Source organism: Drosophila albomicans, chromosome 3, assembly GCF_009650485.2.
Source record: "Drosophila albomicans strain 15112-1751.03 chromosome 3, ASM965048v2, whole genome shotgun sequence".
NCBI classification, from domain to species: domain Eukaryota; kingdom Metazoa; phylum Arthropoda; class Insecta; order Diptera; family Drosophilidae; genus Drosophila; species Drosophila albomicans.
In genome coordinates, this window is record NC_047629.2 from 52,897,081 (window position 1) to 53,037,489 (window position 140,409).

The 140,409-nt window shown below is 39.5% G+C and overlaps 15 protein-coding genes and 2 long non-coding RNA genes across 68 annotated transcripts in view; 8 read left to right on the forward strand and 9 right to left on the reverse strand.

The window, feature by feature from the left end:
- Positions 1-690: 690 nt before the first annotated feature.
- On the reverse strand, positions 691-13,998 carry LOC117567853 (death-associated inhibitor of apoptosis 1). Of its 3 annotated transcripts, none has more exons than XM_034248109.2 (2): positions 13,830-13,998; positions 691-2,195 (listed from the first exon to the last, which is right to left on the reverse strand). In XM_034248109.2, the coding sequence occupies exon 2, from the start codon at positions 2,140-2,142 to the stop codon at positions 751-753; it is 1,392 nt and encodes a 463-aa protein (XP_034104000.1). In that variant the 5' UTR covers positions 2,143-2,195; positions 13,830-13,998; the 3' UTR covers positions 691-750. The 3 variants fall into 3 exon arrangements, with proteins under 3 accessions (XP_034104000.1, XP_034103998.1, XP_034103999.1); XM_034248107.2 differs by lacking the exon at positions 13,830-13,998 and adding an exon at positions 8,815-9,230; XM_034248108.2 differs by lacking the exon at positions 13,830-13,998 and adding an exon at positions 2,272-2,369.
- A 1,067-nt stretch (positions 13,999-15,065) lies between these two features.
- LOC117572668 (protein phosphatase 1 regulatory subunit 12C) lies at positions 15,066-51,786 on the forward strand. Of its 16 annotated transcripts, none has more exons than XM_052006121.1 (21): positions 15,066-15,258; positions 15,968-16,475; positions 16,561-16,984; positions 26,935-27,047; positions 27,108-27,662; positions 27,733-27,818; positions 28,647-28,760; positions 28,825-28,918; positions 29,831-30,307; positions 30,704-30,811; positions 32,175-32,318; positions 32,534-32,726; positions 35,189-36,142; positions 38,080-38,224; positions 39,361-39,615; positions 39,679-39,776; positions 39,953-40,015; positions 46,617-46,759; positions 47,530-47,620; positions 48,156-48,242; positions 49,523-49,807. In XM_052006121.1, the coding sequence occupies exons 3-21, from the start codon at positions 16,727-16,729 to the stop codon at positions 49,637-49,639; spliced, it is 4,095 nt and encodes a 1,364-aa protein (XP_051862081.1). In that variant the 5' UTR covers positions 15,066-15,258; positions 15,968-16,475; positions 16,561-16,726; the 3' UTR covers positions 49,640-49,807. The 16 variants fall into 16 exon arrangements, 15 of the variants coding, with proteins under 15 accessions (XP_051862081.1, XP_051862079.1, XP_051862082.1 ...); XM_052006119.1 differs by having other exon boundaries at positions 27,730-27,818; positions 49,523-49,806; XM_052006122.1 differs by having other exon boundaries at positions 27,730-27,818; positions 49,532-49,806.
- A 5,750-nt stretch (positions 51,787-57,536) lies between these two features.
- LOC117571734 (integumentary mucin C.1) lies at positions 57,537-58,794 on the forward strand. The gene is made up of 3 exons (XM_034254053.2): positions 57,537-57,723; positions 57,780-58,087; positions 58,150-58,794. Exons 1-3 carry the CDS (start codon positions 57,588-57,590, stop codon positions 58,594-58,596), a joined length of 891 nt encoding a protein of 296 aa, XP_034109944.1. The 5' UTR covers positions 57,537-57,587; the 3' UTR covers positions 58,597-58,794.
- An 84-nt stretch (positions 58,795-58,878) lies between these two features.
- On the reverse strand, positions 58,879-61,014 carry LOC117570410 (threonine aspartase 1). The gene is made up of 3 exons (XM_034252035.2): positions 60,753-61,014; positions 59,706-60,691; positions 58,879-59,628 (listed from the first exon to the last, which is right to left on the reverse strand). The coding sequence occupies exons 1-3, from the start codon at positions 60,778-60,780 to the stop codon at positions 59,545-59,547; spliced, it is 1,098 nt and encodes a 365-aa protein (XP_034107926.1). The 5' UTR covers positions 60,781-61,014; the 3' UTR covers positions 58,879-59,544.
- Positions 61,015-61,471: 457 nt separating this feature from the next.
- On the forward strand, positions 61,472-67,432 carry LOC117568066 (H(+)/Cl(-) exchange transporter 5). 2 transcript variants are annotated; one of them, XM_034248425.2, is made up of 11 exons: positions 61,494-61,535; positions 61,956-62,021; positions 62,379-62,682; positions 63,635-63,801; positions 63,862-64,065; positions 64,129-64,761; positions 64,830-65,047; positions 65,108-65,832; positions 65,898-66,111; positions 66,170-67,294; positions 67,356-67,432. In XM_034248425.2, the coding sequence occupies exons 2-10, from the start codon at positions 62,013-62,015 to the stop codon at positions 66,258-66,260; spliced, it is 2,565 nt and encodes an 854-aa protein (XP_034104316.1). In that variant the 5' UTR covers positions 61,494-61,535; positions 61,956-62,012; the 3' UTR covers positions 66,261-67,294; positions 67,356-67,432. The 2 variants fall into 2 exon arrangements, with proteins under 2 accessions (XP_034104315.1, XP_034104316.1); XM_034248424.2 differs by having other exon boundaries at positions 61,472-62,021.
- A 589-nt stretch (positions 67,433-68,021) lies between these two features.
- LOC117568067 (uncharacterized) lies at positions 68,022-70,333 on the reverse strand. 2 transcript variants are annotated; one of them, XM_034248427.2, is made up of 5 exons: positions 70,247-70,333; positions 68,780-69,708; positions 68,460-68,727; positions 68,206-68,399; positions 68,022-68,146 (listed from the first exon to the last, which is right to left on the reverse strand). In XM_034248427.2, exons 2-5 carry the CDS (start codon positions 69,622-69,624, stop codon positions 68,074-68,076), a joined length of 1,380 nt encoding a protein of 459 aa, XP_034104318.1. In that variant the 5' UTR covers positions 69,625-69,708; positions 70,247-70,333; the 3' UTR covers positions 68,022-68,073. The 2 variants fall into 2 exon arrangements, with proteins under 2 accessions (XP_034104318.1, XP_034104317.1); XM_034248426.2 differs by lacking the exon at positions 70,247-70,333 and having other exon boundaries at positions 68,780-69,843.
- A 134-nt stretch (positions 70,334-70,467) lies between these two features.
- LOC117570797 (ATP synthase subunit beta, mitochondrial) lies at positions 70,468-72,752 on the forward strand. Its single transcript, XM_034252652.2, has 3 exons — positions 70,468-70,662; positions 70,721-71,082; positions 71,134-72,752. Exons 1-3 carry the CDS (start codon positions 70,632-70,634, stop codon positions 72,622-72,624), a joined length of 1,884 nt encoding a protein of 627 aa, XP_034108543.1. The 5' UTR covers positions 70,468-70,631; the 3' UTR covers positions 72,625-72,752.
- A 1,158-nt stretch (positions 72,753-73,910) lies between these two features.
- LOC117569348 (protein artichoke-like) lies at positions 73,911-75,536 on the reverse strand. 2 transcript variants are annotated; one of them, XM_052006132.1, is made up of 3 exons: positions 74,987-75,536; positions 74,913-74,947; positions 73,911-74,850 (listed from the first exon to the last, which is right to left on the reverse strand). In XM_052006132.1, the coding sequence occupies exons 1-3, from the start codon at positions 75,525-75,527 to the stop codon at positions 74,059-74,061; spliced, it is 1,368 nt and encodes a 455-aa protein (XP_051862092.1). In that variant the 5' UTR covers positions 75,528-75,536; the 3' UTR covers positions 73,911-74,058. The 2 variants fall into 2 exon arrangements, with proteins under 2 accessions (XP_051862092.1, XP_034106372.1); XM_034250481.2 differs by having other exon boundaries at positions 73,912-74,850; positions 74,913-75,536.
- A 1,064-nt stretch (positions 75,537-76,600) lies between these two features.
- Positions 76,601-80,031, forward strand: LOC117566803 (isoleucine--tRNA ligase, mitochondrial). Its single transcript, XM_034246350.2, has 6 exons — positions 76,601-76,789; positions 76,848-77,127; positions 77,184-77,388; positions 77,459-78,646; positions 78,705-79,035; positions 79,088-80,031. Exons 1-6 carry the CDS (start codon positions 76,625-76,627, stop codon positions 79,742-79,744), a joined length of 2,826 nt encoding a protein of 941 aa, XP_034102241.1. The 5' UTR covers positions 76,601-76,624; the 3' UTR covers positions 79,745-80,031.
- A 17-nt stretch (positions 80,032-80,048) lies between these two features.
- On the reverse strand, positions 80,049-82,305 carry LOC117566805 (integrator complex subunit 9). The gene is made up of 3 exons (XM_034246353.2): positions 82,205-82,305; positions 80,975-82,132; positions 80,049-80,890 (listed from the first exon to the last, which is right to left on the reverse strand). The coding sequence occupies exons 1-3, from the start codon at positions 82,211-82,213 to the stop codon at positions 80,081-80,083; spliced, it is 1,977 nt and encodes a 658-aa protein (XP_034102244.1). The 5' UTR covers positions 82,214-82,305; the 3' UTR covers positions 80,049-80,080.
- Positions 82,306-82,343: 38 nt separating this feature from the next.
- LOC117566806 (MRN complex-interacting protein) lies at positions 82,344-83,117 on the forward strand. Of its 2 annotated transcripts, none has more exons than XM_034246354.2 (2): positions 82,344-82,474; positions 82,530-83,117. In XM_034246354.2, the coding sequence occupies exons 1-2, from the start codon at positions 82,424-82,426 to the stop codon at positions 83,115-83,117; spliced, it is 639 nt and encodes a 212-aa protein (XP_034102245.1). In that variant the 5' UTR covers positions 82,344-82,423. The 2 variants fall into 2 exon arrangements, with proteins under 2 accessions (XP_034102245.1, XP_051862093.1); XM_052006133.1 differs by having other exon boundaries at positions 82,548-83,117.
- Positions 83,118-83,158: 41 nt separating this feature from the next.
- Positions 83,159-89,913, reverse strand: LOC117566804 (zinc finger RNA-binding protein). Of its 4 annotated transcripts, XR_004572014.2 has the most exons (6): positions 89,807-89,912; positions 87,778-89,275; positions 87,193-87,717; positions 84,266-84,474; positions 83,394-84,206; positions 83,159-83,314 (listed from the first exon to the last, which is right to left on the reverse strand). XR_004572014.2 is itself a non-coding variant. In XM_034246351.2 (5 exons), exons 2-5 carry the CDS (start codon positions 89,258-89,260, stop codon positions 83,640-83,642), a joined length of 2,784 nt encoding a protein of 927 aa, XP_034102242.1. In that variant the 5' UTR covers positions 89,261-89,275; positions 89,807-89,912; the 3' UTR covers positions 83,159-83,639. The 4 variants fall into 4 exon arrangements, 2 of the variants coding, with proteins under 2 accessions (XP_034102242.1, XP_034102243.1); XM_034246351.2 differs by having other exon boundaries at positions 83,159-84,206; XM_034246352.2 differs by lacking the exon at positions 89,807-89,912 and adding an exon at positions 89,406-89,553 and having other exon boundaries at positions 83,159-84,206.
- A 221-nt stretch (positions 89,914-90,134) lies between these two features.
- On the forward strand, positions 90,135-94,914 carry LOC117571167 (tonsoku-like protein). The gene is made up of 5 exons (XM_034253196.2): positions 90,135-90,564; positions 90,623-90,794; positions 90,849-93,347; positions 93,541-93,716; positions 93,771-94,914. Exons 1-5 carry the CDS (start codon positions 90,294-90,296, stop codon positions 94,841-94,843), a joined length of 4,191 nt encoding a protein of 1,396 aa, XP_034109087.1. The 5' UTR covers positions 90,135-90,293; the 3' UTR covers positions 94,844-94,914.
- Positions 94,915-95,321: 407 nt separating this feature from the next.
- LOC117571169 (probable medium-chain specific acyl-CoA dehydrogenase, mitochondrial) lies at positions 95,322-97,163 on the reverse strand. The gene is made up of 3 exons (XM_034253199.2): positions 97,002-97,163; positions 96,339-96,692; positions 95,322-96,276 (listed from the first exon to the last, which is right to left on the reverse strand). Exons 1-3 carry the CDS (start codon positions 97,017-97,019, stop codon positions 95,392-95,394), a joined length of 1,257 nt encoding a protein of 418 aa, XP_034109090.1. The 5' UTR covers positions 97,020-97,163; the 3' UTR covers positions 95,322-95,391.
- Positions 97,164-100,014: 2,851 nt separating this feature from the next.
- LOC117571165 (ankyrin-3) overlaps positions 100,015-140,409 on the forward strand; it is a 78,893-nt gene continuing 38,498 nt past the window's right edge. For 3 of the 21 annotated variants that reach the window (XM_052006103.1, XM_052006106.1, XM_052006114.1), the window contains exons 1-12: positions 100,049-100,576; positions 118,368-118,469; positions 118,536-118,988; positions 120,244-121,008; positions 121,069-121,272; positions 121,771-122,698; positions 122,860-122,988; positions 135,678-135,960; positions 136,019-136,425; positions 136,481-136,692; positions 138,406-138,610; positions 139,995-140,021. In XM_052006103.1, coding sequence (XP_051862063.1) covers positions 100,064-100,576; positions 118,368-118,469; positions 118,536-118,988; positions 120,244-121,008; positions 121,069-121,272; positions 121,771-122,698; positions 122,860-122,988; positions 135,678-135,960; positions 136,019-136,425; positions 136,481-136,692; positions 138,406-138,610; positions 139,995-140,021 — 4,228 coding nt within the window. In that variant the 5' untranslated portion in view covers positions 100,049-100,063. Of the gene's footprint in view, positions 100,577-101,264; positions 101,459-111,907; positions 111,992-114,925; positions 115,415-118,367; positions 118,470-118,535; positions 118,989-120,243; positions 121,009-121,068; positions 121,273-121,770; positions 122,699-122,859; positions 122,989-135,677; positions 135,961-136,018; positions 136,426-136,480; positions 136,693-138,405; positions 138,611-139,994; positions 140,022-140,409 lie in introns of those variants that run through there. The other 18 variants (XM_052006105.1, XM_034253179.2, XM_034253194.2 and 15 more) reach the window with 12 other exon arrangements.
- On the reverse strand, positions 124,537-134,529 carry LOC117571170 (uncharacterized). 8 transcript variants are annotated; one of them, XR_007955140.1, is made up of 5 exons: positions 134,431-134,529; positions 126,034-126,195; positions 125,845-125,971; positions 125,338-125,411; positions 124,537-125,274 (listed from the first exon to the last, which is right to left on the reverse strand). It is a non-coding gene; the product is annotated as an uncharacterized LOC117571170 (long non-coding RNA). The 8 variants fall into 8 exon arrangements; XR_007955139.1 differs by lacking the exon at positions 134,431-134,529 and adding an exon at positions 126,252-126,269; XR_007955142.1 differs by lacking the exon at positions 126,034-126,195 and having other exon boundaries at positions 125,845-125,936; positions 134,213-134,521.
- Positions 129,733-131,972, reverse strand: LOC117571171 (uncharacterized). The gene is made up of 5 exons (XR_004572425.2): positions 131,812-131,972; positions 131,424-131,752; positions 130,593-131,360; positions 130,293-130,515; positions 129,733-130,242 (listed from the first exon to the last, which is right to left on the reverse strand). It is a non-coding gene; the product is annotated as an uncharacterized LOC117571171 (long non-coding RNA).

Consider the following 140,409-nt stretch of genomic DNA (forward strand, 5'->3'; position numbering starts at 1 on the left):
TAAAAATTGTCGAAGTTATTAAAAAAAAACGCCTACTTACTAGAGTGCCGTCAATGGTATGTTTGGTATGTTTTTAGTATTTTTGCAGTATATTCGACATATTTTGAGAATACCTCAAAATATATTGTTTTTATTCCAAATGGGTAGCGGGTATCTCACAGTCGAGTACACTCGGCTGTAGCTTTCTTACTTGTTTTCCTATTAAACTTAAACGCTCTTCCCTACTATTCTTCTCATCCGTAATAACCTCTATGAAAATTCATCCCATGTACATCGTCAAAATAAAAACGACTCTGAATTTATATTTTATACATATTTTATTTTACAGTAATTGAAAAATCATTTAAATATTAGTGGTCATGGTTTATCCGAAGCCACTTATTATCAGCTCTATTACTGTTATTAAAATCTAATTATTATTTATGTATAGCATATAACAGATATAATATATATTAAATGGGTGCTGATATATAGGCTATATATAGGTATTATGCATATCCTAGATACTATAGTATTAGTTTTTTTACACATGATTTAAATTTGAATTTGAATTTCTCGTAATGCTGTTGCAACGGCCAGCTAAAGCGACTCTCAAGGAGAAAACTTTAGCTGGCCGCTGCTATCGAGGACACGGCCAACTTTTAGTTGTCGACGCGGGTGTTTGTTGTTGTTGTTGTTCTTGATGATGTATGTTTTTCATCATTTTTATTTGTTGTATATTACATGGCCCGAGCATAGCCTCATTATTGTTTAAGAAAAATATACACGCATGACATCGGTGAAGGGTTTCCGGCACAACGGACACTTGGTGACCGACGAGGCGCACTTGGCACAGGCCACCACATGACCGCAGGGCAAAAACGCCGTGTTGTACTCGGCGCCGTAGCAGATCTTGCAGAGCTTCTCCTCGGGAATGGCAGCGGATGTTGATGTTGAGTTCTTTTGAACTTGCCCATCGGCACAGCCTTGAGCGATGATCTTGTTGAAGATGCGATTGGCAGCGCTCGGAGGCGCCACATCGCCAGCGACATCTTCCGTCTGCTCTTGCTCCACAGTCATGGGAGCAACGGCAGCCACTGTGGTGACAGCTGACGATGACGATGATGGTGTGCTGTCGATGCTGGGAATTGAGTTCGGTTTCTCCTCCTCTTCCTCGACTGCCAGCGATGAGCTTGTGGCTTCTTGCTTGGCCTTGTCCTTGGCTGTCACCATGTCGATGTACAACTGACCCTTGATCAGCTTGACGAAACGGCAATCCTTGAGCCACAGAGCATGCTGCTCCCAGGGTTCGTCGTTGTCGTCCCAATCCTTGAGGCCACCGCCACAGCTGAAGCAACGCACACGATCCCCGACGCCGGTGTAGAAGAAACCCGCCTCGGCGAGCTGCTGCGGCTTCTGCTTCATGTTGCGCGGCCAATCCTCGAAGCTGCGCAGACGCGCCGTCTCGATGGCATACTCCGGATACTCGGGATAGTAATTGCCATTGTGTGTGGCCATCCGTTGGCTGCACGGCTCCACCGCCGCCGACGACTGCATCATCGTGGGCATCGTGGCAGGTGCCGCAGGGGCGCCGACAAACTGCATCGCCGCCCTGAAATTGGGCGCATTCATCTGCCGGCCCTCGGAGTAGGCGTGTTCGCGCACCTCCAGCGCCGTGGTTGCACTGTGATTGTCGTTGGAACCGCATATGTCATAGCTCATGGGGGGCAGGACACGCTCGAGGGCATCGGCATTGATGGGCACATTGTTGGTGGTCCGACGACGCAACAACGGACAATTTGGGGACCAGCGGAGATGCTCCTGCACCGGATGATCGTCGCGTTCCCAGCGTCCGATTTCCACCTCACAGAAATAGCATTTGACCTTATCCTCCTGATTGGTAAAGAACATTCCCGTCATAGCGAGATCCTTCTTGTCGAGAAAGACGACGCGCCAGTTGTCGAAGGTTCGCAGGCGTTCGTCCTCGCGATGATATTTATCGTTCATTCTGTTGACCAGACACGCTTTAAAGATTAACGACGGACTGGTGCTGTTATCAACCTGATCCACCAGTTGATTCAATGTTGTTGTCGTCGTTGCTGCTGTCGCTGTTGGCCTACTGCAAGGTGGCATGTATCTCAATTGGGTTGCTACATTTGCCATTCTGCTGTTGTTGTTTTACTTGTTGTCGTTGTTTTACGTTCTCGAGTATCAAACTGCAAATACACAAGAGATAAAAGCACAATTAGTTATCAAGTGGTGATAGTATAGTATAAAGATTAACTCAATTACTTTCAAACTCCCCAAGGGAACACGCATTCCGAAAAAAAAAAATCAACTCTATCCACAGGAGAAACGTTTGCCACCATTGCTGCACCTCAACTGTGAGCAAAAGTTTCATTCGTCAGCTATTTTAAGAATTCTACCAGTTTAGATTATTAAGCGACCCACTCATTAAAGCTGGCGGTAAACACAGATAATTGCGAAATGAGTCGCGAACTTTGTAGAAAATCGAAGGCAAGTAAACATAGGTAATAGAAAAATCAATTGCACGCTCTCAAAGAGTGAACATTCAAATAAGTGTAAATCTATAAGTTCACTCTCTCGAACCTTCACTGTACTTCTAGCATTAAAGCTTTCAGCGAGCTTTCGTTCGAAAGCTCTCGCAATTGCAGCAGCACTTTTATCAACTTTGTAGTGTCAAGTGTGAAATAGATAAAAATTTTAATTAACTAAACTCACAATTCATGCTATTTTCAAGTGCTGACGCAACAAACACTCACGAAATTCATTTTTATCAGTTTTTAGAAATAGTAATTATAAATTTACAATTAATAGAACAACACTCAACTGCTTTGAAGTCTGTGAAAGAACAAAAAAACACTGAAACGCAGTTCAAGCAACTTGAAGAACATCAACGAACTTTTTCAGCATCCCCCATCTGAGAAAATCGGGAAATCTTGTCGTGTCGTCTCGCTTGCACATGCAACAATCAAACAGGGGTAGTTTCTTGTTGCACATACAATATACAATATATAGAGGGTTGTTGCAAGCGTTACGTTTTAGCGTAGAGTACGCAATCTTACGTACAACCGACGCGAGTGGAAAACACTGCGCCGATGCATGCCTCACATAAAATACGGCATCATCAACTCACAGCTGGTCGACGCAGCTTAGAACAAACTTTGCAATATGTATAGAGTAGTGTATATACAAATACACCCACACACACACACACACACTCATAGTCATGTGGGTGAGTAAAGCGAGACGGCGCCAGGCGCCGATAATAATATATGACCAACCAATAACAACAGTTGAGTCATGCTATATGTGTTTATTCTGGGGAATTTGCATCAAAAACTGCAAACTAGTTTCTAACAAGCGGAAATGAGCGAAGCGCGTAGGAAAATAATATTATTATTTATAAAATAAATAATACAAATCTTTTCTTTGATAAGCACTGGTTGAAATTCTTAGTATGGTTCAAGTCTAGTCAGAGTTGGAATTTTTACAACTCCTTTCTTATTATCTTATCGTTAGTTTTTTTTTATTTGATACATATAAAAAACAGAATGGTTGTAATACCCAATAATCGCAGTTTTGAAGTGCCGCCACGCGTTTTTATCGATAAGCGATATACGCATCAGGCAAAATCGATGGTCAAATTTTTTGCCATTGGCGTTAAACTGTTTTGGTGGTCTCCTTTTTTGCTGTTGTTTTTGTTGCTGAGCAGTCAAAGAGATTGTAAGCAGTTTTTCGACATTTACTGCTTGACATGGAAAGCGGAGGGAGGCAAGCAGAGCGTGCAGAGCACAACACGAACAACTGAACGCTCGCTTGCTGCATCGGGACGCTGACGCTGTTCAAAGTCCAAATTTGAAGCCAAAGCCAAGCCAAAGGCAAAGCCAGACCACAAACCAGCCAAACTCGCCAAACAATTGCAGCAGCAGCTCACTCACGACGGGGCAACGACTGGCTGAGAGGAGGAGGAGGAGGGATAGGGAAGGCGGTGGGGTGGCCATTGCTGACTTGGGGCCTGGCAGTGCCATGCAACTCTCGTAGCCGCAGTCGCAGCAACGCTAGCCGAATGCGACTGTGAGAAAGTTTTAATGGAATGCAGTCAAACTACTTGGCAGCCGCAAGCAGCCCCACAGCATAAAAAAAGCAGTGCAGCATAAATGCACTGACGACCGCGTTGCCTTGTCGGCAAACGAGTGCAAGCGGGACAGCAATAAGCACCGAAAACCATCAATGGAAAAACAACTATGCACGTACACACACAGACAGCAGGCTCCACATACACACACACACACGCTTACAGATGCATTGCTCGGGTGCAAAGAAAGAGTGCAAAAAGGCGCAAGCACCAAATGCAAAGCAAAGAAAAAAAGGAGAATAATGAAAAATAAAGCAAAAACAAAAGCAATTGTAAATTACAAATGCTCGACGACGACGCTCTGCTGGGGTTGCTGCCACTCTCCCCTCCCCACTTCTCACCATAGCAGTGGGCAGAGATTGTGCATTGTTTTTGAAGTGGAGCAACAACAACCAGCAACAGCTTTAGAGCAGCAGACAAAGATGATAGCTTCGAGATGCTGCTGGTTGCCTGCAGAAGTTACAGTTCTCCTTGTTGTTGTTGTTGATATTATTGCTGCTTCAATTGCAAATGCACCGTTGCCAAGTACAAAGTGCAGAAGCTTGCTTGTTGCAATTACAGCTGCTGCTGCCTTTGGAATGCATGCCCATTAACAATTGTAATGCAAACGCTTTGGCATTTCATTTAGCAGGAAATTCAAGTAAAAGTTCAATGTAGTCAATGTACAGTGAGACCAGATGTCAAAATTTGCATAAATCACCAGGCCACTTAAAATGAATGCATTGATACGGAACTGCATGAAAATGCAGTGAGACCAGATGCCAACAATTGCAAAAATCACTCACCAGCGATGCAGTATTAAATTTCAAATTCAAACGTGTAGATTAAAATATTTAAACAAAATTGTACTTTAAATAAATGCGCTCTATGCGACTTATCACAGCTACAAATGAAAACTGACAAGGCAGCACAGCAAATGTCTATTCCAAAAGGGCTTGCTTGGGCCTCCCGGGCGCATGAATGACATGAGAACCCAGAAAATACCAAAGTGGAAAGACACACACATACTCACAGACAAAGCAGAGTGCAAAGCAAAGAAAAATCATAATCAAAGGCCAGACAGCAACACAGCCCAGGAGGCAAGGCAAGGCAACAAACAGAGAACATGCGCCCCATGCAGCAGCAACACAGCAACAGCAACGAACCTAACGAGGCGCGCATTGGAATGCAGTCGAACAACTTTTCTACAAAACTCTGCGCCACGCAAAATCCAACTGGAGTTGGTTGTTTGCTGGCTGGTTTTCTGATTGGAAACCAACCTAAACTATAAAGCTGGGTTTAGATTGGAGTTTCAATGCTGTGTGTAAGTGAAGGTAACCGCAGCTAGCAAAGGTCTCTCTATCTGTGTGTGTTGGTTTGTAAGTGTGTGTGTGCTGCGAGACTGTGGGAAACTATTATAAACACTTTACCATTCTTTTTTCGTTCTGTGCTGTTGTTGTTGTTGTTGCTGCTGTCTTCTAAACCGAGATTGGAATGCGGTGATACCAGATACGGAGTGGAGCAAGCAACATAAAGCAGCTAGAGGGATACAACGAGAGTTGGAGTGAGACAGTATGAGTCGTCGTCACGCAGCACTTGCAAGGAATGGGGGAGAAGGACGTGGGGTGAAGGGAGATGACGACACTGCCATACAAGAAGCAGCAGCAAAAGCAAAACAAACATTCACACACACACACAAAGTATGTTCTTCGCATGAGAGTGCGAGTGCAAGCGTGAGTGAGTATGTGCGTATGCGTGTGTTGTGTCCTTCCAAGAAATGCAGCCACAGCCTACAACAACACGAAACAAAACGACCGCCGACGACGTCGCCATCGATAATAATAATAAAATACACGATGCGGCGTCGGCCGAGAAGTTGCTTCGGATGCTGTGTTCGTTTTGTATGCATGTGTGTGTGTACTTTAAGAATGCCCAACACAAAGGGCAATATCATCGTAATCATAATAAATGCGACTGAGCCGCGCAGAATGCATTAAGAGCGGCTCCAACGGCAACAGCAACAACAATAACAGCAGCAGCATCAGCGACATGAGTCTGTCTCTGTCACACCGCCTGCATTTACTATTGAGCATTGATCGATTGCCCAAAAACTAACGGCGGCTCAGTTCAAAGACCGCCGAACGTTTCCAAAGAAAGAAAATTATTCGTTCGTTCGTTCTCAAACCCAAAGTCAAGTCGTGCTGTTGTTTTTTTTTTCTGTTTCTCTCTCTCTATCTCGCTGCCAGCATCTCATCTCTATGAGACTTGGAATGTGGGTTCGCTCTCATGAAAAACTCAGACAGACAAAGACAAGAGACTCGCATTAAATGCGCCTCGTTAGTGTGTGGAATGGATGAAAGGTCGTTTTTCACGCGGCCAAAGTCTCAAAGGTCGTCTCGCATTCGAGATGATTCAGCCCAGAGAATTCCGGGAATTCCAAAGTAATTTTCCTCTACACATCTTTAGTTCTTATTCTTTTATCTTCTGTCCTCTTGTTGTTGCTCTTCTAAGAGACGCCGCCGACATCGTCCAAAAAAAATCCATTCATACTGATAGGCAAAGGGACAAAACAGACCCAAAGACAATATGAAAAATCTTGAATTTTCTACAACAAATCTACTTTACTGTTTCTCTACGTGAGAACTGTTTATTAAGCGAGTTATCTAGCGTCTTTTATTGGTGAAAAGCGAGGAAAATCTACCCAAGATTCAGCTGCAATCTCGCTTAGGGGGAAATAATAATAATCGTAGGCGTTGGTTTTTGTGCCAGGCACCAAAGAAGGACCACCAGCGTTGGCTCTGATCTATCCCTCTCTCTCTCCCTCTTAGTGTTTATGTGTAGGCGTCAGAGTATTGGAATTGTAGTCGGGAGAGTCGACTCTGGGTGCGGAGACTTTATTGTTGCAGCAATAACAATAAGTTGTTGTCCAAGCTTTGTGACAACTTGAGCTCAAAAGCTTCGAGTTGAGACTTTCTCTTTGTTGTTGTTGTCGTCGTTGTTGTATTTTTTCTTTCCGCGAAATGAGCGCAAAAGTTCAAAGCAATGAAGCATAAAAAGTTGGCTCGACTACGAGACACTCGCTGCCAATTTCCGTAGAATACTAGACAATCTGACAAGTAAGAAGAACTAAAGCAGCTGCAAATGATTTTCAAATTATACAAATGAAAACATAAAACATAAATATTCATTGAATACTTTCAATACTAAATTGCTCGATTTAATAATAATACCCTTCTACTTCTTAGATGCCGGGTATAGTAAATTGCAACGCTTGCTGACTTGGTAACTGGTTGGTTCCATTCGACTCTTCTTTTAATGTCGTCTTTGGCCATGGTTTGGTTTATGAGTATGTTTTTGTTTATTATTTGTTGCAGAGTGAAACTCTGCGTACGCATGAGTGCACCACTTCCGCTCCAAACGGAAATGAGAAACAAAGAAAACAGCCCAACATGAATGTAAGTTTCTCTCAATGCACGGAAACGAGAGAGCATGATGATGAGTGGTGGTTGGGCTTGGGATTATGTGTATGCGTAAAGGAAGTAGAACATACACGAATACAAATATAAACACACATCGGATGTAGTAAAAAGACGCGTCATCAGCTAACGAACGAACGCAATGTTTATTATTATTATGAAGATGAATGATGATCTCAAAAAATCGGAGAACAGGAAAGAAAAAGAAGATGAAACAAAAACACAACAATTAATTCAATTAGAACGAAACGAAGCTGTGTCATAGAAGTTGACCTTCCAGCATTGCCGAAAAAATTCGGGCAACATTGTTTTGCATGCTATAGTCATCGGTTAAATATACATATATGTATAGGCAAATAACAACAGCCACCGAAAATGGCGTAGTTCAAAAATTCCACTGAAAATACTCTGTGTATAGCGCACCATGTTCCCCCTCAATGCCCCCTTCACCCAGAAAATGAGAATGTTGTTTTTAAACGCCAGCAGCAACGTTGCTGATATCATTCACAGCGTATACAAATTGTAGGGTTACCATATGTTGCAATTGTTTTATTGAAATGCTCTCAAAACCAAGTGCAAACATGGTGTGTCATATGCAGTTTAAATTTATAGGTAAACAAAAATCGAAACGATCACATCTGAATGCAAAAATTATTAATTTTGTAAACAATTTAATAGTAAACACAAAATTGAAGTATTTAGCAACTCTGTGGCCGCCATCTTTATGAAAACGACCTCTCTCGCAATCGTCTGCCGAAAGCGAGAGACAGAGAGAGAGAGAGCGAGCGAAACAAAACGGGAACGTTGACAAGTTACACCCGGCAAAATTGTCAAAATCGTTTTAGTTGTTTACTTTACATTTTTATATGAATATATTAACTAAATAAACAATTTCTATTTTAAAAAATGATTTTTCAGTTTATAAAATTAATTTATATAATTGTTGGTCAATTGTGTGATAAATTGATTTTGTAAATTTTGTCAGTAAACAAAATACTCGACAGCTTTGGTTTGGTGGTGTATATAAGCGCGTGTGTGGTTTCGTCGTATGTATGTGTGTGTGTGTGTGTGTGTTTTCAAGCTTTAATTAATGTACATTGTATGAACAGCAAAAAAGAAACAGAAAAAAGCTTTGTGATGTCACGTTTTCGTTTATTTTTGGGGTTATAACTAAAGTCAGATGTATTTAAAATGCATTTTAAACTCAAACTTTTAGCTCACCTTGACAATTTTTCTCTTTTTGTTGAAAAACTCAAGTTTCCCCACCAGTTCTCTGCTTGTTGAAGTATTTTTCGAGATTCAAGACAAAAGTCTATTTTATATTTGTATGTTTTTGCTTTTATTTCTCGCTGCACGAATATTGATTTTTTCTTCCGAGCGACGACAAATATTTGACGTTGACGGAAAACACAAAACACACAGAGACGAGGAGAGAGCACAGTTAGTTAGAGAGCGAGTTCTGTATATTATTTTGTTATAAATAATTCCAATATCACAAATTTAGATTGTAGGCCATAAAACCGTAATCAAAACATACTATTTTTGTACTTTTTTTGTATTTTATTTATATAAATGCTAGTGCTCAATATAGCGTGGTTTACGTATCCATAGCTTCACAACTAATCGAGTAGAGAGACTGAACTGAACTGAAAACAAGACAACGAACAGAGAGCCGAACCACCGAAGCAGCAGACGTTAAGCGAAGTGACGTCGTGCTGCTCGGCACTGCTCTGAAGGGAGAAAGAGAGAGAAACAGATAACAGATGCAGTATGTGTACGTGAATATATATGTGCGTCTGCGAGTATGTTCGTGCATGCACTAAATAGAAATACACATACATATGTACATACATACATACATATTGTATGTCTGGTTGTGGCTGCTTTATATTACAGTTGTTGGTGCATTTGTTTTGAATTTGCAAATTGGAAAATTGGCAAAGAGCAAAAACGACATTAGTGATATTTGGGTAATAATTCAAATGCTCATTACACATCAGACATCGAATTGCGTAGATATGTATGTATGCATAAGCAGTGTCTGCATGTGTGAGTTTGTGTGAAAAAAGCCACCCGCACTTTTGTGTCGGCCTCTTCACAATGACGCCCCCGCCCACCCAAACGTGGCAGCCTTACAACTTCTACTACGGCTAACATTAGTACGCAAGATGGCGTACCGTACAACCGTCAGCGGATGTTGCTACACTACAGTTATCCTTTTCGCACCAAAGCTGTCGGTGCATTCGCCAACTGCAAGCAGTCTAGGATCATTGATTTTTTGCAATGTGCCCGCCAGAGGGAGCATGCGCCATGTCCACTTTTGACTTCTGGCGCGTGTCAATGCACCGACACGACACGTCGACCGACACCCCCGCCCCCTCTTTGCCTGCAGCCCATAATTGACGTGCACCTTCCAGACGCAGACGTCGACGTCGTCGTCGACAGCAGCTGCTTTTTCCACAAACATCGCGATGTATGCTCGAATGTACGAGTGTGTCTGTGTGTGTGTGTGCGTGTGTGTAACTCTGCTCCATTGCACACTGCTTACCTGTGTCTCAGTTCTCTCTTTCTGTTTTGGACATTGGCAGCTGCTGGAAACTATGCAGGCATTCCTTAACACGAATCAAGAATCAACTTGGCTGAAAGCGTGCCAAGCAGCCTTAAACTAACTTAGTGCACTTGGAACGCAGACCAAAGATCACTCATAATAATTATCAACAAGTTTGTATTACACACATGTAGTTAATAGGAAACGTGTCGATAGACGTAAATCGATAGATAAAAATATAATCTAATCTTTTTCTTATTCCTAATTTCTGTTATTTTGATTGTTATCAACTTCTATACCGAAAAATCTAGTAAATAAATGAAAAACTGATATAATATCCATTCAAGTAGTTTAGCTTATAATCTAATCTAAGATTATTCCCAATTTGTAATCTATATGATATATTATGATATAATAATCGCGTTACATGTTGCCAATCATTTCGTAGAATGGCATTTGAAAAATGTCAACAAATTTATGAGATTGCTAATATAAAATGAACAAAGAAACTGTAATGACGACATTTCTATAATGTGCATTTTCACTGTACTTAGCAACGATACTAAATTATATGAGCTTAGTACTTTAGACTAGATTAGAAAGTCTTGAAACAAAGGAACTGCTCTTATCGCAAAAAATACTAAAATATGGGAATAAACCCTAATTAAATCGTGATTTATATCTACCAAATTTAAAATAAGAATGTCAGGTAATGATAGAGAATATTAGACGTGACATCGTGACCAATATTTTGCTTATATATCTTATAATAAGGAGAGGTCAAGTTGTGAAAGCAATAGTCATTATGTGGCTTATTATTTTTATTTTAGCATTTATGGAGTTGATTGCAGTTTTTTTTTTTCTTCATCAGAAATACTTCGTTCTATAAAAAAGAAATTCCTGCACGTATAAGAACGATACTTATATGAAATGAACTCCTAAACAATAACTGACTGTTGAATAGGTCTATAAAAATAATATTATTGGAAAAACCAGCGAAGCAACCGCACATTGGCTTGCATAAATTATATATACACAGATATATGTAGATAAATGCAGCTAAAATTATCGGGCGAGACGTCGCGACGCATTTTCAAAAAAACAGCAAACGAAAACAAAAAAAATGCAGTCTAGACGCCTTTGACAAGCTGTGGATGCGTTCAAACATTTTTCGTTTGGTCTCTGAAAAATGATATTCTATTTTTAATGCCGAAGTTGCCAGCAAGCGATTCCATAATTCGCAGAGATTGCTCAAGGCGCAGCAGCAGAAAAAAAAAAGAATCATCTATATGTAGTATATGTCTATAAAAATATTTGCAGCAATCCGCAAGCTAAAGCTTGAATTAAAGTTTAGTCTTAAGACGGCCTTGCAAGGCCTTTTAAAGTTGTTGCACTCGCTTTTATTGCGGTTGTTGTTCTTGCCTTTGTTGTTGCTGTTGCTGTTAGTCACCCAATGAATATAAACGCAACTCGCATGCGCAGCTTGACTCAGGTGTGTTTAGCAATTTTGCAAACTTTTTGCTACGCTTACAAAATGCATAATTACTTTATCGAACAGTTTGCGACGGCAAAAAATTGCAGTTTTATTGTCACTGCAAGTTTCCACTGCTTGTGTGGTGCAAAGCTGAGCTTTCGCACTGCTTGCAAGCTGTGCGCTGCGCAAGCGTAGCTTGCCGTTGAAATATACTGAAGTTAATGAAAGTTTTTAATAATTTAATATGTGCAAAGTAATGAATGTTATATGTGTAACATGAGTAAAACAATACAAAGCATTCAAATAAAATTTAAAAATAGCAATAATTATATGTTGAAAGGTCTTAAAAATATACTAAATCTTTGATCGATAACCACAACAATCGATAACGTGAAATGTTAGCGTATTTAGACAGCGACTTTTACTTGTTAGCTGCTTTTTCTTGTTATACGTTTTAATTGACAGCCAAATGCAGGCAAACCAGTTTTGTTTATTTTTTTTTTATACACATGTGTATTTATTGTAATTCTGTTTTTGCATTCGCTACTTGCGAAAGGTGTCATAACAACAACAACAACAACAACACTGCTTGGCACTTGGCACAACTTGATTAGATTGCCTATTACGACATCTGTTTGCCGTCCCTTTTGCTGCAGCTGCAATTACCTGCCTCACTCACTTTTTTTGGAAGAAGAAGAAGGATCCGCATTGTAGACGTGTGCCAGCAGCTGCCCGCAAAAGGATCAAAGCAGCAGCTGTTACATACAAACACACTCAGACACACACATACATACATATTCTTTGGTCCTTATTGTCTACATGCGTGACGCAGCTGGCTGCGGCTAAGCAGGATCGCGATCGGGATCCTTTTTATTGTGATGTCGCTTCAAATGCTGACAGCAACTGGCGGCAGGCCAACACAACGAGGGTTGCTCCAGTAATTATGAAAATTGTTTACAGCCAAGAAAGTTTACTCCAAATGAGGCTTACTTCATTTATTTTAATTTACCATTAATCTGCGCTCTCCCTCTCTCTCAGCTAGTTTTACAACAACCACAAAGCCGTTGATCGCCGTTTTGCAAGCATTGCTTAAGCAGTGCAATGCACTGCACTGCTTGCACAACTGCTTGAAGGCAGTTATTTTTCAAAAAACAGCTGTGCAAACGAGTTTCGGCGTCGTGTGATTCACAATGGGATCATGCAGGTATTTATATGTCATCTATCACTTGATATTTACCTTATCGGGCTTAAACATGTTGATCAATCAACTTGCTATATAAAACGAACATTTGCAGCCTTGATAAAGTTCACAGAAAAAGAAATGTGCCAATGCAGACATTGTACTGCGAATTCAAATTGATTCATAGCTTTGGTTTTGATTAAGAAATCAGATTGGGTAATATTATAAAGTATAAAGAGAAAAAGTTGAATGTAGAAATTATATTATATTGACTCATTATTAGAATTTGCGTAATGTTAGAAATTACGAAATTTTTTATAGAAATCGTAGAAATTCATAATTTGCTTAAAATTTAAGTAAATTCAGAAATTGAAAAATTCTGATAGAATTGATAAAGAATTGCAACAAATTGAATTGCGAAAAGTATTCTCCAAGTGTAAACAAGTTGTGTAATCAAGAGAACAAGCTTACAGCTGATTATATGCGGTCAAAACAAATAGTTGTGTAAACAACAACAACAATAATAATAAAAACAGCTAAAACTATTGCCGCAATTGAAATGACATTGGGCGGCAATTAAAAGCGGGGAAATTCTAGACGTGCTAGAAAACGAACCTAGGGCAAGTGGGCGGCAACGTTTGAAGGGAAAACATTACGGGGCGGGGTGGCGAGAGATGTCATGAATGAAATGAGCTCAGCATCTCTCTAGCGTAAAGCGAATGACATCAAATATTTCGCAATGCAGTGGCTAGATAAAAGGTGCGCCCAAGCGAGAAAGAGAGAGAGAGAATGCACTTATGAGAGAGTGAGAGGGAGAGAGAGAAGGGTGTGGAAATTGCATGAGATTGGGAAATGGTCTCAGGCATGGAAAGTCCTAGAGCGTGTGTGTGGCACTTTTGGTTGCATGAATGAAGAGGCAACCAAACAACCCTTCGGGGCGAATATCCTTTTAAAAGCTGCTCCCCAACTTTACCGTAAAACACATATATATTCATATATATATAAAAAGGGAGTACGTTGCTTGGTTCACTTACCGAATTCATTGTGATTCCTTATCTTATCATTGAATATTGTTATTTGGCAACTCGAATTCGATAAATAACGAACGCACTTTATCGGTGGGCGTAAAGTATTCGCTTTGTTTTTTTTTTTTTATTTGCACAGCAATAAATATAGAAATTTATTGTGTAAACAATTGAACAGCTTTTGCTTCTGCTGTGTGAGTTCCGCTTGGTTTGAGTGTCACGCTGCGACTACGAATGAAAATTGTGCGGCTCGCCTAGTCTATTTTGCCCATAGGCAAAGATGTATAGATATATAGGAGGTGTTGTTATAAGTTTTGTTTTGCTTTTCACAAACGCAACGAGATGGAACGTGCAATATAGTTTTGCTGCGCAATATTTTGGGTGGTGGGTTTTTAAGGGGAGAGAGAGAAAATGTACGCGCAAGGGGTAGAAAATGGCTAATGAAAGCGAGCAACGATTTACACCATAACAGGAGCACAGCATATGATGGCACTAACAGGACACTCAATTTCAAATAAAGTGCGTTATATTTATGACGCCATGCAAACTGTTTGATTTCCTGTGCTCCAGCCCTGGCTAATGGCTTTTCTCATTTTGGTGTGTACACACTTGCTCAGTTTAGTGCATAATATACTGAGCATAATCAGAAGTGTTTTTGGTATTTTTCGAGTTTCAAACTGCTGCCACTTACCAAACTTTCCTTCACCACCATTCGTATGGCAATACATATGCCGTTACTTTTTTTCATATCGCATTTTTCCGAAAAACGATATTTGCTTCCTTCTTTTTCAACAGTCGTAAGTTAAGGCACAATTGAATGATTAAGTAAAAACGTACAAAATGTTGTATATATTTTTTAAAACACTCACAAACGAAATCCTTTGGAAAAACGACGCGCCTTTTCGCACGCTTTTGAAAGACTATTGGAATGCCTTTGGAAGTGTAATCAGGTGACAGTTTCTGTATTTTAGTATTTTACAAAAAGATTGTGGTCACACTCTGAAACGGATCTTAAATAAAACGCTTTTTAGGATACAGAAAGACTTAAATAATTTTCAAAACATTATGAAATGAATTTTTATAGTATATGAATCACAGAATAAAAAAACATTATTGTTGGGCATACAAAAATCGATGCATTAAAATCATCGATGCATCGATAGATTGGGCCTAGGCGCAGCAACATATGAATCGAAGAACAGGGTTGCCTCACTTCTCTCGATTTTCTCTGTCCCTCTCTTTCATCAGTTTCATTTTAACATTTGTCGTGGCCGCACACGGAATAGCACGGGAATTTATTTGTGAACGAAATTTACAATTTTTTAAATATTATCCGAAATATGTACAATAATTTATTACATTATTGTGCATTGCACTATTTAACCGCTTGACCCTGTGAACCATCCCATAAGAAAATAGTGTTTACCGAATAAGCAAAGTAAGTTTTCGGTTTCTTCGATGTGAAAAGTTTTCTACTGCAATTTGTACATTTTTCTCAACGTATGCGTGTGTGAGTATATGTGAATGTGCGTGCGAGAGTGTGTGTGTTGGATGGTGCTCTGTAAAATGCCTTTACATAAGTAACATCATTATAATTGGCCTACAAAATGCATTATATAGAGCAAAAATCCGAAAAAACGATTGCGTGAAAAAAGAATGAAATATAGGTTTCCATCTTGTGTAGTTTCGTATTCTTCGTTCTATTTACTCGGCGTACCGACGTCAGCGTCGCGGCTGTTGAATTTATGTCAAATTGGTAACACATACACACACTCACACACTACAGTGTTGCATATTGCGTGAATGTGTATGTGTGTGTGTGTGTAGAGAGAGAAAGAGAGAACAAGCGCGCGAACATACGTGCAATGATAAACAAAGTGTAAAGAGCAACTGAAGCAGCAGCAACAAATGTTCTGCAATATTTTATTGAATATATTTTCTAATAATCTAATGAGTGCGCATAATAAATTTGCTGCAAAAAAATAAAATCCAATTACAACAAAAAGAGAACGATAGACAACCCTGTGCACAAAAAATACATAAATGCGTGTACCAGCAGCGCAGCGACGTCGGCGTCACAGTCGACGAAGTGTTGTGTTTAATGTCCATCGACGAAAATAATTTACGCGCAATTTCTTTCTTTGCAGGAGCGCAACAACAACATCGACTCGCGCAAATGGATAAAATGTTTGTTGTTAATGTTAAGCGAAAACTGCAAATCAAAAAAGTGTGATAATAACAGCAAAAAGAAAAGAAGAAAAAAAAAACGGGCGAGAGAACGCGCCAGCAGCCTGCATGCGCGCCTATGTGTGTGTGTGTGTGTGTGAACGTACGTGCGCGTGTGTGTGTAGTTCGCTGTCCGCTGTATATGTGTGTGTGTGAGCGAGAGCGCGAGCTTAGGCGAGTGAGTGTGCAGTGAAGTGCAAAAGAGAAATACGATAAAACAAAAAAAAAAAAATAATAAAACACGCCATGCAGTTGCGCCCGTTTTAGCTGATAAAGCGTACAACAAAAAGAAAAAAAAATATAAAATCAAATAAAATAAAAGCTCACACACATAAAGAGCAGTAGGCACGAAAGCGAGTGAAAATAGAAAATTAATAATTAGCAAGAAGAAGCAGCAGCACACACAACATCAAAGCAAATAGCCAAATTGTAAGTGATCAGTGCTAAAAACACATCACTAACAACAAATTGAATGAAATTTTCACTCTCTTTCTGTCTCTCTTTGCATAAATAGTGCAAATCAAAATTCTCGGTGCACAGCGGCCAGTTTTAAAAACGATCGCAAATACAATAAGAAATAAACAAGAAAGAAAAACAACAACACAACTGCAGTGCGGCAGCAGAAGAAGAATTAAATTACAACCAAAAAGGCAAATAAACAGTGCTGCTAAACGGTCAAAATGTCGACACTGGACATACCCAACAATTCGGCAATGATGAAGCGAGCTGAGCAGCTGCGTCGCTGGGAGGAATCGGACACAAATCGCGCTCCGCCCACTCCCCGCCACAGCCGCAATGGGCGACACATCAAGTTCAGTTCGGGCTGCGTTTTTCTCGCCGCCTGTTTATCGGGCGATAAGGACGATGTGCTGCAGCTGATCGATGATGGCGCCGATATCAACACTGCTAATGTGGATGGCCTCACAGCGTTGCATCAGGTGCGTATTCCTTCTCTCTCTCCCCCTCTATCTCTTTCGTTCTGCCTGCCTTCGTTCGTTTATCTATCGATAAATTGTGTGCGATATAAATGGAGCACATTACGTCAGTGATTGCGAACACGCGACCCACCTCCAACCCCTCCCCCCAAGGATGGGTAAACACTAAGTTGTGCAGGGCAATTTCGAAACTGTTGCGCCCAACTGAGTAGCGATGTCAGCGTCGCAGTCGGCGTCGACGTTGACGTTGCTGTCTACACACATATTTTCTGGCTGTTCGTTCATTCATTAGTGTTGTTGCTCTTGTTGTTGTTGTTGTTTCGTGCTCTCGCTGTGGTTTCCAAAGCACCGCAAAAACCACTAAAACATTAACAAATACATTTCTAATGCAAGCCGACGATTTACAACAAGTCGAAATGCCGAAGCTACAACAACAACAACAACAACAATAGAGGAGCAATAGCAACAAACGGCAAAACGGCGCAAGCATTAAATAAGAAAAATACAAAAAATTTTCTATTTTTAAATGCCAAGAAAAATATACAATCTACTCACACACACACACACGCACACACACTTGCACACTCGCATACACACCAGGCAAGTTGTGTATATAGAGAAAGAAAAAGATTTTCGCAAAATCATTTTCATTTTTCTTTCAATTTCGATTGTTCTTCTTTTTGTTCTTGAGCCTTCACATGAAAATACTGAAACGAAAAACAACAACGAACAAGAAATAAATTCAAAAATCTTTGAAATTTATTTCATGTGGCGCCTTTCAATGCGAATGACTTTGCACAACCCTCGATCGCGATCTCGATCTTATATACATATCATACAAATGAGAAAAATCTAGCTTGTTTACATTTAAAGGATCGGAATTTGTTATTAATAATAATTCAACTTCGATTCGACTAGAATTCCAGTCTTCTTTATTTTTGGATAGATTTGTGTTTATTATATGTGCTAATTTTTTTAAGGAATCGAAATTTGTAATTAATAATAATTCAGTTTCGATTCTGAAATTCGATGTTTTCTGAATCATATTGAAACATTTGATATAAGAACACTTTTCTTGAGAATGGATTTGCTTTTATTATGATACATAACAAATGTCTTTTAAAGATTCGGAATTTTGTAATTTAGAATAATTCAACTTTTGTTTAGGAATTCGATCCTCACTAAATATATATCTTTTTGGATTATTTCTTAGATTGTATGGCTTATAAATATATAATATAAACGTAAGAATTGACTTTTAAGTGGAAACAATGCATAAAGTACTTATCACACATTCTTTAAAATTATAAGAAATTTTGTAATATTTTCGAAAAACAAAATTTGTCAATTTTATAAGTCATGGGATTATTCCTTATGATACAATATGCAATTTTTGCCTAATGATATATTTTTTGCTTTGGTTTATTATGCATTCTTCATTCATTTAGATATTCATCTTATATAATACCTTATTAAAATTTAGTTGTTTTGCGCTGTCGTTTATCTTAAATAAAATAGTAACTATTTAGGATACATTTCATCAATATTTTTATCAAAAATAAACTATGAAATTTGATATAAAATACTTTATTTTCTTCAATATTTTAATCAAACTTAAACTAGGAAATTTGGTATTAAATACTTTAGTTCAATGAACTTGATTTTAGATAAAATACACTCTTTGAAGATACAATTTATTTGCTCAACAATGTATTATCCAATATTTAAGTAAATATTTTGCATTTTGAATAGGATTTTTATGTGGAAATAAGGAAATAATTCGCATATTTCTAAATGACCATTAAACATTTATCAAAATTCAACTACTTAGTTTGCATTTTGAAGTAGATTCCTATTTGGAAATAATGAAATAATTCGCTGCTTCAAGCTGAAGGCATTTGCAGGCATTTCTTTACCAATTGTTTTAGTATTCCTTTAAATTATAACTAACCTTTTAAAAGAAATAAATTTGCTGATTCTTTCTGTGTTCGCCTCTCAATACTGACAAATTTAAGCAGCTTTCGTTGTAAGAGCATCTGTTGCATGTGTGCGCACAGTTTTAGCAGCCACTGTCGCTAGTTTAATTCAGCTAATTGATTTTAATTATGCTGCGCCCGCTAAGAGCAGCAGATTTTCACCGTTTAGCCGCGGCGCACTTGTTAACCAGATGCTAATATGTACATAATCAGCGAGAGGAATGTGACAAGGGGGCGGGATGGAGAAGTGAGTGAGGAGAGGGCGGGGCAATTACAGCAATAATAATAATAATAACAATGGGAACTGCGCAGTCTTGAATTACTTGCGGCTTGTTGCAGTTGTTGTTGTTGTTGCAGTTGCAGTTGTCGTTGTTGTTGTTAAACCGCAAGTTGAATTTCCTTTGCATTTATTACAATATGTACATATGTTGTAAGTTTTAAGCATTGTAATTAATTAATTCAATAGCAGACAAGACGTCGTGTCTTCTTCTGCTTTCTTTTTGCAAACAAAAACACTTCAAACATACAAGTGAAAATTGTTTGTTTCGCCTCTTTCATTCATAAGCAACACAACTACAACTACAATGACAACATCCAAAAAAAAACAGCAGCAAAACACCTGCATGCCATTTTCAATGGCCACCTTCGGCTATGAATGATGATGATGATGACGATGATGACGAACCAACTGGACTTTGGGGGCGTCCCTGGCGGTGCGTTGACATTCAACTCACTGGGGGACGGCCGTCAGTTGATGAAAGAAAGATTGCAATAAATTACATCTGTTTGTTTACATCTCGACAAAACATCTAGTAGATAGAAATCTACAGAGAAAGATAGATACATATTTGTCTATAAGTATATTGCATATTTTGTTCAATGTTCTAACGTAGTTCAGGGATATTCCGATTCGCTCAATATATATATATGTATACGCCATATTTCTATATACTTCACATATATATTTTTAATGGAATGTGCTAAATTTAAACATTTCTCTGAAATGTGCCATAAAATGTATATTCACCAAAGTTCAAGATACAAAGAACAAAATCGATATAAATTTCTGTTTCGTAGGCGTCACATATTCCAAAGTTAAGGTATTTGTAGTTCCTTTAGCTGTCAATTTGGTATATTTTGCACTCTATGGTATATCAATATACCAAATATTGCCGTTGATATATATTTTCGTATTTTGTGGTATATTAATTGGCAATCTATGGTATACCAATATACCAAAAAATGTCATTGGTATATTTTATAGTAGGTTGTGGTATATTAATTTGGTATATTTGAATATTAATACCGCATTTTATTTATTTTATTCAAGATGTAGTAGTACTGTATCAATATACCAAATATAGCCTTTGGTATATGTGATAGTAATTTTGCGGTATATTAATTAGGTATAATTTAAATTGAATACCGCATTGTTTTGATTTTATTCAAAATGGATATCTCACAGTCGAGCATACTCAACTGCAGTTTTCTTACTTGTTTGAATGTAGTACTGTATCAATATATTTTTAGTATTTTGCAGTATATCAATATGGTATATTTTCCGCATTGCGTTCATTTTATTAAAAACAGGTAGCGAGTATCTCACAGTCGAGGACACTCAACTGTAGCCTTCTTGTTTGAATATAGTACTGTATCAATATAGCCTTTGGCATATGTTATAGTATTTTTGCGGTGTATTAATTCGGTATAATTTAAATTGAATACCGCACTATTTTGATTTTATTCAAAATGGGTATCTCACAGTCGAACACACTCGTCCGTAGCTTTCATACTTGTTTATGGCTTATCTCAGTTCTGCAAAGCATTAGTTTATGGCACATTGTAAACAACTGTAATAATAGTCGGTGGGGCTTATCAATTGTAGAACCAAAGTTAAGCCTATGGAAATATGTATCTGAAAGATGCTTTCTATAAATACTTGACTAGCGAATGAATTTGCCTTGCTTTTGCTGTACGTTTGTTTGTTTGTATCACATCCTCAATCCGCGTAATCTTTTTTTAATACCATTTAAAAACTTCCGCCAAAAAGCGTTTTTATATTTGGGATTTGTAGAAACACGCGTTTGAAAAAACACTTGAACAAATTTGGTGGTTTCATTCTAATTAAGAGATCTGCCTTTTATAGGTTGCCTTGAAAGATCTTAAGATACAATTAGTATCGAAAAGTGTTTCTTGACTTGACTTGACTTGACAATCGGCTCAATTGTTTTATTGCATAAATTAGCTAATTATTTTGTCAAAGTTAGCTTCAAAGATTGAGCGATATCTCGCAAAAATAGAAAACAAAAATGCATAAAATACATAATAATAACTACAAATCATGAACGTGATCGTTAGATGACCCCAAATCTGTATTTGTTGTTGATCTCTCTCTCTGGCTGCTGTTGCTGTGTTGTTGTTTTTGTCCTGTCTCAGCAGATCTTGGCAGAGATCAGTTGCGTTTGTGCTGCGTGAGTTTTTCCAAAAACAAAAATTGTTTTGAGGTTCTAACGCGTTTTTATTATTGACGTGTTTTGTAACCTTGGCCCGGTTCTATCTCTGCTCTCTACGCTCTCAACGGGGCGGACAGACGAGCATCGACGAGCTGTGGGACAAACAGACGGACAGACAGACAGACAGTCGAACCGACGAACGGACGGATGAACGCACAGACAGCGAGATATGCGATATACGGCAACAGATACAGATACAGATACAAATCAAACATCCTCAAGAATTCACAGCGCGTGTTTCATATATACATTTTGTATTTGTATGTATATATAAATGGCTGCGGCTACATTTGATTTGATTTATTTCTCGTTTGGTGTTTTACACCCAAAATAACAAACGATGCTGAAAATCTTGCGAATTGTGCAAACTGAAAAATCATTCTATGTCTGCAACGAATGAGAATGTGTGTGTGTCTGTGTGTGTGAAGAGTAGTGCATTGCATAATACCATTTCAAGCAAAATTCGAAATAACAACAACAACAACAACAACAACAATTGCCATTAAATTTGTACATTTTACAACCGCCTGCTGCTGACGTTGAATTTTTGTTGGGCCTCTCTCCGCGCTTCTCATCCCATTTTTATTACTCTACTGGGGTAAAATTTATGGAAAACCAAAAGAAACTAAAATTGAAAATCGTATTTTGCTTTTAAGGCGAGCCGACATCATTTTCGAACAGAACTACAAAACTTTTGCTTTTTTTTTTGCAAAAAACCATGACGAAATATGTATAAAAATAAATAGGAACAAGCATGTCCAACTTGTGGGTGGACTGAGATAATATCAGCGCTATTTATGAGCAAGTTTTTGTTGATCGATAAAAAATTAAGTTCAACATAAATCAGGAGAAAGAGCAATGACTAATATTTATGATCTATTTAGCATGAAATTTCCTTATCAACAGCTCATCATAATTGTAGCAATCGGAATATCGGAACTTTTTAACACCTTTTAGTTATTGTGCAAATTTTCAAAGAATTTCACACCCTTTTGCACTATTTTATTGGCATTGCTTTTGGCCTTGGCCAAAATGCTTCTAACTCAAATATCTCACTCAGCTGACTAAATGTCAGCCACAGACAACGACGCTTCACAGTTGGCGCTATTTTTTATTTCAATTGCTTTTTATTAATATTTTTTTGGCAGCTAGACGAGGGCGAGGCATTCAAGTGGCATCGCAAAAAACATGAGAACTTTCACAAATAAAACACAGAAAAAACTACTAAAATTATTTGAAATTATTATGAAGGCTTGCCATAAGCCAAAATACCGTTTTGCCATGTGCCGCAAACTGTTGTTGTTGTTGCGGTAGTTTTTGGTGTTGCAAAAGTATAAGTAGAAGCGAAATGGGATAAGTTTATGTATGATATAGATATATCGCTCGTATATATCGCTGTTGCTGTCAGTTGTACATTTTCAAAAACTGCTTGAACTCAAGTGATTTGTTTGCTTTGGCTCTGATTGCTACAATTACTCAAAAGCAATTAGCTAAAATTACATTTTTAAGGCAGCTATGGATAGTGTGTACTTATCTAAACTATATATATATATATCTATAAAATTAGAAAAGTTTGTAGAACTAAAAGTTTGACAGAAATACTTCTTCTGTATTAAATTCTACAATTGTGGTGCAGACAATTACAACTATGATCTCTATAATTCTTGAAAAATTCGATGCGATTAATTATTAATTATTATAAATTACAATAATTATTAAAGAAATTGTTTTATATGGCAAAAGAAGGGCCTTAGTGGCTTTGGATCTTGAATGTAAATACTATATCGATATACCAAACATAGCTTTCGGTATATGCTAGTAGTTTTTGGTACATTATTTGTTTGGTATACACGAAAATCGCAAAAAATATGTTGTACTCTATAGTATAATTTGAATGCAGTACTATATCAATATACCAAATATAGATTTTGGTATATTTGGTAAATTAATTCGGTATATTTCAAGAAACAAATAAAATATTTTATACTCTATAGTATATTTTAAATATAGTTCTATATTGATATATACCAAACATAGATTTCGGTATATGTTAGTATTTTGGTATATTAATTCAGTATATTTCAAGAATCGAAAACAATCTTTTGTACTCTGCGGTATATTTTGAATGTAGTATTATATCGATATACCAAACATAGTCTTCGGTATATGTTAGTATTTTTGGTATATGTCGATAATAATACCGCACTGTTTTGTCGTTTTTATTGAAAATGGGTAGCGGGTATCTCAACTTCGATCACATTTGACTGTTGTTTTCTTGTTTTATGTTGTATCATATTGATAATTATTGACTGAAGGAACGTTTACGAATGCGGAACACATTTAACAATAATGTATATTAGTTGAGTTAAGTATTCTATATTAAATTTTAAAAAAATTTGGGATAATTTATATTATGTTCATTTATATTTTTCATTAGTTTCTTGTATGCCAAATATCGTTATAATTAATGACAGAAGCAGGCGCAACGTTTACGGAAACTAGGCAAAGAAGAATAGAAAAGAAAGCAAAGAGCAATGCGCTCTGAAGAGAGACAACGTATACGTAATATGCAGACAAGTCTAGGGCCGGAATCAGGCTGCCAAATGAGCCTCTTTTCAGCTACTTTGGCAGGATGTTGAGGGCAGCTAATAGGCAGCTCAGTTTGTGAAGAGGGCGGCACTGGGAGGAGGATTATGTGTGTTGTAAGCGGCTTGCAGGCCACAAAGCTGTTTCAACAAGTTGCCGCAATGCACGGCGTATACGTAATGCGGCGGGGTGAATAACATTTTGGGCACGAAGTGGTGGCAAGCAGAGCAACAAAAAATCGAAACCAAAAAAAAAAATAAAGGGGGGCAGAGTGGCAAATAGGCGAAATGCCGCTCAATGGCGTGCCAAAAACAAAAGGCTAAACTTAGCATGCAATTCGCAGACCGTTTTCCCTCTCTCCCTCTTCCTCTCTCTCTCTCTGCTCGGCTGGCCAAGAAAAATTCGCTTTCAATGCATTGAAAATAGCACAGAATTCATGCGTTGTTGTTGTTGTTGCTTTTGGCGCTGACATTAACACCAGACCAGAAATCAAAAGTCACAAATTGCCGGCCAAAAGATAAACTCTTGTCAAATAAGAAGTCCGTCAACGAAATTTGTGAAGCGTGGGCGGTCGATCTTCATTTTGTTGTTGTCGCTGTCGCTGTTGTCGTCAGTCAGTTTGGTCAGTTTATCAAAATTGCTCATAATTAATTAATTGGCTGCGTTCCAGATTTACAAATTGCTCGAGTCTCAAACGCTTGTCTCTTGCCTTCCTCTGTTTTGTTTTATGCCTCATCTCGTGTGCTCCCGTCTTCATTTTTTATGCGTTTTACTGCGAAATGGAAATTACTTTTGCATTTTCAAAGCAATAGCCCTCTCAGAAGAAGAACAAAAAAAAAACGAAGTAAATTAACATATGGCGACTACAAAAAGAAATCGACAAAAAAGCCAAAAAGCAAAATATTTTATAGAACCGAAAGAGAATGCTTATCAAAGCCAAACAATTGGTGCTATATGAGAATTGAGGTTTGGCGCGTTTAGCTTCGGCTTTTGCTGCTGTTGTTACTGTTGTTGTTGCTGTTGTTGGTGAAGAATTCTTATCGAACATTTCACTGACTGCTATAAGCGTCTTCGTCCGTTCGTCGTCGCATTGTTATTGGGCGGGTTCTTAGTTAGATAGCAAAACACACATAGAAGCCGCTTCGAGTCGAATCGAGTCGGAGTTGCTTCACGATGATATCATCAACGTTGCCATCGTTGTCGTCGTTGTCGTTGTCGCTTGTCGTCTTCGTTGTTGCGCACAGCGATGTCTTCAACGCTTCAACGGAAATCCGCATAAACAACGTTGTCCATGTGCCACAGCAATTCTCCAGACCACCTTACTCTCCCTCTCCCTCGCTTTCTATCTAGTCTAGCGCTCTCTTTCTCTATGTTTACTTTAACGTTTTTAGCAAGATAAACAGAGCATTGCCATTAAAACATGGCACAATTACTAGCTGAAAACAACAACAAAAACATTTAAACTTTGTAAGAATCGAAATACTGATTCATGTACAAATCGAATACAATTTCGATATATTGAAGATTCAATTCAGTTCATCTACATACTGAAAATATATATTTACAAGAATTGGCAGCAAGCGTAAACAAGCGAAATATGTAAATGTATTTTTGCCCCAAAGACACGAGCACACAAACTGAAACAGAATCATCAAATGCTGCCTTTACTTTGCATTTATTCATTCTAGTTTATAATGCTTCTTTGATCGTTTCATTCTCGAATACTTGAATTGAAAAGTTCAATACTAAAATCATTCGCATTGATTATCATACTAAATACCAAACAGTCATGTTCTTAAATTCCTCTTCCCAATACATTTTTAACGACAATTTTTATAGCATAGTTTTTGGATCTTCAAAAAAAAGAAAAAAAAAAAACTATTAATGACAAAAAGTTTGTTGATTGTCTGGAGTTGATAAAGACTTTTGTGTTAAGTGGAAGTTTGCTATATTTTCTTGTTCTTGTTGTAGATGGATGAAAACGGGGAGTTTTGTAAAGTTTACTGATTAAATTTGGGTTATTTTTATTGAATTTCGACCTGTGATCTTTGTTACGATCACTTTTAATTCATTTGCAGGAATAGTTATAGTTTTAATTTTTTTTGTTAATGTAAATATGAGTTTGGTAAAGTTTTGTGGAAGGTTGATTGTTGTTGTTGATATGATACTATTTTCATTAAATTTCAATATAATTTGCTATTGGATATGATCATTTTAATTCATGAGATTTGGTTAAAACTTGTTATTGTACTAATTTGTTATTGAGATCAATATATGAACTCTTGCGATCTGGTTATTGTTGGTTATCCACGATACTCAAGATCTATAACCAATAATGTTTGAAAATCGATGTATGAGTGTAATCGTTATCGATAATAACAAAAGTAAATCCCAATGTACTCTATTTCCTTTTCCCTTTTCAATGACAGGATGAAGTTAAATTAAATTGAATCATCGAATCATCAAATTTGTTTTTCGATTTTCGAATTATTTTTCTCTCGATATCATAATCGATATCTAGTAATGTTTTAAGATCGATTGATATTTACATTTAGTCGTTATCAATATTAATCAAAGTAAATCCCAACTCACTTTATATCCCATTTCCACTTCAATAAAAGGCTCAAGTAAATTAAATCTAATCATATACACATAATACACTTTTTCACGATAAAAAGATCGATATTCCGTAATGTATTAAAAGTGATCCATGATTGTAATAGTTAACGATATAGACAAAAGTAAATCCCAGTGCCCTTTATTTCTCATTCTTATTTTAATAGAAGGGTGAAGTTAAATTAAATTTATATAATCGAATTATAAGAACCTTTTCTGTTGCTATTAACTAATAATAAATCTTTTCTTGATCTGCTTGCAGGCCTGCATCGATGACAAGCTCGACATGGTTGAGTTCTTAGTGACGCATGGAGCAGATATTAATCGACAGGACAACGAGGGATGGACGCCGCTGCATGCGACAGCCTCCTGCGGGTGAGTGACAAATGAAATATCTAATTTTGAACTATAATTAATTCATAATTTTGTTGACAGCTTTGTGAGCATAGCACAGTATCTGGTGGAGCACAACGCAGATGTGGCTGCTGTGAATAGCGATGGAGATTTGGCGCTGGATTTGGCAAATGATGTGCAGCACATGCCCATGATTGATTACATGGAGAAGGTGGTGCAGGAGCGCAACATTGATGTGGATCAGGCGCGCAGAGCGGAGGAGAAGGCGATGCTAAACGATGCCAACAAATGGCTGCTTAGCGATGGCGCTGATGTTGATCGACCCAATCCAAAAACTGGTGCAACAGCGCTGCATGTGGCAGCCGCCAAGGGCTACACGAATGTGCTGAAATTGTTGCTGGCCGGCCGGGCAAATGTCGATAAGCAGGACAACGATGGCTGGACGGCGTTGCATGCTGCGGCGCATTGGGGACAAAAGGAGACGGCTGAGATGCTGGTCGATGCGTGGGCCAACATGGACATCCGCAACTATTCGGGACAATCCTGCATCGATGTGGCCGATCGCAAAATGGTCAAATTCCTCGAAGAACTGCGCGCCAACATGCGCATCAAGCGTCGTCCATCTAGTCAAATCAGGTAGCTTAAAAATTAAATTCAATTAATTAAATCAATTACTAATCTTGTATCTTTTTCAAACTTGCAGCAGAATCTCAGATGCGATTGAAAATCATGTGGACAAAACACCAACGAAACTCGTACGCGTTGAAGTGAGAACTGATGCCGCTAAGGATGGTGCGTAAACTTCCCTTAGAAACCGAACCCAGAAAAGATCTTCCTCATTTAGCTGCTTCTTTTTTGCATCGATTTAAAAAGTTTTTCATCTTATATTTCTATGCCAACTATTTTATGTGTGTGCGTGTTTTGTTTTGTGTGTCTGCGACTTGTTTGTTTGTTGTGCCACTCTCAATTAGGTTCTCATGCGCGTTAAAGTTTAGTTTCGTATTGTTGCATTTATTACAAACACAGCCATAGACATTGCCTCGTCCTCCTTCATCATCATCATCATCTTTATCATCGTCAACTTTTCTATGTTTTGCTTCATTTCATAATCTCGATCGAACTCATTGTCTAGTCAACAGTGTTTTTGTGTAACTCTCTCAGCTTGCAACCTCTTTCTCTCTCTCTCTCTTCTCTCTTTTCCCCATTATCTCTCGCTGCGTCTGTCGTTTTTTTCTCTCTCTATTTGTTGTCTTGTCTTTGTCCACACACAACGCACACTGCAGCTGCCACAAGTTCGCTTAGCGCCAGCGCTAAAGTTGAGCCCGATGTTGATGTTGCCACTGCTCCAAAGGATGCTCATAATGATGATGTTAAAGTTATGGTTAATGATGATGATGATGAGGCAGCAGATACCGATTCAGATCTCAGCGATTCAACAGAGAGCTCGCACAGCACAAGTTTATCCGAGAGCGAAGGTAGTCGGCGGCCCTCGTCTCGCTCCCGTTTTTTTTCCCCCTCTCCTCTGCCTGCATTAAGCCACGTTTAATCAACTAATACAGAGCGTGTTTTCTACTTTTGTGTAATGCATATTCTAATATTGATTTCACTTTCATTTTGCAGCTGAAAATGTGAAACCCAATCAGCAAATTCATGCCGCCGAACACGCCGTCGAAGATGAGGCGCCTTGGCGACGCAAAACGCTTCGCACGCCCAACGACAGCCCCACTAAGAATCGTAAGTACTTGATGTTTATAATTGCTGAATATAAATAATTAATTTATGCACTTTGCTGTTGCAGAAGTTCCTGACAAAGAGCTGAGCGGCAAAAGCGCCAACGAGAGCGCCAACGATGTCATCTTGCGACGCACGCACAGCTTTGAGAATGATCAAAAGTGAGTTTCAGTTGCACCATTTGGTTGCACACACACACAGAACATTTAGACAGAAATGCGTGCCACACACACATACACAAACATTCGCATCACATTGCCAATTAACCCGCATTTAATTATGTATTATAATAATAACAAATTGTATATCTAATGTGTCACAACAATTTGCACAACATTATCGGTTAGTTTTTTGCCGTTTGTGTTTCACCTTTTGCTGATTGCGCGCCGCTTATCACTCACACACACACACACACACACACCTACATTGCTCTCTCTTTTTATCTCTATATAACACACACCTCCATCACACACACACACACACATACACATTTGTACGGAAAATCAGACAAAAGCATTGAATTGGTCATTTTCGCAAGCACTTTATGCAGTAACTCTTTAAATTTAGCCACACTATTATCGAGTGTCGCAATTTCTCTGCGCTGAATCACACACGAAATTAAAGAATTGTGAATTGTGTTTTTTTAAGTTTTGTAAATAATTGCAAGGAGCAGGTGCAGCTGCCACATGAGGTGGCAAGCAGCAAAATCAAAGCAAGGTGTGAAGCACAAACAATAATAACAATAATCCGCAGAAGATAAGAAAGAAAGACAAGATTGTTTGTGTGTTATTATTTGAAATTTGATTTCTTTTGTTATTTTTTGTGTGTTCTTTTTTCTTATGTGCAACCAAAAACAACAACAACCAACTACAACAACAACAACTACAACTACTACTACTCACCAAATCTCGCACCAAATCATCAAACGCTTATCTCGATAAAAACCAAAACCAAAAACCAAACCAAAAATCCAATTCTAACCTGCCCGCCCGCCTGCCTCTGCCTCTGCCTGCCACATGAAACCCCATCCGCCTGCATTCCTGCGCTGTTCATTGCAAATGATTCGCGAGCAGATTCTATCAAAAGTACAATGAGCTGAGGGCACGCATTAAGGCGAACTCGTGTCCCATTCTGCTAGCGACAACGGCGAATGCGCTGCCTGGTGGCATCGGCATCGGGGGCGTCGGTGGCAACAACGCTGCCAATAACAACAATAACCAAAGTAGCAATAACAACAATAATAATAACAACAACAATAACAACAACAACAAACAGAGCCAGAGTCTGCTGCTGTTGGGGAAAACAGCAAACACAACATCGACTGGCTTGAGCAACAGCAACAACTACAACAACACATCAAGCACCATGAACACAACATCAACAACAACAACAGCCACAACCACAACAACACTCAACACACACACACCAACAGCAGCTACATTAACAACAGCAACAAATGCATCAGCTACAACAACAACAACAGCAACTCCAAGTCAAATTTATAGCGTACAAAGATCGGCCTCCCTCAAAGATAACTCTGTGTATTTCAGGTTTGTTTTGTGTCGCCAATTTTGGGGGTTGACTATCGTAATCATAAATATATATAACTTAACTCTATAACTTGTAACTAACTAGCCAAATATGTGTAATCCGTAATGTGTAACCTGTAATCTATATATATACTATATACTCATTGCTTTTGCTTAGCTTCTCTATAGAGATATATACTACTACTACTCCCTATATTATTCCCCTACAAATTCTCATTGCACCAAAACAACAAATATCTATACTTAACATTTATTTAGGCAATGCGCACAATGTCGTCTATTTCTCTTAGATATGCTATTTACAACACCTTTACTGTGACTTCGATTAATGTTTTCTATTTTTTATTTCTATCTTCTGTCTTTGATCCTTTCAACTTGAATTGCTGCCACATGCAGGAAACCGATTGCTCCAGCTACTGCTTTGCTGAATGCAGCGACAACGACACCAACCACAACGGGACTCAGCTCACCTTCAACGACTGTGCACACCCCACCAATTCGCAGGTGAGTAACGGTTTGAAACAATGGAGTGAGGGTCAGTTTTCTGAAAGTGCAGAGTTTTCAGATTGCATTGCAACAGGGAAAGAACTTATGTGAAGTTTGTAAAGTGTGTAATTTTAGTTTTGAAAGTAATTAATGTTGAAATAATATTATGTTATATACTATTGTTACTATCGACCTTAGTTATCGATTGTATTACTGTAGATAATACTGTTAGATTGTTCTTATGGTTAGAGCCTTTACTTTTCTATGTTTCTATTACTAGTAGCGATAGGAATCATTACTATCGATGTATTTAACTTTATTGGAGAAAAACTGTCGTATTTTTCTTATCTTTAGGGACTTAACTTTTAATATTTGAATTATTACTGACAGTAGTTTTATATAATATACAACACCCACAAAAAGAAAGGGTTTTTAATTATAAATACTATCAATACTATCGATATTTAAAGCCATAACTTAAATCTTATTGTTAGAGCATTAACTTCTTATATTTCTATTATTATTAACGATGTGTTTTCGCAGAAGTTTAATATTATACATAATACACACAGATAGGAACATTAAAAGAATCAATAATATTGATTCCAACGATACTATCGATATATTTAATTTTATTGAAGCAATACTGCTAGGATTTTACCTTTATTTAGAGACTTCACTTTTAATAGTTTAACTATTATTAAAGAGTTTTGCCAGTAGTTTTATATAACACACAACAAGAAAGGAGCTTTAAATGTAAATGGTATCGATACTATCGTTATTTGAAGTTTTTACTTATCTGTTATTTTTAGAGCCTTAATTTTGTACATTTGCATTACTATTAGTTATATGTTTTAACAGTAGTTTTAGATAAGAGTTTAAGTATATTGATAACAGAATAAATACTATCGATGATATAATTTCTTTCGATATTTGAAGTCATTACGTATCTCTTATTTGTAAGGCCTTAACTTTTGACATTTCCATTACTATTAATTATATGTGTTGACTGTAGTTTAATATTATATACAATATATAGAAAAGAGTTTAAGTATATCGATAACAAAATAAATACTATCGATGATATCATTACTTTCGTTTTTTTAAGTCATTCTTATCTCTTAGAGCCTTAACTTTTGACAGTTTCCTTACTATTCATTATTTAGTTTGACAGTAGTTTAATATTATATACAACATTTAGATAAGAGTTTAAATATATCGATGACAGAATAATGATCACAAATGCTGCAATTCTATAGCACTTCATTTTAAAAATAAACATGCACTCAAAGAAAACTGACCTTGCCAATACTTTCAAGTCCATTTAGTACACATATCATTTGCATTATGGGTTTTTATAATATGTACGTATCGTATAAAGAAACAATTCCGTTAGCAGCCCCGCTGCACAGAGCGGCAGCACCAGCAACAACAATGGCAGCACCACGGCAAGCGCCAGTGCCAGCGATGTGGAGACTCCCAAGCCCAAGCAATCGGCGGGCAATATATTCAAAAACTTTTTCAAGTAATAATCACTAAAGTCGTAATTGTTAATTGGTTAACCAAAACATTTGTGAAACGCTCGCCAAGCTGCTCTAATCCCTTTTAATTGCTCTTCCAACAAAGTTGCCTCTGCGTTATGATTTGATTATGTTGTTGTTTAGCATGTTGTTAAGCTATTTGATGTTCCTTTGAAGTTGTGTAATTATGCTAATTTTATTTGCATTACCTTTTTGCCAGATCCTTTGTGCCTCCGGTGCGTGACGAGGAGAGCGAAACGCAGCGTAAAGCGCATGCGAAGCGAGTCCGTGAGACGCGTCGTTCGACGCAGGGCGTGACCCTTGATGAGATCAAGAGTGCCGAGGAGCTGGTCAAGAAGAAGAACCTGGGCATGAACAAGAACAACAATAACAATAACAACAACAGCAGCAGCGTAAGTACTTTGTGTGCCCAAGCCAAAAACAAACAAAAACAAATATCTATTTAATGTAAATGAAAATGCAAAACATTGAAAAACAAAATCACCCCACGAATTCGACACAATTTGAACAAAATCAGCCAACAGATCGTTTAGCGAATCGTTTGTAGATCAGTTCACATTAGAGAGATTCATATTTATCAGCAAAACATTATCACTTAGATGCACCACATTGCGTATACGCGATGTGTGCTCATTATCTCTGTAGCTAAAAGAGTTCACAACATCACATACATACACATACATACATCCTACCACACACACAAACACACTCATGAGAAGAGTGTTCTTAATTCGTACACCAGCAACAACTGCTTATGGTTATGGTGTGTCTTCTATTCTCCCTCCCTCGACCCCCTTCATATTAATGTACTCGTTGTTTGCCCCTCCCTCAGTTCATCCAATCATTCTACACTTGTGTGTGTGTACACACTCACTCTCTCTTCTCTCTTTATGTGTCTTTTACTCGCAAACTGCATCAAAAGCATAAACCACAAGTCGAGAATGTTTATAATTTGGTGTTGTCGTGTTCTCATTTACATTTGTTACTCTCTCTCTCTCAATCTCGCTCCCTCACCCACATAAGTCTCTGTCTGTGCGTGTGTGTGTTTTATTTATATATATGTGTGTGTGCGTGTGAGCACGTTTATTAGGCCTAGTTGTTAACAATTAGCTTTATGGTAGCGCTTAGTTTATTTACATCCAAATATTCCCGACACTATGCAAAAGAAACAGTGAAAAATGTAACGATCGAGTAAAGTTATCGGAGAAGTGGTTCAATAACGATCCTGAAACACATTCAAAAAATGATAATCAATGATCAATGATATATAGATCATATTTAAAGATCAATTTCTTTAATAAATCTATTCAGAAAATATCAGAATAAATGTTATTAAATTCCCTGAAAATAATTTTTTTTTTTTTTTTTGAATATTATTACTGTTGTATTATTTAAATTTTAAAAAATTATTGCGGTACCATATTTTGAAAACTACAAATCAAAGATTTTAAATATATCAAGCATAATTTGGGAACAATTTCTTAAATAAATCATTTCAGAAAATATAAAAAAAAAAACATTTTTATTAAATTAAATTCAAAAGTAAAGTTTCTTTTGAATATTATTAATTTTGTATAATCTCAATTTAGAAAAATTATAATGAAAATATTTCAAAATCTAAAAGTCAATGATCCCAAATATATAAATCGTAGTTAAGAAACCATTTCCAAATTAAAAAAAGAGAATTCAAAAAGTTTTCAAATAAATTTTACTACTTTAACTTCTTTTGATATATTATTAACTTTGAATAAATTCAATTTAGAAGAATTATTGCGAAATATGAAAATAAGAAGTATTTTAAGAATTATAAGACAAAGATCCCAGATAAAGTATCAAAATAAATTCTTTTTAAATTCAATTTAAAAGTAAGCTTCCTTTTCGAATATTATTAACTCCGCATAATTTAAATTTATTATAAAATATCAAAATGAAGAAATATTCCGAATATTTTCCAATTATTTAGACCTTTCTTCACTACAACTTTTCTTTACTTTTCAACTCTTTTGTTACCTTAAATTGCTTTGTCTTTGCATAGTGTCAAACACTCATTTGAATCCACGCGAAGATCTCTTCCCTGAAAACGTAGTTAGTTGAATCGTGTTTTCAATCAGCGTCACATCAATCAATCAACCGCTCGAATCGATCAATCAATCAGCCCTCATTTAAGAGCTGCAACGAATTCGTAAAACAAAAACAATCAAAATGCGAGCCAATTAAATCGAGCATTGCGTATTTAAGCTGTGATTTTTTGCTGTCTGCATCCCGAGTTTTTTTTAATGATTGCTGAGCTGAAACTGAAATTGAAACGCCCGCACCGCACCACCGCAAAACGCAACCGCAAACGCTGCACCGCCGCTGATCGCTCATCGTTGATCGCTGATCGCTGATCGTCTCTCTTCAAAAGTCATTCACGTTTCATTCATTAAGTGCGGTTTTTTAAGAGTAGCTTTTATTTACTTTTGCGATCTCATGAATCGAGTTTTAATTGTATTTGTATTTTAAGTTAGTTTACGTTTCTCTAGATATTGTATATACATGACTGATGACTATGCTATATATATCATTTATAATTATTATTATTATGTATTTCTGCATGCTTGCCACATTTTTTTTTTTATGCATGCGTAAAGAGTTCTCACTGAAAAGTATATGAAAATGCTCTGGGGGAGAGCATTTTACGTATGTGTATCGTATGTCATATATCGTATATCGTTAGTTATCGTTATCGTTATTACGATGACACCCCCGCCCCTCCACCTTGTTTGCCCTCTCATCTCCAGCAAGGTCATTTGAGGTCGTTACACAGTGTGTGTTTTTTTTATGATTTGTTCCACCAAACTAATATTATTAACAGAATGAAACAAGCTCCACATCAAGCACCGCAACAACAACAACAACAGCATCAACAACCACCACAACATCAGCCACATCATCAACAACAACAACAGCAACAACAACATCTTCGCCAAGCACAACAACAACAACTGAAACTGCAACTGCAACAACAACAACGACAAGCAACAGCAACAACGACAACAACAGCAGCAGCAGCGACAGTTCACAAGAGCCACAGCCACCGCCACCGCCCACAACACCGCCACCCAGCTTGATACCAACTGCAGATGATTCGGAAATCATTGAGGCTGTGGTTGCCACATTGGCGCCAGCTTCTTCGTCTGTCGATGATGTCAATGCCAGCTTCACGCTGACGGCGCCAACCACAAGAAAATCAGATGATGATCAAGTTGAAACTGCTGAGAGCAATGCTGAAGAGGAGGATGATGATGATGATCAAGAGGAGGAGGCAGTTAGTGCTAGCTACACGATAGTCTCGCCATCCCGACTAAAGACTGATCCAGTTGCCAAACAACAGACGAGCAGCGATTCTATCGAGTCAGCTGTGCAGCCAGCAGTCAGACCCACAGAGCTGGCGATAGCCACAACAACAACTGTAACTGAAAGTAAACCCATTGTGCAGACTCCTGTTGCCACAACTCCAATTGCTGTCCTGGAGAGTCCTGTGCGATTGAGGGACAAACGCAGTCTGAGCAGCGCAACATCAAAGGATGTTGAGGCAGATGCCAAGTCGGACACAGCTTCGCCAGTCTCGACGCATGCGGATTTCAATGCTCGCGATTCACTCTTGAGTTTATACGCCAGACGTACCGGGGAGAGTGGTGCAGGTGGGGCAAGTGGTGCAAGTGTGGCTGCTGCAACTGTTACACCTTCCACGTCGTCGTCTTCAGCAACAACAACTGCAGCCGAGCGGCGACCTTCGTGGCGCCTCAAGTTCGATGCGGGCTCAAAGGTAATGCACACACAACAACAACAACAAAGACAGACTACATAAGTTACCCAACTGACCGCTGACCTCCGACCTCTGACCTTAACAAAGTGAAGTAATCTTTACAATCTATCGACTCGCTTTTAAACATGGCGCGTTTAAGTGTGGCATGATCAAAAGTATTTAAAAACTAAATGCAAACTAGAAACTGAAAAGTAGAAAGGGAAAATATTCGGTGCGCCGAATTGACAAATACTCTGACAAAAAGTTAAGTATTATAAATAATCGAAACATATGATAAAAGAATGTAATATAAAAGTAACAATATTTAAAAATTATAATAATGAAATATAAATTTAATGAAATAATAACATTTAAATAAAATTTTAAATATTATAAAATAATAATAATAAAATAAAGCACTAAAAGAGGATGGAAAATCGTATAATCAATATATAAAACAAAATGTAATATAAAAGAAACAGAATTTAAAAATAATAATAATATAATAATAAATAATATATGTACATATATAAACCACTAAAAGAAGATTGAAAAACGTAGAATTAAAATTACAATAATAAAAAAATATATAAAAGAAAATGTAATATAAAACTAGCGGAATATAAAAATAAAAATTTTAAAATATAAATATAATAAAATAAAAATAATATAACTTATAATAACCATAATGATAAAACAAAATGTAATATAAAAATAATATATTTTAACTTCATTATTATTATTTATGTGAATATAAGATAATTAATATTCAATATTAATATAATAAAATAAAAATAATGTAAAGCACTAAAAAAATTGACAAAGCTTAATATAAAAATAACAGACTTCAAAAACATATATAAAATAATAAGTAAAAATAAAGGTAACAGAACATAAAAAAAATAATAATGAGGTAAAAATATGTATAAGTATATATTGAAATACAAAAAAAAATGTAATATTATAATATAAATATAAATACAAAAAATATAAAATAAAGTAATAATAATCAATATAAATTTAGCAAAATAATGAAATATGAATAATAATATTGTAGATATTTTCATCTTCTTGTCAGGGTATTTTCATAGTCTGTGCAACTTGTATTTACTATAGTTTTAAAATGATAATTTCTTAAGTATATTTGCTCCTCATTTCTTCAATTTATTTGTCGTACTTTTGGTCTTGAGTTTGCTCATTTTGTACGCCTTGTTTTCGATTGCAACGCATCTGCATATAAATGTTAATGTATTATAACTACGACTATAACTTATGCTCTTATGTATTGTATGTATTTATGTATGTTTTATTTACCTGTAGTCCTCTCTAATGTACAAATAATTACTCTACTATATACTATGTATGATAAATGTATTTATCTATTATATATCTCTCTCGATGAAACATGATCTCACACACATTATTGTATATACATTGAAATGCGACTTCCATACGGAATTCTTCTGTGTTTAATCTACGCTTTATTAATAATCTGCTATGTTTGGCTTGCTCAAATTATTTATTATGATTTTTTTAAGATTTTAATTGCATGATATATTTAAATTTTAGTTTGTTGAGGGATTGGTTTTAATTAGGTTAAGCAACTGGAATTTTAGCGGAATCCTTTTAATACCCTATAAAAAGAAATGCAAGCGGTGTCTGGCGTATTGACTACTAAACGTCCACTAAACACTAATAAAGGCAGCTAATTGTTTAATTATAGTTGATTTGGTTCAAGAAAACAACAAAATGCCACAAAAATAACATGAATAAAACGAAAACAACATTTGCCAGCATAGCTTTTTCTAAAACAACAACCAAACATATTCACACAAACAACAAAAACAACAACTATTCAATTATGAAAAAGAGAAACTATATAGTTAAATTGTTATTTATATATTTATGAATCGGTTTATTTCGACTTGATGTTAATAAATTTGGCATATCTTGCACAGTTCAAGCTGGAAGACATCACCAGCGGTGGCAGCTACCCGCCCAACCAGAGCACCATCATCCCAAGTGCGCCGGCTGTCATGGCAGCTGTTAATCTGGCCAGCACAGCTGGAACCCAGCGACGCATCAGCAGTGGTCCCAATGCGCGTAAGTTTCCATAGATAATGTATTCTATATGCAATATAAAATATCAATTTAGCTTATACACAAGTTATACATAAGAATACCTCTCCAACTCAATACAGAACATAATTTCAGATTTAGAGATTTGAAAATTGGTTGATCTAACAATAATCATATTCTGCATAGGTCCTAAAAATTTCCTTATGATAAAATAATATACATGCAAATCATAAAGAAAACAATTTTATTGATAAAAAAAAAAATATGAAACCGTTCATATGACATTTCTGGTTGCGTTCTTTATTATAACTCTTGATCCTAGATCCTAAAAATTTCTTTGAGTCAATAATAAACTTGAAAATCATACAGAAAACTTTTTATGGTAAATGAAAATAACAAGTAAACATTCGTATAACATTTCTTGTTACATACTTTATTATGACTCTTGATTTGATCAGGTTTTCTATTATTAGTATTAAGATTCAATGTACAACCCTTCAATATTAAAGATCGAGATAAGAATTCACGAAGATTTCTGAATTTTTAAGATAGAGATTCCGAAATGAGTTTATCTAACAATAATCGTAGGCTGCATAGACCTTAAAACGTGCAAACCATAAAAACAAAACAATTTTATTGAAAATGAATAAATAAAATGAATACTAGAAATCGTTCATATATCATTTCTTGTTACATTCTTTATTATGACTCTTGATCACACCAATAAATATTTAAAAATTCAATAACGCCACTTACCAACTTTTCATTATTTACAAAATACTCGAAGATGAAAATAAGAATTTGGATAATAAACGTGCAAACTGAATAAAGAATTGTAGGGATCCGCTCACAAGAAATATCTTATTGAATGTTCTTTACACAAATCAGTTAAGCTTAAGAATTCTTATTTGCCCTTTTATAACTCTACAAACTTCAAAATTTTATACCCAACATAATTGTGAGATGCTTGGCTTATCTAGTAGTACTTACATAGTACATTTTCTGAATAAATAGTACAACCAAATGAAAAACTAGCAAAATATTGCACTTTTAAAAAGTTTTATTAAAAAAGAATGTTTAAAAATATTTTATTGAATAGTAACAGTTTATTTTATATACAAATTAATAATTACAATTACTTTTATTTGTTCTTCTTGCAGTCAATGCTTCCAATCAATCGCTTAACTCGATCGGTCGTCCAGTCTCGGCGCCCAGTGAGACGATCAATGCGTATGTGACACCTCCAGCGCGTCAGCGATACGAGACGTCTTCAGCCGCTGCCGCTGCTGCTGCTGCGACAACAACAGCGGGAACAACAACTGCCACGTCAACAGCGAACAACTCCGCGTCTGCAGCCAGTGCCAATCATGCATCAGCCACAGCATCCAGTGCTACAACCAGCCATGAAGATAAAGGTAAGCAGTGATCATTAAGTACAAATAATAGCCACAATCTAATGAAATATCGTTTAAACGCAGATAACGACAAGGAGAACGATAATCGCACACAGACTGTCATACAGCGTCGACGCAAACCGAAGCGTCGATCCACGGGCGTGGTGCATCTCGATATGGATGTAAGTGGAGCACTCTAAACTATGTTTATCTCTGCATGCTGCCTGCCAATTAGTCTGGCCATTTATCAAGCCAAATGAGGCGTGTGTGGGCAGCATGAAGTCCCCCCATCTAAATACTATTTTTAGTTGCAAATTTGCTAATGAGTCGAGACTAATCGAGTTCGCTTTGTTTGCAGGAGCTTGATCCGGATCGTCAACACGATACGGTCAACAATGACAACGAGGAGAAGGAAAAGGAGGTGAGCTGACCAAAACACAAAGAAATCTATAATTAAGACTAATTAACTTTAAAAGATGTGTTTGAATAATTTCGCTTTCTGCGAATTTTGTTGTTTCAACATGTCTTTGCAATTTATTTTTAATTATTTTTACCTACAACAACAACAACAACAATAATATGTACAATTTTAAGAACTAGATCTAGTCTCTAAAATATTTTCACACCTTGCAAATAATTGGGTTCCGTTTTGCTGTGCTCAATTTGCCAACAGCTGCTTTTCCTTCTAATTGCGTATTCGATTGTGCACCTGACACACACACACACACATTCAGGTACTTCCATTTAGCTCTTCTCTTCCCTCTCTCTTTGTATTCATTCCGTCACACCTTGTCACAATTTTAGACAGTCCCGTGCGTCCTTCAAAGTAGCTGCTGTTGTTGCTGCTTTGGTCTTTCTGCCGTCTGTTCCAATTAGCAGTCGTCCCATTTTGTGCGCAACGTAAAATTATGATTGCCATTAGCTGAAGAGGAAGAAGAAGCAGCAGCAGCAGCACTGACTGTGTGCACGTGGCATTGTGAATGCCATTGCTCCAATTGTGTGGGATATTTTGTGCATTGTGCAAGGCGAATGAAAATGCATTTGCACAAAATATAATCCTTTCATGGCCGAGGTCAAAACTATTAGTGCACATCCAATTTGTGATAATATTTAAAACATTTGACACTCTCTAGCAAACCTGTTAACAATTTATTTATTTCGCCGCCGACGTGCTGCTGCTCATTCATTTAAACTGTCAAATTTTCGAAATGCATTTCTGTCATTATTTGCTTCAACATCGTTCCTCCTCCGACATATGCCGCAGACAGTTTGTCTGCACAGCTGTCTGTCTACTTACATATATGATTTTTGATTCCTTTTTATAGATTTGCGGTTCATTAATTGATAGCTGCTCTTTTGTTTTAATGGCGCCATTAAGTTTGCTTTTAATTGTTGTGCTGAAAATAGATGAAGTCGAAGTGTATTTCTCATTTTTCGAGAAAATCTTTTTGATTAATATAAAAGTTCAATTTTATTTCCGCTACGCTTTTCGGCAGCCATTGCTTTTATATTATATGCTTTAAATGCTTGACTAACTAAACAATATTTAGCACGTATTCTGAAAATTTCAAAAGAATTGCCGCATGGTTTTAAAAGATATTCCCCAAAGCAATTTCGCCACGTTTGAAGTCTTCGAAATCCGTGTGCCTAATCGTGTCGAGCATTTGACGCTGATTGACGATGTCAAGTGTTTTGGCCATAACAATACACATAAGTATTTCAAGCCAGAGGCTATTAAACACTTTCCCCAAATGCATTTTTCACACAACAAATTGAGCACTTAGACGTAGAACACGCCCCATCCCCACAACAACAACAATAACAACAACTACAACAATGTTTTCACACACAAGACACACGTACATTGAACTTTGTTTTGGGGGGAATTGAATCGAAAATGCAAAAGTAAAAATGAAGAAATTATAAATACAATTTTGGTACAACATTTGCGTTGCTAAAATTAAACACGAAATTTTCGAAAAAGATTTTGCAATTGCAGTTTCTGCGGCTCTCAAGCATTTGTTTCCTCATTCCCTGCCGGCTGCACTTTCTAACGTTTAACGTTTCAAGGCGAGGTGAGGAGAGGGGGGACTGAGCGTCATGGGCTATTTTTAGAAGGGGGCGGCGAACATACAAAAAACTTTTGGCCTAGTTATGAGATGTACTTCTAGGGGAGCAAAAACATCTCGAACAAACTTTCAAATGTAAATTTAGTTGCTCTTCCGCTCTCTTCAATCCTCACTCCATGTTGTATCTCTCGCTCTCTATCTCTCTCTCTTCTTCTTCTTCTTGCTCCTCGTGTGTCACGTGTCGTTGACTGTTTCGCCTTTTGCCCCAGTTGCAGCTTCTTCTGGGCTGTGGCAACATCAGCTGACCCCAGCATAGTTTATAGTTTTGCGTCTCGGACATTGGGCCAAATACGTGTGCGATTTACTAAATTTAGCTGGCAGGCGGCAGCACACAGGTGAAATATAAACACACATTCACAGCGGGCTTCGTGTGCGCAATTCAAGTGAATAGCAAAAAAAAAAAAATAAGTTCAATTTGCTGCCAAGGCTCCCCCAACATTCGTTTTGTGCCTCCTTTGTTTTCCCTCGATTTATAATAATAATTTATATTCAACATCTTTTTTCCGGCTTTTCAAATGCGTGCATCGCCACGCGTTCTCTTCTCTCTCCCTCTCTCTTTCTTTGCTTCTCTTAAATTTGCGTTTCGCGTTCTCTTTGACGTTTTATTTTCTGATCGTGCGCCAAGTTTTCGGTTTTCGAATAAAACATTTCAATACTCTGTGGGGTCGCCACAGTTGAGTTTCAAACGGCTAACGCAACGGATCAGCCACAGCATCTCTACAATAAAACTTATACAACAACAACAACAGCAAACAACAAGATCATCAACAACTCAAATTAAATACAGTTTTTTAAGTAATTTACAATTAATTACACTCGAGTGCATTGACAAAACCACAAACAGCGGCTGTCAAACGTGTCAAAAATAAATGTGAATTGCAATATTCGCTATCAGTTTACCAGAGAGACGACACTCGAGACTCTCTAGAGACACTCGACCAGAGAGACTCCACCTCCACCTCCTCCTCCCCTCTTTTGAGCGGGGGCAACATTTGTTGTCAGTTGCCTTTTGGCAGTTAAAACGCGTTGTTGCCTTATTTAGATGAACTGCGCACAATTTATTTTGGATACTTCAAGTTGTTGTTCGTCTTTGAGTTGCTTCTCAATATGGTCAAATATTTTGATCACTATTTAATTTGATTTTCGTGTGCGCAACGCATCAAGCATATTTGTTTAAAGGCTAAAGTTCAAGTTGAAAAAGTTAAAATGCAACATTCTCAATATTTCATATTGAAAATGTAATTTTTGAAACTAATAAGCAATAAATTCAAGATCAGTATTCAAAATTGATTTAATTTGATTTTAAAATTCTTTTCTGAATATTTATTCATTTCGAATTGAAAACATTACTTTACAATTTAGTGAAGATAATCTTTTTCCAAAATCAGTATTGAAACATAGTTTAGTTTTTCAATTTCTAAAAACTACATTCCATTTTTTCATGAACTAATTCATTTCGAACTGAAAATATTACTCTGCAATATATTAAAGATAATCTAAAATCAGTATTGGATAATAATTTAATATTTTAATTTCTAAAAATTACTTTCAATTTTTTCAATATTTCAAATTCAAAATGTAATCTTTAATATTTGTAAGCAAAAAATTCAAGATCAGAATTCGAAATGGGAATATTTAAATTTTATAATTCTTTTCTCAAAATTAAAAAATATTAAAATATTACTCGGCAGTTTAGCCAACACATTAAAGATAATCTTATTCTAAAATCAGTATTGAAATATAATTGAATTTCTAAAATTTTCATTAAATTTTTCCTCTGTTTAATTTCGATAAATAATTGTTTGATCTAACTATTAACTTGACAAATGAATTCCATTTATAAAACATTTTAATGTTTGGTAAAATGATTCTCAAGTTTTCCATTTTTGTTTAGAATATTTTCGAAATATACATTTCTATTTGTACAAAAATAAATTTTATTATTCCAAAATGTACATTCCATGCTAGTTGCAGTTTCATCTGCTATACTAAATGTCTTCAATGTATTTTAAATAGTAGCATTTTGGTGAGACTTTTATTTATGTTCCATTTCATAATCTTTTAATGCTTGCTCCTTGCTCTTGGCATCAATTTATCATGGCATGACACAACACAAATTGCGTGTATTTTGAGAAACATTTTATGTGTTATTAGCCAAGTTAAATTACGGAATTACCCAGAATTGGATGGATCGTAAAAATAATTTTTCCATTTTCACCTAGCAAAACGGCCTTTAAAGTGAACAATAAAAATTGCCAGTTCTTTTTTTTTTTTGGATAATCAAATATAGCAATTCATTCATTGAAGCGTTTTTATATAGATAAAATCGTAGATAGACTCATCTTATTTGAGGAAACAGACATCTCATAAATCAAATGCACTAGACTTTTTGATAAAAACGAAACGTTTTGCTATACTCTATAAGGAATATTCATATGGGGTATATGGGAGTGTAGAGTGGGCTAAATTTTGGATAGGAAAGAGGATCGTGACAAATGTAAACAGGCTAGTGAGAGATAGAGATATATAGTAGTATATTAAAATACTATGATATTAAATATCGCACAAAAAGTGGGAGTTAATCAACGTTCGAAAAGTGGAAGTCGATAGATCGATAGTATATTAAAATACTACTAGATTCTTAAATAATGTACCGAATTGTAGTTATCAAAAGTATATTAAAATAAAAGGTTCTTAACTTAAATACAGAAAGTGAGAGTTATCCATATTATATTAAAACACTATGTTCTTAAATAACGTACAGAAATAGATACTATAAAAGAAATATTTCTTTCAAGTGATTCCATCAAATCTAATTCAGCAATACTTATTATACATTTAAAAAAGAAGATTCAGCATTATAGCATTAAATGCATAACTCAATAAATTGCCTCTTTTTTTCAATATGTGTATAATACAAATATTATATCATATATTTCTATACATATTGTTTGTCCAATTTAGTGAAAATTATATGCTTTCTTTATTTAGTTATAGATTAACATAATACTTAGTCATAAACACAAAAAATAATTCGATATATATTTGAGATAAAAATGATACGATGACTGATAGCAACTACAGAGTATTTGTTAGTTTATCATAGGTCTAAAATTGTTTGCTGTTCCTCATGTTTGCCGTTGGACTCGCGTGGGTGATGAAGCATCAACTTAAAATATTAACACTGAGCGTTAAATAAATAGAACACGCCATGGAGTCCAACCCATAGATTAGTGCCTTGTCTTGTCTTCTTGTATGTGTTTTCAATATTATTATTACTTAAAGAGTATAGCCACAACAAAATAGAACAGAACAGACCCCCACAGAGGAAGTAGAGAGGTGTAGAGAGGGGTGAAGAGTGTGTTTCATTCTACCGCATTGCGGCAAAATTAAAACAGAATGTCAAAATTTATGTCTTGACGTCATTTTCCTTGCTCGATTGAGTTTTGTTCGTTTGTTGAGAAGAGAGAGGGACAAAGAGAGGCGTGGCAGGTGGGGGTGGGTGGAAATGTAGCGATCGGTAGCCACATGTCAATATTGCGTTTTCCTTTTGTACGCTAGTTGTTTGTTTTTCCACTTTTGTTTATGCCAAAATTAAAAGAAAATTTCATGAAAATGGAAAAGTTTCTTCTCTCCCTCTCTGGTTTGAAGCGTAATTGCAATTTATTTGGCGTCGATTGATATACGAGTCGCTGTTGGGGGCCAATTAAACTATACTAAACGCGTGTTTCCTTCACTCTTTATAGCTGTGTGTGTTTGGGGGTAATTAAGTGTGTGTCCTAGCATGTCCTTTCGCTCAAGATCGCGCACTCAAGCGCCGCTCCCCAGTCGACGGCGTTCGCTCTCCTCCAGCTCCCGAATGGGAGCCACAGGGAGCTCTGCAACTGGAGCGTATAACTACAACGGGAGCAGCTACAACTCGAGGCCATTGAGCACGGGATACTTCCCGAGCAGCAGCAGCAATGGGAACAGCAGCTATCAGAGTCCCTACACAAGCATGTACAGCTCGAGGGAGAGTCTGTATGGCGGGGGAAGCGGGAGTCGTGGCTATGGCAGCTATTCGAATGGTAATGCGAGCAATCGCTTTGATTATGCCAAGTATCAGCATCAATCATCTCCATCCTCCTCATCTGCTTCGGGTGGCAGCAATCATAGAAATGGCAGCAACAACATCAACTACTATCAACTGCTTCCGCAGGCTCATTCGCATCATTACCATGTTGTCATTAGCAAGCATAGCTCGACCAGCAGCAGCAGCAGCAATTGTTATGGCAACCCAACTAAAGCATCTGCTCTTTCCACCACATCTTCAACTGGCTCCTCAACAGCGAGTTCTGGCTACGACTCAACTTCACGTTATGGTTATCCCAGCACTTCTTCATCGTCTGCATACGGAAGCAGCAGCTATGTCAGTCCCTATTCAAGCAGCTATGACAACGGTGTGACCACCGCATCGCTCAGCTTCAAGTCTCCCAGCTTGAGTGCCTCCAATTCCTTTAAGGGTTCCTCGGCCAGTTCGCGTCTGCTCAAGACCAAATCGTTGACCAACTCAAACAGCAGCCTCAATGCAGGTTACCCCAACAGCAGCAGCACAGCGGGTGCAACTGTGGCAGCCATTGCTGCCACACGCAGCAATTCACTTAGGGAACAGGAGCGCAAGTCACGCAATCGAACACGATCCCGAAGTGCAGCTCAGCGTTCGATCAGCGCTTCCTCGGAGAAGAGCGAAGGTTACGAAGTAAGCTGAAGAGGAAAAGTGTTTCTTAAAATTGTTTTTAACCATTATTGTTGTTGTTGTAGGCAGTCTTTTAAATTTACAATTTGTTGTAGACATATTTTCGAAATTATCATATTTTTTATATATATAATATTTTATTCAATTCAATCTCTTAGAGCGGAAGCGAACGCACCTCACGCTCTCGCACTGCGAGCACAGCCACTGCAAGCGTCGCCAGCGATTCGAAGAGCTCCAGCAGCAGCGACAAGGCAGAGAATGGAGATGGCATTGACTACAAGGCGCTCTGGGAAGCGGCCAAGTAAGTATTCAACTTGGGAATATTGTTAATTCCTGCATATCTCAACAAGATCAGAAAGCAAAGGTTCTAGAAAGTAGGATTGGTGAGGAATTTTTGGGAACTTAATATTTGATACTGTTGAATTTACCTTATTCGTATGTCTAGCAAGCAATAATTGTTAATTTATTGTTCTTAGTTCTTAAAAAGATCAGAAGCAAAGGTTCTAGAAAGGAGGATTGGTGAGCAATTTTTGGGAATTTAATAAATTAATTTTGTTAACTCCTGAATTTCTTAAAAAGATCAGATCGGGATATTAAATAAAAATTACAATGTCTCAAGTTCATGTTCTATAGAATACAAAATTTTCATATTATTAATTTTTTTTTTTTTTTTTTTTTTGTAATTAAAGTAGATCTTGAAAGTCTTAGTCTTAGTCATGCATCGTTTTATATGACTTTTCAATTTCTCATGTACATATATTTTCAACATGTAGCTATCTATAAGTTCCCTTGCATTTGAACGGACATTAGAGCATTTTGGAACGTTCTTGCAACTATGTCGGAGAGACTTTTGATAATTTAAAAAAAAGTGTGACCATAAAAATTCATTATACAAATCCTGATAGCGGGTTTTTTTGTTTTGCAAAGTCTATTTAGAGTAATATGTGGAACGGAGTTACTTTTATAATCTTTCTGGCAAAAAATCTTATTTATTTTTTCAAAATTTCCTTAAAGAATCCTTAAAACTCACTTGCATATCACACTTTCCTTTTCTTTTTGTTTCGTTCACAGAATCGAGAACGATAAGCTCAAGCAAATGCTCAAGCAGAAGGACGACGAAGTTGTACAAACGCGTGCGACGCTCGAGCGTTTTGCGAATGCCGTAAGTAAACGAAACTACGCCTAACACGCCCCGCCACGCCCACTAATACTAATAAATACTTAGAAGAATGTTTTTTATAACACTTGATAAACTCCCAAGAAAGAAAATACCAAAACTCTCTCTCTCAGCAGTAACAAACAAAACAACACACAAAACAAAAGCCGTTACACACAGTTCTATTTAGTCACCGTCTGTTTGTGGCCTCCTCTACTCTTGCCTCTCTCTCTCATTCTCTCGATCCCCTCTCTTTGCTATAACACCCACACTTACAGACAAACTCTGCCTGCTACGAAAGACTTCGGTTACTCTCTGTTAAAATTGCTCCCTAAAAATGTTTGGATTAAGCTCATCCAAAATTGTTGTAGCCTGTGCTTGCCGCTCGCGCTCTGTTTCTTACGCTCTCGCTCTCTGTTTCCAATACAAAAACCATAAATACAACACTACAACTGAACAACAAATAACATCCACTTTATAAAAATTTGAAATTTGGAATGCAAATGCAAATGCAAACACACATTTCATTTCACATTCGCAGACAACTAAAAATTCACTCTCTGAGATTGAGAAGCGTGAAAGAAGAGCTATGGAACGCAAGCTTTCCGAATTGGAAGAAGAGCTCAAGGTAATTACAATTAGTGTTTCCCCCAAAAAACAATCCTAACAAACTCCCATAAGAAAAAACAAAAAACAATCAAAAAACAAAAAATATCGTTAACGTCTTGTGCCTGTATGCTGTTTGTGTTTTTATAAAGAGTCACGTTCCCAGGTATCGCAAATCTTTTTTCGTTAGATGCCGTCACGAGAACTCTGCCAACGAATTTTCAATTGTATTTCGTTTTCTGCTTTTGTTTTTATATTTTGGCCGAAACTTTTATATTTTCCAAGTATTTATTTTTTACCATGTTTGATTTTTCTTATTTTTTGTTCGTCTCACCTGCCGCATGTTGTTACAAAAAAACAAAAAAAAAAGAATACCAACTTTAGTATTAATATTCACCTTGCAATAATCGTAACCAGTTGATGATGCACTCCGAATCGTGTTTCCCCCCTTCAGCCAACAGTTGAAAACACTGTACAGATATAGTATCTGAATTATACTTGCTTTACATCTTTTTATTTGGCCAACTTTACAGTTTTTTCTGTGGATGTGTTTTACCGGCACAAAACATACAAAAATTGTGTATTTTTTTATAACAATCATTAGTTCAATTTATGTTGATTACTAGTGATAGCTGCACATAAGCTGCTGCTTTGATTCGTTTCTTTATTTGAACCTATTCCAAAATTCCAATGTCATCTATACATACAAACATCTCATGTGTAAAATATCATCGAAGACATGTTTCATTTGTCCATTTTGTTGCACTTTTCGCTCATCGTCTGTCACTGTCACACGCTCTCTGTCATATTGTCATTGTTGTTGTCGTCATCTTTTCAATCATCCACATCATCGTACATATCGTATATCGTTCTCACTCACTCTCGCTCTATCGTCAATCATTCTGTTATGATTTGGTCACACTTCCCATATGCGTTTACACCGTTTACGTTATATGTTTCATGTTTCACGTTTTCCGTTAAACATTTGGCGTTTGCTCTTTTGCTGCGCTCAATTCGAAAAAAAACAAAAACAAACAACCAAATATAACGCTCACTCAAATTATGTTTTTCTTTTCTCTCTCTCTTCTCTCTTCCCACGCGCGCCTCATTCATCGAATCAAAAAAAAAAAACAAAAAAAAATACGAAATATCGAAAAACCAAAACATTCAACAAACCAACAACAACAACCAAAACAAAACAAAACTATATATATAAACCAAAACATGCGTTTTGTTTTGTATTTTGCTTTGTATTCTCGCTTTTTTTTTTTCTTCTTTCTCGCTGTTGTTGTGTCGTTTTAGCTCTTGCAGAAGCTAAAGACTGAGAACGATCGTCTACGTGCCGAGAATCGTGCCCTAACGCGAGTTGTCTCTAAGTTGACCACCTCGGCACAGAGTCAACTAGCCAAAAGCAAATAAGTCAGCTGGCTGCTCCACATATCGGCGACTATCGCTCGAATATCGTACTCGTTATCGTAATCGCAATCGTTATCGTTTCTATATACTTCTACCATAATACTCCGTACAGCAAAGCAAAAAAACACATACGTACATCGCATACTCGAATATAATAGTTAAAATTACAAAAAGGAATATAATAAATATTATATATTATATATCGTACACTGGGACATCAATTGATTAAATCTTATTAGACTTTACTACATACATACTATATATAATTACATAAATAAATATAAAAAACATTTGCATTGTTATTGAGCGCAACATGAAACAATAATTAAATGTATCTTCTAGCTAAATTAAGTTCACACTTTTTGGTGCACATTTTTCGTACTCTCGAATATATTTTTGCTGGGCAGGCAATTTCTACATATATTTGCACCACTGTACTAGTAGCTTAAACGAAATTTACAGAGCAAATTTACTTTTCTAGTTGAAATTTTTGCAAATTTATATTGTACTTAGCCGAAAGAATTGATAAATTAATCGCATAATCAGCATAAAGTCAAAAATATATATCGCGGTACAAGAATATAACACAACATATGGCAACAAACTATATATCCACAAAACTATATATTCGTATACTCAAAGACTACATACATAAAAAAAATGATCATCGAATCTGAAGGAACTCGAATCAACTCAACAGCAGCAGCGTTTGTGGCATTTGAGAAAGCAGCACCCAAGCACAGCTCAGCACAGCACAGCACTGAACCATCAGAGCACAGTTCTTCAGTTCTTATATGCAGTGAGCTTAACGGTAAATGTCCAACCACTGAACATCTGACACCACATAAGAACCTGCGTCATATATGAGCTGGCTGTTGTTTTGTTGTTGCAATATTAAAAATAAAAAAATAAACCAACAAAAAAATATTTAAGCAAAATCTTAGTTATAAATTCTACCAATTTGAGAGTGTTTCCAAATGATCCAAACTAAATTCTAAATTCGATCTAAATCTACAACAATTTGTTATCTCTGAAATTGAATTTCTTTTGAAACACTCGGCTGTAAATATCTATATGTATAATTTATATTAAACTTTAACTATAACTATACCAAAAAAATATTGTTCCCTTGTTGTTAATATTGTTAAAAAGTTTTGCTGAAATTTATTCTCAATATATTATGTGTGTGTATTTTGATCAGTTTGGATCCAGAAATATACCAATAAAAACGTTTTGCCCAATCTTGTCGTTCTTTTTGAAATCTGTTTATTGTTTGTTGTCTTTTTCGATTTATCGATATTCAATAAATCTCTATACCATATTTGCCCATTGCCTTGGGTTCAGCATATTCTACATATATTCAGTATATCAACATTTCAAATCCTTATCGTACATATGTCATAATAAAACATATCTCCAGTTATTCTGGGAGGAATTTTGGGGAACTCTATATAGACTATAAACTGTATTCCACTCGTATTTTGGTTAAACTCGTATATCTTTGCATGTTTCCTAGGGCGTTGTGTTCTCTCATTATTATCTGGAGGTTTCTAGAGATACTTGTTTTAACTAATTTTGTTTGTTGTTGTTCTTGTTGTTGCTGATGCTGAGATGCTTTCAGTTAACGCAACCCCAAACTAAAACCGCATGAATTAATTATTAATTTTAAAACCCGCCCGCGCCCCTTCTCAAGATCTGTGTAACTATGTAAATGTGCTAGTTGCATACCACGATGATATATCTATTAATTTGTGATACTAATTTCTTTTTCTTTATTTTATTTTTTAATTTTTCCTGCACAATCCACAATTTCAAATAACTTTCACATAAACAAAAAACAGCAACTTGATGTCTACAAGACGGATAATCATCGCCTGAAGGAGGAAAACGCAGCGTTGATTAGAGTAATTAGTAAATTAAGTAAATGAAATTATGTTTTAACTTAAGTTTACTCTCGCGCCTTTATCAACAAACTCAACAACAACAACAAAAGAAATATATCAACAAATTGCAAGCAACAATTTCAATTTGTGCGATCCATCGTCAAATAACTAAATTATATAAAACAGAAAGAAAGAAAGAACGGATGAAAATGATTAAAAGAGGAATGATTTGTTTATACAATAATATTACTATTACTATTATTATGATTATTAATTATTATTATTTTGTGTGTTTAGGCATTTAAGCGCTAGATGAAACCATGTTTCGCAAAATCGTTGAAAATTGTTTGTTTATTTTTTTCTTTTCCTCTCTGTCTCTCTTCCAAAATAAATATTTTAACGAAAAAAGATGGAAATTTATTTAATGTATTTGATCAAATTATATAAAAAATAGGCAAAAATTGATAACGAAAACAAAAACCTAATTATAGTTATAAATGTTGTATAACGATTACAAAAAAAAAAAAAAAAAATGAAAAGAAAACCTTTAAAGATACAAACAACAACAAAAACAAAAAACTGAGAACATATTCATCAAATGAGCCCTAGTTACAGATTAGTTTAACTATATAAAATGCATAAACATATATATTTTTCATATATACACTCACTCACACATACACACACACACATAAATTATATACATACACACACACACACACGCATATGCATTAAATACATATTTGAGAAAGAGTTTGTGAGAAATATTTTGAAACCAGCCCACGCAACAACAACAACAACTTACTAATTGTAATGCTGTAATTGTTTAAAAAAAAAAGTAAAACTCATTTAGTTGTAATCATTCAGTGGATAAACCTTATATAGATATGCATATGAATCGAGCGAATCTTCGAAAACGGAATCCAAGATACAAGATACAGTATCTCAGATTTGGAACTGGCGCTAACTTGTTGCATATGATTCATGTGTTGAACGGAATTCGATTCAATTGATTATTATGTTAATTTTAGTTGTTCACACTTTGAGAAAACGTATTATATATATCGTACTATTATCTACTTATTTGACTTTCGCTTATACATTATAATTATTGTAATGAATACACATGATCATACGCATATTTCTGTTATTTATTAAATTCGTTTAAGAGATTTTGTGTTACTCGTGCAACAAAAGAAAACGATAAACAACAAACCAACAAAAAAACAAGAAAACAAAAAACAAACTGAAATAAGAAAACAAAAAACCACACAAAAAAAACAAACAAGTGAAATGTGTAATATGTAAAATTGTGAGAGAATATTTAAGAAAAATTTGATTCAAATACGAAACTTAATAAATGTGATCGCAAAGTAAAATTACAACTGTGTTTTCAATTAGATCCAATTCTTTTTACAGGACATAACTTTTTACGATATCTAGCTAAACTCTGAAAATAGAGTTTCATTTTAGCCATAAAATTATATAGGACAGATCAGATGGGTTACAAGAAGTTGATTAATATGCATCGGAAATGCAATTCGCATTAAATTTTAAATTAGGCTTCGACATCATAGCAATTATATTTATTCTTTATTCAACCCCATAGGGTAGAAGGGTATTATAACTTTGTGCCGGCAGGAAATGTATGTAACAGGTAGTACGAGGCCTCTCCCACCCTATAAAGTATATATATTCTTGATCAGCGTCAACAGCCGAGACGATCTAGCCATGTCCGCCTGTCCGTCTGTGTGTCTGTCTGTCTGTCCGTCCGTATGAAACACTGGATCTCAGAGACTATAAGAGATTGAGCTATAATTTTTTTCGACAGCTTTTGTTATGTTTGCACGCAGATCAAGTTTGTTTCAAATTTTTGCCACGCCCACTTTCGCCCCCGCAAATCAAAAAAATCGAATAACAAGCTTAATTTTAAAGCTAGACTTGCGAATTTTGGTGTATACAATAATTACTATAGTAGTTATGATTCCTGAAAATTTGGTTGCGATCAGATAAAAATTGTGGAAACTATTAAAGAAATACTTTTGTATGGGAAAAACGCCTACTTACTAGGGTCTGAGTTGCTTTGGCCGACAATCTGGTATATTGTGCCGTCTATGGTATATTTTGAATGGTGTACTATATCGATATACCAAACATACCATTTGGAATATTTTTAGCATTTTTTGGTATTTTCGGTATATTTTTTAAATAATACCGCAATAGTTTGCCTTTATTAAAAATGGGTAGCGGGTATCTCACAGTCGAGCACACTCGACTGTAACTTTCTTACTTGTATAATGTTAATGAGTTTTCATTTTCCACATAACTATTGTATTTTATTAAGTCTATTTTTATTGATTATTACCTTATGCATTTATATTCATATTCCCACATTCACAAGACTCTGAAAAAATATATATGAATATAGAGTTTCGTTTGTTAGGTTTACATTATATAGGACAGATCAGGTTTCCATAATTTTTTCGACATCACTTATTTTGTTCGCACGCAGAAACAAATCGGTTCTTAGTTGCTTCAGCTGAGAATCTGGTATATTTAGCACTCTGTGGTATATTTCGTATGTAGAACTTCAGCGACATACCAAATATGGGCTTCAGTATATATTGGTATGTGTGCGGTATATTCATTTGGTATACTTTTCCAATAATAACACACTGTTTTACTTTTATTCCAAAGTGATAGCGGCTTTCTCACAGTCGAGCACACTCACTTGCTTTTTTATTTTAATATTATCTCAACACAACTAAAACCGCTAGTCCGGCTTTATTTTGGAATTCCTGGCTATTCCCTTGGTCGTCTTCTATTCCTTATGCATCTATCCATACATTCTTTTCTAGTGCAATACCGATTTCTGTTTCCGCCACAGCCAAAATAGTTGAACTGGAAGCACATTCCATAGGAATAAAACCACATATTTTGATTAGCATTTCTCGAACAATTCCCTCGTGCATGTCCTGGGTCTGGGCCTCCATCGCAGGATGTATCTGTAAGCAAATTCGAATACCGTTTTAAATTTTATTCAGAAAATGCACGGAGCCAAGATCTTATTACCTTTACTAACAGCTCCACGACAATCTTGAGTGCGAGTCCGGACAACAAACAGAATAAGACAAGCGGCGACTAACAAGAGTTTCATCATAAGAAAACCTTCTGTATTTTGTATATTTTGTACTCCTTTATATAGTACCGATCAGGCTCGGAACTCTTAAGATGGCAATTAAGATAAATAAGAAAAATTGCAAATGTAAAGTAATCCACTTGCCTGACAAATTATCTTCATCGCAATCGTAAATTAACAGTACTATACAATATACACCATAATATTTCTTTATAAATTCGTTATCACGGCCTATAGATATTAAAGGTATGAGAAACTTTAATTTATTGAGCTTTCAACTGTGAAAAATTTTATAAAATCTAAACGGTTTATTTATTTTGAGATTAGAAAGTCAAAATTACTCACTAACAAATGTTTTTCGTTCTGCGTGTGATCCGCTTATATACTTATTAAATTAAATAATCTCATCTGAGCATCAATAAAATTTAATAAATGTAAATAGCAATTAAATTACTTTGCTCATTAGTGTGCAGCGCTGATAAGAATGTACAAGTTATTAAAAGCCTTTCCTCATAACAAAAATTTACATTTTTACCTGACGGCCTTGTTGATAATGCTCGCTGCCATATTTGATCGTAAAATCTCCTTCGTATAATATTTAATTGTTGATAAATTAATAAAATATTTGATATAGATCTTGCTTAACATTTTAAGCTTTACAATGTCTATACTCAACATCTAATTTTATTACACATTCTCATTTGACTTTTATTTAATCACTATGAAGCATAAAAGAAATTGCTAGCGCCATCTATCGTTCATTGGGTTTTCCATAAGTACAAGCAGCAGACGCTACTAAGTCGTATACTTAATAAATATCAGACATTTATTAAGTATACGACAGAGTTCTGAATTATAATACATAGTATGTATTACATACACATATCAATAAAAGTTACGAACATTCATGTGAGCGTGTAAACTAATCAATTTAATGTCAGCCCTGCTGCCTTTTCTCATTTTATAATGTTAATATTTCTTCATTTTCCACATAACTATTGTATTTCATTAAGTTGATTTTTATTGATTACTTCCTTACACATTTACTTTCACATTCCCTCTTGGTGCAATACCGATTTCCGTTTCCGCCACACCCTAAATAGTTCAACTGCAAGCACCTTCCATTGGAATGATACCACATATTACGATTGGCATTGAAAACACAATTAAGCCCACGGTTTAAGCCTCCAGAGCAGTTTGGACCTGTAAGCAAATTTGAATACCATATTAAATACTATATCATATAAAATGCACTTGTCAAAATATTGTTACTATATGGTCTTCCAAGACAATCTTGAGTGCGAGTCCGGACAACAAACAGAATAAGACAAGCGACGACTAATAAGAGTTTCATCATAAGAAAAACTTCGGATAAGTATTCGTAATTTGAACAATTTGGACTCCTTTATATAGTGCCAATCAGGTTGGGAACTCTTAAGATAGCAATTAAGATAAATAAGAAAAATTTCAATTTTAAGTGGCATTTTATAATCATTTAAAGTAATCCACGTGCCTGACAAATTATCTTCATCGCAATCGTAAATTAACAATATAATATACATCATAATATTTTTTTTATAAATTCTTTATCGCAGCCTATAGATATTAAAAGAAAAGACTTTAACTTGTTTAGCTTTCAACTCTGGAAATTTTGATAAAATCTTCACGGTTTATTTATTTTTAGATTAGAAAGTCGAAATTACTCACAAATAAATGTTTTTTGCTTGTGACCTGCTTATATACTTATTAAATTAAATAACCTTATCTCAACATCTATAAACTTAAAAAAAAATAAATACTATAGCAATTAAATTACTTTGCTGATTATCACATCTATCTGATCATACCTTCATAAACACAAAAAAAATAGCATTTAACACATTCTTATCTGCACTGCGACTGAATGTACGAGTTATTAGAAGCCTTTCCTCATTACAAAAATTCACATTTTTACCTGACGGCCTTGTTGCTAATCGCTGCTTTAATTGATCATAAAATCTACTTTGTATTATATTTAACTTCTACTAAATTAATAAACTATTTGATATAGATCTCGCTTAACCTTTTGAGCTTTACAATTTCTATACTTTACTTATAATTTCATAACACATTCTGGTTTGACTTTTATTTAATCACTATGAAGCATAAAGGAAATTGCTAGCGCCATCTATCGTTCATTGGCTTTTACATAAGTACAAGCAGCAGGAGCTGCTAAGTCGTATACTTAATAAACGTTTGATATCTATTAAGTATACGATCGAGTTCTGAATTATAATATTTTGATTGTAAAATAAACAATTTAAATAAATTTCAAAATAAATCTTTTAAGTAATAAAAATAAAAAAAATTTTAAGACGAATATTTATTTTAAAGTAAATACATAACATTGAATAATCATAATAATTGTTTGAATACAAGCCTTTAATGATAATATAATATTCAATACTTTATTTGATTGCGATTTAAAAACACTTTTTAATTTAAAACAAACAAAAACAAAACTTTAGAGTTTCCTTTAAATTGTTTATAGTCAAATACAAAATTCACAACAAGTTAGAGAAAAACAGATTAATAATCCGCAAAGACCTTCTCTTTTCATGACTTTACATTTGGACCGTAAAGATAAACGTAAATCAAGCTAAAGATAAACAGAGGAAATAATTCTTGGGAAAAATGTGCGACACTTGAGCCAAGATACCCATAACAATATAATGTATATAGAGAGTTGTAGTTGGTGCGCTGTTATGCTTAGCCCCCAAAAAATGATTCGATATTGCTTTATGACAAAGTCAACATCCCGACTGTCATTATCATAGACATAGGACCCATAAATGTTTCGCTTTGAAGGTTACAATTTTGACTATATAAGATAATGTGGCAGGTGACAGCAGATCAGTCAGTGATATACATTCAAATCCAAAACGTGAAGATGAACAAAATCGGAATTCTTGTCCTGCTGCTGGTGGCGATGATTGGCCAGGCGCTGAGCCAGAGCCAATGTCAGGTGTGCCAATCGGATAATCAAGTGTCCTGCGAATCGGAGAGCACTTATTACATTTGCTTGGGTAAGTAAAGGATTGGAGGTGAATTTCCATGCATGAGATTTAATTCTCTTTTACAGGTGAACGGAGATACGGTCCTTACAGCTGTGAAGCTAACGAAGTTTGCACCAACTCCGCGGATATTTGTGTGGACAAGAGTTTAGTTACGGGCAGCATTATAAACGTTTGCGGTGACGATGAATCCGCCTGTCAGAGCTGTCCGGATAACAAGAAATACACTTGTGTGAGCAGCACGCAAGCAGCTCGTTGCGTCAATGGTGAAGTGTCCACATCCTTGATCATCGATTGCGCTGAGGATGAGATTTGCGTCTCCGAGGCCGAAACCACATTCAAAAACGTTTGCGTACCCAACTGTGCTGCCGACTTTGTACGTATCATTTCCCTTTCATCTCGAAGCGTTTCCTTATTTTGTTTCGGCTTTTCTTGCAGGCACAATACAACGCCACCTGCAGCAATGCTGTTTACACGCCACCAACTCAGGCGCCACCCACCACGCCCAGTCCAACTGAGGTGCTGAGCATTTGCCAAGAGGCAGCCGAGACCAAGACCACCAGATACTTCTTTGCCTACGTCGATTCCACTTGCCGTACTTATGTCTACTGCGAGAAGGCGAGTCTGACGAGCACAACGTTCACTCAAACATTCACCGGAGGCTGTTCGTCGCCTACTCCCTACTTCAACACGGCCACCAGCAAATGCCAGGCAACCATTTCGGACAGTTGTCGCACCGAGGCACCAACAACAACCCAGGCACCAACTACAACAACAACAACTGCCGCTGGAACCTCGACCACCGCATCCTCAACTTCTGAAGCAACAACTTCAACAACTACAGATGAGCCTGTTACCGTAACCGACGAACCTACTGAACAATAGTAATTCGAAACTTTCTAAATCTGCAAAAAACTAAACAATGATACTTATATTAACTACAGTTATGTAACAAAAAAAACAAAGGCTATTCAACTATTGTTAAAATACACTTTATATATCATAATTAATAATAATCACTTAGCTACAATTATATAGTCCTCCAAATATACAAAATACTGAAACACAATTCACACAAAAATATTGCTTATAAATGTAACAATCAAATTTGTTTTTGCAACAATCTCTATTCGTAATTGGGACTGTTAAAGAAATGAATGTGATGTGTGTCGCCAAAGCGAATGGGTTAGGAAGAGTGTTGAGCAAATAAAAACATAAAAAGAAAAGAAAAAAAAAGCAATTCTATATACACAAGAGACGCGACATGCATACGTCATCGTGTCTAAATCTGTTATTGAATATGATATTTCACGTTTTCGCTCTTGCTCTTGGCTGATTTATAACGCTGGCAGATGCGTTGCGCCTCAGTTTCAGCTTAGTTCAACAAGGGGAAATCGTACTAGACATTGTCGTTGTTAAACTATATAAGTATGTGTGTGTATTAATATTATTTTAGTGTGTGCTGTGCATGGCCACACATTTGAGACAGAACAACAAAGATACATAGTTACATCCATACATATATCATAAGTACTCTGTACAATAAAAAGTTTTCATTTAATGATTCTTAATATTTTATCGAGACAAAAGCGAAACGCTGCTGTCGCTGGTTGCTGGCTGCTGCTGCTGCTGTCGGTTTGGTTGGTTGGGCGATTGTCGCGGCAATTAAACATTAAATCAAATGAATTGCAGAAAACTGCAAAGTTGACACTGAATGACGAGAGAGAAGCAGGAGGCTGGCTGTCTCGGTTAGGTCTCCCAATGTCTGAGACTCTGGCTAGTTGGCTGCTGCTGCTGCTGCTGCTACTTTTTGCTTTTTGGGCTGGCCAAAAACTAAATGCGCAAATGGAAATTATGGCCATTGACGACGCACGATCGCCCTGGCACACTGTATGTGGGCAGTGGCGAGTGTACAAACTGTAAAATCGGAAATTGTATAAATATAAATTAGCATGATTGATCGTAGCTGCCTGCATTCAATAGTGAGCACAAACCTTTGGCACTTTCTGTGTTGTCGCCATGTAGCCGACACAAAACGATTGCGTCGTGTGGCTCCACATCACCTCGCCGCTGCTTTGCTTCGGATAGTAGAGCAGTGTCAAGGCGCCGGCATAGAGATCCTGTTGTTGCGGCAACAACGGTGAATCGAGGAACTTTTGCTTAAACGTCTTATGCAGACTCGTCACAGCGCAATCGCTATCAAAGGCACCATAGCAGATCTCACGCGCCAGCAGCGTCTTCATCAGATACTCGCCATTGCCCGTCGTGCACGTGGCAATGGCCAACTCATCCGTATCGCTCGCCCAGCAGCCAGCACCGTACGTAGCCGCCTGACCCACTCGTCCGGGCATCTTTAGCAGTATTCCGCCGGAACTGCATCCAGCTGCCGTATTGCCAGCGCCATCCACGCACACAGCGCCCACAGTGTCCAGCGGAGCTGCAGAGAGTTCCACCTCGTTGCCCGGTTCTGGCACCACATCCGCATCCTCCACAACAGCTTTGCTATGGTTGCCTACAACCGCGTCGAATTTGCTCTTATAATGATTGTAATGGAATTTCGCTTTTGATGAGATCAGCACATTGGGCTCGATCATGGCACAACCTTGTTGCTCGGCATACTGCTCCGCTCCACTCGCAGCTAACACCATGGGGGGTATGCGTTCCAATGGCTGTTGCTCCGATTGACCATCACAAATGCGACGCGCAAGCTGAATGGGATTTTTGACCCGACTCACATTTGTACAGGCCCCAAAGTTGAGTGTGGTGCCATCCATGATGGCAGCGTCGCATTGCACCGTGCCATCCAGGCAGAGATTGGACCCGAAGCCGGCATTCGTGTTGCCACAGTTCTCCAGACGCATTATTGCCGCTTCGCAGGCATCGACGGCGCTGCCGCCGTTTCGTAGAATCTCTGTGGCCCGCATGCATGCCTCTTTGATGACGCGCTGGTATTTCGACTCGTCTATGCAGTTTCCAGCTCCTAAATGGCACATTTACACATGTCAGTGATCAATCACCATCAATCAAAACAAAACACAAACCTGTATGCACCGCTATGAAACCAGCCATGTTTTTTCTTTTATGTAGTTCTATGGTTTTGTGTGTCGTCGCGTTCTCACGTATTCTCCTCGCTGTAAACGCGCCAACTGCACTTGCGCTTGCTTGCTGCGGCCTTTGTTTACGTCCGCCGTATGCTATTTTAGTATTTGTTTGTTTAAACAATTTTGGAAACTGACGACTGAGAGTGCAGCAAACGACCGTTTGCTGAATGCGCCAAAATACTAATTCAAAATAAGCAGTCGAAAATACTGCTCAGAGAAAGTATATTTCGCACTCTTGAAAATATCATTAGGGGCATTCCTGTGACATTTCAAAATGTAATTGAAATTTTAAATCAAATATTCTGACAATGAAAATTACAAGCAATCTATAAAGAAAAAGAAGTTAAATTATGTTTTATCTATATTTAATTTTAGCAAAAATATTGTTCATGTTCTTAATGTAATAAATGAATAAAGGTTATAAAAACGTAAATATTGTATTCATTCTTTATTTTGAAGTTATTTTTTTTAATTATATAATAATAAATTTTTGCACAAACTACATTTAAATTCGCTTACAGCCTGTAAATTATTTAAACAATCAATTAAGAAACAATTATTTTATTTAGTGTGGCTGCTGCCTTCACAATTAACGGCTGGTTTGGTATTTTTGCAATTTTTGGTTATCTGCCTCGAGTATTTTAGTTAAATACCGCGCTTGGTCACACGCGTATGTGACCGTGATTTTTGCAATAAAGCTGAATAAATTGCAACAAAAAACAAGTAAGAATGATTTATTTAAACGTGTAATTTATACACGTTTCCAAAGTGTTGCACGTGACATATGTACAGATTGTGTAACTAATTGTATAAAAGTCAAAAACGCACACAGGAAGTGCAAGTGAAATGTGAAGAAAGTGTTTGTTTGTCCAGGTTCAACAACTGTTTGTAACTGTGTGTGAGTGTTTGTGTTATTGTGTGCGTGTGTGTGACGTCTGACTCTACTGCACTTGTTCTACACTAATACCAATTAAAATATGTAATAAAAAGAAGAGAGAAAAACAAGGAATGAACTAAAAATCATTGTAATATTGAAACGCAGAAAGCCAGCAGTTCGTTCCAGAAAATAAAATACGCCGCAAACAGCGCAAAAACACACAAAGTCAATACGCTTGAAAAATAATGGATAAATTCCCATTAAAGGGTAGCAGAGAGGCTGCAGCGGAAGGTAACAGCTACATAACCGCATATCAGACAGTCATGAAAAAGGTATGTACATAAAAGTATTGCACAGCTGCTTTACAAATTATTTAACGATTACCAAATACATGAATAGTTTGCTATATTTAGGGGGCGGCAATGACACTGTACAAAAGTGTCTACGTGGGTGTATGACGCTCTTTCTTCTTTATGTGAACAGCTGAGCTGTTGTTTGACCTATATGTATAAAGCAACATTAACCCTGAGTCGAACCTTCACTTCCCCCAAAAATGCCACTTAATCTTATCAATTATCCGTGCGTAAACAAAGAGCGTTTTTTTCCACACATTTGAATATATTAACACTTCATGCAAAATCAATTGCAAATCACAGCCTAGTAAATTTTGCGGTGTTTTTTAATTGCAGTCAAACGGTCACACTATTGGAGCCGGCGACAGCGATCATCCGTTGGCGCCGCATTCAAAGCTTTCCTCGTATGCGGCAGCAACCACATCACTTACCGCAGCTACCGACGACGAGGATATGATCGATATAACGCCACGCTCCAGTCCGGGTGAATTAATTGGAGGCCCTTCCAGCAGTTATCACCGTGAAACAGCGACAGAATCGGATACGGAACGTGATTATGCGCCCAATCAGCGAACAATGCATCATCATCATCAACATCAACATGTGCCAACTCACAGCGCTTTCGGCGATCCCATGGATGGTGAGTAGACGCAGAAGCGGATGCAACAAAACATTGATATCAAAATGTGCGCGAAGATTTACTTAATCTTCGCAAGCGATCTCGTGGTCAGTTGCGACGTCACGACACTTTAAGCTGTTGACTGCGTGGCGCGGGTCTGTACTCGCATTTATTGCTATTATTAGTACTATAAACCTCCAAGTGCGAATGCGGGTGAGAGGGCGAAGGTTGTGGGGAGCTCGCTACCCACGACCCTCCACCCCAGTGCCCGCTACTCGTCTTCATTTAATATACATATGATTAAAATACAAACAGCAAAAAAAGCGACATATGTATGCAAGCAGAATTCCAGTTACGCGCTCAGTTTGTCTGTATTGTTTAATAAATAAAATAAAGAGAGATGTGCAAATCGAGAGATGCTCAACGAACGCGCTTCGGTTCAGTTGCCGGAAAGCAAACTTATGGGGCTTCGATTATATTAATTATCTCGCGTTCACAATACCATTGTCAATATGTACAAGCGCATAGACGATAAATAGTTTATGATACTTTGTGCAAACACTTTGTAGGAGACACGCTTTGATTTTATTGAGAAAAAATCAGTTTTACAAATAAGAATGATAATAGTATAATTGAAATAATGGGTGAAGTATAAGTAAATCGAAGAGGAATAATTTATCATACCGCCAGTAATAATCATCAGAATATAATAGTATAATAGTATAGATGAACAAATACAAATAGCGTAACCAGAATTAATCAGGAACACAAAAATAATATTAGTATAATTAATAATTATTTTATTATGAGATAATCAACATCGACAACTGATCATTATTTGCAGCATCAAGATAAAGATCAAGCAAGAAATGAAATCCAAATTTGTCAAATTCGAAATGTGCTCAACCCACTGAACTAAAATCCTAATCACAGTACTCTTTTTATATTGCTCACCTCATGTACGCCGTTTTAGGAGCACTCTCATTCTATGGCTCCTCGGATGTGCAGGATGATATACCCGGCATTGGACAGTATGAGGATTTCCACACCATCGACTGGCAACGCGACATTGCGCGCGATCGCATGCGACATCGTTACATTGTCAAAAAGCGACAGGATTCTCTGTGGGACTTGATCAAGGTAAACACTAGAATTCTCTATGCTTTAAACTTAGCTAATCAACTTTTATTCTGCGCACAGGGTTCAATTGATGCGGGCTCTGGTTGGCTGTGCGTGCTGCTGGTGGGAATCGCTGCGGGTTGCGTTGCGGGCATGGTTGACATTGGCGCGAGTTGGATGTCCGATCTTAAGCATGGAATTTGTCCGGCCGCCTTTTGGTTTAATCGCGAGCAATGCTGTTATCCAGCCAAACAATCTGTCTTTGAGGAGGGCAACTGCTCCACGGTATGAATGATAAAATTATCCTCTCATTGTATGCCTATTATTAATTTATAACTTTTATTTTAGTGGAAAACATGGCCCGAGATCTTTGGACTTAGTCGCACGGGCACCGGACCGTACATCATCTCGTATATTTGGTACATCTTGTGGGCATTGCTGTTCGCCTCGCTGAGTGCGTCGCTGGTGCGCATGTTTGCACCGTATGCTTGTGGTTCGGGTATTCCTGAGATCAAGACCATTCTGTCGGGCTTTATTATACGCGGCTATTTGGGCAAATGGACATTGCTGATCAAATCGGTGGGCTTGATGCTGTCCGTGTCGGCCGGCCTGACGCTGGGCAAGGAGGGACCCATGGTCCATATTGCCAGCTGCATTGGCAACATCTTCTCGCATCTGTTTCCGAAGTACGGACGTAACGAGGCTAAGAAACGTGAAATTCTATCGGCAGCCTCTGCGGCAGGGGTCTCAGTGGCTTTCGGAGCACCTATAGGCGGTGTGCTATTCTCACTGGAAGAAGTCTCCTATTATTTCCCTCTCAAGACACTTTGGCGTTCGTTCTTCTGTGCATTGATTGCCGCTTTCGTGTTGCGCTCGCTGACGCCGTTTGGCAATGAACACTCCGTGCTGTTCTTTGTGGAATACAACAAGCCCTGGATCTTCTTTGAGCTCATACCGTTTGTCTTTCTTGGCATCATGGGTGTAAGTAATCAAGCTGAAATAATTACTTACTGTACTTGTAATTAACTTTTTTTTATATTTTATTGCAGGGCGCCATTGGCACGTTCTTTATTAAAGCGAATTTGTGGTGGTGCCGTTACAGAAAGTTCAGCAAGCTCGGCCAATATCCCGTTAGCGAAGTTCTCTTTGTCACCCTAGTCACCGGCATCATTTGCTATCCGAATCCGTTTACACGCATGAACATGAACGAGCTCATATTTCTGCTGGTTAGCAAGTGTTCTCCTGGCGATATGACTAACCCATTGTGGTGCGTATATATAATTGTGTTTATATAATTCAATTTGTAAGCAATTACCTTTATCAACAGTGACTACAAACGCATGAACATAAGCACAAGCACTGGCTTTGTTGAGGTAACCGAACCCGGACCCCGTGTCTACAGCTCCATTTGGCTGCTCGTGTTGACCTTTGTGCTGAAGCTGGCGTTGACCATATTCACATTTGGCATTAAGGTGCCCTCGGGTCTGTTCATACCGTCGCTGCTGTTGGGTGCCATTATGGGACGCATTGTTGGCATTGGTGTCGAGCAGTTCGCGTACAGTTATCCGAACATTTGGTTCTTTACCGGCGAGTGTGCAGACAGCAATCTAATAACACCCGGTCTTTATGCTGTGGTGGGCGCTGCTGCTGTGTTGGGCGGCGTTACACGTATGACAGTCTCGCTGGTCGTCATCATGTTTGAGTTGACTGGCGGCGTGCGTTACATTGTGCCATTGATGGCTGCTGCCATGGCCTCCAAGTGGGTGGGCGATGCATTGGGTCGCCAGGGCATATATGATGCGCACATTGCGCTAAATGGTTACCCGTTCCTGGACAGCAAAGAGGAGTTTGCGCACACAACACTGGCGGCTGATGTAATGCAACCGAAACGCAATGAAACATTGAATGTCATCACCCAGGACTCCATGACAGTGGACGATGTGGAGAATCTGCTAAAGGAGACCGAGCACAATGGTTATCCCGTTGTTGTGTCCAGAGAAAATCAATACTTGGTTGGCTTTGTGCTGCGCAGAGATCTAAACTTGGCAATTGGTGAGTTCACTGCACTTCCAATCAAATGCAATCAATCAATTCTAATTGTTTCTTGTTATCGACAGGCAACGCCAAGCGTCTTATCGAGGGCATTAACAGCAATTCCATTGTGTTGTTTACATCCACACAACCCACACAAAATCTGGGTCCTCAGCCACTGAAACTTAAGAAGATTCTCGACATGGCGCCCATCACGGTGACAGATCAAACGCCCATGGAAACGGTAGTTGATATGTTCCGCAAACTGGGTCTGCGCCAAACACTGGTCACACACAATGGGTAAACGATTGACTTATCTATTTAAAATATATGTGCTAATTAATGTTTTTACTTGCAGTCGTTTGCTTGGTGTAATCACGAAAAAAGATGTGCTACGCCATGTAAAGCAAATGGACAATGAAGATCCCAATACAGTGCTCTTCAATTAAGTTGAATTTATTAGCCAATCAGCGGAATAGGCCTACGCCTAGCAATTATTATTACCTGTACTATCACAAAAAAACAAAAACAGAAACATTTTATGGATTTAAGTCAAAAGTTGAGCAGAAGAAAAGGAGTAGAGATTAGTGAATTAACGATCGGAATTTCGAGCGTGTGAAAGATTTAGAAAAATTGTGTGCAGTTCTACTTTATGTTATATATATACATATATCTCTCAATATATATATTTGATATTCGTTCATAAATATGTATATATATTTGTGGGTGTATATGTATGTATGTATCTCGTTAATGTTAATTGTGTAATTTATTTAAGACAATTGCAATCTTATTCATTTATTGCCACTTTGTAATTATGTCATTGTAAGCGTACACGCAATTGATTACTTTATATTTTCTATATACGATATATACACTCCTCGTACACATACTTTAATTGTAATACCTACGAACCCTATGCTATTTTTTTATACACTCCTCTGTACATCACGCAAATGTGGAAGTCAAGCGAGTTGCGCCTTTTTTTTTGAGTGTGTGTGAATAATAATATTTTATGCTGGCTGCACAGTCAAATAGCTACGTATGAATATGTTAGATGATGAAGCTTTTTACGTGAAAATGATGTGAAAGATGGGACTTTAAGTTTTGCATTTCGTTCAAAATTCTTAAAGAAAATCTTATTTACATATTTATATACATATATATTTACATATATTGCATAAATACATAACTATGTATATCGAAAGTATTGTGTTTTGTTAGAGATCTGTGAAATTTTAATCTAAACTCGTGTAAATAGCAACATTAAAACAAATGATTAAACCATAAATAAACTTAAGCGCAGCTATACACAATTTGAACTTATATTAAATCTAAGCAGATGCTGTTTATTCAATCCTGATTCGAATTGGATTCAATGGAACCAAAGTAGACGTGGATTTCATTCGAAACTCTTTTAATCATTTAAAATTGGAAACCTAAATTACAAGCATGATATTGGTTTACGGAAGATTGGCGACGGGTAAGTTAAGTATCTCATCTTTTATTTGATGCTAATGTTTAATGAATTTAATTATACTAAGCATGTCCAAGGGTTGCCTATAAGCTGGAGCACAAAAAGATGTTGCCGCTTGAAAAAAAGCAGATGCAGGTGAAGCTTCCATTGCGGCAATCTCCAAATCGAAACTTTCTGCTGTCAGCTGCCAGGCTTTGCAAGAAATGCGATGACGATGATCAAGTCAAAAATAATCTTTGCAAGAAATGCGATGACGATGATAAATGTGATCAAGTCGAAGATAATCTTTGCATGAAATGCGATGACGATGATGAAGATGATCAAGTAGAGGATGAACCTGAAGGGGAGTGCTGTGGTGCACCCAAAATGCCTTGCTGCGAGGACACAGTGTGCGTGTGTCCTGATCCTTGCGAGATTGACGAGGAAATGGAAGCAATTGCTGCACACGTCGGTGGCAAGTGCGCAAAGAATCCTTGTGGCAGGGTCAAAGATCCCTGCGAGAATTATGTCAAAAGGCATATAGGCAAGAAAGTGGCAACTAAGAATAGTCAACAACCAGCGGGCGGAACTCAGCCAGTGAAATAGCGAGAAACATATTTTCAGATATAAAAAATGTAATAGTAGTATTATGGGACATTTCAGAATTATAATGAGTACTTCATATTATTTTTTGTTTGGAACTTGGGAAATTATTAATAGCCATTTATTTTCAATTTACTTTTTTAGAAACTCTTGGTGAACTAATCTTTATTTAGACTTTCTTATCTGCCTTTAAGTTGTTAAGACTAATCTTTTGAATTATTTTCAATATAGAATATCTGAAACTCGGAGCCATATAGTCCAGTGATTAGCCAGCAACTGGAAGGAAAGAAATGATAATTACTGAATAATCAAGTTGAATTGGACTGCAGCCTTACCCATTGTCACTGATCCTTATGAGGTTGCCACGACCCCGAAGAGCGCCCTTGACATGCGCATGAGCTCCATCGCTAACCCTATAATACTCCAAAGCTCCATCGTTGCTGGGACAGTAGATGATATTGGCATCCCGACTGCAGGCAATGGCATTCTTAAACGGCAGCGGAATCTGCACAATCAACTGAGCGGTGTCCTGTCAATAAAAGAGAGAAAGTTAGCATCGAGTTCTTGTTAAAGTGGAGACTAAAGTTACCTCATCTTCATGCCGCATATCGTGGTAATAAGCCTGTCCACTCAGATCGCAGCTGATGACCATGCGATGACCATCCATCTCGGTGCGCAGCAATGTGGAAACCATGAAACGATGTCGTCGCAATGTCAGCAGCTGCAGTTGATTGTTGGAGGATCTGTCCGCTGTGCTCCAGCAGCGATAAACCCCGCCATCGTTGGTGCCCAGCACAAAGTCGTTTATTCCCAATGAGACCATTGTGGAAAGCTCTCCACCAACTGCTGCTGTGTATCTGTAAATCACTTTTGTTACTCGAAGTCACTTCTTTGATTTGCTGCACTTACTCCCAGTCGAGTGTCATCTGCTTGGTTACCAGCCACTGCAACACAGTGCCATTGGCATAGCAAGCAAGCAATCGCTGCTCCGTCACCCAATCGAGTGCCACAGCAGCTCCTTGCGTAGATGTGACGCTGTGTAGCTGCTTGATGTCTACGTTAGCATCGCTGGCACCACGTGATTGCTCATAGAGCCAGACAAAGAGCTCTCCATCCATGGTGGCGCCAGCAAATATGTTCTTATTGAAGCTATTTGTGGATAAACTTCGCAAACATGACTTCAATGGCAACGCCTTCATTTCCCTGTAGATCACAAAGTCACCATGCGCCACACGCTGTGGCACAAAAAGTTTCAGCTGCTGATCTACATGCTCGCACCAATCGTCATGTTGTGCCACAGTTGTGGTCACCAACACTGGCGCATTGTTGGTGTGTACACACAACCAAATGGCCAATCCTTGGGAGTTCTCCACGCTGCCCATGGGCAGATTCTGATAGATGTGCACCTGCAACTGATCCTGCAAGGCGCCTTGACTCGCCAGCTGCTGCTGCTGTTGATCCTCGTCCATCAATGGCGTGGGTTGGCTCAATTCTCGCTCCACTAGCGGATAGATCTGTCGCAGCCATTTGGCCAACGCACGCTCATCGTACTCCACGCTGCCATTTGTATTCCCCGTAAGCTGTTCTGTTTGTGTCCCCATGTGCTGCTTCTGTTGGGTGGACGTGGAAACCTCTTTGCCCGGAGGCGGAGGATCTGTGCCTGTACAGTTGTCGACCAGCGCATTCTGTTTTTCTATGGGCTGCGTGGCCGGAAACTCAATTACTGGCGAACTGTAGTGGGAAAGCACGTCCATCTGGCAGCTGGTCTAACATACGACTAACTTGGCCACAACAAAAGGTTCGTAATGGGTTGGCATGGTAACTGCCCTGAAGCTACCCTTAAGTTGGAAGAGAGGGGTGCGGAATGAGGTGGTTAAGTGAACAGGTTGCCCTTAATGTTTTAATAATTATGTATTCCAACATAAAATTTACTACATGCATTTAAAAAAATCGCTAGAAAAGATAATAATTGACTGCAGAAATTAGAATGTTTAATATGAAATATTACTATTTCATTATTGTATGATATGAATAATTGAGATTGAATTTTCCATGTGACAATTATAATTTGTATACTCAGCATCCAAGTAGTAATTTGGGTATATTTAAAATTTGTGTTGATTATTATGTTTTTTGTTTTGCATAAAATGTATATAAAAACACCATTTAGTAATAAAATAATAAATTTAACATTGCATTAAATGTCTGCATTAAAAAGCATATGAAAATATCATCGCTATAAAAGTTACTTTAAAATTGTTTAACTATGATTTTACTCTTGTACATTTTTATACCGAAAGATTGCAAATTAGAAAATGCACATCTTTATAATATTAATCTTTGAAATTAATTCACATTTCAATTAATTTGCATTACATTCTTTCCGTAGCATTGAAATATGGGTATCAGGTATGCAGCTTCCAAATTCATTAGGTATGGAAACACTTGACTGTTAAATTTGACTGCATTATCGATAATTAATTAAACATACACATATGTACATATGTATCAAATCTTTTTTTAAGAAAAACCAAAGTAAGCCTTGACAGCTAATAAAATCTATTGTCATTAATGTCACTGTCATTAGCAAAGCGAAATTCATTTGCGAACTGTCTTCAGTAAAGAAAGAAAATTTCATAAGAAAATAAAATTTTATAAAAATTTGCAAACTGAAAATAAAAACCATTAAACTTTTAAACTTGATTAACCAACAGTGAAGTTTTAAAGATTGCTTAATTAAATTACTATAAAATCAAGCAAAATGTTGACGGTTTGGAAAAGATTGAGCGCAGGTAAGACTTTACTTTAATAATAGATCGCATAACTATAGAAACCCTTTCTTCAACATAGGCTGGAAACTCGGAAGAGGCAGGGGACAACTTGAACTAGCAGATTTCCACTTACAGTCGCGTTCTCTTCACACCTCGCTCCTATTGTCTAAGGATGATGATAAGCAAAGCGAAGAGTCTTCCAAGAAAGACAATCCCTGCGAGGAGGGTGAAAAATCGGCCAAAGATGAAGCCACCGATGCTGGGGACAAAAAGAAATCGGCAGATGGCAAAGATCTTGGTGCGCTGTTAGGCAAACGTCGTGAAGGAGTTGTTCACTCCGTCATTGGTCCAGTTGTGGATGTTTACTTCGAAGACGAGGTGCCCGATGTGCTCAACGCCATGGAGGTGCAAGATGCACCCATTGGACGTCTGGTGCTGGAGGTGAGTTTCACCAGGCAAACTCTTAGTTGATTACTCATACTTTTCTGCCAGGTTTTCCATCACTTGGGCAACAATGTGGTCCGCAGCGTGGCCATGGATGCCACTGAAGGACTGCGACGTGGTCAGAAAGTGATCGACACGGGTTTTCCCATTCGTGTGCCGGTGGGAAAATCCGTCTTGGGTCGCATTATGAATGTGGTGGGTGATCCCATCGATGAACGTGGCGAGATCAAAAGCGATTTCTATTCCTTCATCCACAATGATGCGCCTGAGCTGGCGGATTTGAGTGTCAAACCAGAAATGCTGGTGACGGGCATCAAGGTAATTGATCTGCTCGCTCCCTATGTGAAGGGAGGCAAGATTGGACTATTTGGTGGCGCTGGAGTGGGCAAAACTGTGCTCATCATGGAGCTGATCAACAACATTGCCAAGTCCCACGGTGGCTACTCAGTGTTTGTGGGCGCTGGCGAACGCACACGTGAAGGCAACGATCTATATCACGAGATGATTGAAAGCAACGTCATTTCACTGGAGGAACCAACTTCGAAGGTGGCGCTCGTCTATGGCCAGATGAATGAGCCGCCAGGTGCTCGTAATCGTGTGGTGCTCACCGGACTGACGATTGCCGAGTATTTCCGCGACATCGATGGCCAGGATGTGCTGCTCTTCATCGACAATATATTCCGCTTCACTCAAGCAGGATCGGAGGTGTCTGCACTGCTGGGAAGAATTCCCTCGGCTGTGGGTTATCAACCCACATTGGGCACTGACATGGGCACAATGCAGGAGCGCATTACGAGCACTCGCAACGGCTCCATCACTTCGGTTCAGGCGGTCTATGTGCCAGCTGATGATCTCACGGATCCGGCACCAGCTGCCACCTTCTCCCATTTGGATGCCACCACAGTGTTGTCGCGTCCCATCTCTGAATTAGGCATTTATCCAGCTGTCGATCCCTTGGACTCAACTTCGCGCATTCTGGATCCCGATATTGTGGGCGAGGAGCATTATAATGTCGCCCGTGCCGTGCAGAAGACGTTGCAGAGCTACAAGTCTCTGCAGGACATCATTGCTATTCTGGGCATGGATGAACTCTCCGAGGATGATAAACTGACGGTGGCACGTGCCCGCAAGATTCAGCGGTTCCTTTCGCAACCCTTCCAGGTGGCCGAGGTTTTCACAGGTCATCCGGGCAAGCTTGTGCCTGTGGAGAAGTCCGTAGAAGGCTTCAAGCGTCTGCTCAACGGTGAATACGATGATATTCCAGAGATTGCTTTCTATATGGTCGGAGATGCTGAGGAGGCATTGGCCAAGGCAAATCGATTGGCGTCCTCCATGAATCCTGATGAAGCAGATGCGGATCCAAAGAAAGATAAGAAAAAGGATGAGAAGAAAACTGAGGGCGGGGATAAAAAGGAAGTAAAAGCAGAGGAATCCAAAGAGAAAAAGGACGAAAAGAAAGCAGATGAGAAAGAAAAGGAGCCACCAAAATCCGAAGCTAAGGACTCGAAAGACGATTCTTCCAAAGACAAGAAGAAATAAGCGATCTCTGACTTTGCGCACTTTCATTTTAATAACTCAATTTAATTAATAATTCAATTTGTTAATTAATAATTTCAAACTATTTGTTATTTGAATAAATGACACAAACTTTGATAAGGAAAAGTTAATTAATAATATTTTCCTCCCAGCAACTTCACTTGTATACAGATACATAGTCCTAACTAATTAGATAGAGCGAGCTAGATAATTTGAAGAGCATGCAATTTACAAAAAATATTTTTAAATTTTAACGGGTTTGACTTTTGTGCATCGGCTGCTTTTAAGATTCAAATTGGCGCGCTTTAATTTTAATTGTAGTACTATAAACAGGCGACTGATGGCGCCACTCAGGTGACTTGCTGTATTTCGGCTTGCTGCTGATTTATGTTCGCCTGGTATTTCACCTCCTGATTTGTCAACTTTTGACCACCGTTGTTACAACATCGAGTGGCCAACAACAACAACAATTTTACTAATAATTATTTTAATTTCTCTTGTTGTTGTTGCAATTTCCGAAAATATATTTTAAAATTTTAACGGTTTTAACTTTTGTGCAACTGTTTTTTTGTTTTTTTGAAGATTCAAATTGACGCGCTATTTAATTGTTGTGCGGTACCTAGAATATACGGCAGATGGCGCCACTCAAGTGACTTGCTGTATATCTGCTTGCTTCTGATTTATGTTCGCCTGGTATTTCACCTGCCGATTTAGCAATTTTTGAACATCGATTGGCCAACAACAACAACCATACTATTAATAATTGTTTTCTTTTAATTACGGATGTTGTGGTTGTTGTTGCCATTTCAGCAGCATTTCTGCTTACTGGTGATTTATGTTCGCCTGGTATTTCACTTGCTGATTTAGCAATTTTTGACCATCGTTACAACATTGAGTGACTAATAACAACAACCATATTATTAATAACTGTTTTAATTACTTATGATATGGTTGTTGTTGCAATTTCTAACAAAAACTTTTAAAATTTTGAAGGGTTTAACTTTTGTGCATCGCTTGCTTTTACTATTAAAATTGGCGCGCATTTATATAAGATTTTGTAGAATCAGAAATATGCGACATACGGCGGCACTGAGTAAGCAAGTGAGTTGCTCTATTTCAGCTTGCTACTGGTTTCTACTCGCCTGGTACTTCAACTGATGAATTGCCACATTTTGCCGCTCGTTGCGGCATTTCAGTAGTCAATAACAACAACAACCACATTACTAATAATTGTTGCCTTAATTACTTATATTGTAGTTGTTGTGGCATGGTGAAAAAGACTTTAAGGTTTAAGGGAATTATTACTTAGGAAAAGTATTTAAGTGGCAAGTGTGTATATTTTCGTTATCAAATAAATTCTTGAAAGAAAACCTTGATAGAGAACAATACAGAGTGAATAGCTTAGTTCCATTATTAATGTCATCATTATCAGCATCATCAGAGAGGTAGTTTCTCATCGTCATCTTTCAGATACTGTATCTTTCTTGCAATCAGCCATTGCTCAAATTGGGCAAAAGAGTCACGTTGCCACGGATTCCCGTCAATGCCTATATGCTGCAAATGAGACAGCGTCCCATTCAAGTCGGGCAGAAATGTCAGCTGATTATAGTTAATAAGCAGATCTTTGACGTTGTTTAGACTCTTCAGAATATCGCTGCTAATCTCTGTCAATTGATTGTGACGCATATCCAGCACCCTCAGATTTTGTATAGGAACAAACAGACCCTCGGGCAGCACACGCAATTCATTATTGGCGAGCAAGAGTGTATCCAATGATGGCAATTTTTCAAAGGTTCTAGGGTCCAGCTGCTGGAGTTTATTGCCATTTAGATTAAGCTTACGCATGTAAGGCATTGGCAAGTAATCATAGAGACCTTGCTTGTCCACCTCATTGTAGCCGAAAAGATGCGGACTTAGAATTTCGAGACCATTGTATGACAAGTCGAGCGTCTCAAGTTGCTTGAGTTCTTCAAAGGCGTGTTCACTTAGTTCCAATTTTCCGTTTGACTGCAAATGCAGAAAACGCAATGATGTCAGACCTGCGAAGTGAGCACTCTTCAAAACGGCAATTTTATTGCCCGATAATTCCAGCCACACAAGTTCACCCAGCGACTCGAATTGGTTTTCGAGAAGCTCACTTATGCTGTTGTTTGAGAGATCCAATATTTCTAGTCCAAGCACTTTCTCTGCTGAGGAGGCAACATCTTCTTCAGGTAGTGTAATCTGAAACTTCATTCCAAAGCGAAAACAGTAGAGCTTTAATATTTTAATATTGCTGCAAATTAACATACCTGAGTGAGCTTATTGTTGTTGAGGTACAGCTTTTTCAAGTATGGACAATTGCCAAAGGTGATGTTAAAGGTTGTCAAGTCGTTATGACTAAGGTCTAAGATATTTAGAGATCCCATGTATGGCAACTCTACATGGCTTAGAGAATTATTTTCGAAAAAACCAAAAATCAAATTGGGAAATTTGCTCAACAAATCCTTTGTGAGAACACTAAGCTTATTGTCGCTGGCGTAGATCTGTCCCAATAAGCAATCGGTGGGAAAGTGAGAGACCAGCAGTTGTTCCACCCCACAGCCGGAGATGTTGAGATGCCACAGATGGGGGAGATTGGAGAAGCCTTCACTGAGAAGTTCAAGGCGTGGCACATGCAGATCGAGGAACGACAATTGCGGCAAGTTTAGTGAACTGTTCGCTGCTCCAATGGTTAGCTTTGTTTGCGTGTTTCTGATTTCTAATCCGCGAAGATTTGTTGTGGGGACATCGTTTATCTCCTCGAGACTGCTTAATTCGTGACATTTTATGCTGTAGATCCCTGAATCTACTATCTCACAAAATTGTGCTGCAGCAGTGACAACACAGCAGATGAGCCAGAGAATTGACCAATTTAAGAACGACATTTATTTGCGACAGTTCATCTATAACTGAAGATAGCTTGGTTGAATACGCAAAATAAATAAAGTTCGCATATTTCGATTACCGGTTTTTGAACGTCAGAAGAGATAGTCTATATAATCAAAATAGAGAGAAGCCTGCAGGTTATAAAACATAGGCATTGTAAAAAAAAACTTGTTTCGATGCGAATTATTATATTAATCTGCTTTTTCTTTCATTAATTATAATTCCGACTGGTTTGATCTACAGAAGCCAAAATTAAACAGAACATAGTACAGCAACCCACCGCTAGATGGCATAGCTTTCGGGTAGAACAATCGATTAAACAATCTACCAAACTAGGGAACAGTGTCCTCAGTCTTCAGATGATTCATGAGATACATAACTATTACACAAACATAAATACAATTACTTAAATACAGTAATTGTATGTTTGGTAAAAAGAACAAAAGCTATAATATGCAAAAAAAATCGTTGCCTACTTTTCGGAGTAAGGAAATATTGCACTATGGTCCAGGAGACCACTTTTCTTGATGGAAATGAATAACTCCTAAATTACATGAGATTTTTTGATGCGGTTTCTTTATTTGAACTAACGAAGGTCCCTAGAATAATTTGTGGAAAGTGGGCGTGTCTACTTCTACCATAGCTATTACTTTCTGCAGCGTAGTGGTAACTCAACGATATAGCTAAAATACATTTGAAATTTAATAAGGTACTAATGTACTGTAAGAATTACTACACATCGCATTTATTGCTAAAGAGCTTGAAAGTTTTTCACTTTTAACTCATTAGTAATACATTAATTACTATTAATTTTAATATCATTTTACCTTACCTAGTTAATTTTATATACTTGGCTTTATTGAAAATTCCTAAATTTTAAATTTATTGATTTGTATATCATTATTACATAATGCAATACTCACAAGTTAATATAATTGTAGTTATACCATACCTAGTTAATTTTACACACTCTGCTTTATTTCAAATTTCCAATATATGCGCGCCATCTTTAAAATTCACTTCCAATAGCGCGTCAGCTGTTGGAACAGCTGATTGTCATTTGCGCCGGCTGCACTTTGTTTTGGTTACGTGCAAAATGTTGCGTGTTATTCGAGCCAGTGTCGTTACTCGCTTTTATTCTGTGAAAACTGCCAAGAAAGATGCACAGAAATATACAGACACAATTAATTTACCACGCACCAAGTTTCCCAATCGTTTAACAGCCGCCAAACGCGAGGAACTCGAACGGCAAATACTTGATGTAAGTTTTGACTAACAACTGGAATCACATGGAAGTAAATTGTGATTTTCTCTTGCAGCACAAGATCGCCACAGCTTATCAGCATCAGGAACAACACAAAAGCAAGCCAACATTTGTGCTGCACGATGGACCACCTTATGCCAATGGTCAGTTGCATATGGGACACGCTGTCAATAAGATTCTCAAGGACATCACATTGCGGCAGCGTGTGGCACATGGACAGCAGGTGAACTACATTCCAGGCTGGGATTGCCACGGACTGCCCATTGAGCTGAAGGCCACAAATGCGGCCACTGTTGCTGCTGGCGAGCAAAGTGCTCTCGAGATTCGTCAGAAATGTGAGTTTACCTTGTTGATTATTCGAATTTCTCATATAAGCTGTTTACTATTGCAGCCCGTGCCTTTGCTTTGGAGGCCATTGCATCACAGCAGCAGGACTTTCGCAGCTGGGGCATTTTGGCCAGCTGGCAGCCGGATAACATTTACTTGACATTCAAGCCAGAGTTCATTGCCAACCAGCTGCAAATGTTTTACAATCTATACGAACGTGGTTTGGTCTATCGCGATCTCAAGCCCGTCTATTGGTCTCCCTCTTCCAGGTGAGCTTTGCTATACTATACCGAATGTATTATTATTACTAAACTCTTACCATTTCCCGTACTTTCATAGAACCGCACTGGCCGAAGCAGAGCTGGAGTACGATGCCAATTTTATCAGTCCCTCTGTATACCTGAGATTCGCCTTGAAAGGATTGCCAACAACTGACAAGCAAATCTTTGCCCTGGTCTGGACTACAACGCCTTGGACGCTGCCCAGCAATCAGGCCATTTGCTACAACAGTTCCTTGGAGTATGTGCTAGTCAAACTATCGAATCGCAGTCCCGATGAACTTTATCTCATGGCCTCGGCACTTGTGGCGGACTTTGAGGCAACGACTCAACTGCAGTGCGAGATTGTGCAGCGATTGTCAGGCAGCGATTTGAGCAACTGCAGCTATCAGCATCCCATAGATAAGTCACAGACAGCGCTGCCCTTCTTCGACGCCGCTCATGTGCAGGACAGCAAAGGCACTGGATTGGTGCACACGGCGCCCGCTCATGGTCCGGATGACTTTCTGATCAGTTTGGCCAACAAATTGTCGGTGAAATGTTATGTAAATGAAGCTGGTGTTTATACCCAAGAGGCGCCTGAGTTTCTGCGTGATCGATCTGTGCTGGGCGAAGGCAATACGCTCGTGTTGCAACATCTAGCTGCGGATGTGGTGCATGCCTCTCAGCTGCAGCATTCGTATCCCATCGATTGGCGCACCAAGCAACCTGTAATTATACGTGCCAGTGAGCAGTGGTTCATCAACACAGACAAGTTAAAGGCGCCCGCAGCTGCAGCACTGGAGCAGGTGGAAATCTATCCACGCGTCAATGCGGAGGCAAGCAAGAAGGCGATGCTGACGCAGCTGAACAAACGTCCCTATTGGTGCATCTCTCGACAACGTGCCTGGGGCGTGCCCATACCTGTGCTCTACAAGCGGCACAGCAAGGAAGTGGTGGTCAGTGAGGCACTCATCAAACATCTCTGTACTCTGCTGCACAGCGAGGGATCCATGGACTTTTGGTGGTCAAAGCCACTGGAGGAATTATTGCCTGAACAGCTGCTAAAGCAACTTGGTTGCAATGCAGCTGAGCTGGAAAAGGGCAGCGATATCTTTGACATATGGTTCGATTCCGGCAGCACGTGGTCTGCTGTGCTGAAGGATAACAAAGTGGCTGATCTGTATCTAGAGGGCTATGATCAATTCACTGGGTGGTTTCAATCCTCGCTGCTCACCAGCATTGCAGCAAGGAATTGTGCGCCTTACAAGTGAGTACAAGATGAATGAAACTAGTTCTCCGGAGATCTTAATAATCTATTCCAACAGAGCCCTCTTTGTGCATGGCTTTACGGTGGATGAGAAGGGTCACAAGATGTCCAAGTCACTGGGCAATGTCATCTCGCCCAAGCAAATCACCAAGAAGTATGGAACTGATGCACTACGCTGGTGGGTGGCTTCACATGGCACCCAGCACATGGCCATCACAGTGAGCGACAAGTTGCTTCAGCAATCCGCTGAGAGTTTGAGCAAAGTTCGCGGCACATTGCGTTATCTGAATGGCGTCATCCAGCAGGGGGAACAGCAACAGTTGTCTCTGCAGGATGCCAGCTATTTGAACAAGTATTTGCTGCATCAGCTACTCAACTTCGAAGAGGAGGTAAGAGTTGAATAGTAACTGCAATTCGTAGTTTTAAATCGCTGCTTTCCAGATTGAAAAGTTGTACAATGCCTATGAATACAATCGAGTTGTGGCCTGCATCCAAAACTTCCTCGCAAATCAAGTCTCTGGCATTTATGTGCATCTCATCAAGGATCGTTTGTATTGCGGTGATGAGCAGCAATTGAAAGTGATTCGCCACACGTTGACGCAATGCTACAAACAGCTCTGCAAGGCTTTATGGCCCATTGCTCCCTTTTTGATTGGAGAGAGCTGGAGTTACTTTGATGCAGCTGGCGGCGCTTTTCACGAGCAAACTGTGCAGGGTCTGAAAGAGTGGCATAATCTGGAAGCCAATCAGATTGTAATCACAGCCTTGGAAGTGAAGCGGATCATTAATCAACAGGCTGGCGATGTCAACAGTTGGCATCTCGCAGTGAACATCACTTGCAACTCGCAGCAACAATTGGAGCAGCTGTCTGCATTAAATGATGGTAAATTGAATGAAGATGTGGTTAACTCGGAACTGAGCGAGATACTCCAAGTGGGGAGCGTGACACTGCAGGCGGAGTTGAACTCTGGAGCAACTGCAGCGCTAGTCAAGCTGAACAGCTCCGATGCGGAACTTTGTCCGCGTTGTCGTCGCTTCAACATAGTGGAAGAAGAGATCTGCAAGCGCTGTGCGAACATTCTAGCTGTGAAGCAGTAGTTTAATAATTAATTGTTGCTTAGTTTATATTAAATTTATAGAAAACTAACAAGTTTAGATCTTTGACTTTAAGTTTAGTTCAATGGAAGTTTGGAGTTTGAAATTATAAGACCTTTCCATCTTCTCTCATCTGGACTGTAAACTTGAGTCAATCAATCAGTCAGTCAGCTAGAAAACTTGTGTATAGATTAAATTGTTTAGATCTTTGACTCAAATTATAAGAGCTTTGCTGCGTATAAATTGCAGTCTTCCACCTCCTAACGTTTGAACTGCGCGTTGATAGTTAAGTCTGTCCAAAAATGTAGTGTATAGATTAAATTGTATATTTGTAGATTCTTAGAAACTCTGCAAGCACTTGAGCAATGTGTCGCGTAGCTTGAGACGCGTCGTCGGTTTGCCACCGCAAATGATGTGTGTCTCATTGTCCTCAAACTTAATGGTCGTATCCTCGTTGACCAACTGCAGCGTCAAATTGCCTCCACTACGATCCATTTTGATGTTGGAGAAGCCATCCTGCGCTAGTCGCTTCATAAGCGCATCTACATCGATGCTTCCATATTCATATTTGACATTCTTGAGCACATCTTCCTTGGAGGGAACAGTGTTGTGACTGCCACTGCTCGAGCTGGGCTCCTCCTTGATGGTTTCCGCACACGGCTGTATGCAATGCACCTTGTCCTTGACCTGCAGCACTCCAGTGAGCGTGGACAGCGAGACGCCAGCGGTTACCTCTCGTGCCAATATCTTTTGCGCCAGCTCTGAGGCAATATAGATGCGATCCAGTTTGCGCTTCAAAGGCAGCCTGATGATCTCGCCACATTTGAAAGTAATAATCTTTTTGTCCGGTTGCTCGATAAACAGATTGGGTGCCGAGGGATGTGGCTTGGTGTATGCCTCGGGTATGACCAGCACATTGGGCTTCAGCTCCTTGATCAGCTTGTTGGCCTGCTGATAGTTGAGCGAGGTGTCGATAGGACAGTAGAAGGCTTTCATAGCCAACGGCTGGAAGGGCGCCAATACTTGCAGGTAAGGAAAATCGGGTTCCGTGAATATAATCGAATTGTTCGGGTTGTTGCCCCACATCTCGATAAAATGCACAGCGTCGCCAAAGCGCAGACTGGGATGGCCACAGAACACCACGCAGGGCTGTTGAGAAGGAAAGCAAGTTTAGTAATAATAATAACAATATATAATAGTGATAACTGTTTCTAATATAAACAGTCAACTCACCTGTCGAAAGTCCTTGCTGAAACCCTCTGAGAACACGTGATTATAGTGCTTCAGTTTCGAGTTACGTAGGTAGAAGGCATGTGGAAAAGGATCGTCGGGCACATAGACCTTGTTCTGCTTAGCAGAGCTCAGCCACTCGGCCAAGATGTTGGAGTATGCCAACGAACTGTCCGCCACCGGCGATATGAAGAACATGGGCACATTATTGAGTCCAGCATTCTCCAGATTCTGCGTGAGGCACTCAAACAAGTCGTAGACAACACCCGAAGGATAACACGGAATCAGTGCTGAGCCATTGTTCCGTATGGTAAGCGCCACATTCATGCACAGCTCTCCCAACTTAGTGTCAGGATTTACAGTTGGCGCCTGTGTTAAACCCGTCATGATCAAGACATCCGCATGCTTGAGCGCCGACTGATTGATGGGACGCGGATGAGTTGTCAGCGTGGAGGAGCCGCTCACATAGCAGATCTTTTCGTGCGCAGTGCTCAGCACCCAGTTGCTGGAGCCGAGACAATACCCTGAACTAACAGGCGTGGCAATAAAAGCGCCTAGAATGTCCAGCTTCTCATCATAGCCCATGATGGTCACCTTGGATAGACTACCCTGCACATCTTTGAGACTGAAGATGGTGCGCCACTTCTTGGCACGGAAGGCTTCACTCAATGGACTCGGCAGTAGATGTAGTTTCTCCTTCCATAAGCGTGCTGTGCATGCTTTAGGCGAGACTTCAATGTAATCGACAAGTTCCTCGAGAAAGAAGCGTCCAATTTGCAGCGTTGGTTCCGTCGCATAGACTTTGCCCTTAAAGCCAGTATTTTCCGTTATATAGGGTAAAGCGAGCATGTTTAGATAGTTGGAGATAAGTATAACATCAATTTCGCTGAAATCAAGCATTTTGTCCATCGGCAAATTGAACTCGGGCACAGAGTCCACAAACACACGACCACAACACTCCTTGAGCTCGCCATCCATTTGTGGATCATGATCGCTGCTCGGCACAAAGTTTGGCAGATTGGAAAGCTTCAAACTCTGCACAAAGGGGAGCGGGAGGAAGTTGAGTACCGTTTGTTCGGTGAGACCGCAATCGAGCATTATGCGGAGTCCCTTGAACGTGATGATGTAGCATGGTTTCGCCAAGTCACCGCTAAGGCAATACTACAAAATTTATAAGCCAGATAAATTTATTATTGTCATTTCCCTTGATAACGTTTCTTGTTTGTCACTTACCAATCGCATCTTGATCGAGTATTGTTAAAACGGTGTCAACCGTTCTGTGATCAGCGTCGTTGTGGCGTCGAATAACTAATAAACAGCTGACCGCGAAAAACAAACGGCAATAAAGTCCTAAAATGCGACATCATGCATAACGCAGTATATTGAAATTTGTAAACTGCGGTCACTCTGTTTCTTGTTAGTTTTTGAAATTCGACTAATCTTGTCGTTGCGATGTCTCAGCAAATCCGCGTTTTGCAATGCAAAGACTGTGATTTATACCAGGTTTGTTAAAGTAATTATATACTCTTGTCTTTTGTATTGAATTATTGTTGCTTAGGTGGACATTGTTAAAAAGTCCAACAAGTGGGAGTGCAAAGTTTGCCGCCAAAAGCAAGTCGTACTTCGTGAATTCTTTCGAGGAACTGGAGCCGAATGTCGCCTGAAAGTGCAGGAACTAAATCTGGAGCATGGACAGAAACGCCATGCCCAACAACAACGTCAGATATTAGATGCACAGGATGCTGAATTGGATACTGAAGTGTTGCCAGCCCAGCGAACAAGTAAATGGGCTGCTTTTGTGGATAAGCCGACAGAACAAGCATCAAGAAATGATTCCATGTCATCACAACCAGCTAACCGACCAAGTAAATTGGCTGCCTACGTGGATGAGCCCTTAAATCAACTACCAAAGGTTGATCGACGTACAAATAATAAACTCACCAAAGGATCTAGTAAATGGACTGCCTTTGTTGATGAACAGGAAGCACCACAGATGCGAAGGAAGTCTTCAGTAATAAGCCTGGACTCTGATGAAGTGGAGTTTTCCTCTGCGAAAAGCAGATCAAGTGGTTCCAACAAACGCAGGTCCGAAGATAATTCCAGTGCCAACATAAAGCCTTTTTCCAAATGGCAAAAATTCCTTTGAACTCTTCTTAATGATATCACTAAGTTAAGCAACCAATAAAGTATTGTTGTATAGGTATTTTTATTAAAATTGATTTGTTTTCATAATATTTGAAACGCGTAATGAAAGCCGTTGAGTACATATTTGATGTGTATAGAGAATCAACGCTTCCATCGGACTAATCGAATATAATTTTGCATTTAAGAGTTCTGCATAATCTAGAAAAAATGCAATTAATTGAATTAATCATTATTATTATTATATTATATTGTTAGTTTGGGGTTCTTTGCTATTTACGTTTTGCTTTGTTGCTGCTTTCATAATAAATACGACGGCAACATGTTTGACATGATAAACATATAAAATATTCAATCCATTTTCAATTAGTTTCAATGGAAATAGTAGTTAGGCATTTGTAATCGGGGGCGTAATTCGTTTTCTGAATTACACAAGATTAGATTGAGAAGAAAAATGGTTGATTCATAATTATTGACGACAGACTACGTAGTATATTCCTAATTTGCTGAGTGCTGCGGCGGATGCTTAGGCCGTGGCGGGAACAGCCGGAGTTATGTCCTTCTTGGCAACCTTCTCATCCGAACCAGTTTCCTCGATGTCAGCGGGATCCGCTTCCGAAACGCCTGCCTTGCCGGATGAGCGACGTCGCTTGCGATTAATACGCCATGGACGTATGGGGAATTTCATGGCTGGCAGTTGTTCCATGCCAAGCACTTTGAACATCTGGCGGAAAGCAATGTAACGCAGAAAGAGTTGCGATGACACGGTGAGATCTTCACGTTCCTGCTTTGACAGTTGCTGCAGAGCATCGGTCGGGTCCTTCTCGCAGGGATCCAACAGACCGGGTCCATTGATCAGAAAACCCGATGACAAAGCCTCCATAATGCGACGCAAGCAGTCGCCAGGTGAGATGGGGAAACCAGCCGACGAAATCACCTTCTCCACCAGCAGCTCGAGCGACCATTGTGGCAGCGATTGCCACGACGAGACCCGCTGGCAAAGATCACGCAAAATGCGAATAACCATCACGCACGATTGCAAGCCAGTTGCACGTGCCTGGAACCATTTGGCATGACGTAAATCAGCAAGTGCCTGCCAAGGAAACATTATTCAAATAAAACGTCTTTATGTGATGGGTATGAAATACTCACCCGTAAACAAGGTTCGCGTGGCAAAAACTCCGAATCGGCGGCTTCCTCTGTCTTGGCAGCTTCATCCGCTTTCGTTGCAGAGGCCGAATCACAAGCCTCGCGCAGCAGTGGCGATGTCAGCGTAATCTTAACTGCCACCACTTCATCCAGAACAATAACCGAAGCCTCCTCGGCATTAACCTCGACGCGATAGTTGACCTGCGTGTCACCTGTAAGTGGAGAGTTAAACAGTCATCGATTAGTCGCATAAAAAGTGAAAAACAACTGGTTTATCTACGCTTAGAAAAGAGACAAACATTGTAGGTAGTAGATGGAGTATATAGAATACCAAGTGTGGGCCCACAATATACATATATAAGTATGTATATACAATTAATTATATGTATATTCACAAATATATGATACGATAATGCAGCACATCTGACAATCAAAAGCAAAATGTAAATGTTTGTTTCTTCCTACGTTCCACAGATAACAAAATTCCGCTCTGTTCCCAGCAAACATCCATAAATCATCATCATGAACTAGTAATAGTTGTATATTGTATGTTATGTATATAGTATATATGGTATCGTAAGTATTTCAAGTATATGACTTGCGTGCTGGGATCGGACCGGTTAGCCAGCGGGATTGGCGGCGGCATCATCTGATGCTACGTCACCTCCAGCTCCATCACCGACTCGGCCTCATAAACGGAATTGCAAATTCCTAAAATCGGAAGTCAAAGTTGCAATTCCCCTTAGAGTGTAACTTAGTTTAGGGTTTTAAAAGACTAAAAACATTGACCGAAATTTGTTGTCGGAGAAATCTTGAGCACCTGGAAATTTCGGTCGCAATTTTTGGCAGTTTTTAAAAGTATTTGATATTTTTTTGTAATACAATCAAGTTTGATACACACATAACGGCTGCTTGGAGATTGAAAAAGCTGCCCCATATTGCTTCAATTTTCATTTTAGGGGGCGCAACAAATTTGGATGGATAACAAAATGCTTAAGGTACTTGGATATCATAATTCCATGTGTACCATTATCATCTAAGCGCCTTACGCGTCTGTCTTGTGTGGATCAATCGCATTGCTTCTGGTCGTTTTGGCCGTTTCATTTTTTTTGGTCTTTTTTTTTCGTAACAATAATACTATATGCGATAGTATTGTCAAAGGACTTTATTTACACAAAGTTTCTTCGCAATTGGAAGTGGAAAGTGGGGGAGAGAGAGAGAAAGAAAGTGGCAAGTGGCGTGTGGCAAAGTGACAAGTAAAAGTAGAGCATCAAACAAACAAGAGCACATCGCTGGTGCCCATAAACTTTGTATAAATATATTCCTTTGGCTGAGAAATTCGTTAGATTTCATTTCATTTGAATTGAAATTGAATGGAATTTGATTCGATTCGTTTGGTTTGGTTAAAATTGAATTGATTTGATTTGCGTCGATTCGATTCGATTTGATTCGGTTTCATTTGTGTTCCACACATATAATCGATATCGAATTCGAAGTCGAACTTCTTTTTTTTGGCACATCCGCTTTCAGTTTCCGTTCGCGGGCACACATTTTTCAGTGGACTGAGGTACGGATTACGGAGTACGGATTACTGCTTGTGTGTTACCATTACGATTAGGATTATCTCTCCGTTGATTAGATTATCTCCACCACCAGCAGCAGTAGAAGTAGAAGTAGAGCAGAGCAGAGCAGAGCAGATCAGTAGTGACAGCAGCAGCAGCGACTCTCTGGGAAATCTATTGACACGGCTATAACCCTGACACCTGAGTGTGAGGAGTACTCTGTGAGTGATATCATCTCAAGGCTAAGAGGAGGGCTCAAATCTTATCCTGCAGATAGAGAAGCTGAAAACGGCAAATACGTTTATATTTGTTTACTTTTTTTTTTTGGTTGGTTGGTTTGGTTTGTTTTTTTCGTTTTGTTGTTTTGATTTTGGTTTGTAGTTGTTGTTTGTTGTAGATCTTGATAATTTTGTTGTTGTTGTTGCTTATTTGGCTGCTGTTGTTTCGTTGTTTTGTTTTGCTTCCGTTCGTTTGTTCGTTGTTTTCAAAACAATTTCAAATTCCACACCACGGCAACAACAACACAACACAGGTCTCAACAGTAGTCGATTATGTAAGATACATATTTTTGTTCTTTTTATTTTATGTCTAATTATCAAAACAATAATTTGCACTTTTTCCACACAAATTGCGCATCGCAAACGACTAAATTTGATTCGACATATTGATACTATATACATTATAAATATGTCCATTTATCTCACATTATGTGCATTGCAATTGTTCATTTCTTTTTTTTTTTTTTGTCAGCATCATTTCTTTAGCGCTCCGAAAAGTTTTTCTCTCTCTTGGCGAACTTCACATTGTCAAGTTGGCCAGACGATTTCAATATAAACATACGATATTATTTATTTTTTGGATTTGCTGCTTTTGATTTTGCAATTTGTCGCGTTTATCTATTCGACATGGATATGTCTTGGAATCACATTAAAGAGTTAAACGAGCAATAGAATTCAATTCTATTTGCAACATTTTTGTGAGCCAAAGCTCAAATACCACATCATCAAATATTCAAATATTTATATTATAAATACGAGTCGGGAGAATTTAGTTTTAGTGTAAGGAACAAAACAGAAATAATTCGGTATGATAAAATATAGTTTTGTTCCCAATAACAGGTATTTTCTTTTGGGAATTTAAACTGCAGCAAGCTTGATAAGTTGGTAAGGTAAAAGGTTGTTAAAACTTGGATGAGTGCTGTGTGTATTTGTGTGTGTCTGAGTGTGTGGAAAGCCTAAGACATATCCATGCTACACTTAAATTCCCCCTTATTAAACAGGGGAAGCTTGTGCTATCAGCTATTTCTCTGGAAAAAGTTATCGCACAAATGACATCAAAGTCGAAGTCGCTGCTCTTTTGCTAACTTACCTGCCACCTCCTTCAGTTTGTCGGGCAACAAATTGGCCACACGCTGCAGCAGACTTGTGGTTGGCTTCTCCGCACAGAGGACGACCAGCTCGACAGCGGTGTCGCCGTGGAGCAGCAGACCCTTGGCCAAAAAGCCAACACGCATCACGCCCTTCAAGATGCGCACCACATTGCCGCCATTGTCAGCATCCTTGTGAAACGAGAATATCTGATTATCACGACCATCCTTCTCCGACGGTTTATCAGTTTTCTCCTTCTTCACCACAGCCGCATCGCTTTCCTCCGCAGCTGGCGTATTGGGCAGCTCAACCAAAGCATCCGAAACGAGCTTGAGAGCGCGTTCAGTGTGTGAGACAATGCGTTGTATAGTCTGCAGCTCCTCCTCCATGGGATAGATCTCGGCATGACGAGCAATAGCGTGACGATCGTCGGTGCTCTCTGGACGACGCACATTACCACCAACACCCGGCATCATGCCAAAGTGCGGTGGTGGACCACCGCCAACACGGCCAAAGCGTTGAGCTCCTTTTCAAGAAATTACGAATTAGTTAATGATCATGATAGTTATGCAATTTGTTGACTTACCTCCAAAGCTGCGCGACATCCAATTGTTGTAGTCATATTCCTCGGTGTACTGGCGATTGCGCTGCTCATCCCAGTAGCTGCTGCCCTCGTGGTCATCGCCACGATGCGAAGACATCAGCGCACGCTGAGCACGTGCCTCGGCCAGGCGACGCTGTCGTGGCGTTGGCTTGAAATCGACAACCAGATCGGGTTGCACTTTGCGCTTATATTGCAAGCGATGGCGACGTCCCTTCATGTGCATCTCTTTGGCATTGGGATCATTGAACTTACAGTCGCACAGCTTGCAATTAAAGCTGAGTATTTTGCCCTCATCGTCCTTCACTTCCTCGATGTATTCGCCGCCCACTGGCTTAATGTTGTCGGTGTTCTCCAGCGAATCATCCATATCATCCATGTTCTCAGTAGAAGCAGCAGCAGATGCTGCTGGAGTGGTTTCAGCTTCAGCTTGTTCAGACTTGATTGAGGAGGCTGCCGCAGAAGGAGCAGCTCCAGCGGCACCAGCAGCAGGTGCAGCTGGCACAAAGTTAATCTTGCCCATTTTCTTGGGCTCCTCAGAAGGTATTGGCTTACCCAGCTTCTGATGCAGCTTTACCACCTTCTGATGCTTAGCGCCACGTACATGCGCCGCATACGCATCAGTTCCGGTGCAGGTGACGTCGCACAGCTCGCAGTGATAGTTGTTGCCACGATTCTGTGTGCTATTCGTAGCCGTTGCCTGCATCTTGAGCGATGCCTCGCGCTTCTTGTGCTTTTGTCCCTCCAAGTGCTCGCGATACGTTTGCGGTCCGGCGCACGAAATCTTGCATACCTCGCAGTAGTGAAGTTGCTGTGGACGTGGTGGTGCCTTGGGACGCAGACCACGCAGTGCAGCCGCTCCTGGGATAGTGGGTCCCATCTTACGTTGATACCAGCTGTTGTTGCCGCCACCGCCGTTGTTGGGCTTCTGACCTCCAGGATGCTGTTGGGCCACATACATGCTGGCCGCATTATAGAGTGCCGTGTCGTAGCCACTGTAACTGTTGCCTGCAGCCACATTAGGTGGCGGCTTTGGCGCTCCATTCGATTTGTCCATTTTACCCATGCCGCCTTTGGCTGCTGAATTGGGATTCTTGACGGGCGGTGCCGAATAGTGTGTCTTGCTTACTGCTGCCGCGGCTGCTGCTGCCGCTGAAGCCGTGTTGTAGCTGGCCGGCGCTTGCTGATAGAATGTTTTTGTGGCATCGTACGATTGCATGGCGCTGCGATAATCCCCATAGCCGCCATAGCCGGGCGCACCGCCAGCAGCAGCGCCGGCCGCTGCATAACCGCCGCCTCCACCTCCACCGCCGGGGCCACCACCGCCCCCTTGGCCAGCAGCCACAGCAGCATTTTGATAGGCAGCGGCATTTGCATATGTTGCATTCGTTACCGCCGGATAGGTGACTTGTCCCGTGTTGTACTGCGTGCCGCCGTAGTTGAATCCGGCATAGTTATTGTTCGCCATTGCCACGCAAAATTGCTGTTTTTTACAAACAAAACATACAAATTACCAATCAATGCAAATCACTCATTATTATTACCCCCCGCCCTCGCGTTACTTCATGCATCCATCAGCTGTATGATGACAAATATCAGTTTGTTCTACTTACATTTACTTGTTATTACTTTCTTATTGCTATTTTAGTCTTCACAACAAAAATATTTATTGACTTTGATTTGTGCTTGCCGCAATAATAGTCTGTTTATCTGTTTTAATATAGAATGCGTGGAAAAAGTGCTTTTAGTCACGTCATCTCACCTCTCGCTCGCACTCTCACACTGTCTGTTCTGTCACTGGCAAATAACGTAAAGCGAAATCTCCCACACCACCACACTATACCGTTCGTTTTCCGACTATATCGATTTTTTGTGTGATATCAAACGGCACTTTAGTTGCATCTTTCATGTATGCAAATGTCACGCACGCACGCTAATCAATGTTAAACATGTCAGATAACAACCAGCACATAAAAGCAAAACGTTTAAAACACAATTTGTGCAATTAAATTACCTTTTATGTGGACTATGATGAAAATTTTCCTGTCTGTGTGAACCGGCGACAGCGAGCGATGTAAAATATGACCGTATGCGGTATATCGAAATGTACTATTTTGACCCTGTAACTATAAGAAATATACTGTTTGCCTACAAGAAGTTCTCGCTGGTGTGCTGAATTTTTCAAAAGCGACAACCTTTTTATAACGCTTTTTGTAAAACAAGATTTCTGTTAAATATTTACCGTTTATTCCACTAAACATTAATCTATTTCTAAAGCGATAACAGTTGAATTTAAAATATACTGTTAGTATGCTATAAATGGCCACACAGCATGTTGCAACATGTTGCAAGACAGACATTTCGATTGCTATTTGTGTTATCGAAACCTATAAAATGTGGCAACGTCTGCAGCAATTCGCGCCGAAAACAAAACAGTGCAAAAAAAATGTGGTGAATTGTGAAATATTTGTTTATTTATTTATTTTTGTGTGTGCTTTCCAATGGATGAAAAGCGTTACATTAAGCGCAAGGAGAAGGCGCGCACCGATGGGAATCGCGAGCAACTGGCGATCAGCTGCAATCAGTTGGGAGACTATTACAATCAGCTCGGCAAATACAATGAAGCGGTCAAGGAATATAAACAAGAGGCATCGATATACACAAGCATGGGAAAGGAGCTGGAGACGGCGAAGGCAAAGCGAATGCTGGGTGAAATGTATACGCTGCTCTGCGATTACGACACGGCAAAGGATTACATTAACGACTATCTGAGTAAGTGGCTGAGATACATTATAATTGTTCATACTTATATTTACATTTCAATCGACAGAAATTGCTAAAAGAATTCAGAATAAAGTGGAGCAGCAGAGAGCTTATGCCACCCTGGGACGCGTTCATCTGTTGCATGGTCAGAGCTTGGCGGACACAACAGCCTCGGCTGCCATGGAGCAACTTCGGTTGGCCGAGAAGAGTTTTCTGCGCAGTCTGCTGCTGATCAAAGAGTAAACACAAAGAGTCAACTCAAATTGCAGCTATTAAAACTTTCTTTATTGTAGTCTTTCGGGTCAGATATCGAAGCTGGAGCAACTGGATATGCAGGCACGCTGTTACCTCAACATTGGCGTAGTCAAAGAACACATGGAAGAGTTCGAGGAGTCCATTGACTACATAGAGAAGGCAATTAAAATCAGTAAAGCACACGATTTATTCGAATTGACCCATTTGTGCTACATCTCAATGAGCTTGCTCTACAATTGCAAAAAGAATGACGCTGCTTCGGCTCTACGCTACTGCAATATGGCTCTCCAAGTGGCCAAGCGACTGCCCAACAAGGTAAAGAAGATCTGCGAGACACTCATAACCAAGTCAGATATACTGATCAATGCAGGCGACTTTGCCAGCGTCAAGCAAATCCTTACCAAGGCTTACAAGAAGCATACGCCCGATGAGAATGATCGAGCTGCCATTGAGCGTTCACTGCGGATTGTGGTGAAGATCTGTCAAACACTCGATGATCTTGTGCTAACCAGTTCCGTGGACTATGCCAAGTTGAAGGACTTGTATGAGAAACTGGGCGATGGCTGCTGTCATCTGTTGAACTACGAAAAAGCTCTGGTTTATTACCAGAAGATGTTGGAATGCGCTGAGTTGAATCACGAGCAAGGCAAGAGTCTGGTGCCCATCTATGTGAGTCTGTATCAGACGTATAAGGATAACAGGCAGTACGACAAGGCATTGGAGTACTTGTGGAAAGAGTTCGAGCTGAATCAAGATGTGCCCGCCGAAGCATTCACAACGCTCTGCAGCATCGCGGAGATTTGCGAACAGCAATCGCAGCCCTTCTGGACAATACACGATGTGTATCAGAAGGCGATGCGTCAGGCAGCCAAAGTCGAGGATGTAGAGAAGAAGGCGAAGCTGGAAAAGATTGCCATGGTGCGACTGTATAAATTGCAGGTCAAATACAAAATGCAAATGCTGGTGGAGAATCTGGAGGCGGAGGCAATAGAAAAAGGCATTAATTTGTCGCATGAGGCAGTGAAGCAGGATGAGGAAGAGGATGTGGAGACACCACAGCAGCAACAGCAGCAGAATACGCCCGACTGGGGCGATGATGTGGATCTGGATGCATTGACGGACTCTGATGCCAGTGATTTGGATGAAACGGACAAACCGCGACCACAACGAATGACACGCGGCAATCGTACGCTGACCATCAAACGCAACAACAAGGGAGAAACACAGCTGCATCAAGCGTGCATCGCTGGCAATCTGGAGTTAGCCCGTCGCCTCATCGAACAAGGACACACGATCAATGTGCGCGATCATGCGGGCTGGCTGCCACTGCACGAAGCCTGCAATCATGGATATCGTGACATTGTGCAGCTGCTGCTGGACAAAGGCGCCACAGTGGCCATCAACGACAAAGGCGGCACCAGTTGCGATGGCATCACACCTCTCTACGATGCTTGTGCTAATGGCTTTCTGGATGTTGCTGAACTGCTGCTGGAGCGAGGCGCCGATGCCACAGTGCGCACTGACTATAATGACACTTGCATTGAAGCTCTCGACAAGTGGCGACAGTCCAAGCAGCTCATCGATGGCGAGCAGGCGCAGTATGCTCAACTACGCGAGCGTCTGCTACGCACGCTCTCCAAGGTTGGCATCTGTAGTCAACGGCATGCGCGTCCATTGACGAATGCCAATGCACGAGAGGCGACGAGCGAGTCCTCCGAGGAGGAGGCGGAAGTTGACTTGACGCCGCGACAAAGACGCTCGCTGCCCAGGCTGAACACTTCTTCTGGCAGTGCCAGCAAAGAGTATCGCAATGTGATGGCGCAACTGAAGCGTCCCAATCGAGTTATTGATGAACCCAGCAGCAGCAGCAATTGCAGCAGCACTAGTAGCGCTAGCTTTAAGCAGAAACGTGCTGCGTTGCTTGCCACCGATGAAGTGGATGCGGACAACTGGCTGATTGATGATGTGGGACCAGAACGCAAGCGCAAACGCTACAACTCCGGTAGCCTCGGCAGTCGGTCATCGAATGCCAAAGAGAATCTTCATGATTCGGCTTTCGATTTACAGGAGACGCCACCGGAACTGGATGCACATCAAGTGCTCTTTGAGGCAGCCAATTCGAAGCAACGGCAGAAACAGATGAGCAAACTCACGCTGTCCCGCAGCTCCAGCATGAATAGCAATAACAGTGCAAAGTCCAAACAGCAGGCATCTTTGCTGGACAGCGGATTTTGTCGCTTTCGCAGCGAAAGCCCTTTGGGCAGTGGCGAAGATTCCCTGGACAGTGCTTCAGTGATACGTATTGAACCTGATTCCACGACGAGTGGCGCACAGAATGCTCCTGCCATACAGCTGCTCATTTCGCCGGCAAAACGTGATTCACCCATCAAGGTGCAGGCAACTCCAGTGCTGGCCACGACTGTGTCATTTAAGGTGAAGGTGCAGGATGAGCTGCTGCTGGTGCCCATTGAGCGCAAGAAGTTGCAGGACATCAACATGCGCTGGCTGGCCGAAGAGGCGGGCAGACGTTACAACAAGTGAGTGGAGAACCAGCTGCAATTGAGATGGCAAAACAAATTCTAGATTTGCTTAGAAACTATTGCGGAATTATCATCCAAATTGGAGTCTCTAACTTTTATATTCCTTGAGATGAAGGAGCTTATGCAATCAGACATATAAAAAGATATGTGTATACCCTAATTAACTTACAAATCAATCAACAACTTGCAGATTAACTGGTCTAACGCCTTTGCTACGTCTGAAGACTTCCGATGGCTTTGCTTATGAGGAGACGGATGCAGTAAGCGTGGCTCTGGAGCAGAATATGCTGTTGTCCACTATTCTAGACTGGAAGATATCGCCACTTTCACAGCGCTACGAAGAGATGTGCCATCAATTGCAGAAGCGTAAGTTCATCCCAAAAATATCAACAATTTTTAAATCCTATCTTCTCTTCTTAGCTGTCGATGATAAGATCAAGCTGCTGCTGGAGCGTTCACAAAACACTCAAACCTTAGAGCTGGCGGGGCTTTGGCTGCGCGAGACACAAACAGAGCCAGTGTTCAAGGCGTTGCTGCATCAGGCCCGTCTCACGATACTCGACTTGGACAGCAACTTTATTGGCAACGAGGGATGCCAACAATTGGCCAAGGCGCTGCCCACTTTGCTGCAGCTGAAGACGCTGCGCTTAAAGTGCAATGCCATCAGCAATCAGGGCTTGGAGACGTTGCTCTGTGGCGAGGCAATGGAGAAACTGGAGCACTTGGAAGAGCTGCAACTTAGTCAAAACCCATTGGGAAATGCCAGTGTGAGAACGTTGCACAGATTTTGTGGCAGTGCCGCAGGAAAAGCGTTGACCTCGTTGCAACTGTCGCAGTGTGAATTGACGGAGCTGCAGGACTTTGACTTGGCCTACAACCAATTGACCTGCTTTGATATTAGCTTCAATCAACTGACACAGCAGAGTGTACGACGCTTGACAGATCAGCTAAACAGTTGTCGCTTGGAGCAACTGAATCTAAGCTACGTGCGTTGGCCCCTGGATGAGCAGAGTGGCTTTGCGTTAGGTGAGCGTTTAGTTACGCTACTCGAAAATGGCACCAGTGAGCGGTTTGTTCGTTTGGAGCTCGCTGGCTGCGGTTTAAGCGATGCGCATATGTACAAGATAACCCAGCACTTGGCGAAAGCCAAGCAACTAGAGTGGTTGGACATCAGTGATAATGAACGTTTGAGTGGACTTGCTTTGGGCTATGTGCTCGATGAGTTGCCTCAGTTGCAGACGTTGTTGGCCACAAATTGCTGTCGCTTACTGGACGATCTGCGTCTGCAGAAACTGGAGCAGCAGCATCAACTACCTAAGCGCATGGAACTCAGTATTGATGAGCAGACTTTCAGCACGCCAGGTGCATTGGCCACTTTGACTGACATTTGGCAACTTAAATGGGGCGACAATGCCAAGTTGCTAAAGCCCAAGCGGAAAAAGGGGCTGCTCAAGTTCTACGGTGACGAAAGCGATCTGCAGTGGTGCAGCTGATGGTGGAGGAGTGAACTAGAGTCAATAAATTGTAAAATATGTATATTAAAAGTTGCAATTAATCTAAACGTGGCAAATGTATCTACAATTCAGTGGGGGCAATCACTTTAAAGCATTCCCTAATCTTATCAGCCAGCACATTTCATTTGTTCCATTTTTGTGAAAAGATTGCGATAAGTCAGCGCGATTTAATGTCTTCTCAACTCTATAGTTTAGACAAGAGTGTACTCGCTTATCTGGAATTCGTTGCTTGAACTTTGGGTTGTACAATGAATTATTTACGAATTTGTTGAAAGGTAGAAGAGGCAAAGCTTCATCCGCGTTTATAAACATCTGTAACTTACAGATAATGGAATTTAGAGACATCGAATTCATATGACATTAATCCTTTGCTCCAATATTGTTTCTTATTCCCTAAAAATATGGAGTGGACACCACGCAGTTGAGCAAACTCTCCCAGTGACTTGCTTATTTTGGGTTTATATAACTTATCGTATTTTATTTATTGTTTTGTGAATGAGGTGCGGGTTGTAAGTAGCATGACAAGCTTATTTGCTGTCCTTGGCCATTTCGTACATATTTCTCGAGATGATCAGACGCTGAATCTGTGAGGTACCCTCATAGATCTGATAGATCTTGGCATCACGCATCAGTTTCTCCACGGGATATTCACTGTTGAAGCCATTGCCGCCAAAGATTTGCACAGCATCGGAGGCAATCTTGTTGGCCACATCAGCAGCATGGCACTTGGCAATGGAGGCATAGTAGCTGTTGCGACGTCCCTGGTCAATCTCCCAGGCGGACAGACGCCACGCCAGACGCGATGTCTCCACACCAATGGCCATGTCGGCGAGCATGAATTGCACAGCCTGGTGGTGGGCAATGGGCACACCGAAAGTCTTGCGTTCCAGCGCATACTTGAGGGCTTCATCCATGCAACGCTGGGCGAGACCAACGGCACCGGCAGCGACTGGTGGGCGGGTCTTATCGAAGGTGCCCATGGCAATTTTGAAGCCAGCACCTTCGCCAATCAGCACATTCTCCTTGGGCACACGCACATCCTCGAAGGTGATGCCACGTGTATCGGAGGCACGTTGTCCCATGTTAAGTTCCTTGCGGCCGGGCGTCAATCCGGGAGTATCGCGATCCACAATGAAACCGGTGAAGGCTTTGCTGGCGGGGCATTTGGGATCGGGATTGGTGCGCGCCAAGACAAAGTACCAGTTGGCTACGCCACCGTTAGTGATCCACATCTTCTGGCCATTGATGACATACTCGTCGCCCTTCTTCTCCGCACGCGTCTTGATGCCCGAGACATCGGAGCCCGCTCCTGGTTCAGTGACACCATACGCGGCCACCAGAGGTTCTTCAAGCAGACGACCCAGGTACTTTTTCTTCTGTTCCTTGTTACCGGAGAGAATCACAGGTGTTTGCTGTGGATGCAGTCAATCGTATGAGTATTGATGGAAGGATTGGGATCTTTTTGTTAACTTACGCCCAGACCGCTGGCTTCCAGAGCAGTCATAATGCCGGTGCAGCCATAGGCCAGCTCCTCGGCAGTCAGGCAGGTGGTGAAGACATCCAGATCCAAGCCACCCAAGTCAGCGGGGATGTGATTGTTCATCAGACCCAATTCCCAGGCCTTCTTGATGATCGGCCATGGGTACTCACCAGTTTTGTCGTATTGTGCGGCCACAGGAATGATTTCCTCGCGGGTGAATTTGCGTGCCAGCTCCTGCAGCTGTTGCTGCTCCTCGGTCAGCGTGAACGAGGGTCCTGTGGCGGAGACATGGGATACCGAAGCGTAGGCGCGGCTGGCTACCAGCTGACGCAGAGCTGGCGCAGCAAGCTACGTAAGGAAAGTAAACAAGTTGATTGCAAATGATAGTGACCTTTTAAATAATGAATTTGTTTCACACAGTCCACAAAGTCCACTCAGGGGCCAAAGTCCACAAATGCCGCAAGATAACAAGCATAATCAGTGTGAGAGAGAGAGAGAGGGAGAGAGATGTACGTCGTCAAAATGTCGGCCAGATGATGATCAACAGCTGCCGACGTCACTTTCACTCTCTCACTGTCTCTCCCTCACATTTTCGGACTTTATCCTCACTTCCTACTGCAGTTAACGCATAGAATGTAAATTGCTACTGCCTTTTACCTTGTTCAGAAATGCCATGACGTAGACACAATTAATGCAAAAATTATTTTTATTTTGTTGTGCAGTTTATTTGGGTCGCGCTGCCTCACTTGTCGACGTCTCGTTGCGATTTAATCAAACGGGTTTCGTTGTCGCACATAAAACGACGCGGCAGCGGCAGCGGCCGCCGTCTGTTGCTCTGTTGCTCTGCTGCCGGCGTCGCCGCTCTCAGCAAAGCAAATTGAAAAATGCACACGCTCTTGCACTCTCGCTCGCTCTCTTGAAGCTTGCGTTGGTGAAAACAATAAACTTTCGTTCAGCTTTAACATACAATTGCTACTACGGTGGCTTTTAGTCAAATGAGCATGTCTAATAACATTCGCCTTGCCTTGGCACACAACCACTAACCATACAATACATAGATGCGTCACTTCATACAACCAAAAGGCATCATTAAAAACAGTATTATTGCCGCCCCAGTCGGGCCGTGCGCTGCGATTCGAACACCGAGCCTCTTCGGCTCATTCGAAAATTCGAAGTTCTAACGCAGCGCGCAGCGTTGAGTTCAGTCGCAGATCAAATGCGGAGCGATGAGCACGAGCGCATTTCGTTGCGCTCTGCTTTCGTTTCTATGTATGCGTGTATGTATCTACATGCTCGCCTATGTCAGTATGTGTATGCATGTGAAGTTTTGCAACGTGCAGTTGCCTCACTGACAAGCAGCTAGCGCACGTCAATTTTGTTTTGCCGCGACGAAAGTCTCGAAGAAGAGGACAACAACAATTGCTCGCGTTCTATATGTTTGCAGTTAAATGACACTTGCACAAGGACTGCGTTGGCTCTGCTGGTGGTATGCAAGCTCAACATGTTGTGGGTCCGGGTTCAACTCCCGATCGAGAACATATGCATATTTTGTTTTTTATTTTAATGCGATTTAACTTTTTTCATTCCCTTTCAAGTTTACTGATAGAAGTAAAATTTAATAACGCATTGATTTTTGATGATTTACAATTTTGTAATTTTAAATAATAAAATAAAGCCGTAATTCCTTTTTGCAAACACTTTTTAAAACTCTATTTAACAAAGTTTGAACTTTAAAATGTTGTTTTTTACATTATTCAGATAACAATAACATCTAAGAGAAGTAAACAAAATAAGTTCAATCTTTTTTTTAATTAAATACTTTTTTGTAAAGCAGGTAATAATACAATTTATACAATACAATACAATTACAGAAAAATATTAAAAACATAATTACAATAAAATATTTATTATATTTGTAACACTATGTTTTTAATACTTATATTTAAATTTTTTACCAGTTTTAATTTTAATTTATTAGAAAAATTTTCTAATTTTAATTTTCAATTTAAAAAATAAATTACAAAAATGTTTTTATCTTTTAAAAAAAGATTAAGCTTTTAATAATAATAATTGTATTATTTATATTTTCTCTAATTTTCTGAAATGTTATTGTTATCTTAAAATGTAAAAAATAAAATTTTAAAGTTCAAACTTTGTTAAATAGAGTTTTAAAAAGTGTTTGCAAAAAGGAATTACGGCTTTATTTTATTATTTAAAATTACAAAATTGTAAATCATCAAAAATCAATGCGTTATTATATTTTACTTCTATCAGTAAACTTGAAAGGGAATGAAAAAAGTTAAATCGCATTAAAATAAAAAACAAAATATGCATATGTTCTCGATCGGGAGTTGAACCCGGACCCACAACATGTTGAGCTTGCATACCACCAGCAGAGCCAACGCGGTCCTTGTGCAAGTGCCATTTAACTGCAAACATATAGAACGCGAGCAATTGTTGTTGTCCTCTTCTTCGAGACTTTCGTCGCGGCAAAACAAAATTGACGTGCGCTAGCTGCTTGTCAGTGAGGCAACTGCACGTTGCAAAACTTCACATGCATACACATACTGACATAGGCGCGCATGTAGATACATACACGCATACATACATAGAAACGAAAGCAGAGCGCAACGAAATGCGCTCGTGCTCATCGCTCCGCATTTGATCTGCGACTGAACTCAACGCTGCGCGCTGCGTTAGAACTTCGAATTTTCGAATGAGCCGAAGAGGCTCGGTGTTCGAATCGCAGCGCACGGCCCGACTGGGGCGGCAATAATACTGTTTTTAATGATGCCTTTTGGTTGTATGAAGTGACGCATCTATGTATTGTATGGTTAGTGACACAACTCTAGTCGAGACACACCCCCAAGATCCAAGGCCCCCGCAAAGCGAAACAAAAAGCTCAGCGCCACAAAAGCTTTCCAAGCAGCGCGCTCAAAGTCAACGTATGTTTGTATGTAATATGCAAATTCAAAAAAAGAGTTGCATACTTTTGGGCGCGTTTTAAAATTAGATGAAAGGTTGGTTACGTTAAAAATAACCACATTAGATGGTCGAGACAATGACAAACGCCCTCCAGTGTCGCGACTCGCGACGCAGTGACATAGTTGAAAAATACAAAAATAAATGGAATGTATAATGAGTTCAGTTGGCAGCATCTGCTCTTATCAGCAACAGCAGTAACAACAACACATAAAAACTTGGTCCGGTTAAAGCTTCCGTTAACCCCCAATTACACCCCAGACATAAAAAGCGCGCACGACTCACAGCCGAACCCAAAACCGAAGCCGAAGCTTCGCCTAGCTGGCTGTCGAGCCTGGGACGAGGACGAGGTGAAAGTCCCGTCGCATCTAAGGCAAAACTGGGATAGCTGCTGCCTGCGCTAGGCCAGGCCAGTCATTTGACATTGCTCCTGCGTAAAGGTTGTCCACGCGCACAGCGAACCTAATCCGTGTCGTCCTCGTCCAAGTCGTTCAAATCGCCTTCAGCGCGTCCAACTGCACACACTTCAGTGTGTACGTTCGTGTGTGTGTGCGTGTGTGTTTGTGGATGTGTTTCTGTGTGTGTGTGTCTTGTGTACACTCCCCACACTTGGAACAATTGGTATACATATATATGAGAGTATAATTTGCAAATAAAATATACAAAAAAGAAAGTGAAAAATCGCTTCAAGTGCTTAGTTAAAAACAGAAGCGAAAATCAAACAAGTGTAAACTGCGATGGCTCAATTTGTGACTCACATACAGCCAACGCTGTTGGAGGCATCGCAAGGTCATGTGCCGCATCATCATGGCCACCAGGTGGGCGTGCAACACTCATCGCACTTGCCACACAGTGGCCACAACATGCCCTCGCCCCCCACGGCCCACAACCATCATCATGGTGGAGGCGGTGGACACGGCAACTCGTCCTCGCATCATCATCACAAGCAACCGCATTCAGAGCCGCATCATGCCGAGCAGCAGCATCAGCAGCATCAGCAGCCACACAGCAAAAAGTCACATCATGCGACGACTCATCACGGCAATCCCGTGAAGTCGCATCCGCATCAGAGTCCGCCATCGGCGGTATCCTCGCCTCCGGGGGAGCATGTCGGTCACTATGATTACTTTCAGCATCAGCATGAGCTGGCATTTCAGCATCATGGCGAGGGAGCCACGCCTACTCATGGCAGTGGCAACAATAAGCATCACGATAAGCATGAGCATTGCCCCACAGGACATCAGAGTGCGGTAAGTCCTGAGGCTGACATCATGGCTCTGCATGATGTGATCGCATCATTGAATTTGTGTAGCAGGCGCATCTTCTTCTTAGAGATATGTGTATCCAACGAAATGACGCAATCGTAATCCTTGAGTTGGCACAAGTGAATGCCAAATGAGTCATCAGCTGCCATCGACCATCTTTCCATTCCGTTCCGTTGTCCTTGCCCTCGTCCTCGGCCTCGTCCTTTCCTGTGTACATTAACCAACTTCATGACGACTCTCATTTCGCTCTGCTGGCGTCAGGGCGTCGCAACGTCTCCAAGGCATCGTTTACGGTTTATTAAAAAAGCTTTAAATTAGACACCCCAATCCCTACCCTCAGCCCAAACCCAACCCAACCCAACCCAACCCCTCCCTATCCTTAACCACAACCCCAACATACTCCATAGGAGGCTTGCCTCCCCATTAATATCGGCCTCTTTATCATCATCCTGCACTCTCGAAAGCTTTTTAGCGTTCAAATGTTGTGTGTGTTCTGTGTTGTGTGTTGTTATTTTGTTTTCGCATTGTTTAAAAATAAACCCAAACTGGCAAATTTTCTCTTTTCGCTGCTCTTCACATCGGGTCTTCATCGCATAGTCTCTGGGTCTCTGGGCCTTCGGGGCTCTGCTCACTGGGTCTGGGGGCTTCCGTGTAACGCTCACCATTGAAATTAATTTAGAAAACGACTCAAATCGCTCGCTGCCTGTTGTTTCTTTTTGGTGCTGTGTAGCCAACGCGTCTGGCCGTCTATATATTTCACATAGATACATTCTATATCTATTTACAATTTATTGACAATCGAATGTGGTTGCTTCTTGTCGCATGGAGACACTGAAGAAACGCTTTCCATCGCTGCAGAGTTTGGGCGTAAGTTGTACGAGTAAACAAACGCATTTTATGTAATATTTTTCAACATTTGGCTTTCGAATTTATGCAGTTGACCCAAAAATATCACACGACAGAATTGTGCGAATATTACACGAGTATTGAAATTTATTTTATGTGTGTGCTGTGCGTGGGCAACTTTTGTCTGGCGTGCTCGGTGCACTGAACTAAAGTCGCCATCGAGTCACCTCGTCACCTCTCCCACCCCCCAAGGGGCGTGTTGTGTGTTGTTGGTCGACCAAGTGCTTCTGTGTTTTATGGTTGCGTTCCTTGGGGTCATCAAAGTTATGGACAATTAGCTTAGGCCAAAGCGTCTGGCAGGCTATTTTACTTGGGCGCCTTTTATACATATTTTCTTCGCTGTTGCTGTTGCTTGTTGTAACTTTATATGCCACGCCAGGCGAAGCGAGCTGGCGATAGCCTCACTATAATTAATAACTACATAAGGAATTACTTAGGCCACTTCGACGACGCGCAAACACTCTGAATTAATCAGATTTTCGCATTTTTGCAATTAATAAACTTTTCACTTAAGCAATGTCAATGGCGTCAAGCTACACTCAAGCAAAAATGTTGGCGTATACTTTATTTTATTTATGTAGTAAAAGCGTCTAACACAAATGTTAGCTCACTCTTTAGCGTATACTTAATTTCACTTAAGCAGCAATGGCTTCAAATTACATTCAAGCAAAAATGTTAGCTAACAGATAACCTAAGCCAGTGCACTATGTTGAATTTGACCCGTTTTTGTGGCCAAAATTTAAATTTTTTAAATTAACAAGATTTTTGAATGCAGGTTTCTTGTATAATAAAGGTTATTGCTATACGAAGGTATTTTAGAAAAGTGGGCGTGTCAACGCCCACATAAATCGAAAAAAAGCGAATATATAAATCAATTTTCAAGTTAGAGACCCGAATTTTGGAACACATGATGAATGTCCTATTTCAAATGCTTCCTGAAAATTTGGTTCAGATCGGATAATAAATATGGAAGTTATTCAAGAAAAAAAAAAAAATCGCAAAGGCTTTAGCAGTTCTGCAAATTCTGGCCAAATGCTACTCCCTAATAATTCAAATTACGCAAAAAACCGCAAAAAACGCATAATGAGCTTACATGTTATGAATTCAGAATTGACAGATCTACAACATGTAAGTTAACAGACAAAACATTTCAAAACCCAAACAACAAATCCAACAAGTCCAAAATGCAGACTCAGCGTCTGACCAACTTCCTGCACGCGCCGAGTGCACCTGCAAAACATTCCAAGAAGACCCAAGCCAAGTTGCCCAATACATCCGCCACATGCCGGTGCAAGCAATTCCAGGAACAAGAAGCATTGCACCCAATTCACCAACCAAAGCAGCGCTGTCGACGCCGCTGCTGAAACTCGCAGCCTTATATAGGGCTAGCTTTAGAATTAGTCTTTAGTCTTTAATTCAATTTCAATAAAGAACGGTTCCAATCGGAATCGTAATGAAATATATTTTTGTTATTATTTTTTAAATAAATAATTAACTGGCGCCCGAGCAGGGACCGGAAAGTTCGCGTATCGATAGTGCAAAACCGTATCTAAGTGCGCCAAAGAACATTTTCGGTCAAATCGCGTTACGATAGAGCAAAACAGTTTCTAAGTGCGTGAAAGCGAATAGTGCATCGACAGAGCAAAACAGTTTCTAAGTGCGCGATTCAAACCAAGTTATTATCCCAATAAAGGCTCGTGATAATCAATCACTGGGAAATAACAACCAGCCAATCGGACATTAATTTGACGAAGTGCAACTAAGCCAAAAGGACGTTAATTCGACCAAGTGCTACCAAAGCAATTAAATTTGCAAAACCTTCGCGACTATTAAATTAGTCAGTTGAAGGAACAGTTCAAACAATCTCGGCAATTAAGTTAGCCAACATAAACCTGTACCAAGCCATTAAGTTAGCTAGTGTAACAGGTGAGATTGTGAGAACTGCATCGGTGGACCACATATTCTGCAAGATCCGTTCTCAGAATACTCTCCAGGAGGTATGGATCACGGAGCCCCAGTAGCAGCTGCAAAAAGGAACAACCCCGTCCCATCAGGAAAGGTGGCCACATCATTGCTAATGTAAGCTAGATATAAGAAATTTTACAAAGAAAAGAAAACAAAAACAGAAATTAAAAACATAAAGCAAAGTGTGAAAATACACAAGACTCCAAGGAGTCCATATAGAATATAGCAAATCACAAGCAAATGAATAAAACTAAAAGCGAAAAGCAAAATTAAAAAAAAATATATAAGAAAAGAAACGAATCATTGCAAAGTAAACAAGACTCAAAAGAGTCCATAGTAAAAGAGTAAATAACATAAATAAGCGTAAAGCGATAAATCAAACAAAAAGATCACAACGGTGATATAACTTATTCCAACTTTGCGATTCCCAAGGGACCCTCCAAGGTAGAAGGAAAAAACCATCCACTGGTTATAAACTTATAATATAAAACAAAAAAAAAAAAAAAAAAAAAAAAAAAAAAAAAAAAAAAAAAGGAAAAATATAGCGTTTAAATTTCATCTTATCGCTTATGGCCAATCGTCATAACTTAATTCGACCCCCCATACTAGATCCAGAAGAAATAGAACAAGCGAACGAAGCACAAAGGCAACGTTCAATTGAAAGACAAAACAATAGGCATTTAGAACATCAACAAAACAGACCCACCATGAACGAAAATAACAGAGCCGCTCTAACAGCCGCTATAAGCGAAATATTAGCCGAACAATTGCCAATATTATTAAGGCAACATACCAATCCTGTAGAAGATTTTCTAAGTCTCCCAGATCATGTTATTGCGCCAGAACATCAAAGAAATTTGACAGATCTTGACAGAGTACCCGACATAGCAAAAGGTTTGCGAGAGTTTAGTGGAAACCCCGAAGAATTTAGCTCATGGAAAAAAAGTGTAGAGCGTGTTTTACAAGCATATAACTCATACCAAGGTACGCCCAAATATCATAATATCTTGCACACCATCCGAGACAAGATAACGAAAAGTGCAGACCAAGCTTTAGAAGCATATAAGGTACCGCTTAACTGGGATGCCATGTGTAGATGTCTATCACTGCATTATGCAGATAAACGAGACATAGCAACCCTAGAATATGAAATGACTACATTAGTACAAGGTCCGAATCAATCAGTGGAAGATTTCCACAAAGACGTATACAGACACTTGTCTCTAATTTTAAAATAAAACGAGTAGCATGGATATTGACAGAAACGGGGAAGCAATGTTGACAAAATTATACAGAGACAAAGCGCTAGACACTTTCATTCGAGGGCTACAAGGTGACTTGCCTCGGCTATTAGGCATGAAAGAACCAGCAGACTTACCTACCGCACTACATCTCTGCTTAAAAATGGAAAATCAAACCTTTAGGTCGAAACATGCCACTGTTAAAGGACATCCAACACATTTTAGAAACAGTAATGGTAAACCCATACCAGCCCCACGGAATGTCATCTTCTCAAACAGACAACCACCACCACAATCCCTTTCAGACAACAACAGCCACGACAATACTTACACTACGGACAACTACCACCAACTCCACTACCAAGACAATATTTCCCAAATTCTGGGTATCAACCAATTGCCAACCCACGGCAATACACTGTTGCCACAACCTCTCAACAGGTTGCACCACCTAGGCCAATGGCCCCGAAGCCGCTACCGCGTCCAGAACCAATGGATGTGGATTCCAGCGTTCAAACGAAATTTGTCAACTACATGAACAGGCCACGATTCGAAGCTGGGAAAAGACCCCCGGTCCTATACCAGACGGACAGAAACGACAGAGAAACTTTAACATACAGACAAACAACGACGAAATAACAGAACCTTCGACAGAAACTTACGATACCACAACTAACTATGAACAAGCAGTCGCTGAATACGAGACTCACGCAGACGTAGAACAAACAATAGAAGAATACGTAGAACAAGTAGACCAATACGACAACAACTATGAAGATGACACTTGCGAATTTTATGACTACTCTGCACTAAATTTTTTAGAGTAAAGAGTTCCTCTCTCCCATACTTTACTTGTAGATTGAGGAACGGCCAAATAATTAAAATTCTCATTGACACTGGATCCAATAGAAATTACATCAAGCCGAAATTTGTAGAAAACCCCACTCCAAATAAAAACCCTTTTCACGCCGTCTCGATAGGAGGTAATACACTGGTAACACACCACAAAAATGCCAACTTGTTCAATATAACAGATGTTGAGGTGAAATTTTTCTTATTAAAAGACCTAGAAACTTTTGATGCTATTTTAGGAAACGACACCTTAAAGGAATTAGGAGCAGAGATAAATCCAAGTAAAAACCTAATGGTAATCAGAAACAAGATAAAAATCCCTTTAAAAGAACAAATCTTCGAAGCAGTAAATACAATAGTACCAAGAACAAGCCACCTGTCAGAAACACAGAAAACAAATCTAAACCAACTCTTAAAAAAATTTCCAAACCTCTTCGCCAATCCAAACCAAAAACTGACCTACACAACCAAGGTACAAGCAACAATAAGAACATCAACCGACACCCCTGTATATTCCAAGTTCTATCAGTATCCAATGTCACTGAAAGATGAAGTGAATAAACAGATAAAAGAACTTTTAGAAGATGGAATAATTCGACCGTCTCGGTCCCCATACAATTCTCCCGTATGGATCGTACCCAAAAAAGCTGACGCTTCAGGAAAAAAGAAATATCGCGTCGTAATAGACTATCGCAAAATAAACAGAGTAACCATTGCAGACAAATACCCTATTCCTGAGATAGGCGAGGTACTTGCACAGCTAGGCAATAATAGAGTATTTTCGGTTTTAGACCTCAAAAGTGGTTTTCATCAAATCCCTTTGAAACCTTCAGATATAGAAAAGACCGCATTCTCCGTCAATAACGGAAAGTATGAGTTTACACGACTCCCATTTGGTCTCAAAAACGCGCCCGCTATATTTCAGCGAGCTTTGGATGACATACTTCATGAACATATCGGTAAGATATGTTTCATTTACATAGACGATATCATCATATTTAGTAAAGATGATGAATCCCATTACAGGAACTTGGAATTAATTTTTCGAACTTTACAAGATGCCAACATGAAATGTCAGTTAGATAAATGCGAGTTCATGAAGAATAAAGTCGAATTTCTAGGTTTTGTAATTTCCGATAAAGGCATCGAAACAAATCCAAATAAAGTCGCAGCGATAGCCAACTATCCCTGCCCTAAAACACTAAAAGAGCTGAGATCTTTTCTTGGACTCTCCGGCTACTACCGAAGATTCATACAAAGTTATGCTAAGTTAGCAAAACCCCTTACGTCTCTTTTAAGAGGGGAAGATGGACACGTGTCCAAAAACAGGTCATCAAAAAAACCAATTACTCTTGACTCCGAAGCATTGAAGGCTTTTCAAAAACTACGAAGTTGTCTTATTTCAAAGGAAATAATTCTTCGCTATCCAGATTTTACTAAAGAATTTCACTTGACAACGGACGCGTCTAATTACGCAATAGGAGCAGTCCTATCGCAAGACAACCAACCAATTTCATTCCTATCGAGAACACTAGCAAAAGCAGAAGAAAACTATGCAGCTAACGAAAAGGAAATGCTGGCCATCATTTGGTCACTTAAAGCTCTCAAAAATTATTTATATGGGAAAGCAAAAGTCAAAATATTCACCGACCATCAACCCCTAACACATTCTTTGAGCAGTTGGAACGGAAATGCTAGAATTAAAAGATGGAAATCCTACCTAGAAGAATATGACTACGAAATATTCTACAAACCAGGAAAGGAGAACGTCGTAGCTGACGCACTCTCGAGAATAGCAACTGATCAAATCAATTCCATAGCCTCAACTCAGCATAGTGCAGAAAGCTCAAGTCACGAACTAATACCCAGTATGGAAGTCCCCATTAATGTTTTCAAGAACCAAATATTTCTTAACAAATCAGATAAATCCGACTACATATTCTCTATACCATTTCCCACGTTCCATCGACACGAAATATACAAAAAGGAATTTAACGATAAAGAATTAGTAGAAACTCTAAAAAAATACCTCAACCCTTCGGTTATAAATGGCATCCAAACAACTGAGGATATAATGGGGAAAATACAACTATTATATCCTAAATATTTCAAAAACGTCAAAACCCGATTCTCTCAATCTATGACTGTAGACCTCACCAACGAATCTAGACAAGAGGAGGAAATCCTCAAAATCCACAATAGAGCACACCGCAGTGCCGAAGAAAATAAAATTCAATTAGCAGAAAAATTCTACTTCCCCAAAATGAAACAAAGAATAAGCAACATAGTAAGGCAATGCAAAATTTGTAAGGAATCTAAATATGACCGACATCCCCCTAATCCAGAAATAAAAAAAACTCCAATACCAGAATATCCCGGTCACATCATTCACATTGACATTTACTCAACCAAAGGCCATTTAGTTCTTACAGCAATAGATAAATTCTCAAAACTAGCACAGGCACGCATAATCAATTCAAAAGCAATAGAAGACATTCGAACACCACTTAGGGACATTATTTTCTATTATGGAGTTCCTAAGTTCGTTGTAATAGATAATGAGAAATCTCTCAACTCAAGGTCCATAAAATTCATGCTTGAGGATCAGTTAAATATTACAATTTACACTGCGCCACCATATAAGAGTACAGTTAATGGACAAGTAGAAAGGTTCCATTCGACACTTTCCGAAGTAATGAGATGCTTACAGAAAGAAAACCACCATAGAACCTTCGAAGAACTTCTAGATAGAGCCATATACGAATATAACTACTCTTTCCACTCCACGACCAAAAAGCGACCATTAGAGGTATTCTTCGGAAGGAGAGTCACGACAAACCCAGACCAGTACGAACAGGCCAGACAAGACAATATTGACAAACTTAAGATAGCACAAAATAAAAATTTACAATTCCACAACAAAAGCAGAAACGAAATAATAACTTATGAGCCAGGACAAGAAATATATGTAAAAGTAAACACTCGTTTAGGTTCAAAACTTTCCCCAAGATTTAAGAAAGAATTAGTTAAAGAAGATAAAAATACAAACATTTTAACAGAATCTGGAAGAATCGTACATAAAAGTAACATCAAATCATAATATTCGCAGGGTATTACTATGGACAATAACGGAAGCTACAATGGACATTACAAACTACACGAACGCTCAGACAGTGACCATTCATAGGGGACTGGGAAAATTACAGACATCCTCAACAAAATTAGTACATGTAATAGACCTTAATCAAATCCAGGAAGCACTAGACCTACTTAACAGTCATACTGAAGAGGGCCTAAAGCGTAGTCCGCTATATTCAACAATACATCATGAGTTAATCGCTACCACTAACGCACTCAAAACAATAACAGATTCCCCAAATAAACGAAAATCTAGGTCACTAAATTGGTTAGGCACAGGTTGGAAGTACATAGCAGGCAACCCAGATCATGACGATCTCGTCATGATAAAGAAAATATCAATAATCTCATCAGTAATAATAATCAACAGGTTATAGTTAATACACAACTGGAGCAAAGAATTAACAAACTTACGTCCTTATCGAACTCCCTAACTAATTCAATACAAAAAAGTAGTTTTCTTAGTAACGAGGTAGCCATTAGCCTTCATAATGAAATCCGATTATTAAAAGATGAAATAGTAAATATCAAGTATGCCACTCAGTGGGCCAAATTAAATATAGCAAATACTCTTTTACTAAACGAAAATGAACTAACAGAAATTGGAGAAATATTTAGAAAAGGCAATATGCCACCATTGTCAATCGAAGAGATAATGGAATTCTCCGATATATCAATGCTTCATAATAAAACTACACTTTTGTATATTGTCAAAATTCCTAACCTAGAAGAAATTGAATATCAAGATATTTTTATTAAAACCAATAGTAAAAAATAACGCAATTGTACACTTAGAAATAAGTCAACTATTTTTGTATAATGATATAGTATATGGCATACCAAAAATTGTAAAACCTACTTAAACATAAAAGTTTGCGACAAAAAGAATGTTATTGATGTAAGCCAAACACATTGTATTCCGAAATTAGTTAAGGGAGAGAGAGCACTGTGCAGTTTCAGTAACGCGGATCACATCCCGGAGATAGAGGAAATCGACAATGGTATAATTCTCCTCAATAACTTCAACGGCAATTTGGTCTGGAATGGAACCGGAAATCATCTGGAAGGGTCATTTCTAATTCACCTAATCAACGATTCCATGCAAATCAAAGAGCGGCTATTCAACAATATGGAGCCAGTCATTATGCAACCAAAAGTGCCAATCTCACAAATAACAGCCGAAGAAACTGAACGTTTAAGGATTCTATCCCTAGAGGCACTGGAAGCGCTTCATCTCAATAACACCAACAAGCTGCAATACATACAGACGCATTCCATGGTCAACAGCATTACAATGTTAACGCTCTTCGGTGTCATCCTGATAACAGCGTTAGGACTTCACGCTTGCAGTCGGAAGAAGAACACCATTACCCTTCAACTTGGACCAACACCAGCTCCATCAGAAACATTGAAGCCACCACTCCGCAAGCAAGAAGATTTACAGAAAAATCCACTGCCTCAATTCAACAACATCCCATACTTTTGAGAAATAAAATTTGCTTGAGGACAAGCACGAATTAGAGGGGGAAGAGTTAACAGACAAAACATTTCAAAACCCAAACAACAAATCCAACAAGTCCAAAATGCAGACTCAGCGTCTGACCAACTTCCTGCACGCGCCGAGTGCACCTGCAAAACATTCCAAGAAGACCCAAGCCAAGTTGCCCAATACATCCGCCACATGCCGGTGCAAGCAATTCCAGGAACAAGAAGCATTGCACCCAATTCACCAACCAAAGCAGCGCTGTCGACGCCGCTGCTGAAACTCGCAGCCTTATATAGGGCTAGCTTTAGAATTAGTCTTTAGTCTTTAATTCAATTTCAATAAAGAACGGTTCCAATCGGAATCGTAATGAAATATATTTTTGTTATTATTTTTAAATAAATAATTAACTTGTATATGGACACTTACTGAACAAATTTGAACATTTTAGTTAAAACCTTTTGGAAAGTTCAACTTTCTTTCGAAAAGTGACAAGGGGACAACACTTGCTAAATATACAAATTGTTAGAAAAATACGAACAAAACACGGAACATATTAGTATCAACACATAGTAATAACTTGAAGAAGTAATATTCCTTTTGAATTTTATTATTCAATGATTTTTTGTGGGAGATATGCCAATTTGAAATTGCATCGCAAATTTAACATTTAACACTGCACGTATTGTCTGCTTGCAACAGCTTACTTTAACAGCTGTTATTTTAATATTAAACTGTTAAGTTAACATTTTCGGTATACAATATCGCGATTTGATCATTTCTCAACATGGTAACATTAAAAACACGGAAATTTGAATACTTGCGAAAAATGAGTTTTGGCCACGAAAACGGGTCAAATTCAACATAGTGCAGTGTCTAGATACATTCAAGCAAAAATGTTAGTTAACAGATCACTTACACTCAAGCCAAAACGTTATTAAACTGTCAACTCAATTGCTCTTAATTATGTTAATGGCTTGCAGACGCCGCTTTTTTAACAGTGAAGTGCTAACATAATTATGTTAATGGCTTGCTGGAATGTTGCTCTGTTAAACTGTTCGAGTTCTGGCAAAGTATCTTTTGAATTCGCACTTAATTACTCAATATATATATTTCAAATATTCTCTTACTCTTTAGCATATACATAATTTCACTTAAGCAGCAATGCAGCCATTCTAATATATATATTTTATGGGATCGGAGATGCCTCCTTATGCCTGTTACATACATTTCCAGCCGGCACAAAGTTATAATACCCTTCTACCCTATGGGTAGCGAGTATAAAAAATGAATTATACTTTTATTAACTTAATCAAGTTGTTTTTAAATTTGCTAACCAAATAGTTGTAAGCATATACATATATTAATAAAAACTCGTTTTGAAAGTATGCGAGCATAATTTTGAGTACTTCGGGGATTAACCCCACTGTCAGCACGCTATTGAAAGAAATTGAAAACAATGTTGTTGTCGATGGGTTTTCAAACAGAACAGAACCTATTGCTATTCCTAATGATAAGCCATGATTTTATGCTCCGAGCTTATATATTTTTATTTTTTCGAATTTAAAAAAAATTACAGACACTGAAATCTTTTCTGCCGATAGAGAATCTAGGGCCGAGACTCTAGGTTATCATTACTTACCTCTCTCGTTCAGATCGATTGAGCAGAATCCACATCCGCATTCAGTTCCAAATTCATTTTGTTTGCGGGCAGTCGAAACATTTAAAATGGGCAGAATAAAATTTAACGGAGTTTTGTTACTCATGGTCCTTCAAATATTCTTTGTGGCTACAACAACTGGATACGAGTATGAAGTGAGATCAAAGACATAATACTAAGAAGAATAAAGAGTGCTTAAAGTGTATACGATTTCTTTCAATCAGACGTGTGAATTAGACCAAATATCTTCTTTCAACACTCACGCAAAAATGTGAGCAGATAACTTAAGCAACTATGGCGTCTAGCTACACTCAAGACAAAACGTTAATAGACTGTCAAAGCAATTGCTTTGGCGCTCTTAATTCTGTTAATGACTGTCGTTCTATTAACAGTGGAGTTCTAACATCATTATGTTAATGGCTTGCTGGGTTGTCGCTCTGTTAACAGTAGAGTGCTAACATCATTATGTTAATGGCTTGCTGGAATGTTGCGCTGTTAAATTTAAGAACTTCTTACAAAGTATCTTCTAAACTCGCATTTAATTACTCAATATAGCTCAAATATCCACATGCAAACAAAGTGATAATGCTATAAAGCCTTCATTTATATTGCATAGAGTATATTTACTTAGAAATGTTAAAGTACCAGCTGGCATGCAAACATGCAATTTGGTCAAGTTTCTTTTTATTTTTTTGGGCATGTCGAGAGCCACCCTCCGAGAACCCCAACGCAACGCAACGTTTTCGAGGGGGTTTAAAGTGTAACCCAAAACCCTTTTGTTGGCCAAAACAAATAAGGCGATGTTTGGCCAAGCGATAAAGGCCAACTGCAGCTTAAAGACACCCCGCAAGCAGAGCCCACTGAGCACATTAATTAAATTCCAAACAGTGCGTCGCACCTTGCTGCCACATGCCACATTTGTTACCCAAGTATGTGTGCTACGTGCGTGTGTTGGTGATAAAGTAAAGCAAGCACTTTACAATTTGCCCTGGTCACGCTGCAATTTCAAATGCAATTTTATGCAATCGCCTTCGGGGTGAGTTTTTATCGCATTCTCAGGGTGGATTTCCTTAGAACGCCTAATTTGCGACAACAACAACAAGAACAACACGAACAACAAGAACAACTCAAACAATAACAATGCGAGAAGGAAATTGATGGCACTAGCAGAAAGCAGAAATTGTGTCGTTGCTCGGCATTAAACGTGACTGTGACTCTGACTTGGCTGACTGCAAACGCATCTGATTGGATTTATTTTGGGGTGTTGGGACTTTTTTAGGGGTTGATGTGATTTTCGAGTTCGAACTTCGCACTTCGAAACGGGAAGTAAACAAAAAGTCCAGTCGAGCATTGCGTCTGCGCTTCTTGTTGGAACTCTTATTGGAAACTGGTCATCAACCAACTGTGGATTGTCTGTATTCTTTTTGGCCTTGTTTACGCTCAGTCAACAAAGTTGAGACCACTACTACGAGAAAAGCCACTAAGGGTAGCAGCTGCACGATGTAATGATTTTATTTACTCAGCTAATTAGTATAATGTTCTCTGTGTGTGCAATGTAGTTTAGTACTCGAATTTCGCTTGGGTGCGCCAGGATATGAATGAGGGCTTAATTAGTTAGATATTAATCCCAGCTGACAGAATGTTAAGCGAAGCTAATAAATAGTGAACAAAATTGAAGGACAATTTCATCGCATACAAAGTTTCGAATCTCAATTATGTTCATAGAAATGCTTTTAAAAATAAAGAATAATAAATTTCCATAAATTAAAATAGTTTCTTCATTTATAATTAGTATAATAGCTGGTGATATTATTTCAAGTGAATGTCTATTAAATTATATAAAAAGTTCATAGAATAAATTTCCCTTTTCCAGATATAAAGATAAATTCAAAGAATAATAATGTTAGAAACAAAAGAACATTTCTGTTTTAACAGACTAATTTATTGTATAATTAAGTAAGGAACATAATACGAAAACATTTCTACTTCAACAGATTAATTTATAGTATAATAATGTAAGGAACATAATAGTTGAACATTTAGATGAAGAATTATTTGCAAAAATCGCATAAATGAAATAGTAATAAAAACAACCGCAGGAAAAATAAAAAAGTAAATGAAGAATTAATATTTGATTTTTTCTGACTGTTGTAGGGGGGCGTCAATGAGATAAGATAAACAATTTCACTTTTTACAGTTACGTTTTCACTTGAAAATACACTTGTTGTCCCGCTCAGAGAATAGAAAATATGTGATATGTAGAAAAAGCACTAAAAGTGGGCAGGGTGACCAACATGAGGAGAAACTAGATCAGTGTGACTGCACATGTGACAAGGTCACACGCACAGTATACTAACTTTGTCGATATCAATCGATCGCGACCACACCGTCAACTGTTTTGAGTGGTCACACCTGAAATCATCTGGCATCAACACCTTTCAATGTGTTTACTTCATTGTATACATGGTATATTCTATAGTATGTGTAAAATATACTAAAATAATAAAATCTAAAATTAAGGGACTATATTTTGAGTGAAGTCGCTGTCTAATAACTGACGTAGAACAAATCTTAATGAGAATTTTTTGACCGTGAAATTTGATGACTTCTTTTCTCCCTTAATTTATTATCCTTACCAATTTCAAAAGAGTTTTATTGATTTGAAGATAAATCACGTATTTCTCACATTCTAAAGGGGCGTTGTTTCGTTGTTAATTTTGTGCCGTTTCCGCTTTTGTTTTCGCATTCGCTGCGCTTCGCTGCGCTTCGCTTCGATCCAGCTCCACTTTTGTTCTACTCCAGTTGCAGAGCAGAAAATGTCAACAAAACAAAAACACAAAACGCACGTGTCGAGCGTGCGGCATTCGCTTCCGTTTCCAGTTGTGCCACCCCTTTTTATTTAATTTTCTTTTGTGGCGCCGACGCAACGTGAATCGTGTGGCATGTGAGTCAGGGTGTCTTCGGGGGGGTTGCTTTCCAATTGGAAATTGGTTTAGTGAGTGGCAAGTGCGCAGGTCCTTTCGAAAATCCTGGCCGTGGACGATGCCGACAGAAATTTCAACCACAAGTTGTGAGGACTTTTCGCTGGGCATCCAGTCTGGAGTTGAACATTGAAGAAAACGGCAGCAAAAAATTTCAACTGCTCCTCAGCGTGTTAAACTGAAGCGACTCTGTGTGTTGAACCAAACAGCAAGGAATCCAATCAGACACACACATACACATTCATACACATTCACACACATTCATATTCACACACCCTCACACACACACACATGCACTCGTGTACATAAAGCTTACATAAAATCTAAGGAAAAATCGATAAGAGTGCATTTAAAATTCAAGAACGAAAAGAAAGAAAAATTCTCAATTAGTTTCGCGTATACAAATTAATTAGCTCAGTGAAAAAAAAAGCGGCTATGAAAACTATGACTAATCAGTGACGACATTCGCGAGCTGTGCTTACACAATTTCTCTATACTCGATATAGAGTTGAGAAACTTTTGTAGTCTGAGGGACTTTTGCAACCAACTTTTGAGATCGACAAATTTGCCAAAATGGTCACTGAAAATGGAGCTCAGGTAATGCCAAAAATTAACTGAACAAATACTTTTTGCAGCTAGGGTGTGTATTAACTTTTCGACTGCACTGTGTGGCGTCAGCCATGTTGGCGACCATTTTGCACGTTATCGATTTTTCATTGTCTGGCCTGAAAAATTGCGTAAAAACTAAGTAAAGCGCAATTAAAATAAATCCACATAAAAGTTGAATGGGAATAAAAGAATTTTCAGTTGTTGGTCGCACCCATTATCGATTTTTCATGGCTAAAACTTTTGTCGTATTGAATTCAAATCGAATTGCGTGCACTTTTCTATGTGTATGCTTGTTAATGAGCTAAATATAATAATGCTAGGGGGGAAGAATAGAAAAAATACTCCCATCAGCGTCATCGAGCGACCCTCAGTGTCTCATTTTCCCAACTCTCATAACTGGGTGTGGCGGTGCGTGCCCCGTGCCCCGTTCTTCGTGCCACGTTCCTCGTGCAAAGGTAATAGAGATTTAGGTTAAATTTAATGATGACATGCGACATTTTGCGCCACACCAAGATCTAGAAAATAATCCATAATATGACTCATAATATGTTACCCAGAGAGTTCGCTTCAAGAAATCAATCTGTGCAATTTGTTGCTTAAGTATCTCTCTTGAAGTAGCATAAGCAAACATGTTGCCACTTGGGGCGACAAGTTCACAAGCAAAAGGCACTTCAAGGAAACTTAAAGTTGCTGCTCAAACACTCAATTTGCACAACTCGAGCGATGTTATACAATCCTGACAGAAGGACCTTTGAACTTTCGTTGCGTTCCTCCAACTTTCGAGTTGGGCAAACAAGGAAGCAGAACAGACTTCCTTTAGAATTTCAGTTCGGATGGCATACGAAATGAGTTTTGTGTTGGCCCAGCCATGAAAAGGAGCTCAGCTCACTTCCGTATTTGCTGAGTGAGTGTTTGAGGGGGGCACCCCAAATGAGGGAGTGGAGGAACCGAAGGGAGGCTCGCCTTCGCTGCTGCACTTGCTGCTTCAGGTTCGCTGTCTGCGGTCATTTCTTTCTTTGCTTGCTTTCCAGTGCGAAAAATGCCGCCTGCCTTCCAATTGCACTTTCCAAACGCCACCAGAAATGACGTCATTTTCGAGATCGACTTCGGACTTCGAATATCCAATTCCAATTCCAATTTTCACCCGCTGCTGCTCAGTGATGCGTGAACAGCAACAGGAAAACATAAACAAATTGTGGGTGGCGTTTGGTGGTGGATACAAGAGAGCACAAAAAAAAAGAATACAAATCGGGGGCAGCTGCGAGTTGTGTGTTATATAGCAAAGCCAAATTACACCTGCGCACCTCTTGACTGCTTAGTGCTGACGTTGACCCCTCGCCTTGACCGTTGCCAACGTTGAACTTGAGCCATCATTTACGAGTATGTTACCTGCTAACTACCAACTAACTAACTAACTACCTTCCACCTGAAACCGTTGCAAGCTTCAGTTGCGCAACGACGACTGAAACGCTTGACGATCAATAACACCCCCAAGTAAAGCTCATTTGATAAATACGCAGTTGACACGCAACTTTCACCTGTTCCCTTTACCTGGGGGAGATGTTAACGTTGCTAAAAAACAACTAAATTCGCATCAGGCGATATTTATTTGCAACCCAAAGTGATATATGTTATATAGCATTGGGTAGTTTCACTTTTATATCACTTTATCATAGTGTGAGTTGCAAGGGCAAAACCTTGCAATTAATTGTCTTCTTCCTTTTGCAAAAGTGAAAATGTATTTTATAGAAGCTTTTATCTGCCTGAGTACCTTGCTAATGTTTAGCATATTATTACAAAATTTAGTTGAATCATTTATTCCATTGGCTAATTTTAAATTCGTGTCAAACTCAATAGAAAAATTAAATACAAAATATCCCTTTACCAACCATATGTTATCCTCCATAGCATTAAATTTGTAGTTAATATTAAACGAGTTATTTTAATGTGAAATATAAAATTTATTGCTTTTCATATGGTGATTTCCTTTTTTTTGTGTTTATTTTACTTTATTGTACATTTTATTTTTAAATTAATGTAAAATTTTAAATAAAATGGAACTGAAAATTTATCTTGTCGAGTACAACATATTGTTATTTCCTAAATAAATATTCTTATTGATGCTATTAGAATATAATCGCTTAGATTGTGAAGTTTAGCTATTAAAATTTCGAAATCGTTGGTTAGATTTTATATTATAAAATTGTTAATATAAACGCTTTTATTGCTAAATTTATGACTTCCAAAATCGACTCTTTTTGTTAGCTATCTTATTCTTAAATTGTATTTGTAAAATCCATTTAAGAATACAATTTTTGTAAAGAAAGTTTTAATTACAGAATTCATTTAACTCATTACTGGATGAAGGCCTTAGTCGCTTTGGCTCATATCATTGGAATAAAATATAATAGTAATAATAATATTAATTCATTAGTAATATTCAATAGGATGTTATATTTATGTATATTTGCCTGATATCGAACTAATAACATGAATTCTTTAAATATTTATATCCACACTTTTTTGGGAATCATACGACAGTTTTTATTCATTTTGTAAAGTTGTTGGAAATGAGAAAAGCAACTTTTAATCGTTTTTCAGCAGTTCTTGTGCTTTTTTTTTATGAACACAATTTGGTAGCTCCTTTAGTAATAGATGGATAGGAAAAAAATTAAGGCAATATATAAACATGCTCTTCGGCTGGTCTGTCTATTCATTTGAATAACTATTAAGAATTGCAAATTATTACAATTATTATTATTATAATTCCTTAACGGTTGGATAATTTAAATGCTTTTGCAATACACATATATTCAGCTCTCTCAATGGAATTTATCTTCGTCTCTTATGAATTACTTGGTGAAGCATAAATTAATTGTGTATTTCAATTTATTTCCTACTCAATAGTGATCGACAACTTTTCGAATTCAATTTATTTCAGGGCGATGGCAACACTTCCTTCCTGCGTGCCGCACGTGCTGGAAATCTAGAGCGCGTGCTGGAGCATCTGAAGAACAACATTGACATCAACACCAGCAATGCGGTAAGTTGCAACACGAGTATATCCCATTGAAGTCAGCTCCTTAATGAATATCTTCAATACTTGCAGAACGGTTTGAATGCTTTGCATTTGGCCTCCAAGGATGGACACATACACGTTGTCTCGGAGCTGCTGCGTCGCGGTGCAATCGTGGACAGTGCCACCAAAAAGGGCAACACCGCGTTGCACATTGCCTCGCTCGCCGGCCAAGAGGAGGTGGTGAAGCTTCTCCTCGAGCACAACGCTTCTGTGAATGTGCAGTCGCAGAATGGCTTCACTCCACTCTACATGGCTGCCCAGGAGAATCACGATGCTGTGGTCCGCCTTCTGTTGTCCAATGGCGCCAACCAGAGTCTGGCCACCGAGGATGGCTTCACGCCACTCGCCGTTGCCATGCAACAAGGCCACGACAAAGTGGTCGCCGTGCTCCTCGAGAGCGACACGCGTGGCAAGGTGCGTCTTCCTGCGCTGCACATAGCTGCCAAGAAGGATGACGTCAAGGCTGCCACGCTGCTACTTGATGTAAGTTTTTGAATGAATCTTACTTATTTATTTAAGTGGGGAGTTAAGGGAGCTACAACATTCCTAATGTACTCACTCTTGTAAGGTACTTCTTACCTTAGGAACACACTTTGGTAGCTCTTTTAGTAATAGGTGAATGGGAACAAAAAATGAAGGCAATATGTAGATCTGACCTTCGGTGGGTCTGTCTGTCCGTTTGAATAACTAAGTCTTAGTAGCTAGTGACGTCAAACTTAGGGAAAATATCTGTACTACGCAAATCAATATAGAACTACAAATTATTACAATTGCAAATCAAATCAAAGTATATCAAAAGTATAATGACTAGATCCTTAAAGATTTACTCCTCAATGTTTGGGTAATTGACTAAAAAGTTTTCATATATTCCATAAAAAAACAAGAAAGAAAGGTTTAGTCGAGTGTGCTCGACTGTGAGATACCCACTTACAATGGTAAATAAAAGCAAAACACTGCGGTATTAATTCAAAAATACTCTAAATATACCAAAGGCTATATCTGGTATATTGATATACTACATTCTAAATTTACCATAGGCGTTGTTGTCCATACAAACGTATAAAGTAATATTTATTTATTTACGTGTTTAATTATACAAATAATATAATAACTAAAAGAAGGGAGCACTAGCTACTTAGGCCATCGACTCGATAGTTAACTTTTATGTTGCTTAATATGTTGTTGATGTCTAAAAATTAGATTAGTAGTTTTACATTATGAGTAGTTAAGGTGAGAAGAGAGGTAGAAATCGTCACCCTAGCCTTAAAATAAAATATATCTTATTTTTGTGGGTCGGAGGGCATAAAGTTTTAATACCCTTCTATTCCATAGGTAGCGGATATAGTTACCTAAATCTTAAAAAAATTCTTGCAAATATAATAATCCTGTGCATATAATAAACTGGAATTTTATTAGTTTTTCTTGATATAATTTAGTTCTCTCAATAAATTACTAATTTTACTGTGACTTATTTATTACAATTTCATTAAGTATACATTAACAAACATATTCAAATGGCTTGCAGGCACTAAATTGATATGTATTTCCCAAAAATTAATAGCAGGTGTTTCACAGTTATTTAGTATGAGGTTTTAAAATAGAAACAATAAAATTTAAATGGATATGGGAATGTTTAATGATAGTTTGAAAGAACTGTCTCTGATATTTATGTCTTAAAGATAACTTGAATCAAGTGTTAACTTAATCAACCTTCCACACATTTCCTTTGCATTCACAGAACGATCACAATCCGGACGTGACCTCGAAGTCGGGCTTCACGCCGCTGCACATTGCCTCGCACTATGGCAACCAGAACATTGCCAATCTGCTGATCCAGAAGGGCGCCGATGTCAACTACTCGGCCAAGCACAACATCAGTCCGTTGCACGTTGCCGCCAAATGGGGCAAGACGAACATGGTGTCGCTGCTGCTGGAGAAGGGCGGCAACATCGAGGCGAAGACCCGCGATGGCCTCACTCCCCTCCACTGTGCCGCACGCTCCGGCCACGAGCAAGTCGTGGACATGTTGCTCGAACGCGGTGCTCCGATTAGCGCCAAGACCAAGAACGGACTCGCTCCCCTTCATATGGCAGCCCAGGGCGAGCATGTGGATGCTGCACGCATTCTCCTCTATCATCGTGCCCCAGTGGATGAGGTCACCGTCGATTATTTGACCGCGTTGCATGTGGCAGCCCATTGTGGACACGTGCGTGTGGCAAAGTTGCTGCTCGATCGCAATGCGGATGCGAATGCTCGGGCTCTCAACGGTTTCACGCCGTTGCACATTGCTTGCAAGAAGAATCGCTTGAAGGTGGTCGAGTTGCTGCTGCGTCATGGCGCCAGCATCAGTGCCACAACTGAGAGCGGACTGACGCCGTTGCATGTGGCAGCGTTCATGGGTTGCATGAACATTGTCATCTACTTGCTGCAGCACGATGCCAGTCCCGATGTGCCCACTGTGCGTGGCGAGACGCCGCTGCATTTGGCCGCACGCGCCAATCAGGTGAGTTTGGAGTGCATATTACGTATACGCAGTGTTGTTAATCTTCCCCTTTGTTCGTAGACCGACATCATTCGCATTCTGCTGCGCAATGGCGCTCAGGTGGATGCTCGTGCTAGGGAGCAACAGACACCGCTGCACATTGCCTCGAGGCTGGGTAATGTGGACATTGTGATGCTGTTGTTGCAACATGGCGCTCAGGTGGATGCCACCACGAAGGACATGTATACGGCGCTGCATATTGCTGCCAAGGAGGGACAGGATGAGGTAAAAGATTTGATTGCCAAAAAGATCACCGATCACATCGACACCGTCTACCTGATGCAATTGTTCTGGATACGCCATCAGGAGTTTTTCATTTGATTTGTTTTACTTTTCTCTTTCTTCTGTTACTTTCATCGAGTATTACACGATTACGATTTGTATGTTTTATTTTTGTTGTTTTTATATGTGTTTGGCCGTGAATAAATGTAGCCATTATTTTGTATGTAGTCTTTTTTATTTATATTCTACTTATGATTTTACTTACCTGTGATTTTTATGATTTGTAGTTGTGGTTGATTTTATTTTAAGATTGCACTCGAATATGTCAGGTGTTCAAGCATTTATGTTTATCAACATATATGAAGTATATATATTCGGCATAGACAGCCTTCAATATGTTCATACCACAGTAAACTACGCTTACACTTACTGCTTTACACTCTCTAAATCTCCCGCTTCTTAACCCAACTAACTCTTCTCTACTTCCCACTAATGCTTCAGGTGGCCGCTGTGCTGATCGAGAACGGCGCTGCCTTGGATGCGGCCACCAAGAAGGGCTTCACCCCGCTGCATCTGACCGCCAAGTATGGGCACATTAAGGTCGCTCAGCTGCTGCTGCAGAAGGAGGCGGATGTGGATGCACAGGGCAAGAATGGCGTCACTCCGTTGCATGTGGCATGCCACTACAACAACCAGCAGGTTGCTTTGCTCTTGTTGGAGAAGGGCGCCAGTCCACATGCCACAGCGAAGAACGGACACACTCCGCTGCACATTGCAGCACGCAAGAATCAAATGGATATTGCCACCACGTTGCTGGAGTACGGAGCTCAGGCGAATGCCGAGAGCAAGGCTGGATTTACGCCTTTGCATTTGAGCAGCCAGGAGGGACATGCTGAGATCTCGAATCTGCTGATCGAGCACAAGGCAGCGGTCAATCATCCAGCTAAGAACGGTTTGACTCCCATGCATCTGTGTGCTCAGGAGGATAATGTGAATGTGGCCGAGATTCTGCAGCGCAATGGCGCCAACATCGATATGGCCACCAAGGCGGGTTACACGCCTCTCCATGTGGCTTCGCACTTCGGACAGGCGAACATGGTGCGCTTCCTGCTGCAGAATGGGGCCAACATCGACATGGCCACCAAGGCCGGGTATACGCCATTGCATCAGACCGCTCAGCAGGGACATTGTCACATCGTCAATCTTCTGCTGGAGCACAAGGCGAATGCCAATGCTCAGACTGTGAATGGCCAGACGCCACTTCACATTGCCCGCAAGCTGGGCTACATTAGTGTCTTGGACTCGCTGAAGTCCATCACGAAGGAGGATGAGGCAGCTGCTGCTCCGGCACAGACTGAGGAAAAGTATCGTGTTGTTGCGCCCGAGGCCATGCATGAATCCTTTATGTCCGACTCGGAGGAAGAAGGCGGTATGTATATCACTCTATATCACTGTCTTTGCGATACTCTTTCCCAAATATACACACATAGTCAGTGCAGCACTTTAAAACTATCCAAAACTAAAGCTATGCCTAGTCTTATGTTAAGTTAAGCAAAATGTATCCCGCTTTTATGTGTCTGCCGTCGTCAGGTGACACAAATTGGGAATTGGACGCATGCTACGAGTTTGGCATTGGCGTTGGCCAATTGAGGTCAAATCCATTCAATGCTCAACTGATCTATCAGCCGTATTACCAGGGCGACTTTCTTTACGTCTCCAGTAAGTGTCGAGTCAACGCTCCAAGGCTCCAATTGTAAAACTCTCTCTCTACTCTACTCTCTGTACTCCTACTTGTACTTGTATTCGTACTAGTACTCACTATATATCGTACTATATATATTCGTATTCTAAGCTACAGAGCTGGCTGTTTATCAAGTGCTGACATTGGCTGCGATTGGCAATGGATATTGTCTTGAAATTGTTGTCAAATTGAACGAATTGTTGTTGAAATTCTTCGTGTTTAAGAGCGCACTTTATATGGCTTAAGGCTCACTTCAATGTGTAAATTAATTCTTGACGTTGTGATAAACACAGTCCTTGCGCCCTTGTAGAGGAAATGGAAATATTTTACTTAGATGAAAAGTAATTCTCGTTCACAGAAAGAAAAAACGTGCTAAAATCAAGAATAAAATCTTGATTTAAGATTGTACAAATTGAATGTCAAAATTTAACCAAAAAGCTTTATTCTTAAATCATGATCGAAAATTCAATGAAGTCTTTCAGATCTACAGCAAATTTACTGAAAATGTACATTCTAATCTCCAAAAACTTCATGAATATTTGTTTTAATGTTGTAGAAAGTATTAAACATACTTATAAACAGCTGTGAACATTGAAATAGCAGTGCTTACGACCTACAAGAGACATTGAGACAAAATTTTGTTACAAAAGCTTATTGTATTTTTTAGAAATAAATTATGCTATGTACTAGAGGTGAAGAACTATCGATAGTCTGCTCTATCGATAGTGATAGCTCTAGTTTTCATAAACTATCGAGTATCGACGATATCAAGGAAAATCGATCGTCGATAATTGTCGATAGTGCAGTAAAAGAAAATAATTTAATTATTTTTTATAATAGTCCATATTGGTTTAAAGTATGAGAGTATGAAATTGGTTTTCAAATCTTTATCTGAAAATAATAAATAATTATTATTCAAATAATATGAATTTTTATTTTTTATGTTTACTTTAACTGTTATTTATATATTTATTTCAACCAATAATTTTGTACGCCTATTTGAAATAATTTATCCTGCTTTGCTGAAGACCCTCTCCGACTCTACGGAGGATAAGGGTATACAAAGAAATTAGAAAAAATATCGACCACTATCAACGATCACTATCGAGAGTGCGAGCTATCGAGAGCGTGTCGATAGTGGCCAACCATCGATAGTCCCGATAGTGCTATCGATAGTTCTCCTCCTCTACTATGTACACAGAAAGAAAAAAATTGCTAAAGTTTGTTACGTTTTGGGATATCGTTTGTGCCAGCAATGTTGGGGGGGGGTTATCGATATATCGCAAGGCGATGTATCGGAGAGATGAAATGGCAACTCCAGGGGAGGGAAATTTGAAAATTGCTCCTCCTGTTAAATAGGAGTTGAAAAAGCACGGTCAACTTTTTTTTATGAGAGGTTAGAAGGTGGATTTTTCTGGCTCGAGGAGTTGAATTTGGATGAAGGTTGGAGACGGTCGAGAAAAAGCAAGAGAAGACTCTACTCCACGTGTTTGCTGCACCCTAAAATAATATATTAAATACGAAGTTACGCAAAAATTTAAGATTTGTTTAGTATATAAAAAGAAATTCCGTTACAAGATCGTAAACTAACAACAGTGTGAGCAATTACAAACAACCATTAACGGCAACAACGTGCGTGAAAGTATTAAAATAAGTAAAGAGATAGCGCCGCACAAGATCGAGGAGAACCAGAGCAGCCTGGACATACTCAGTGAGGCTCAGATTAAGGCCGGCGAGAACAAATACTCCACGCTCAAGAAGCTCAAGTCCGGTTCAACAAAGGCGCGAGTCGCTTTCTTCGAGCAGCAACAACAACAACGATAGCGCCAGCAACTCCGAATCGGGCCGCGACGGCAGCCGAGAAAAACCCGCAGCAGCAGAGCATCGCATCTTCAGCTACTTAATCGTGTGAGGGCGACAGTCGATCGTGACCCAACTCCACCTGGAGCAAACCATCTGCGAGGGAGCGAGAAGGAACTTGGTCAAGCGACACCAGCGGCCACAATCACCGCTGGATAAGTGCGGGCAACCATCCGCGAGACACACGACGCTTTAACGACAGGAGCGCCATCGACGGCGTGGGACAGCGAACGCTGAACGACGCATCCAGCGACGAGCAAGAGGAGGAGCCTGTCCGAGTGAGTTAGTGCGGCGGCGCCAAGCCGTTCCCTGTCCAATTTTAATGCGACATCGTCAACTCCCGACTGATGACGACCGTCATCGGCGATCGTAGATTTCTCACTCCAAAGAATTCGTAATTCAGCCTGAAAAGAAACCAAATTGAAGTATTAATAAATATAGAAAGAGAATATAATTTGATAACTCACCTGAAAACTAAACCACAAAAACTTAATTTTGAAGGCTAGAGCAATATTTAAATTAGATTAAATTGAAGTGAAGACTGTAGAAAGAAACATATTAGTAATTTAGCAGAAAATATAAGAAACATATTAAAAGACAAAACTTATAAAATCATATTAATGTAAATTAAAATTCCAAAGGCAATTAAATAAAAACATAAATTAAAGTAGAGTACAAATTAAAGTAAAATAAATCAATATTTTGTTGTAAAATGGCAGAGTAGGTGTTGGACAAAAATTCATCCAGATCGACATTTGCCTCTACGGAGATACAAATGTATAGTTGTATTTGTAAAAACAGAATATACGTGAATGATCTATATTATCACCTATCGCCCCTTCACCAAACCTCAAGAGCTCTTAGGCAGGTCAAGGTAGACATTTAAGCGAATCAAACATACATTCATTTATATACATACATTCATTTATATACATACATACATAAATATACCTATCTGTGATATCTTTACATACCATATATAATTGTCCCTACTCCGTTTTTATTCTCTTTGTTGTTCCGCCTTGTTTGTTTTATTTGCCTTTGCTTCAAATACTGTTCCGTGTAGCTGTAATGAAATTCGAATATATATTAATATTATACCTGTAAATAAATTAAATGTTAGATATTAAGAGAAATTCATGAATATATATATTAGTACTTACGTTGAACATGGTTGTGTGAGTCTTCTCAGCATGGAGGGGAGGGGGATTCGACAGCGCTACGCCGGATGAGGAGCAGCCACTGAGGTGGTGGCCAACGAAAGGGAGATGGCGCCGATGTGGCCATCTCAGGCAGGGTGGGTACGCCGGGGTCCAGTTGAGGCCCTATTCAAACACAAAATGGATCAGTGAGTAGTTTATTATTCTTTTTTTCTTTGTACTTATCGTCGTCAATAGTTTGTTTTGAATTTCCTTTTGTTTTTGCGCAATTTTCCAATTGCGCGGCAGCTGTTTTGTTTTGTTAGTGATGTGTTTTTCTGTTGTAAAAAAACAGCTGTTAATATCGGTGAAGTTATCGATTGTGCGGACTGCGGGCCAGGGATGGGACTCCACCTGAGTACCGATGAGCCAGCCGGCACGGCCCCAGGGAAGACAACCAGTCCGTAACAATATGGCGCCCAACTTTTGAAACTTGAATTCAAAAAAATAAAAAAAAAAAAAAAAGATAGTTCCATCGATGTAGTGTATGTCCTTTTGTTGAGTGGAATTGTGTTCATCTGATGACTTATGTGGTGCGATGTAGTCACCCATAATTGCGCAGCTCTGAGCAGGATTTCATTCGGTGACAGGATCCAAGTCTTAATGTCATTTTTTGTTGCAGTGTTTGTTCATTTTGTTGATGTGCGTGTGTCACTCTTACGAGGAAGTAGAGAGTTTGCAACGCGTCATCGTAGCCTGGTGGCAGCAACGAACAAAGACTGTGATAAAATTGTGATATTAGGTTAGCATTGTTGTCTCTAAGTTTCTCTGTAGTTTCTCTTCGTTGTTTATGTCTACTATTTGTTCTGTCTCATTTTGAGTGACGCTTGGATGTGTGCTGGCCTGATGCTCCAGTATCAGCATAGGCGACAGGTGACCCAGGTCGATACAGGATCGATTCTGCGCCGCACCTGCCACACAGCGGACACCAAACGTGCTCAAAAGCGAGACGGAATCAAAATAGATCTCAGGTAGCGCTCCTTGGATGCCATCCATCACGAGAGTGATGGATAGAGCATCTGATTAGTGCTTAAGTGTTTGTCCATTGTTTGAATTGTGCGTAGTAAAGCGTTGGTTAGGTCGTAGTGTGAAGTTTTTCTCTCCCTTCCGTTCGTTAATGTTATAGAAGGAAAATTTTGTTGTTGTTTGAGTTATTTATTTATTTATTCCGGTACGTGTTTGTTTTTGGTGTTTATTTATTTATTATAGGAGTTTGTTTTGATAGGTATCGTTTTCTTATATAGCAGTAGATTAATAGGGAAATAGTAATGTCGGAGGGTCGCGAAACAGATGGAGCACCGGGGAACCTGCCGCATCTAGTGGGAGGTATGGCGAGGACTCCGATGAACTTTCGTGGATTCCCGGAAGTACAATTTCCATCGGCTGAGGCACTTGTAGGGTTGGAGCAAGAGGCTTTGCAACCGGGTACTCGACCACCGGCAGTAGCATCCGGCATGGGAGCCACAACTGCCAGCAACTCGGCGGATACGGGCCGACATATCTATCCTCCGGAACCGACGGACTCAGTCCTCAAGTCGACGATAAGTGCAGCTCTCGCACAGGCCCACGCGACCTACAGGAGTTCACTACAGGAGGGTATTGCGGCATCGATACGCGATGAAATTCGCGCAGGCTTCATGGAGTTGGTGAAGCTGATGCAGGAGACCACCCGACCGCAGAGGGACGGTAGTAGTGGCAGTCAACCCGTCTTTACGCAGCAAAAATCGATGGCAGGGACAGGAGCAATCCCGAAGGTCCACAAAAATGAGCCGGAACCGCCGGTGCAGACCATGCGCGGACCGTTGCCGCGTCCAGATTATTTAACGAGCCCTGAGGAAGTGTACGATCCGCACGCAAGGAACTGGCGGAATCCCCACGACAACATGCGGTCAGATGCTGGAGACGGAAGGACCGAATTAGGTATGGTAACTGAGTCGTCGAGGGACCGCACTTACCTGAAGCTGGAACGCTGGAACGTGCGGTTCGATGGTGCCGATTCCACTCACGCTGTGGAGGATTTTGTCTTCCGCATCGAGTTCTTGCAGAGACAATACCAATGCCCATGGAGGGAAGTGCTACGCGACTTCCATGTTCTATTGGAGGGCAGAGCCAGGGAGTGGTACTGGATGCACGTGAGGCACTCGAGAGTAGATAGCTGGACTCAATTGCGTCAAGCTATGTTGGACCGGTTTCGGGGCTACCAGACCGAGCATGACCTCATGCAGGAGCTACTGCAGAGGGAACAGCAGTCTAGCGAAGGTGTAGACGACTACATCCACCACATGCGGCGGCTAGCTTCACGATTCCAGAAACCTCTCCGAGACCGTGAACTAGTGAAAATTATAAAGCGCGGGTTAAAGGAAGGCTTGGCCCGATATGTGTATGCAATGGATGTTCTTACGGTGGACGAGTTGCGCCAAGAATGTATCGAAGTGGAGCGATACATGAGCCGTCGAGGACGCTCATCACAAGGACAGCAAACCAGATATCCGCAGGGGGTCAAACCGTCAGTTTACGAGGTTGAAGTCCCACCTCAGCGCGACGAGAGTCCATCCCCGGAAGTGGAAGAGGTGGCAGCGAAGACCCGCGAGACGAGTAAGCGGATCTGCTGGAACTGCCGGCAACCTGGTCATAGTTTCCGGGATTGTATGTCCGGGACGAGGACCATTTTTTGCTTCAGGTGTGGCAAACCTGACACTTTTAGCCCGCAATGCGTAAATTGTCCGGGAAACACCTGGGCGAACGCGATGAAGCCGGGGCAGACGCGTTCGGAGGCGAGACCCGAGCAGAAGCCGGAGTGGCGTGCCAACAGGAGCAAGTAGAGGATGCGACTGCGAATAGAGAACATAAGTTTAGTATGGTTACAAGTAGGTTAAGGAGAAATTTGGTGAATGAAGAAGAAAAGAACACCTTAGTGAGAGGAAGAACACTAAGAGGCTTGCCATATGGAGAATGTGTTCGGGCATACATGTCGGCCCGAAGTAGAATTTTTGGTGAGCGGCAGTGTGAAGGGATGACACTGGCCACGAAACGCGTCATAAGGGCACGCGCTCGTTTTCGTCGACGAAGGATAACGAAGAGGCAAGTGGTGGAAGCAGTTCGTAGAGTGGAGAACACCGATCCCCGAGTTTTTGTAGACGTCGTCATCGGTGGACAAGTTTTCAAAGGCCTTCTGGACTCTGGCGCATCCGTTAGTCTGATGGGGCGAGGATGCCGAGAGCTGGCCAGTAAGATGAACTGGAAGGTTCAGCCGTACGCGTCCATGGTCACTACTGCTGCAGGAGCCAGCCGACCGATCCTAGGACGAATTAATCTGCCGGTGTCGTATGGGGACAAGTCGGAGCAAATAACTTTCTTCATGTGCCCCGATTTAAAGCAGGAGATTTATTTGGGCATCGATTTCTGGAGAGCGTTCAACATCGCTCCGAATTTGTTTGGAGGATTGGACCACCGAGAGTCACCCCGAGATGTGTCGGAAGTAGCCACTGTGGAAGTGGATTATTACCGAGGCGCGAAGATGTTGTCGAGTCTGATCCGGAGATGTGGGACCTGGAAGAGATGCAGAGGAGTCAGTTGGAAGCCGTGAAAAGCGAATTTCTCCAATTTGAAATTCATGGATTGGGTAAGACTCCTCTGTTGCAGCATCGGATACAGCTAAGTGAAGGAACCGAACCCGTGAAGGACCGACATTTCCCTCTATCCCCAGCAAAACAGGAGATCGTGTGGAAGGAGGTTGATAAGATGCTTCAGTTGGGCATCATCGAAGAGAGCAACAGTCCATGGAGCAATAGGACGACGGTCGTCATGAAGCCCGGCAAGAATCGATTTTGTTTAGACGCTCGGAAGCTGAACAGCGTGACGGTGAAAGATGCGTACCCCCTTCCATGCATCGAAGGCATTCTCTCGCGGATCGACGAGACGCACTTCATCTCAAGTGTCGATTTGAAGTTTGCTTTCTGGCAAATCGAGCTGGAGGAAAGCAGTAGAGCTTATACAGCTTTCACAGTTCCGGGACGACCGCTGTACCAATTCCGCCACATGCCCTTCGGATTATGCAACGCAGCACAGCAACTTTGCCGACTCATGGACAAAGTAATCCCGACGTCCCTAAGGTCCAATGTATTCGTGTACTTGGACGATTTGTTAATCATCTCGGCGGATTTCGACACACACCTAAAATATTTAAAACTAGTGGCGGAATGTTTGAAGAAGGCGAATCTCACCATTGGCATGGCCAAATCAAAGTTCTGCTTTAGGAACCTCAACTATTTAGGTTTCATCATAGGTGGAGGCACTTTGCGGATGGATCCGAGCAGAGTGGAGGCCATAAATAACATCCCTGCTCCAAGAACGGTCAAGGAACTGCGTAGCTTCTTGGGTACGGCTGGCTGGTATCGGAGATTCATTAAGAACTTCGCAGAGATCTCAGTACCACTGACGAATTCTCTAAAGAAAAGGAGTGGGAAGTTTCAGCTGAGTGAAGAAGCTATTGATGCTGTGGATAAATTGAAGAAGGCCCTTACCACGGCTCCTGTGTTGGTGCACGCCGACTTTAAGAAGCCTTTCTACATCCAGTGTGACGCATCGAATTTCGGAGTCGGAGCTGTTTTGTTCCAATTGGACGAGGAACAGCAGGAAAGGCCGATCGCGTTCTTTTCGGCCAAATTGAACCGGCACCAAGTCAACTATACGGTGACTGAAAAGGAGTGCTTGGCAGCGAAGTTGGCCATTCACCGATTTAGGCCGTATGTTGAAATGATGCCATTCACCGTGATCACCGACCACGCAAGCCTCCAATGGCTCATGAGTCTCAAGGACTTGACAGGGAGACTGGCCAGATGGTCACTGGAACTCCAGGCTTTTCCGTTCACGATGCAGTTTCGAAAGGGGACTGAGAATGTCGTTGCGGATACTTTGTCGAGAAGCGTAGAGGAGTTAATTGTGACGCCGGAGGATCTTCTTGGGATGGAGACGACGGAGTTCGAGTCAACCGACTATAAACAGCTGGTCAACGAGGTCACCAGCCAACAACATCGGTTGCCAGACGTGAAAGTACAGAGTGGCATGCTGTTTAAGAGAGTGACGGAGGAGTCGGTTGACGATGGAACGACCCAGTCGAGCTGGAAGCTGTGGATACCCGATTCACTGACGGCGGGATTGATCCAGAAGGCGCACTCGGACGAGACGTCAGCTCACGGCGGGGTGGCGAAAACTTTGCATGCACTGAGGAGGCATTTTTACTGGCCTGGCATGGCGGTACAAGTACAGGATTTCGTACGAGGATGTGCTACCTGTAAGGAGACAAAAGCATTGAATTACTCAACGCAGGCCGGCATTGGAAAGGAAATGCTCACCGATCGCCCATTCCAGAAGCTATATATAGACTTTTTGGGGAAATATCCACGATCCAAACGTGGGCACGCTTGGATCTTCATAGTCGTAGATCATTTTTCCAAGTTCACCTTCTTGAAGGCGATGAGAGACGCTTCGGCTGCGGATGTCGTGGACTTCCTAGTTCACGAAGTATTCTTCAAATTCGGAGTACCGGAGGTGATACACTCTGACAACGGACGGCAATTCATTTCCAAATCCTTTGAGACGATGGTCAAAGGCTTTGGAATCACCCATATGCGCACGCCTGTGTATTCGCCCCAAAGTAATGCCGCTGAACGCGTAAACCGGACTGTAATATCTGGCATAAGAGCGTATTTGGAAAACGACCACCGGGAATGGGATGCTTACCTACCGGAAATCGAGGTAGCGATACGCAACGCAGTCCATAGCGCTACTGGAGTGACGCCGTTTTTCGCTGTGTTCGGCCAACACATGTATTTGAACGGACACCAATACAAGTTGGCCAGGAAGCTGAGATCACTGTCGGATCATGCTATCACCGACCTAGAAGCCCGGGATAGACTGGCCATCATCCGAAGTCAAGTGAAGGAGCAATCTCCACAAGGCCTATGAACGCAGTCGTCAGCGCTATGATCAGCGTGCACGGCAACTTCTCCTGACGCCAGGACAAGAAGTCTGGAGGCGAAACTTCGCACTTAGCAACTTCGGCAAAGCATTCAACGCGAAGTTTGCAAAGAAGTTTGTAAAATGCCGGGTCGTTCGAGGTATAGGTAGCAACGCCTATGAATTAGAGGACCTGCAAGGAAGATCGTTAGGAGTCTTTCACAGCAAGGATATACGATTATAGTGAGCTCGACTTACCGCCTGCCGGATGTAGTGTTGGTGATCCGTTCCTCTATATCTGTTTCAATTAGTGTCGTGGGTGTAGCCTACGTTGGGCGCTGCAATAGATGCCGGCTGGTCACAAACGATCTAGGGGGGGGTATTGTTACGTTTTGGGATATCGTTTGTGCCAGCAATGTTGGGGGGGGGTTATCGATATATCGCAAGGCGATGTATCGGAGAGATGAAAATGGCAACTCCAGGGGAGGGAAATTTGAAAATTGCTCCTCCTGTTTAAATAGGAGTTGAAAAAGCACGGTCAACTTTTTTTTATGAGAGGTTAGAAGGTGGATTTTTCTGGCTCGAGGAGTTGAATTTGGATGAAGGTTGGAGACGGTCGAGAAAAAGCAAGAGAAGACTCTACTCCACGTGTTTGCTGCACCCTAAAATAAATATTAAATACGAAGTTACGCAAAAATTTAAGATTTGTTTAGTATATAAAAAGAAATTCCGTTACAAGATCGTAAACTAACAACAGTGTGAGCAATTACAAACAACCATTAACGGCAACAACGTGCGTGAAAGTATTAAAATAAGTAAAGAGATAGCGCCGCACAAGATCGAGGAGAACCAGAGCAGCCTGGACATACTCAGTGAGGCTCAGATTAAGGCCGGCGAGAACAAATACTCCACGCTCAAGAAGCTCAAGTCCGGTTCAACAAAGGCGCGAGTCGCTTTCTTCGAGCAGCAACAACAACAACGATAGCGCCAGCAACTCCGAATCGGGCCGCGACGGCAGCCGAGAAAAACCCGCAGCAGCAGAGCATCGCATCTTCAGCTACTTAATCGTGTGAGGGCGACAGTCGATCGTGACCCAACTCCACCTGGAGCAAACCATCTGCGAGGGAGCGAGAAGGAACTTGGTCAAGCGACACCAGCGGCCACAATCACCGCTGGATAAGTGCGGGCAACCATCCGCGAGACACACGACGCTTTAACGACAGGAGCGCCATCGACGGCGTGGGACAGCGAACGCTGAACGACGCATCCAGCGACGAGCAAGAGGAGGAGCCTGTCCGAGTGAGTTAGTGCGGCGCGCCAAGCCGTTCCCTGTCCAATTTTAATGCGACATCGTCAACTCCCGACTGATGACGACCGTCATCGGCGATCGTAGATTTCTCACTCCAAAGAATTCGTAATTCAGCCTGAAAAGAAACCAAATTGAAGTATTAATAAATATAGAAAGAGAATATAATTTGATAACTCACCTGAAAAACTAAACCACAAAAACTTAATTTTTGAAGGCTAGAGCAATATTTAAATTAGATTAAATTGAAGTGAAGACTGTAGAAAGAAACATATTAGTAATTTAGCAGAAAATATAAGAAACATATTAAAAGACAAAACTTATAAAATCATATTAATGTAAATTAAAATTCCAAAGGCAATTAATAAAAACATAAATTAAAGTAGAGTACAAATTAAAGTAAAATAAATCAATATTTTGTTGTAAAATGGCAGAGTAGGTGTTGGACAAAAATTCATCCAGATCGACATTTGCCTCTACGGAGATACAAATGTATAGTTGTATTTGTAAAAACAGAATATACGTGAATGATCTATATTATCACCTATCGCCCCTTCACCAAACCTCAAGAGCTCTTAGGCAGGTCAAGGTAGACATTTAAGCGAATCAAACATACATTCATTTATATACATACATTCATTTATATATACATACATACATAAATATACCTATCTGTGATATCTTTACATACCATATATAATTGTCCCTACTCCGTTTTTATTCTCTTTGTTGTTCCGCCTTGTTTGTTTTATTTGCCTTTGCTTCAAATACTGTTCCGTGTAGCTGTAATGAAATTCGAATATATATTAATATTATACCTGTAAATAAATTAAATGTTAGATATTAAGAGAAATTCATGAATTATATATTAGTACTTACGTTGAACATGGTTGTGTGAGTCTTCTCAGCATGGAGGGGAGGGGGATTCGACAGCGCTACGCCGGATGAGGAGCAGCCACTGAGGTGGTGGCCAACGAAAGGGAGATGGCGCCGATGTGGCCATCTCAGGCAGGGTGGGTACGCCGGGGTCCAGTTGAGGCCCTATTCAAACACAAAATGGATCAGTGAGTAGTTTATTATTCTTTTTTTCTTTGTACTTATCGTCGTCAATAGTTTGTTTTGAATTTCCTTTTGTTTTTGCGCAATTTTCCAATTGCGCGGCAGCTGTTTTGTTTTGTTAGTGATGTGTTTTTCTGTTGTAAAAAAAACAGCTGTTAATATCGGTGAAGTTATCGATTGTGCGGACTGCGGGCCAGGGATGGGACTCCACCTGAGTACCGATGAGCCAGCCGGCACGGCCCCAGGGAAGACAACCAGTCCGTAACAAGTTAAGAATAAAATCTTGAATCAACATTATTCTTTATATGGTCAAAAATATCTTAAATCAAGAAACCTGCTTTAGTAGGTATAAGAAGAATAATAAATAATAATACAAGAATAAAATCTTCAAACAAGATTATTCTTTTGAAGAACTAAAAATTTTGAATCTATATTTTTTCAGTCATGATTTTTTTCTCTATGTGGTTTGGTTTCTGTCACACTGCTATTTCAACGTTCACAACTAGTATATGTCAAAAAGGGTAGAAATTATGAATTTAAAATATTATGTTGTTTACTACTTAAGTTTCCTCTGCAAAGGCTTCAAATCTTTGGTCTGTCAAAAATAAATTCGTTTTAATTTTTTTTTTACTTATTTAGCTTTGTTAAGTGTATCTCCCAAAAGTGTAAGGAAATGGACTAAAAAAGTATTGACAAGATTTTTTTTTATTAAATTGTCTGTTGAAAATTTTTGAAACTGTTTAATTTCCAGCTATACTCAGATCAATGTAAATATAGTTGAGACTCTGGGTGTTTTTAAAAAAGAAAAGTTTTTCCAGCATTTTAAGTTATTGAAATCCAAATCGATGTGCTCTGATTTATTTGTACCACGGCATGAAAAAAAACAATAATAATAATAATATATTTAAGCCATAATATTCAGCTCCTACTTATTACTCATGCTAGCTTATATATCACCTAAAAATATACAAATATAATAAATATATATCTATGTACGTAAATTTAAATGAAACGTTGCATGTTGAACTAACGAAATTTGTGAACTAAAACAAAAACTCATTTGCATTCTTCTATTTTCAATGCACTGCGCTCTCATCAACTGCAAATAACAACTGAAACAACAACAACACTGACACTAACAACAACAACAACAACAACTGATACAACAACAACAACTACAACAACGCTATATGGCCAATTGGACTGTCTTGTTGCTTAATTGAAATGCGCTGGAATGCAACCGAAATCGAAATCGCAATCGAATCGCAATCACATCCAAATCTAGGCGAAGATAATATGCTATCAGATCAACCTTATCGCTATCTGACCGTTGATGAAATGAAATCCCTAGGCGACGACTCGCTGCCCATTGATGTGACCCGCGATGAGCGCATGGACTCCAATCGCATGACCCAAAGCGCTGAGTATGCCAGCGGAGTGCCGCCCACCATTGGCGAGGAGATGATCAGTCCACACAAGGCTCAGGTCTATGGATCCTCACCCAAGGCCACCGTCGATGGTGTCTACATTGCCAATGGCAATGACAACGATGAGCCGCCACATGTGGGGTAAGTGAAGAAGAAGACTCTCCATAACTATCTTCGATTACTAATGAAACTTCTGCAGTCGCAAGCTGAGCTGGAAGAGCTTCCTGGTTTCATTCCTGGTGGATGCTCGGGGCGGGGCGATGCGGGGCTGTCGCCACAGCGGAGTGCGCATGATCATTCCGTCGCGCTCCACCTGCCAGCCGACGCGGGTGACCTGTCGCTATGTGAAGCCACAGCGCACCATGCATCCGCCGCAGTTGATGGAGGGCGAGGCTTTGGCCAGTCGCGTCCTCGAGCTGGGTCCCTGCTCGACGAAATTCATCGGTCCCGTTGTCATGGAGGTGCCGCACTTTGCCTCCCTGCGTGGCAAGGAGCGTGAGATCATCATTCTGCGCTCCGACAACGGCGAAACTTGGCGCGAACACACTATCGACAACTCCGAGGAGATTATACACGATGTCATGCAGCAATGCTTTGAGCCAGAGGGTAAGCTTCCTTAACTTCCTTTCTTCTGTCAGTTATTAACATCCTCCGCTTACAGAGATCGCACAATTGGAGGAGCAGGCTGGCAATCATGTGTGTCGCTTTGTCACCTACGATTTCCCGCAGTACTTTGCTGTCGTATCGCGTATACGCCAGGAGGTACACGCCATTGGACCCGAGGGCGGCATGGTCTCCAGCACTGTGGTGCCTCAGGTGCAGGCCGTCTTCCCGCAGGGGGCGCTGACCAAGAAAATCAAAGTTGGCTTACAGGTAAACCTCTTTAAACCACGCAAAGGCGTTGCGCCAGAGAAACTACGCAAGATTAGCGTCAATCATGTGCCCAAAAAGAAGCGCTTCTCGCTCATTTGGTAAACACACACAACCATAAACACACACTAAATTCCAACAATGAAATATCAAAATGATTAGCAAGTTATCGTGCATTTAAATATATACTCGACATATGTTATACTCGTACAACTTCCGAAAAAAAAACAAATATCGAAAAGAAAGATTGACAAGTTTTCCAAACAAAAAGTTATTATACGCATTTAATCGAATATCTTAACCGCCTCTATCCAATGAAGAAGTAACTCTGTAATCGGTGAAGCCAAACTAAGTAGATGATATCTATGCACTTATATACAATCTATATTTACTATATACTCGTATATCGCGATTCAAATCAAAATAATATATACACATTAATCTCGTACTTAGATTTGCCTTCCGATTCCGATATTCTTTTTTTTTCGAATGGGGGCTTCAAATGTTATTTATGAAATATGTGCACTTTGTTTAAATACATTTCTTAAAAACAAAAACACGGCAAAAGAAAAATAACTTTATGGCACAATGGAAGATATAATACTAGTGACTTGCAATAATACTTTACTTACAACTTATACGAAACATATTGAAGATGAATTGATCATGGATCATTGGAAGGAGATATTTTCTTAAAACTTAAAACTAACTTAAAATAAATGAAAATTGTCCAATACGATACGCAATACAATACTCGTAAATAATGAAATATTTAACCTATACTATACTATATATTTATATATATATATGCTTATTATAAACTATTCAATACTTAATTATGCATAAGATTATAACAGTTTTCTGAAATGAAGTACTACCCAATAAATTTAGTTCAACAAAAACAAAAACTTTATGACAATGAAAATCTTTTCATTAATTTTCCTTTTGATTCATTAATTTATTTCCATTAAATTGCTTTTTCTAAAAAAAAGACAGTTGAAAACAATGTATATATTGTATATTTGTAAAAAAAAGGTTAGACCGTTGCAATTGGGTTCGGTTTGAAGTGCCTAATGAAGTTGTAACACTTTTTAGCCATGCCGTAAGCAAAATAAACGATTTTATAATGGCCCCACTCATGAGTTTGAGTTTGAAGAAATCTTAGCACATATTATTTGCATTTCTTACTATATAAATACTTATTTAGTTTTTTAGTTTTTCTTTGTTTTTGGTTTTCTAGTCGTTAAGTTGTAGTTGAAGTTTTTTTGAAGACTAAATTTATTGGGACATAAATGGGCTTGAACATTGTTATTGTTTGTAGTTAATCTACTTATGCTGTATTTTAAATATGATATCGAACATGTGCGATATAGACATAACATTAAATACGAATCAACAAACCGAATAAGCAAAATAAGCATTGTAAAAATCGACAACAAAAAAAAAGAAACAAAAACAAAAGCTAAACAAAATGTTCACCATTTAGCCCAAAATCCATTCAATTTTTTTTTTAATTATTGATTTGAATCATTCCAAATGCAAGAATGAGTGTGTTAAACAAATGGCGCATATTTCATATTGTATATTCATTTTTATAAATAATTTTTATGTTGTTCTTCTTTTCTGTATCTCATTTACTCGATGTAAGAAGAGTGGCCGCAAAAATCGATTTTATTTTGCCTTCAGTATAGTGAAAAATTCGTTACACTTTTCTAGGCCCAACCGGTTGATCCCGATCTCACTGCTAAGCTGCTGGGTCGCGGGGTCGCCGTCTCACCGATTGTAACGGTCGAGCCGCGACGTCGCAAATTCCACAAGGCCATCACACTGAGCATGCCCGCTCCAAAGGCACACAGCCAGGGTATGATCAATCAGTATTCGGGCAATACGCCAACGCTTCGCCTGCTCTGTTCGATCACAGGTAAGTTGCAATTGTTACCATATCGCTATCGACGACGAATCGAATCGAATCGAATCGAATCAAAACGAATCGATTCGAATCGCATCGATCGTCAGCCTTATTTTTGTGTTGTTGTGAAATGTGCTCCAAGCAGTTATATAACAATTATGAGTATCTACTTAATATTATACGTTTTGTTAGTTGATGTTTATGAGTAACTTCCTGAACTTTCCCCCCCTCCGTTTTATTCTCAAACTCTCGGGCTATTCATTTAATTCATTCCAAACTTAAGTGCTTCCTAAGTATGTTTCCATTTTGATTTATGTTCTTTAATTGTATTTTCTACTTAGTTTTTGCCTATGGTTACAGTAAAGTATTTTATTTCTTTTTTTTTTGGGTTTTTCTTATACAAATTTACTATAATGTACTTACTACATACAAAGTATCATGTACTATATATATACATGCCATATACTTATCTATATACTTACTACCTACCTACATAATGTTGTACAGTGAACTACAAATTAATAACAAAAATTAAACCAAAACCAAACATCGATCTGAAATGATTCGAAAAATGATTTGCAAATACATTAACTCGTATCCAGAGGCCCCATTCGATAGAATCAATGTGCTTGTGTCTGTGTAGTTGATGCGTATAAGTTTTTTCGGGTTTGCAGCATTTAATCCAATTCTAAAGTTGATTTAAATTAAAATTAGCCTCGTTTTACTATCGTATTTACTATCTATATTTACAATTAACGCAAGCCAGTTCAAGTAACAAAGTAACAATCATAGTATCAAATAGTAAAATAGTTAAACAACAACAATAACAACAACAACAAACAGCAAATAGCCATAGTTCAAGTCATTCTCACCTCTCATTTCAAGTCACACAGATACGCTCATGTTCAAGCTACACCCACACAAACACAAACACAGATACAGATACAGATGCAGATACAAAACTATACAGATACAGATACAGAATTCCCCTCACACACACATACACATATTCCCCTTCTTTCCCCCCTCTAACTATCTCTATCTCTCTCCCTCTCGTACTCAACTTAATGTCATGCTCAGTGCCACATCATTGTGCCAAACAGTGTTTGCTCCAGTATATATATATATTTGTTATTAATTATTATAAGTATTATATTTATGTATATTATTAATCTCGATTCGTTTCTCTATGGTTTCCCTTTTTAATGTTTCTTATCTATGACTACTATGATTTACGAAAAACAAATCACAAAACTAAATAACAACAAAATAAAACATGTACTACTTCAAATTCAATTCTTAATTGAAATCGTATTTAATTGTTCTATATAATTTCGTACTAATGCGTCATTGCATATGTGCACGCATTCCATTCTGTTTTCTCAATCCATTGAAGGTGTGTTTCGGAAAAGGTCTCTAAAAGGTAACTAAAAAAAACCATAACAAACAAAAAACTATCAAAATAAATACCAAAAAAAAAAAAAAGATTATGAAAATGTCAATAATAAAACAAAATCAATTCAGAAATATTCACAAACATGTATGAAGATTCAAATTGAAACTGTTTACAAACTAAACAAACCAAAAAAAAAAAAAAAAAAAATATGTTATTTGTTCATATTTAGTTGTTTCGTTCTATGCCAAAAATAATTAATAACAATAACAACATAGTTCTTATTGAAAATGAAGCAAACTATCAAACAAAAAAATACAAAATGAAAATTTTTGTCAAAAAGCAAAACAAATATTTGAAAATTCTGCATATTTCATTTGAAACAAATTTCTTATTCAAGAACAAATTTATTGCAAAT

Bases quoted from the DNA above. Each gene is read 5' to 3' on its own strand.
- LOC117566805 (XM_034246353.2), bottom strand. The intron at 80,891-80,974 runs GTGAGTTGACTG...CCTTCTCAACAG, and splicing joins TCAGCAAGGACTTTCGACAG to CCCTGCGTGGTGTTCTGTGG.
- LOC117569348 (XM_034250481.2), bottom strand. From the start codon at position 75,527: ATGTCGTTCTTAAATTGGTCAATTCTCTGGCTCATCTGCTGTGTTGTC. The intron at 74,851-74,912 runs GTATGTTAATTT...TTTGGAATGAAG, and splicing joins ACAACAATAAGCTCACTCAG to TTTCAGATTACACTACCTGA.
- LOC117571167 (XM_034253196.2), top strand. From the start codon at position 90,294: ATGGATGAAAAGCGTTACATTAAGCGCAAGGAGAAGGCGCGCACCGAT. The intron at 90,795-90,848 runs GTAAACACAAAG...TCTTTATTGTAG, and splicing joins AGTCTGCTGCTGATCAAAGA to TCTTTCGGGTCAGATATCGA. The intron at 93,348-93,540 runs GTGAGTGGAGAA...AACAACTTGCAG, and splicing joins GCGGGCAGACGTTACAACAA to ATTAACTGGTCTAACGCCTT.
- LOC117570410 (XM_034252035.2), bottom strand. From the start codon at position 60,780: ATGGCTGGTTTCATAGCGGTGCATACAG. The intron at 60,692-60,752 runs GTTTGTGTTTTG...TGTGCCATTTAG, and splicing joins TTTCATAGCGGTGCATACAG to GAGCTGGAAACTGCATAGAC. The intron at 59,629-59,705 runs GTTTGTGCTCAC...CCGATTTTACAG, and splicing joins CAACACAGAAAGTGCCAAAG to TTTGTACACTCGCCACTGCC.
- LOC117566803 (XM_034246350.2), top strand. From the start codon at position 76,625: ATGTTGCGTGTTATTCGAGCCAGTGTCGTTACTCGCTTTTATTCTGTG. The intron at 76,790-76,847 runs GTAAGTTTTGAC...TTTCTCTTGCAG, and splicing joins TCGAACGGCAAATACTTGAT to CACAAGATCGCCACAGCTTA. The intron at 77,389-77,458 runs GTGAGCTTTGCT...GTACTTTCATAG, and splicing joins TATTGGTCTCCCTCTTCCAG to AACCGCACTGGCCGAAGCAG.
- LOC117571734 (XM_034254053.2), top strand. From the start codon at position 57,588: ATGAACAAAATCGGAATTCTTGTCCTGCTGCTGGTGGCGATGATTGGC. The intron at 57,724-57,779 runs GTAAGTAAAGGA...TCTCTTTTACAG, and splicing joins CACTTATTACATTTGCTTGG to GTGAACGGAGATACGGTCCT. The intron at 58,088-58,149 runs GTACGTATCATT...CTTTTCTTGCAG, and splicing joins CCAACTGTGCTGCCGACTTT to GCACAATACAACGCCACCTG.
- LOC117572668 (XM_052006120.1), top strand. From the start codon at position 16,727: ATGTCGACACTGGACATACCCAACAATTCGGCAATGATGAAGCGAGCT. The intron at 28,919-29,830 runs GTGAGTTTCAGT...ATTCGCGAGCAG, and splicing joins AGCTTTGAGAATGATCAAAA to ATTCTATCAAAAGTACAATG. The intron at 30,812-32,174 runs GTGAGTAACGGT...TATCGTATAAAG, and splicing joins CACACCCCACCAATTCGCAG to AAACAATTCCGTTAGCAGCC.
- LOC117566804 (XM_034246351.2), bottom strand. From the start codon at position 89,260: ATGGCGAACAATAACTATGCCGGATTCAACTACGGCGGCACGCAGTAC. The intron at 87,718-87,777 runs GTAAGTCAACAA...TTTCTTGAAAAG, and splicing joins GATGTCGCGCAGCTTTGGAG to GAGCTCAACGCTTTGGCCGT. The intron at 84,475-87,192 runs GTAAGTTAGCAA...CTCCACTTACAG, and splicing joins CAAACTGAAGGAGGTGGCAG to GTGACACGCAGGTCAACTAT.
- LOC117568066 (XM_034248424.2), top strand. From the start codon at position 61,935: ATGGATAAATTCCCATTAAAGGGTAGCAGAGAGGCTGCAGCGGAAGGT. The intron at 63,802-63,861 runs GTAAACACTAGA...TTCTGCGCACAG, and splicing joins CTCTGTGGGACTTGATCAAG to GGTTCAATTGATGCGGGCTC. The intron at 64,066-64,128 runs GTATGAATGATA...CTTTTATTTTAG, and splicing joins AGGAGGGCAACTGCTCCACG to TGGAAAACATGGCCCGAGAT.
- LOC117566806 (XM_034246354.2), top strand. From the start codon at position 82,424: ATGTCTCAGCAAATCCGCGTTTTGCAATGCAAAGACTGTGATTTATAC. The intron at 82,475-82,529 runs GTTTGTTAAAGT...ATTGTTGCTTAG, and splicing joins AAGACTGTGATTTATACCAG to GTGGACATTGTTAAAAAGTC.
- LOC117568067 (XM_034248427.2), bottom strand. From the start codon at position 69,624: ATGGACGTGCTTTCCCACTACAGTTCGCCAGTAATTGAGTTTCCGGCC. The intron at 68,400-68,459 runs GTAACTTTAGTC...TTTTATTGACAG, and splicing joins ATATGCGGCATGAAGATGAG to GACACCGCTCAGTTGATTGT. The intron at 68,147-68,205 runs GTAAGGCTGCAG...CTTTCCTTCCAG, and splicing joins ATAAGGATCAGTGACAATGG to TTGCTGGCTAATCACTGGAC.
- LOC117570797 (XM_034252652.2), top strand. From the start codon at position 70,632: ATGTTGACGGTTTGGAAAAGATTGAGCGCAG. The intron at 70,663-70,720 runs GTAAGACTTTAC...TCTTCAACATAG, and splicing joins TTGGAAAAGATTGAGCGCAG to GCTGGAAACTCGGAAGAGGC. The intron at 71,083-71,133 runs GTGAGTTTCACC...CTTTTCTGCCAG, and splicing joins TTGGACGTCTGGTGCTGGAG to GTTTTCCATCACTTGGGCAA.
- LOC117571169 (XM_034253199.2), bottom strand. The intron at 96,277-96,338 runs GTAAGTTAACAA...CTGCATCCACAG, and splicing joins TGGAAGCCAGCGGTCTGGGC to CAAACACCTGTGATTCTCTC.
- LOC117567853 (XM_034248109.2), bottom strand. From the start codon at position 2,142: ATGGCAAATGTAGCAACCCAATTGAGATACATGCCACCTTGCAGTAGG.